Below are 137257 nucleotides of genomic sequence, written 5' to 3'. Positions count from 1 at the left end.
ACGCATTAATATACATGTATATAAAATTATTTTAATTGTGTATATATAATAATTGATGACTAAAAATAATATTTTGTATTATTAATTTCATATTTTTGTTTTGTTATCTCAATATAATTGGTAATAATAATAATCTTAACGATTTTATTTTCTAATTAATAAGGATAATTTTAAATTTTCATAATATATACGAGGATATATATGGAATTGTATTAAGTATAAAACTGGTTCTCAAAATTAGATTTTGAAAAGCTACTTCTTCATTACTTTTAAAAATTTATTATAGGATAGGATGATTTTGTTAAAAGTGATTTCTAAAAAGATTCACCAAATACCAAAATTAACTTTTAGCTTTTTAAAATTACTTTTAAACTTACCAAAAGCAATCATAAACGGGACTTAATTTTGCATCAGTAGCAATATAGCATGACACACATCCCACATGATAGATTTCTTAATTTGGAGAAGCAAAAACTTTAATATATTCACCCGATAAAATAATAATTTTCAATTTATTCTTAAAAATGTAAAATTCTTAATTTATCTTTACTTTTATTTAAAAAATAGGGTAAATAGAGGACACATTAAATAATATGTTTAACGGTAAATAAAAATAAATAAAAAATTATCATTCAAAATTAGGTAAATTTATCTTTATCTGAATTAAGAGATCCAGCATGGTCTAAAACTTTGCGTATGTGATAAGTTATTACAGCTGCAGGAGACATATAATAACACATCTTGCTTGCGCAAGCAATCTACGTAGGTTGTATTTATTGATGATGTCAATCGGTTTAAAGATTAATATCGAGGAGATTGAATCGAGTCGTATAATTAGGGCTCAGATGATAAGTAAATGCGCACGTGTGAAAGAGGTAAAATAAAAATAAGAGACATATTTCAGAAAACGCGATTATTTGATTCACAAGACAAGGCAAATTTATCCCGATCAATTCGTGCTCCACACGCGCCGTATTTGTCCGTGAAAGGAACGCTTGTTTCAAGGCCACTATCCCTTCACTTTCACGGTTTAGTATGCATTAGTTAATGAAGAGAAGTCAACTTAAGTTCAGTTGTGAAATAAATTAGACGTTGATATTGTTTCTAGGGATACCATCATCGTCCTTTTCAACGAGCCCCTAGGTTATGATTATCGTAACGTACATTTATATATAACAACAGTATTTATGATAGAACTCACAATTATTGCTGTATAGGCGTACGTACGTTACGTTAATTGTAACGCAGCACGGCTCCTTTTCAATAGATGTAGTGTGTTTTTTATTTATTAATAAATTAATTCAAGATAAAGATAGAGTTAGTTTCATTGAATGTATTGATTTTTATTCTTTTCTTTCACACTTAACCAATATTTTCATACTACATCCAATAATTTATAACAAAAATTTGTGTAACTAATTAACATAGCGTTTATATTATAACATAATTATTGATTAATTAGTTAAAATTTTTATTTAATAATTTAACTTTCACTTCTTTATCTTATATTCATAAAAAAAATAAACATAACTACATATGAAAACATATTTTTTTTGGGAGCAAAGACTATTTGAAAACATAAATTCGGTTATAAATTTGGCCCCTACGCATTCCTAACTAATTAAAAAGATAATTACAGTAGTTAACAAATCTACTTAATAAGATTTGTGGGAAAACAATTGATTCAATTATGATTAACATTTATGGTGCGTTTACTTCATGCGAATGGGAATGAGGTGGAATGGGAACGGGCTGGGAATGAGAATGAGCTGGAATGAGAATGAGAAATGGGCTGGAATGAGAATGAAGAATGTGAATGAGATTTCAATGTTTACTTGGCAAAAATAAATGGGAATGAGAATGTGCTGGAATGCCATTAATGTGTTTACTTGGCAAAATAAATGGAAATGAAGAATGAAAATGAGAATCAATTTACCAAAATACCTATATTATTAATAATTAATAAAAATAATTAATTTATCATTATTAACAATATTATCATTATTGTTGTTGTTATTATTATTAAAAATAATATTAACAATAATTAATAATAACTAAAATAATAAAGTTAATAAAATTTAATAATAATAATATTACTAAATTTATTATTTTAGTTATTATTAATTATTGTTATTAATATTATCATTATTAACATATATTATTATTAAATTTTATTAACTTTATTATTTTATTTATTATTAATTATTGTTATTATTGTTTTTATTAATATTATCATTATTAACATTTATTATTATTATTAGTATTATATTTTATTAACTTTATTATTTTAGTTATTATTAATTACTGTTAATATTATTTTTATTAATACTATCATTATTAACATTTATTATTATTATTAATAAATTTTATTAACTTTATTATTTTAGTTACTATTAATTATTGTTATTATTATTTTTATTAATATTATCATTATTAACATTTATTATTATTATTAGTATTATATTTTATTAACTTTATTATTTTAGTTATTATTAATTACTATTAATATTATTTTTATTAATATTATCATTATTAACATTTATTATTATTATTTTAATTAATATCATTTTTATAATAATATTTATACATGTATGTAGATAATGAAAATTACATTATTATTATTATTAAATTTTATTAACCTTTTTATTTTAGTTATTATTAATTATTGTTATTTTTATTTTTATTAATAATATAATAATAATAATAACAACAACAACAACAATAATAATAATGATAATATTATTAATAATGATAAATTAATTATTTTTATTAATTATTATTTTATCATTATTTTTATTGTTAATAATGATAATATTAATAAAAATAAAAATAAAAATAATTAATAATAACTAAATAATAAAGTTAATAAAATTTAATAATAATAATTATTATTAATGACATTTAAAATAATAAAATTATTTGTGATTTGAATAAGGGTAATTTAAGAAATATAAAAAAATTAGAAGGATATAAAAATAAATTTATATTTCATTCTCATTCCTATATTTTCATTCTCAACCCCTATGGGAATGAGATTCCCATTCTTTATTCTCAAATTATGTGGGATCCACATAATTTATTCACATTTCTAAATTTAATTTTATCAAGTAAATATAATTTTAATTCTCATTCTTTCATTTTCATTTCTTATTTTAAGAAGTAAACACACCATTAGTGTGATTAGTTAATAATGTAAGTCCTTTACATATAATAATACGTAATTTTTGTTACAACTTACAACCAAAAAGGAGGATGGCGGGTAAAAGAGCGCGACTAAAATATCGCGAGAAGTTAAAGAAGAAATGTTGAGACAAAAGTACCCCTCAGCATAAAAAGGACAATTCAACTGTAGAAGGAAACAGAGAGAGACAGAGGTTTTTGTCAGTGCAGAAAGGGGAGAAAGAAAGAAAGAAAAGAAAGAGAGAGAGAGAGAGAGAGAGAGAGAAACCAAAAACCAAAAAAAAAAAATGAAAAGAAAAAGAAAACTAGTGCATATCTCCACTGATTAAATCTCTCTCTCTCTCTCTCTTTTACACTCACCCACACGAGCGCTTTCACTTGGACACAAACAAAAACTCTCTCTCGATAAGAGAAAATAAAAAATTAAAAAGACGAAAACAAAACCAAACAGCTAATATTATTAGCTTCAGCTGCTGAGCTGGGGGGTTTGGTTGGTTCATTTCTTCTGAGTCAACTCGGCCGAGTTATGGGCTGTTGCGAATCAACCTTCTTAAAAGGACACCTCTCGGTTGATACCAAAAATCGCCACCACCACCAACAGAATCACCGCAATCATCCGACTCAGCCGTCTAATGGTACTGAGGGCTCAGGCGGACTCGCTGCCGGCTCAGATGGCGCGCCGGCTTTCGCCGAGTTCTCCTTAGCCGACCTCAGAGCCGCTACGAATAACTTCAGTTCTGATTTTATCGTATCCGAGAGCGGCGAAAAGGCTCCCAATGTCGTCTATAAAGGCCGCCTTCAAGACGGAAATGATAACCGCCGTTGGATCGCCGTTAAAAAATTCACCAAACATGCCTGGCCCGATCCCAAACAGTTTGCTGTATGCGTTTATCTTCATTTATTACGGTTTTTCTATTGAATTTATTTTATTTCTAGGGTTTCGGATTTTTGTTTTAATTTTTAATTTTTTAAATTTAGGATGAGGCTTGGGGTGTTGGGAAGCTGAGGCATAAGAGGCTGGCGAATTTGATTGGCTATTGTTGTGATGGTGATGAGAGATTGCTGGTGGCTGAGTACATGCCAAATGATACTCTTGCTAAACATTTATTTCACTGTACGGTGGTTTTTAATATTTGATTGGCCTCTTAATTTTAATGCAATTATTTTTTTATTTTTTTTTGGGGTAAGTTTTATCTGTTAATTGGAAGTTGCTTAAACAAATAAATTTTCATGTATAATTTAGATAATGTTTGGGATTGAGGTGCCGTGGATTTCTTCAGCTGCTGCAGTGGTTTTAAATACTTTTTTCTTTGGGGTCAAATGTTATTGGTTGATATTCTGAGTGGTTGGGAAACATTAGCTGTTGGGTGTTTGCCAAGCAGTAGCAAATTAAGTAGAAACATATCTAAGTTATTGCTTTGCAACTAGTCAACTTTTGCATTTAGGCAGAAGTTGCATCACTTGTGATACTGGATAATGCTGTCTTGACGTTTGTCAATTTTTTCGAGTTTGGCATTGGTTGTGAAGGCACTTCAACATTATCGAAAATTGGCATTAGCCTGTCTTGAAATGTTCCGCATAAAATACATTAACAAACTGGTGAATGTTTCTGCTTCTGATTGGCAGTAGCTTACTTGTTTTCTTTATTATTTTTCATATAGATATATCAGCTTTCCTTATTGTTATGATCACTGTGTGTTAGTAGTTTTCCGTTAAGTTTATTGTTCTTAAATTTGGAATAGCATTTCATAGCCATAACTATTGATTCATATCTCATTGTTTTCCTTGACAGGGGAGAATCAAACCATTGAGTGGGCTATGCGTCTAAGAGTTGCTCTGTATATTGCTGAAGCTTTAGATTATTGCAGTAGTGAAGGACGTCCATTATACCATGATTTGAATGCTTATAGGGTTCTCTTTGATGAGGTGACATAACAAATTTCTTTCTTGAGATGGGATATTTCTTCAGCTTGGGTTGCTAAATCGTTTTTATTGTGCTAACATTCTATTTTCTGTGGATATTGTGGATTTTGCATGAGCAAATTAGGTAATTTTGTGTATGGTTTTGGCAGAATGGTGATCCTCGGCTTTCATGTTTTGGCTTGATGAAAAATAGTAGGGATGGAAAAAGTTACAGCACAAATCTTGCCTATACTCCTCCAGAGTACCTAAGAAATGGTAACTACTTTCATTTACATACCCTATGGACGTGTTTGACTTTTCGATCTTCTATATAAGTTGAAGATTACTTTGTTTTATATCCAATTTATATGTATCTGTGATGTAGGAAGGGTCACTCCAGAAAGTGTTATTTTCAGCTTCGGGACTGTCCTTTTGGATCTTCTCAGTGGAAAGCATATTCCCCCTAGTCATGTAAGTACCTTATTTCACCTGTTTATTCCGTTTTTCCTTACTAAGCTTTGAAAAACAGAATCTGTCAATGGGTTTTAATGTCATTTTTTGTTGTACAATGTTCTTTTAATACTTATTTGATTTCTGACTAGTTAGCCAGCTGTATAGTTATTTTTCAAAATCCAAATGTCCTATGGCTGTTTGCTGGTTGTTGTATGGTTGATTTGGTGCTGCTGTCTCTTAAAGTACTTTTGACTTGTGGTTTTGTTTTTAGGTACATCCTCCATGAATATTACTACTTGGGTGCTTTTGGGTAATCTATTACCTTGAATTTCTGTTCATATGATGTAGGACATGGTGGTTTGGAATACTGTACCAATCAAATTTAACTTTGGGGTTGATCCCGTTGGACTTGGTCTTTGATGCTGTAGCAAGTGGTGCATTGAATAAATTGATTGTCTATCATAAGTATTTAGACAGAGATTGTGATGAGAAGTAATGGAGTTTAAGTTGATTTGCAGCATGTTTAACCTCTCATTCCTGACGTTATTACATTACTCCGTTGATTTCTTCATTACGAATGACCTCACATGCATAATTGCTGATGGTTTTGGTTAATGTGGGAAAGATGATTTCTGCAGATTTATGTAGCTGTTTTCCTTTTTATTTTTTTTAAAAAAAAATCTTTTTTATATGCAGGCACTTGATATGATTCGGGGAAAGAATATTCTTCATTTAATGGATTCACATTTGGAGGGAAACTTTTCATCTGAAGAGGCAACAGTTGTCTTTGATCTTGCTTCACGGTGTTTGCAATATGAGCCTAGGGAGCGGCCAAATACAAAAGATCTTGTTTCTACACTTGCTCCCCTACAAAATAGACCTGATGTAAGATGTCTGTCTGTCTTATTTATTTATTCTCGTCTAATATGTGGATCGATCATTTTCTTACCTTTCATTTGCAGCCTTCATCATCTTTGATTAAAATATTATAAAGTCGAATAGATATCCAATAGGGATCAGATACAGATACCATTTAATTATGAGTATTATTGATCCATTAAGTTATTTCTTGTCATAGTAGTCAACTGCTTGTTGTAATTGGTTGCCACATCTTTGATTTATCTTGCCTTGAGGGATGCAGTAATTTGTATACACAACTTTTTATATTCTGTAGACCTCTAGTTTTCTGCTGGAGTTCTTTCTACCAGTAGGACATTAAAAAGTTATCATGGCAAGTTTGTATTGGCTTCTTTCCAACTGTTTGCCCATAAAGCTGATGTTGGGTCTCCATCAGCTGGAGGGTATTCACATGAAAATCCTCCTTATTTTTGCCAGAAATTCACAAGTTTGTCATTCTCTCTTTATGGTTCTGGCTCTTCTGAGAAATTGGATGGAATGCTCTTTGCATTCACTTATAATTGGTTTTAGAGCATGCAGTTAAGTGGGTGTAAGTGGTATATTAATAGAAGACAGCTTTCTGCATTTCATCAGATTGTGATATTCACAAGTTTTTGCTTGCAGGTTCCTTCTTATGTGATGCTGGGAATTCCAAGGCATGAGGAAGCACCTCCTACTCCACAGCACCCTCTTTCTCCAATGGGTGATGCTTGTTCACGGATGGACCTCACAGCCATCCACCAGATCTTGGTGATGACACACTACAAAGATGATGAAGGAACCAATGAGGTAACTGAAATGTCCTAGTGCAGATGTGCATTTGTCTATTTAGAATAATGTGCTAAATTATAATATTATTATATGATTGGTATAGTTGTCTTTTCAAGAGTGGACCCAACAAATGAGAGATATGTTGGAGGCTAGAAAGCGTGGGGATGTGGCATTCCGAGAGAAAGAATTTAAAACTGCCGTAGATTGCTATTCTCAGGTATGTATTTGCTTCTTAGGGGATAAGAATTCTTATCCCCTTGAACTGGCATTCTTATTTGTTTCTTAGGGGATAAGGACTGGCATTCTTATTCGAAGTGCCAGACCAGGCTTTTAGCTGCTAATGCCTATGCTGACTTTTATGGTTTTATTATTAATTTTCTTCATACAAGTAACGGATTATACTCATGTTAAGTTCTTGGGAGTTGTGTTACACATATTTGTAAAGGTTTTGGGTGGGCATAGGCCTTAGATCTGATTCTTCGCCTAAAAAAATGAACATTGGAATGTTAATATGGTAGGCAGACTGGGTGTATTTTTGATTTCTGTGAAATTTTACCCTAGCATACCGGCTTACTCCCAGTGCAAAATCTAAAAAGATTGATCAAAGATTCTTTTTTGGAAAAAAGAAAAAATTCTAGAGAGACATGGTCGAAATAAACAACAGATGCTGTATCGATGTGTGCTGGTCATTGTTTAATTCTTACTCTTTGAATGTTGTCTGTGCAGTTTATAGACGTGGGAACCATGGTTTCACCAACTGTCTATGCACGGAGAAGTCTTTGTCATTTAATGTGTGACCAGCCAGATGCTGCACTTAGAGATGCAATGCAAGCACAATGTGTTTATCCCGACTGGTCCACAGCATTTTACATGCAGGCTGTTGCCCTTGCGAAGTTGGACATGCACAAGGATGCAGCTGATATGTTAAAGGAGGCTGCCTCATTAGAAGAAAAAAGGCAACGGAGTGGGAGAGGTTCTTGAGAAGCTGTAATATTCTTTTGTAGCCTGTGTTCAATCAATTGTTGTGGTGGTTGTAAGAAAGCATTTGGGCTTTATGTAATTTGAAATTAGGAATATGGTTTTCTTCCAAAATGTACCATAGAGGGAGGACAGACTTGTTCTGTACTTGTCTGTTGTGCTATTTTTTTCTTTTTAATAATTTCGTTCAAATGATTAATCAGTCAATATGTACACTGTCAGTTTGGAACGTAAAAGTTACACAGATTGATTACGTAGTGGAGAAATCTGGCTGCCTCAAGCTTTACCTTTCTCTAAACTCATGAAGCACGAAATAAATTGTCATATATATTTCTTGAGTGGGATGCTAATACTAGCAGGCCACGGTGATGAAATTAAGGAGTGTAGTGGTGCCTTTTATATTCGATGTTTAATCTTGGATACTAGTTCCTCTGTCGCTGGCTAAATAAGAGCCATGAGCTATGCATGCCATGGTCAAAATTTCGGCTATTCATCGTCTTTGCGACTCGAAACAAAAGCAACCAAACGGTTGCAACCTTGAAATAGTGGAAAGAAAATAAAAGGACTTGCACATTTGAAACGTCAAAATCAGAAAGAATGTGCTAGTAATCGATCTTCCTAACGTATGATCTAAAACAATCACGAGTGTGAGGAACTATTAAGTTTGAAGTTTCATTTACAGGAATGCAGATACAAATCTTGGTGGTTTTGATTAAAAAGGCTGATCTTGGCTTGGCTTGGCTTCCTCATTAGGCGTAGCCAAGTAGATAAAGCTGTAACACAAATCCTCCTAAAAACCTCCCCATATTTCTAAAATGATAATTTAATTACTTGATTTTACATGGGCATATACAACACGAATCTGAATTCTGATTCTTTCATGTACAATCAGGCAACAAATAGCTCAGCTTTTCCATCAATGAAAAGGCTCATAAATTCTTCTCCATCAACGGTTTCTTTCTCTATGAGGAGTTGAGCAAGCTTGTGAAGGATGTCAATGTGGGTTGTGATGATCTGCTTGGCCCTTGTATATGCTGTTTCAACCAATTCTCTGACCTCTGCATCCACCACATCGGCAGTTGCCATGGAGTAGTCTTTCTGAGAAGACATCTGCAATTGAAATATACAAATCCACAATCAAGACTATTTTTCTCATGCAGTGGAAATAAAAGTAGTGGATAGATCAAACAACAATTAGAATTCAATCATCAATCACTATCTTACTTGTTGACCCAAGAATGGATTTCCACCAGGTCCTCCAATGGCAACTTGTCCAATTTTCTTGCTAAACCCAAATCTTTCAACCATCTGCCGTGCTACCCGTGAAACTTGCATGAAGTCATTTGATGCTCCTGTTGTCACATTTTCCTCGCCAAAAATGACTTCTTCTGCAACCCTACGTAAGCAACAAGGAGTTTTTCAAATAAGAATAAGGTAAACAAGAGATGAACTAAACACTTGCTCTTTGAATCCATACATATCCTGAGCTCCATCAAAATCCAGCCAGTTTAATTAGTGCTGATTAGCCAGTTTAAAGCGCACATGCATAGTTTTTGAGAGCAACTTAAGGAACAGAAAAATTCTCACATGTCATCTTACAAGCTTTCCCAGGCATCAAGAAAAGATAAATTAACTAACCTTCCACCAAGTGCGACAGCCATCTGATTCTCCAGGTAGCTCCTGCTGTAAAGTCCAGACTCAAGCCTCTCTTCACTTGGAGCGAAAAAGGTAAGCCCACCAGCTTGGCCACGAGGAATGATGGAAATCTTGGCTACAGGATCATATTCAGGCATGAGAGCCCCAACTAAAGCATGGCCAGCCTCTGCAATTTAAAGCGTGCAAACATGTTAAACACTTGAAAGCAACTCACAAAAGCATTAGACAACCAAAATAATAATAATAATTATTATTATTATTATTACCGTGGTAGGCTACTAATTTCTTCTTCTCATCAGAGACAACTGCATTTTTCTTCTCTGGTCCAGCAATGATCCTCTCTAGAGCATCGGATATCTCATCTTTGCTTATCTCCTTGAGGTCACGCCTGGCTGCAAGAATGGCTGCTTCATTCATCAGGTTCTGCAGATCAGCTCCAGTAAAACCTGGTGTTCTTCTAGAAATTTTTTCAAAGTCCACATCCTTAGCAAGTGCCTTTCCTCTGGAGTGCACCTGTAATAAAGGATATTGTCATAACTTGAGAAATTTTATACATTGTTCAAAACTGGAATTAAACCAGCAAGCTATTTACAGCTATATGATCTGAATATAATCCCCACCAAAAGAATACATGCAGCAAGTAAGTTAATTGAATTAGAAGACCAAAGCATAATACCCAATAAAGCATAGTGTCACTACAAGGGCAAACTTTGTTTCAAAAATATTGAGTGAAAACAGAAAACCAATCTACAATAAATATGAATGCATATTGCATTTCAATCAGCACACCACAAACCTATCAAAACAGTGCAAGCAATCATATATATATGCAATGTAACAACATCCATCCCCTATCTGTAGTTTCTACTCTTTAATAGACCGAAGCATTATAAATTAATAGCTTACACAAGCAAATAAAAAAAAATAATGAAGTTACAACATGGAATCGAAGGCCAGCAAACTTTGTAGAGAACTAACCTGAAGAATTTTAACCCTACCAGCAACATCAGGCCTATCCACTGTAACCTGCCTGTCAAATCTCCCAGGCCTCAACAAAGCAGAATCAAGAACATCCGGCCTATTAGTAGCAGCCAATACAATAACACCAGAATTACCAGAAAAGCCATCCATTTCAGTCAAAAGCTGATTAATAGTCTGCTCTCTTTCATCGTTTCCTCCTCCAAGCCCTGCTCCTCTCTGTCTCCCCACAGCATCAATTTCATCAATAAACACAATACACGGTGCCTTCGATTTGGCCTTCTCAAACAAATCCCTCACTCTGGATGCGCCAACACCAACAAACAACTCAACAAACTCTGAGGCAGCACATGAGAAAAATGGCACGCCGGCTTCTCCAGCAACTGCCCTAGCCAATAAAGTTTTCCCAGTTCCTGGTGGCCCAACTAATAAACACCCTTTTGGAATCTTAGCGCCCAAAGCTGTGTACTTATCGGGGTTTTTTAGAAAATCAACTACCTCTTGTAATTCCAATTTTGCTTGATCAGCACCAGCCACATCAGCAAATGTGACTCCAGTTTCAGGAACTTCCTGAAACTTCGATTTAGATCGTCCAAAATCCATGGGCCCACCAAGGCCACCGGGTCCGCCGGGCCCACCTTGTGCCCGACGGAACAAGAAAAACAATCCGGCGAAAGCTAGAAACGGGAAAAGTAAATTCCCAACAAAGCTAAAAAGCCCGTTACCAGAATCGCCCTCGGAAACTGATATATCAACCCCGTTCATGGCCAAAATGTCGATAAGGTCCGGATCATTAGGGACAATAACAGTGGCGCGACGGCCGTCCACTGCCGTTAACTGAAGTGCAGAACCGTCTTTGCTGAACCTAACCCTTTCAACTTTGCCTTTTTTAACGGCGTTTAAGAACTCGCTGTAACGCCATTGGCTGCCCTCGGGAAGATCAGAGGATTGAGACTGTGGCTTAGGCGCCGTCAATAACAGATTTTGACCAAAAGGTGAAGAATTGGAAGGGTTTGGTTTGGAGGGCTGAGCTTGGACTAACGGCGGCGGCGGTGGCGGCGGCGTGTTGTCGACCGCTAAGGCTTGTGGGGCTATTGAAGACAAGAGCAAAGCAGCCATAGTGGCTTCAGTTGTAACTGTCCTTCTCTTTGAGGCGGCTTCTGAGGATGCATTGTTGGGTTCGAGTTCCTTCCTAAGAATTGCAGTGGCTTGTGTAGTTCTTTTGGTTCTTGAAGGAAATGGGAAGCTAACTGATAACCTTCTTGTTTTGGGAGTTGGAGGAGAGATAAGGATTTGGGAACCAAAGAAGTTTGAAGTGAGCAACGGGTTGCTAATTGAAGAAGCCATGGCTTTGGTTTCTAATTTCTCTGTCTTTTCTTCTGTCTCTCCCTCTCTTTGATCCTTTCTTTTTACTTCTTATCTGTTGCACTTGAATCCTCAAGAGTGTGGAGATGTGTTACAAAGTACTACAATGTGCCAGGAGGATCTGCAGGGGCTCTAACTTTGATTTTCAGAGCTAAGTTGTTGGTTAAACCCAAACCATATACGCAAGTGTCTCTTGGTTTGCGTCCACGCGTTCGATATAATATCCAGTCGCTTTGATATTTAATTTGTTTTTGCAAAACGACAGTGGACCATTGCTTTCACAAGCTTGAACAAGGTCCGGCCCCCGGCCCAAATGTCAATTTACCTCTAATGGGCTTTATATGAAATCAGACTGCTGAAGGACAACTTAGTACGTTTCCATATCTATATATAGATTAAAGTAGGTGTGCTGTATATGACTCTTTCAATTTATCTCATTACTTTTATTTTTTAATTAATATTAGTTATTTTAAAATTAACATTATTGTAAAGTAAAACATAAATATTTTTTGCTTTACTCCTCTCTCAAGCTCTTGCTCTCATTTTTTTCAAATTGATTCACAATTTGAAAAGAATATTAACTCTTCATCAAATCACAAATTGAAATTAAACGAAATTTTAGATGATCACACAAACTAAAACCAACATCATTAATAATAACAAGACCCGATACTTGTTTATAGAATTTTATAAAACCTTACTTTGAAACTCATTATGTATTGATGGAAGTGATGGATTTGTGAGGAAGAAAATAGTTGGTGGTAATAATGATGTATTTGTTATCGGTGAAAATAGGTGGTTAGGATGATGGTTATGTCCGGAGAGAAAATAAAATAAAAATAATTTTTTTAATTTTTAAAAAAGATCATTTAAAAAAATAATAAGATAAATTAAAATGTAAGAGTTGGAGAGTAAGAAATCATTACTCATAGTAGTTGGAGGCTTGGATTTTCAAAGGGGAACCGAAACTCCAGCCTTGAGCAAGTGCCTGAAGGCACATTCCAACTCCTCCTCAACTTCCCGAACGCGAAAAGTCTAATGCCTTACTTTAGTCCCTTGAATTTTTATTTTTATTTTTTGGTTTTGACCACGAGTTATCCTGAGGAGAGCCTCAACTGTGGGAGACACTTTTAAGTCCGTACCACAACCCATACTAGAAGTCCCTGCTCGAACCGAGAGGTACAAGTTCTCCCAACAAAGTCGACTTCCCTGCGACTCGAACGGAGGAGCAGACCCAGTCAAGATTACTTTAGTCCCTTGAATATTATTTGCCGAGTACTTGCTCAAGATTGACAGTACTGTTGCTTGATTTCCGGACAAGCAATTCTGCCTCAATATTGTCAACTTCATTGGCATCATCAATGCAACAATAGACTAGCCGGTGGATCTTCGTCTTCCCTTCGGCGGTTGAGAAATGAAGGAAAAGTGCGACTCGAACACTTACAGAATAATTAATTTCTTCAACTTGTCTTAACATCTTTGAGAGTCTCTGTCCAAGAGAGCTGAATCACAGCTCTTTTCCATTCGTTTAAGACATGTGAAACACTTGCCGATCATCATTACTTTATTCAATATTGTTTCTGGAGATCATACAATATGCCCCAACTTCATTTTCGAGGCTAGATTAATTATACTACATTTATTAATTTCTTCTTTTTCGGAGAACATCTTGTAGACATTCCTTCATCTGAGAGAAAACATATCTTGTGGTTCTACAAATGTCCAGCAGCCGATGGAAGAGATCCGTCAAATACATCATTTGCCAATTCGCTCATGGGATGAGGCAGTAGCTTCTGATATGATGATGCCTTGAGCTTGTTCAACTGCTCCTCAACACTTGCGGTTAGAAGATGAGTTCTGGAGGGCAAACTAATTAAACCAACATGGCTCTTAGCTTTATAATTAGCAGATACGATTTGAATTTTGAGGATGCCCATCTTTAGATATCTTTTTTTTTTGTATATCAAAATAAGAAAAAGCTTAATTATTACCAATACCAACGTGTGCATTTTGAGTTGATCTTAATTAATTTTGATTTGAAGAACTTGCTCAAGACAACCAATGTTGCACTTGTTGTATGTAGAAAGGTGAGAAAGGTAAGTAAAGAAATTAAGAAATGAATTCTTCCCAGCTTGCATTTGCTTGTTGAAGACAGCCAATGCAATTAACAAATTAAGAATTTGTTGCATTTATTAAGAAATTAATAAATAAACTAATTTTACTAAGAAGCTCAACAAATTAGCCTCACCAAGGAGCATAGAGGGTTTCAAAGTTATTGAAATCTATCATGTGAAATAAATGTTGAAGCCACCAAAGACCTATATAAGTCTTACACAAGTGCAAAAGGTATTGAAGGGATTAAAGCTAGGCTTTTGAGTTCAACATTCAAGAATTGCATTTAGTTAAAACCAGAGGTTCACTTCTCAGAATGTTTGATGCTTGTGGCACAAGCAAAGACATCTTGTCACAAGTCAAGCAATCTGTTCAAAATTTTGAATCATCTGTACGAAGAAAACGACGGGATGCTAGGATTGCCAATGCAACTAGACACTACATAAAGTCTAGGAAATTCATCAATAAGTTAACAAGGTTCTCAGGAATTTGGAGGAATAGAAAATAAAAACAGCTTGGGGCTTCTTGACAAAGCTAGCCATTTATTAGCTGTTGTTAGCATTCTAAGAAAAGTTGGAGATATTACACTCTCAAATTTTGAGTCCGTCTTGTTATCCATTTCTCAGCAAAGACTAAGACTGTTGAAGCTAAAAAAAAAAAATGAAGACTTTTTGGCCAAAGATTGGAATTTGTCAATAAATTGACAAACTTGACAAATTGGCCAAAGAAACACCTAACACCTTGACAAATTGCAAAGAAGTGCAATAGTGCCATTGATTTCCCTATAACTAGAGAGGCAATTCTTCATTTGATATTATCCCAAAATTTGAGAGAGAAACAATTCAATTGTAGAATTGTTAAGAGAGTGAGCAATTGGAGAGTGTGTAATTAAGAGGTTTTTCTTTTCAAGTGTGTGAGAGTATTGAGTGTATTTGAGTTATAAGAATTGAGATTTTTCTTTATTCAAATATTGTACTCTAATAATTGTTAGTAATACAATTATTTTCTCTTGCTCTCATGGACATAGGTAAAATTACCGAACCACGTAAAATTTTGTATCCTTTATTTTTTTGTAATTATTTGGTGCGTTTGATTCTGCATTCCGTGTTGAAGTAAAAAAAAATGAAGACTTTTTTGCCAAAGATTATAATTTGTCAATAAACTTGACATATTGGCCAAATAAACACCTAACATCTTGACAAATTGCAAAGGAGTATGAGCAATAGTGCTGGTGATTTCCCTATAAATGGAGGGGCAATTCTTCATTTGATATTATTCCAAAATTTGAGAGAGAAACAATTCAATTGTAGAATTGTTAAGAGAGTGAGCGATTGGAGAATGTATAATTGATAGATTTTTCCTTTTAAGTGTATGAGAGTACTGGGTGCATTTGAGAAAGAGAGTGAGCAATTGGAGAGTGTGTAATTAAGAGGTTTTTCTTTTCAAGTGTGTGAGAGTATTGAGTGTATTTGAGTTATAAGAATTGAGATTTTTCTTTATTCAAATATTGTACTCTAATAATTGTTAGTAATACAATTATTTTCTCTTGCTCTCATGGACATAGGTAAAATTACCGAACCACGTAAAATTTTGTATCCTTTATTTTTTTGTAATTATTTGGTGCGTTTGATTCTGCATTCCGTGTTGAAGTAAAAAAAAATGAAGACTTTTTTGCCAAAGATTATAATTTGTCAATAAACTTGACATATTGGCCAAATAAACACCTAACATCTTGACAAATTGCAAAGGAGTATGAGCAATAGTGCTGGTGATTTCCCTATAAATGGAGGGGCAATTCTTCATTTGATATTATTCCAAAATTTGAGAAAGAAACAATTCAATTGTAGAATTGTTAAGAGAGTGAGCGATTGGAGAATGTATAATTGATAGATTTTTCCTTTTAAGTGTATGAGAGTACTGGGTGCATTTGAGTTCTGAGAAGTGAGGTTTTTTCTTTACTCAAATATCAAATTCGTCTCTCCATTTATAGGGAAATTAATGGCACTATTGCACCTACTCCTTTGCAATTTGTCAAGATGTTAGGTTTTTCTTTGGTCAATTTGTGAAGTTTATGAACAAATTGTCCAATCTTTGCCAATTTGTCAAGTTTATTGACAAATTCCAATCTTTAGCAAAAAAATATTCATTTTTTTTAGAGAGAAACAATTCAATTGTAGAATTGTTAAGAGAGTGAATAATTAGAGAGTGTGTAATTAAGAGATTTTTCCTTTTAATTGTGTGAGAGTACTGAGTGTATTTGGATTTTGAGAAGTGATATTTTTCTTTTAAGAAAATGATAAATGAACAAATGCAAGACAAAAGGACGACTGGCTGTCGTTTCACACATTCATTTTTCCATTTTTTTTGCAGGGCCGACAACAAATAATAAAATAAGTTTAAAAAAGGGAAAAATGCTCAAATATCTTCTGATAAAGGAAACCTCATCCACTCATCCTCCAGTCATTCTCCACCCACATCGTTCCCGTCCGTTTCACAACTCCACTCGTCCTCGTCACCAACCAACGCTCTAAACACTTCGTCCCCTCTGTTTCCCATCCTCCACTCGTTCTCCACTCACATCGTCCCTCCGTTTCACAACTCCACTCGTTCTTGTCACCAACCAACGCTCTAAGCACTTCGTCCCCTACGTTTCCTTTCTCCACTTGTCCCCATCCATTACTTTCTATCAATTCAAAGTGAAAAAAAAAATCATAACAATTTAGATATATAAGACGCACACATCCAGGAATTTTTACAAATTTAATCCATCACTTTCTAACAATTTAAATTGAAAAAATTCTAACAATTTAAATTGAAAAAAATTCTAACAATTTAAATATATAGAACACAACCAAAAATTAATTTTATTTGAATGTAATGGGAAACTAAAAGTTACCAATTATCCTACTACAATTTCATCAACGTTGTTGGTGTGGTCTTTGGCACCAAATTCAAATCTCCGAATGTTGGTTCTATTTCATTTTTCTTCTGTTAATGCAAACACATATATGAGTTCGTCGGATTTGGCTTCATCCGATTAGGGGGATAATGGAGCTGATGGAACAGAAGTAGCTTTTTGTCATTACTTTCTTCTTCTAAAGTTTCATTTTCGTTACTTTTACGTTACTTTTTCATTATTTTAATATTTTATTTTAATTTTTTTAAACAAAAAGAGAAACAGAAGTGAGACCTATAAAAACGGCAGCGGGTACTACCATATTTGTCGGCCCTTTGTTCATATAGTATTGTTGTTTTCTTTACTCAAATATTGTACTTTAATAATTGTTAATAATACAATTATTTCTTTTGCTCCCGTGAACGTAAGTAAAATTACTAAATCACGTAAAATTTTATATTCTTTATTTTTATGTAATTATTTGGTGAACTTGATTTCGCATTCTGCGCACAACAAAGACTAGATTAAAGCAGGGCACAGCTGATTTTTTGTGTCAAAATCGATACGATCGAAAAGTGGAGCATGCGATTCAGAAAAGAAGACATGGAAATTTTAAACAGTCAGAAGCTGAGCAAGAGCACAAGTTATGAGCAATTGCAGAGTTTGCTGAAGCCCCTGGAGGCAGTAGAACTAAGCCTTCAGGATCTTGACAATGGGTTAGAGAGAGTGTATAGTCGACTTGTCAAAAGCAGAGTTTCCCTTCTGAATATGCTTTCATATTAGTCTACGCCCTTGTTAGAACTTGGATAATGTTGCTACATCTAGTCATTACTCCAATTGCATTCCAGTTGTTGAAAGGAACTGCTGTGGAATTCTCGTGTGAACTATTTGTAAGTGAATACGAAAATCATATTGTGTATAAAATGCAAATTGAAGTGAAAAGTTACAATATTCAAGCTACAATTTTCTGTACCCAATCGATTTTGATTCGAAAATTAAAAAGAAAGAAGAAAAACTTTGTGATGCAGCTCAAGCAATGGCATATAAATTAAATTTTCATGCCGCTAATAGGCTTGCACATGCTACTGGAAAGTGGAAACTACAGGGGAAATTTACGAAAATAACCATAAAATTTTTACTATTTTTCGAATTAACCCTCTCAACTTTTTTCTATCAACATTAGCCAAACACACGCTTTTCTCCCCAAATTACCCTTCTTTACAAACGAAAAGAAACTTGGTGCGACAGGCCCAAGTCTTGGTGCGACAGGCACCTGTCGCACTAAGCTTTGGTGCGACCGGCACCTGCCGCACCACACTTTGCTGCGACAGGCACCTGTCGCACCATGCCTTGGTGCGACAGGCACCTGTCGCACCAAACTTTGGTGCGACAGGCAACCTGTCGCACCATGCCTTGGTGCGACAGGTTGCCTTCTTCTACCTCAGTATTTGTTTGTTTTCGCCAGTCCTTTCGTCTTTGTTCGTCTCTTCTTATTCGTATGTAATATCTTCTTCTACCTCAGATCGAATCTCATCAGACAACCCAAACAACAAAACAAAATCAGCTTTTTAATTCTCTAAAATCCAATTTCGGAATTCAAATTCCCCGGGATTTTCCATCAAAAGCCACGTTGCGAAATGCTAGGCGGGCTGTACGGATACCTACCTCCACCCTCCGATGAGGACAAACCCACCAACACGACCACCACTGTCTGGTCAATTTTCGCGCCACCACAAACCATCCTCAAGCCCCAATCCAAACCCAAAACCACCCAAAATTCTCTCCCGACTAGACTCCATTCCTCACCTGCAATCGCACCTTCCCCCGACGACGTGGTAGCGATGCCGCAACCGGCATTGGTCGACGTGACTTCGACCGTAATCGAGGAGCACGACCCCGCTAGACCGAACGATTACGAGGATTATAGGAGAGAGAAGAAGAAGAAAGAGGTGGATGTTGAAATTAATAGAGAACTGGAGAGAAGAAGGCAAGAGGAAGAGGAAAGGGAGATGAGAGAGAAGGGTAATTTGGTCTCAACGGTTCTTTTATGGCTAATGTTGATAGAAATTTGTTTGAGGGGTTAAGATGAAAAAAACTAAAATTTTTATGGTTATTAGTGTAAATTTCCCAAACTACAGCCATGTGGCCTGTGGAGCAGATCCGCCCCTGCACACAAACATGATTTAAGAGAGATAAAATACACACACGTGACATGATTATACAGTGCGTATAATGAATGATGATGAGACAGATGAGTAAGCAAAGCTTGTTGTACCATGAACATTTTTGGGTGCATTTAGGCCCAAGCTTATAAGATTGAATGGGAATAGGCTCGATGAGTAGGCCATCTTCAATATTTGGACAAAAAAAACTATTATCTGATCGTTGCTCTATATGTTTGTTTTAAATTGAAATGATTACCATCACTATCACTGAGTCGTTTTCACGTAAACGTGGCACATTATCGATTGGGACCATTTGATCCAAAACTCAGCAGAGGATGAACCTCGAGGTGGATTGTGAATTCCAAACCATACAATACAAATAAAAAGATGGAATCACTGGGGTTTCAACTTTGAAGTTTTAGGCTTTCTGGCTGGGTCTCTGCATATCATGGACCAATTGTACACAATTTGAGGGCCATCACCATTCATGAGGGACCAGTACTGGAAGAACTTGTAGACTTGTAACATGGTGTCGGCATGATTAAATGGTCAAATTTCAAGAAAAATAGTTGCTTAAAATGACCCCCACAATCTCAAAGAAATAAAACGAAATGAAAACCTAACAAGTTACAGCTGCGTTCACATGCATGGGCGGCATGGCTACATATCTTGTCATAGGTTACTTACCTGTACATAAAAAAATATAACGTCATCATTAGAAGACCCAAAAAAAAAAAATTCACTACAAGATAATTTTCTTTTGGTCTTTTATGCTTTTTATACTAAAATTCGCACTATTTTAATATTTATAACATTATTCATTACATAGTGTGTCCTCTTTTAAAATTGAATTTGAAGTTACACTCATTGTAGTAATATAACGTACTTATTTTTATAAATATATATTTCTACTTGCTCCATAGTGCACGATGGGACACGTGTCACCATTTCAATGGCGAAGTTATGAGTCTCACAACATAATCCACTAATGAAAGATTGACACGTATGATCAAAATCCTATAACTTTAAACGTTATTTACGCTTACATCATGGCAAACGTACTCGATTGTGGGCACTGGAAGCCCAAATGGCAGCTTCAGAAGGGGCCCATCTGACAGAGGAGCAGGGACCATTGGCCCATGTTGCAGTGGCAAAAACTGTGGAGCCATATTCGTTAATTGGAAATGAAACAACTAATAGGGGAAAACGACTAATTTCTCCAATTGGCGATATATATATATATATATATATATATATAGTTAATTAATATTCTTTTTGTCTCAAAATTCCATATGTTTTTCTATTTGACAAGTGATTTTCCATCAGCATCAAGCTTGCTAAGCTTGCCCCCCTTTTTTTGGGATCCGATGTGTATCCTCTTTCCGCCCTTATTATCTCACATCACATGCTTCATGAATCATGAATGTTTTCTTTAATTTCAGCTAAAGAGAAGATTCATGATCTTTCGACATTACCTGTCGCTGGACTGCCCAAAAGTTTTGACACTTCCATTTTTGTTGTTCTGTCTCCGTGCTACTGCAAGTTGTGAACATGATGTCCCCCCCTAACAAGTCTCTGTTGTTCCACGTAATAAATCAACTACGATTTATTTATTAGGGGGATTGAGTGACAATTAATTATCTGTCAGATCATATCCTACTACGGGTCCGCCTACGTTACCACGGTGGTATGGTACCACAATTTTTATCGTCATCCAACGTAACCATTCGATTATTGTGAGATAAATCTAATTACAAAAATTAATTTTTAATATTTGAAGAAAAAACTGACAACCACTGGAGCCAGTCATACATTAATATCATATCATTTCAGTGACTGGAAAGTTTCTTAATCGTGGGAAATTCATAGTATGACAACGATTGATCTGATTTCATCTTAAATTCATCTATATACAGCAAATGATATTTACAGTCGTTGTCTTCCTCTTCTCCTCTTCGTCGATACTATTCACTTGCTGTTGTCACTCTTGCAATGTTTACAGGTTGGTAAGTACAATTACAAACCAACAAATTGCCATACTACAATTTTGCGTTAGATATAGTCATGCTTGATTTTTTGTAAGTTATATACCCGAAAAAAAAGTTGATCTGGGCCGCCACAAAGGAATGGTTGTGATATTTTGACGAAATGTCTGTTTTAGTGATTCATATAGGGTTTTAAATTACACTTGTACAGAGTCGGATCTGTTTGGATATTCATTTTGGCAGTGAAATCAGGTCCTTTGAAGCCGTGGTTGGGCCTAAAGTTTCAGCTTCGATCACTGTGTGCTGTAATTGCCAGGCACAAAATTGTTGCCTTCATTTTATCTGACGTCATTTCGAAGTACTTTAGCCGAATACCACTACGATTCCATCAGAAAAGATTAGGATTATCGAAATTTTTTCTATGGAAAAGATTTCAGCAATTCATCGGTTCTGTAAAACATTTGGTTGATGGCCATTCAAAGCAAATCAAATAAGAACCTGCACACAATATCTGGATCTTTATTAATTGATTAAAGTTTTCCACAATGACTTGGAGCAACCGGTTGCTCTAATTGTCCTTTGGCTCTTATCAACCGGTGGATGGACTCAACTTAAATCGAACAGTGGTTTTAAAAGAAGACAAAAATAGTGGTACCATACCACAGTGGTAACGTAGGCGAGTCCTCCTACTTGTATTAAATTTTAAAAAAATATTCACCGTCCACCTATTTTTTTCAACTTTTTTAAAAATACATAATTTCTTTTTTTTTTTTGTTGGAATCCACCTAAAGTTACATTTTGTTTTACTTTTTCATTTCCGTTTGGAATCCGTTAAGGAAACTATTGGAAACTAAAAAAATGACCATTTTACCCTCAAACGAAAATTACAATTTCACTCTAAAATATGCAAAAAATAATCAGATTTAATAATGAATATTATTATTAGTACATTAATGAAGTACAAAAAAATCTTAACTATTAGAGATTATGGACCCGTTTGGGGCAGCTGCGCTACCACCGCGCAACTGCTCCCCAAGCCAATTTGAGGAGAATATTCCCCTAGAATTGGCCTGGGGAGCAGCTGCCCCAAACAGGTCTTATAACTCAATGAATAATAAAACTCTACTTATCTTAAATTCAATTGATGGTTTGCGAGATTGAGCTATTTTTAATACTACTGCTATAATTTAGCATTCTAATTACATACATATTAAAAAAAAAACTATGCATTTGATGGTTGTGGAATTAATTTCTTTATTGACCGATGGGGAAAATAATTAGATTTAATCTGATTATTTTTTGTAATTTTTAGGGTGAAATTGAAAATTTTGTTTGGGGGGGCTAAAATGGTATTTTTTTAGGTTTCTGTTAGTTTTCTTATCGGATTCCAAATGGAAGTAGAAAAATGAAACAAAATGTAACTCCAATATTTAAGCAAGCCCCAAACATCTTCAACTTTCTTTCTTGTGTGGAACAAACGACGTATGAGACAACAATGATAAAATTATATTAAAGCAGTTGATTCTCAATTCAGTTCCCATTCATAAGGATCAAGCAAAGTTTTAATGGGCCCAACGCTTTTGAATGGCTACAGAAGCAAGCAAGTTTTGACTAAAATATGTACCAAGCAATAGCTCATGTTGCGTTGTCGCCATAAACTAGCGGGAGAGCCACAGTATAGTAGGAGCAGAAGCTGCAGCCTGCAGCAAGCATGGGAGGGAGAATAAAAGGCTGCTCTCTTTTGTTTTTTCATTCGTGTCTTTTCCCCTACGGTTTGAAGATATCAGAAAGAAAAATAGACATCAATGATTATCTTATTCGAAACGTTAATAAAAAGAGTTACATAATTACGAAAGATTATAAAAAAAAAGAAAAAAAGAAAAAAGAAAAACAGACGACGCTAGTTAAGATTCCTTCAAGAGATTACAATATTAGTTAATTACAAAGGACTAATTCTAAAGCTAACGAGCTATCTCTGTCTTCAAAGAAGTATTGAGCTCCACTTGTTCAGCTTCCCACTTAACCTTAGCAACAACTCCATCGTGCAAAGGCACGTACTCCTGATAAGGTAAAAAGGAGTCAAAAGAAAACAATTTATTTTCAAATTAAAAAGAGTAATGAATATAACTTTTAAAGATATTTAAAACGGAAGCAAATTCGAGAAACGAAAAGGAAACCCACTTCAAGTTTTTGCACAAGCTCTTTAGCATTTGGAGCAGAGACAAGTATGCTTCGTTGCGAGGGAGAAATAAAGCCATCATCTACGGCTTTGTCGATGAAGTTTAGAAGAGAGTTGTAGTATCCATCCACATTAATCAGACCCACCTGTTTGAAAACAACAACTTGTTTTGAAAAAAAAAATTCTATAATTTGATTGACGTAGCTAATTAATTAGACGTGAAGCTGATTTACAGGCTTGTCGTGGATTCCTAGCTGGGCCCATGTGATGACTTCAAGTAATTCTTCAAGGGTTCCATATCCACCTGGTTAATTAATATATTATTAAAAATAAAGAAAAAAGAAAAAAACACTCACATTCCCACACCCACACAAAACCTACAAAATTATTAATAAATAAATAATTATCACAAAATATGTAGTTATCTTAGAATTGGAGACCTGGTAAGGCAATAAAACAGTCAGAATTGCGGGCCATCTCGGCCTTCCTTTGATGCATGTCGGCTACTGGTTTGACTTCACCAACTGTTTCTCCCGTTATCTGCAACGTGCAATTTGCAAATGCAAAGCACTTACTATATGAAGTATTATATGTATCATAATCTACTGATATTATTACAATCAGAAATTTGTAAGACGCGTTTCGGTAATTCGATTTCGAGGGCTAGAGAGAGTGATTTATTTTGTATACCTCTTTGTTCATCAGAGTTTTGGGGATGATTCTGTGTAAAAAAAATATTAGACAAAATTTTTATGTATTATCAAAAAGGGTAGAAGCTACAATGAACGAGTGATTAAATTTTGAAGAGTTGAGAGCGTACGTACCCTAAAACATGACCACCACCACGATGAACAACGTGAGAAACTAAACCCATCAAGCCAACACTGCCTCCCCCGTAAACAAGATCCAATTTCTTAGAGACCTTCACAAACAAATTAAAAGAGGCTTAAAGCTTGATGAGTACATGTTCAAGCTACCAATTAAGGAAAATTAACGACTGAAAAAAATAAAATTGAACGACACCAGTTCTTGGCCGAGGTCAAGGGCAGCATCACGATAACAATTTCTCTTGCCAGTACTGCTCCCGCAAAAAACACATACCCTTTTGAATCTAGACATCGCCTTTGCTGCTGCTTTATTCTCCTCCATTGATTTCTCTCACTCACTTTTTTTCCGCACTTTTTGTTGTGTCCTTTTTTTTTTTGTTTTAAGATGTTTCAAAAAAGAGAAGCCACTACATAAAGGGAATATACAATGAAACTATATATAGGGGCAGGACTACTGAAACCCCAATCCAATGGGCCAATAGATGCTAACGATGATAATCTTGAGCATCCGTGGAATCCTGTTATCCCACGTAGACTTAAAACTCCGGAGTTTTTTTTTTGCTTTACATTAATTCACCGACAGCTTCTTCTACTTCTTACCGTATTGGCTTGTGTAATCTCTTGGTCATTATTCATCAGTTATCACATCCCCTAGTTTATTTCCACGCTGCACTATTTGCAAATATTATATAGTAAATAACTTAATACCCATGTAAATAAAATTTGAATCAATTATCTACAATATATAAGTCAAATTATTTTGGATCACTTTATTTTTTTCCCCCTTGTGTAGACGCCAAATAATATTTGACCTAGACGATCATTCTAAGAAGATATATCGATTATATTTTTTAGATAGTCTCTTTAGTCATTTGATATTTTGGTGTAATACTTTTAATCAATCCTTGATATTAGATAATTTTTTTTTAATTTCTATACAGGATCTATGAACTATACATTAATCAATATTGTAAATAAAAAAAATTAGCATTATTCAATCTTTATTCAAAATATGCTAATGGGTTCCCTAACTATAGGTTTGCATAGCTTTTCAGTTTCTTGTATCTTGCAAGCATGCATAACTGTTGTTTTTGAATTTGTTCTTCATTAGCTTGCACTTAGGGATTGTTGTTAAATGTCTGAAGTTTGAAATTTTATTATTTTTAAATTTTAAAAAAAATTATTTGTTTGTTTGTTTTTGTAACTTATATAGCCTAATTTTTAAATATTTACATTTGAATAGAAAAAGTAAGCATTTGTGACTTTTATCTAAATAAACAAAAAGGTTTGAATCAGAAGTAAATATTGTGTTTTAAAAATATCTCTACAAAATATATTTATTTCTTAAATTAAAAATCTAATCCTTTTTTTGTTTTGATTTATAAGGATATAAATGGTAAATAACTATGTTTAACATTTTTTATTTATAAAAACAAATAAGATGCCGCTTATATTCAGGTATTAATAAAAAAAAAGAAAAACAAACATATTATTTAAATGTTCATATTCAAATTCATTTCAAACTTGGAAAAAATTTAGACTCATTTAGATTTGAGATTAAAAAAAAAACTAAACAGTAGCTTAGCCTTCTCCATATGGAGAAGGGTTGTTATGTCTTCCTCTAATTAGGTGTACTTTTCTTTTTCTTTTATTAATAAAGTTTCCCTCGTTACTCTGAGGCTTCAAAAAAAAAAAAAAAATCCATCCTTCCTCTTTTCCCAATTAGTATACTGGTCAATGAGTTATATACACCCAAATTATTTTAGACCATTCTTTTTACTCCATAACAAATTTCATTGATAATCATTAGTTATAAATTTTTCAAAACGACCACTATTCATATGTCAAGAAAGAGTTTGAAATCACTGTTATAAACGTGACTAAGAGTTTCAGCTATTACACTTGAAATGGGGAAGTGTATTTGTATAGCTTTTGTATACATGTACATGCAATCATAGAAGTCCATTCGCATGCTGCTAGTGGAAACACAGTACAAGCAGACTAAAAGTTTCAGGCTTTCAGCTTTCACACTTGAAATGGGGAACTGTTCTGGTTCTATTACAAAGCTCTATCACTTGTTAACGTCTAAAAGAATTAGCGGGCACTAAAACTTTGCCAGTAATATTCACTAACACGTACATAAAGCCATCCTTCAAAATGGATAAGGATCCACTCTCTTTGTCTTTTTTGTTCTCTTTGCCTCTGATTGTTTATGAGTGGTTAAGTTTAAGTTCTGTATTTCGTTTTTTCATTATATTTACAATCAAGCCAATTTTTATCATTACATTATGAAGGCAAGGCAAAAAAAAAAGGAAGAAGAAGAAGAAGAAGATTCTAGTCCCTTCAAAATATGTAGTTAAAATTTGAACATCATATCTATTCATTAGCATTTTCAAGTTTTTTTCTGCTCAAAATATAGTCTAGGTCATGAAGCACACAATTATTAATATGGTCCGCACTGTAATAAGTTTTTAACACGCTTTTGTTGAGTGGATTCAATGGCCATTAATTATTTTTGTGCCGCAGCATAATAACATATAATAATGGGATTATCTTTTCTTTACCATAACCGCAAGTGATGCCTTGCGGTTGATACATGACGTACAGTACAAGGGACTTATTATATCAGGACTGTAACACTTAATTCCCGTATTATCTGGATAGGGTTTTGAGGAATTCAATAATATTAGGCAGAATAGTTATCATTCAGAATCTTTTCTTTTTAATGGTGAGTTGAAGAAATTAAAAAAAAAATGTGAAGACTTTTCCGTCTTAAATTACAAAATTAAAATATACTATATGACCTACCTTTATAATGACAGTTTAATTTTTAATTTATATATGCTTTCCAACGGTTTTGAACTCAAAGGTAGGCAACTTCGTTTGGACCCCATTTCAATTCTTTTCCAAGTTCAATGCCAGTTATAAAAAGATTATATTTTTCCACCTTAACCACTAACATATTCGATGAATGTTCCATGTTTGTACCCACCCTAAGTTGAATATATCAGTCAAAAAAAATAATAGAAACGATCAAAAAGTACAATATCTGATGCGACTTGAACTCTGTGAATTGTGATCATATTCTTTCTCTCATTTATTTATTTATTTTTCTTTTTGATCAATCAAGGGTGTCGAAGTGTTGCTATTCTATTGACTGATGGCAAGAAAAATGTCTTCGCACGTGGTCATCTAGTCACCATAATTCCTGTTAGCAATAGACTCCCTCGAAGTGGTTTTTACGTGCACAACTTTTCTGTGAAAATACTTTTGAGAAGAAAACGACCTTTTGTTAAGTCCATTTGATTTGCCAATTATACAATCAAATAATAGTGAATCAGAATTCTCGCCTACTTTTTCACCTGAATAAATACCAAAATATAATTATTAATTTTTTAAAAAATACTGATCGCATAACATAAATATTATTTATACACACAGAAAAGATTAGATAAATTAAGTTGAAGCGAGGATCTGACTCAATAATAGTAAGAGTTTTGATGGGTTTTTGGGATTCTAAACCCACTTTCTTCCTATTCATAGTCCACCTCATTCGACTACTAAACCAACACTGAGTTGCACAGCAACCAGATAATTACTTGGAGGAGAGCATGTCCTCATAATCAACTACAACGTGGCACAATGACAATGCAATCTTAATATGACTTTCACTCCATAATGACCACTGTTAATGTGCCCACAAGATAAGAGGTATTTTTGGAAAAGACACAACCAGAGCATATTCTCTATATTTCTTTTCACTTTAACAGTTGTTATTGTTGAAGCTATCGATCTCTCACTCACTCATCGGAGAATTTTTATCCATAACAACTCCGGCCGGCACTCCTCATTATTTTCTCTCTTGCAGATTTGTTTGTTTGAGCAGTCTCAAAAGCGTCTCAAAGACCGTCCGACCGCAAAACAAATATGAATGGTCTAAGTTTTTAGTATCTAACAGTTTATAGTTATGTAATTCATGTTAAATAAGGTTTACTTGCATTAATTTTCATATACAAATTAATAGTAGTAGTCTTCTTGTCTAATGAAATATAATAATTTCAACCTTAACGCAAGCCAACACGCATTTCTTTCATTAGTTTATTCCCTATTGGAGAAAAGGAACAGCCAGTGACTTTTTTTTTTTTTTTTTGGGTTGATATAACGATGGTTCATACGTGACATGTCATAGGCACATGGAGAATGAAGTAAGACGAAGTTGACTATTTTAGGCATAAGGTTGGCGTGATATGCGAGCCGATAATATTTATCCAAAAGAGTAAATTTTCTCCAATGCAGTGGACCTATTAGACTCTTAAAAGGGCCACGCAAGATAATATCAACTTCAATATCCGAAGTTGCTATTCCCTTTTCAAGGAAAAAAAGGCTAAAACATTCACACGATCACATCGATACTCAGTTCCCCACTTTCATGGGATTTAGAAAATTCAAGAGTAGAAAAAATGTGAAAAGGGCGCAATTATTGCCTAATTTATAGTAATCGGTTTATCATCATTTTGTTATGTTAAGTCGCGTGGCTGGGTAACAAACCCAGGGTTGTGTTTTAGCTAAGCATCCATTGGATTGATAGCTATATAATCCAAAGGCCGAAAAACAGGCACGTGTGAGCCTTTGTCAACCGATCAATCCTGTAAATTATAGGTGAAGACTATGGAAACAAACAAGAGATTATACATGTAGCAAGAAAGTAGTTAATGGCTGTAACAACATCGATTACAGGAGGAGCAACTTAACTGTTTGAAAAGCAATCCAGAAAATTTCTTCCAGGGTCCTATCCTCAATAAATTTTATTTAATAACGTTTCATAGGAACTCTTCCAAAAATGGTTGCTTCAGGGTAAGTGGGAGAGCATGTTTCAAAATCTCGGTTCCTAGTCCCTATTAAAACTCACCAGGTTAAGAGCTTGAGATTACTTTTGTCCTTCGTTAATAGTCAGACAGAAACAAAAAATTCTTCTCTAAACAACACAAAACTGCAACTTAATCATGTAACTGCATGAGAAAATTATGCAGTTTGAGTTCACAAACTCTCAACATAAAATCACTTGCAGTCGTCAGAAACCACAGCCCTAATCTTCCCATCAGCAAAAGCTAATCATCCTCACGGCCAGCAGTTTGCGCTCCACGCGATCCCCTCAAACTCTCCTCATACACGTCCAGCCCCCGCCCAGCCGAAAAGATTTCTCAATTCTCAAAATTGGTAAAGCTCTCGTATAATCCTATCTGAAACAATCATTGCACCATCCGTTTTTCCAACTAGAGCCGTGGATTACATTCCTTTGTATCTAACGGACGTTACACAAAAAACCGGCTACGTGTTAACCCGGGGATAACATAGCTGTCTCCCAGTTGCTTCAACCGTTTTGTCTCAACTACTACTAAAAGTAAGATCAAAAATCAGTTATAGAATAAGAATGAAATATATTTACTCTTTTGATTTTCCCATAATTAATTTTATGCACGAAAGCATACCCAAATCGTTCAACATCTTTTTATCTCAAAATAATTAATATGCAGAGGTAGAGCTAGAACCGAAAATCATGTTCTATTATTCTAAGGGGCCAAAAGTCATACGCGCAAATTTCAAGGGGTCAAAGTAAAAAAATTGTATATCTGGGGTAAGATATCAATTGTTAAACTTACAGGGACTAAATTATAAAATAAATATATTTTGTAAGTTAAAATTACAAATATGCCGCATTTATTATTATTTATTTTTTACCAAAATGTATTTTTTTGGGGAATAAACGGGGTATTATATTTTTAAGAAACTAATTACTAAATGAAATTAGATTAAGTATTAAGAGAACTAACTGATTTTTTTTTCTAAGATAATTACCTACGTTTGAAAGAAACCTATATAGAATATCCTTCCATGAAGATAGATTTCAACGACATTAGTATTCTATCAAAATTTAAGATCAAATCAAACTTAATTTTTTTATATCCAAATTTATTTTTGAGGTCATACTCAAGTAATGAACGATTTATGAAAATATGCTGAAATTAAATTGGAAAGAAACCAAGTGGCGCACAAAAGATCTGCATGTCACATAATTTCCTTGTTACCCATGTTGATGCCGAAATCTGCTCGTCCTTAGACCGACCAGATTCTTTCACCAACGTTTAAGTTATCAACTGCTGTACGAACCGCTAAGGCTGGAATCACCCTCCTTTCTCTCACTAGACATGCGTTCACCGAAAACGGATCAGAGACGCCGGTGGTTTTGCCGGCGTAAACCCTCCGATGCCTAAGTTAGCACAAGGTGTTTACGGGAAAACAATGTAATTTGGATTTAAGGTGTTTGTTAGAAATTTGTAAGGAAATGGCTTGGTTGCAATTTGGCAGCGTTTTCCCCCTTTTCAGTTTTTCTGTCCCCTTCTTCGTCGATTTCTTCTTCTTTTATAGCCGCTGTCCCCACGTTCCCGTTTGCCCTTCATCCCACCTTTTTTGGGCAGTGGCAGCCCCTCATGGGACTCTAACTGCTGCATCATGGGCAAACGTGAGATCTCGCATCTCCCGCAACGGTTCTGGAAAAGCGCAACTGCCGCGATTCTGTGAGATCGTGCTTCCGCTTTTTGGGGTACGGGTACCGGCTCGGTATATACCTCTGGTCCGTATTCGTCTCGGCTCGGCTCATGTTGCCCCTGCTCTGCTCGTACCGTTTGGCTGAGGTGATTCATGCCGGGGTGGAAATAGTAGCATGACTGACCTGGTGCTTTTATTTACTTAACAACCCATACAAACAATTCCTATTTGAGTAAGACTACTGACATCCCTCCAAAATCTTCTTAAAATTTGTTTTCTAATTATTGTCAAAAATATCTATTTTTGTAAATATAAGCTCTTTTCATTCATAAATCTTTTAATTTGCAGAAATTTTCTCACTCTTAATTTTTTTTTACAATCTTAATACTTTTATTATTCTCTCCAAAAATGTCTTTTTTGAAGTACAGTAAATTCATTGGTTCAACAAATTTGTTAAGTATCTGTTGTTTGTGAAATAGACCCAAACTGGGGAACTCTTGACACTCAACTCTCATTTCTATGGCAATATTCAAACTAGAGGATTAGGTCATATGATTATGTTGCTGACCGGTATAAAGTTGCTAAAATGCAGGCAATTGTTCTCTGATTGTTGCCTGACCGGTGTTGTTTGCCCTGGTCATTTTCTGACTTTGAATTATACCATCTTTCACATGGAAATGTGAAATCATACATCGATTGCTGAATGGCAATGTTTACTCAATCCAAACCTGGTCCCTTAAAGCATGGTTGCCTTCTTCCCAATTTTGTTGCTGAAAATCTTTAGTACCCCAGATTATCTCCCTTGGCTGTATTCGTTCTAGCTACATGGTAAGTAGCATAGGAAAACTCTGTATTATCCATATTTTCTAATTCGAAATTTCTTGTTCGTTTTCCGCCATTGTGTTCTCAATTGACAATCATTATTTCGTAAGGAAAAAGAGACATAACTGCAGCTGCCATCAAGTTCTCTTGTGAGAAACTTTTTTCAATGTTAGAAATTTACTTTATTTTATAATTATTCACTGTACAAAGTTTTTACCTGTAGACGGGCGGATCCAACTGTTAATTTTCCCTTTAATTATATCGATCGGCCAAGCCTCTTCTAAGAGAAATAAAGGAAAAAATATTGCTCGCAAACAGTTACAAGAATGAAGCCCCTAAATTGAATTAAAATTTTTTTAACCAAACATTATTTTTACTCAATAAGCGACTCGCTATTACAAATTTAGGGCTGCATTCATCTCTTAGAAAAAAATGACTGTGGAAACTATAAGTTGATTCTTTCGATAATACTTCATAATGTGGTTAACGAAATTTTAGCTGCTCATATCAGCTTGGGAAGAGGTGATCCACCCGCCATAAAGGACTTGCCAGCAGGTCCAGTGGGTCTCACGGTAAGGTCCTAATATTTTTTTATATATAATTTTAATTATTTAATTTGTGGTCCTCTGATGGAATCCATTGAACTGGCTAAATGGTAAGACTCGGATAATTTTCGGTTTTCTTCCCTGAGTTTTGGGGTCCTTCCACTTTGATAGATTGTACGAGTGTATCTCCACTTTACACCCCTACCGTTAGTATAACGTTTATTTGACTGTTAATTGACTGACTAAATGACTAAAACACCCTTGCATCAATAAAACTATTTTAATAACCAACTGGAGCCGAATTTCTTTTTTTTTTTTAAATCTCAAACTTATTAACTAAACTGAAAATATAGAGAGATTCAGAGATATAACAGCTTGTAAGTACATACCACAAAGTAAAAGTTTGTTCGAATGATAATGATCATAATCCAGATTACAGATGCAGTGAAATCATCAAATGAAAATAAGAACACAATACATAATTACACAAATATTAATCTTAATTAATTATTTAGATATACCACATCACACAGCTTCCTTATCTGCAGTCTTCTTGTATCTCATATTCTTAGGGCTCAGATCATCACCATGATCGTCAACATCACTGAATTCCTCATGGGAATTGCGAGAATCATGACGATTAGCAAAGAGGCTCCACACCAAATACATGGTAAACGGCAGTAAGCAAACTGCACCCAACGTCGACAGGCGAAGCGACGACGAAGCTAAAAATGACCTTGGTCCAGTCGTAGAGAGAGGAGAAGTCGTACTTGAAGTGCAAAACACGGCGTTTCGGCTCGTGGATGAGGGGCTGCTCCTAATCGTCGTAGATTGAAGGGAGAAGCGGTCTGCCGAGGAAGATTAGGAGACGGTGGAGGCTGAATTGGTCAATTTCGGTGAAGACTGACGAATCCCATGGGGCTTGAGGGTTTGATTTGCAGAGATGGAAGATAAGAGCACTGTTTTGGTTTCTGTGCAAAAAAGAAATGACAAGCATTGTTTAGGTTTTGGTGAAAAAAAAATGTATATTAATTAGCATGCTTTTGTTATTACCGAGTGTGCATTAGAGTGTTTCAAGACATTCCAGTTTTCAAGGTGCGAAAATTCAAACTCATTTTAATATTTAATTAATTTAACACGCAATTACGTATTTGACCTCACATACTAAACATATACTAAACTTTATACTAACGGCAGGGATATAAAGTAGAGATACACTCATACAATCTATCAAAGTCGAAGGACCTTAAACCTCAGGGGAGGAAACCGAAAATTACCCGGTAAGACTCTTGTTAAAGAGAGTCTTAGAAATCGATTTCTTCTTATTTACTACCATCCTTTTGCTCTGTAACAAAGCTGGATACACTCTCAATATTGTGAAATGACGTGTCTGTTCCACACAAGTTTCTCCTAATCGAAATAACTCAAATTAAAATTTAATTGTTTATTAAAAATTTAAATTTAAATTGAAAATTTTAAAAATTACAAAAAGAACTTAATCCCGTTCTGGGTAGGACGTCCCGGCTATTTTCGGAACAATCTTCCTTTGCCTGTTTTTAAACAATAAATACGAAAAAGATAATAAACACTCTTCACTTTAAAAAATAGAATAGACAGAGTTCTTATCTTATAAAAAAAAAAAATAGTCACGTGATTTTTTTATGAGACCCACATATCTCATCTCCCAATGTATTTAAAAGTAGATATATAAACATTTTTTTCTCTCTTTTTGGTATACCTAGAAAAAGAAAGAAAAAAAAAAGTATCTATGAAAACAAGGGCATTCACGTAATCATATGACCAATAAGTGTCGCTCGCTTGCACGCTCTCCTTTTCTTTCCAATAATAATTTAGAAAACTTAATTTATGTGGTGCACATTGACTCGCCACACTACTTACATCGATAACAAAGTCATTTTTCCCATGCCATGCATGTCAATTATTTTAAGATGATTCTGAAATTCATACCTGACAAAAAAAAAAAAAAAATCACCCAAGATTATATTATTTTAAATTTTTTAAGTTATATTTAATATAATTTACAGTTAAATAAATTTTATTATTCGAAGACCACGTTGTATATCGATTAATTTAATAAAATTAATATTTAACGCAATTGTATTCTTAAGATTCCAACCGAAGATTTTAATTAAAATAAAAAAATTTCATACCAAATGATTTACACACATTTCATTCTTTAAATTTTAATTTCCATAGTCCATTGTATTTGTCTTGGGTGGATTTATGTACTTAGTGCTGAAACAATTTTTTAATGGCAGGCTTTAGAATGGTTTACAACTGCTCGACCCCAAAAATTATTTCTTATATTCATCTTGGTCTTGGGTGGATTGATTACTGTGAAATAAATGAAGCTTTTTCTGTAAAAAAAAAAACCATGTTTCTACCTTGTGATTGCACTCAGAAGCGTCATCAAACATATTTTTGTTGTACACATACGTATCTACAGTGTTACATTTTTATGAATTATTTTGATTATGATTATAAGTACATAAGGGTTTATATAAAAAAATTTTGTCATCTAAATTTATGTAAAGGTTTTTTGTCATCTAAATATTTTTCCATGAATTTACTTACTCAGTTATTTATATTTTTTTGCATTTAATTTATTTAATTTTTTAATATAAAAATTTTATCAATTAATTTAATAATAATATATTAAATTTTTGTGTACATTATGTACTATACATAATAAATTTTTTAGTGAAAAATATTTATAAGTTGAATCAATTGCAAAATGAAATAGTTAATGAAAAAATTATTTAAATAAATATGCTATAAAAAATAAGCAGTAAATAAAAAATGATTTAAATAAAAATACTCTAAATAAATTATAAATAAGTCAACAAACCCATTTTTGTCATTGCACATTGAACATTACACTTCTGATTTTCACTTACCAAACATCCACAGTAGATTATTTAAAAAGTGATTGTCAGATAATCTTCGTTTGTCAAAACACCGTCCTAAAATAAGGTATTTAATAAACACTAATTGTTATAATTTAAAAATTATGTTGATATAATTTTTTATTTTTATGATAAAAAAATCATTATATTTTTAATAATTTTGATAAAAATTATTATTCTATTTTTATAAGATGCTGTAACTTTTAAAATATAATTGATGGAAAAAAATTATAATTATTAAACAAAAATTATGGGGATCGTTGGCAATTAGATATTATGATTGGATGCAAATATGTTATGATTAATTAGTCTAAATAAAAAGGATTATGATTAAAAAAAGTGCAGGTGCCTTTATAAGTGGCTTCGAGAAAGTGGCACGAAGTAAGAATGACAACATCATGTATTGCACGGTACACATGTAAAGTAGATTTTAAGACAGCAAATCTCACACGTGCGCAAACTCATTATGAAAACAGAAATATAAAAATAAAAATTTAACACACGTGCACTATATCTGACGGCTACGATTTTCTCATAAAACGTCTCCGACCATTGATCCAACGGCCATAATATATCAACACGATTTATGCACGGTTCTATTCATAAGAAATGAACACGAGTTATGCACGGTTCTATTTAGTATTTTTTGGTCAAAGTTAGGTCACTCCTACTGTATGTTTGATATAACTTATGGTATGAATATTTATTTATAAAATTTATCTAATAAAATACTCTTAATTTATTTTATAATTATTTCATTTTATATTAAAAAAAGTATGCACTAGAATAATTTTATAAAAAATTAAACAGCTCAAATATTTTATTAAAACTTTCCATTTTAAATTACACCAAACGCAGCCTTAGCTCAAATCAAAGTCCACGTTATACAAACGAAAACCTTTGATCAGGGAGACGAAACAGGAGAGGCGTTCGATCGGCTACGATGGCATCAAACACTAGAATCGATTCAAGAAGTGGATTCTGCAAATCAAATTCCATCTTCTACAGCAAACGCAAGCCAGTTTCACTCCCACCAAACGAGTCTCTAGACGTGACGACATTCATCTCCTCGCGGGCCCATCATGGCAGAACCGCCTTCATCGACGCGGCCACGGGCCGCCACCTCACCTTCTCCGAGCTCTGGCGAGCGGTTGATTCGGTCTCCACGTGCCTCTCCGATATGGGAATCAGAAAAGGTCATGTCATCCTCCTCCTTTCCCCTAATTCAATTTTCTTTCCAGTCGTCTGTCTCGCTGTCATGTCACTCGGTGCCATTATCACCACGACTAATCCTCTCAACACCAAACAAGAAATCGCCAAGCAAATCGCTGATTCGAAACCTGTCCTCGCCTTCACCATTAGCCAACTCGTCCCAAAACTCGCCGGTTCAACGCTTCCAATCGTACTCCTTGACGATGAGAAGACCACTTCAACTGAAGGCATCAAAACTGTAACTACTTTACCGCAGATGATGCGAAAGGAGCCAAGCGGGACCCTTGTTAGAGATCGAATCAACCAAGACGACGTCGCAACACTCCTCTACTCGTCTGGCACAACAGGCGCTAGTAAAGGTGTCGTATCGTCACACCGTAATCTGATAGCAATGGTGCAGACCGTTTTGGGGAGATTTAAGTTAGAGGACGGCGAGCAAACTTTCATCTGCACTGTTCCTATGTTTCACATCTACGGCTTAGCAGCGTTCGCCACGGGCCTCTTGGCATCAGGATCAACGATCGTGGTTCTCTCAAAATTCGACATGCACGAAATGTTATCATCGATTTCAAAATACCGGGCCACGTACTTGCCTCTGGTGCCGCCAATACTCGTGGCTTTGATTAGCGGCGCAGATCAGATACGGTCAAAGTACGATTTGAGTTCGCTGCAATCGGTTTTATCCGGTGGGGCCCCGCTGAGTAGGGAAGTGATAGAAGGATTCGTTCAGAAATATCCAAAGGTGAGGATTCTTCAGGGTTATGGTTTGACCGAGTCAACGGGCATTGGAGCGTCAACGGATTCGTTGGAGGAGAGTCGAAAGTATGGTACGGCGGGAATGCTGTCGCCGAGCATGGAGGCGAAGATTGTGGACCCAGACAGTGGCAAGGCGTTGTTGGTGAATCAGACGGGTGAGCTTTGGCTTAAGGGTCCATCCATCATGAAAGGTAGTGTGAGCTGGAATCCCATTTTTCAAAATGGCAAAATCACGTGATCCGCGTGATTTTGTTTTATTATTTATATTTCAAGTTTCAACTATTCACACGACACATAAGTTCGTATCTTGTAGGTGATATTCGTCTCTCTAAATTTGTGCTAGAATAATTTAATCATACATTACACTATCTTTGACCATAAAATAATGATAGTGCTGGTGCGTCTCGCTGTAAGACAAGCTCCATTATTTGAATTAACGATGTCGTGTATTAAAAATGAAAAAAAAAGAAGGAAAAATGAAGTAATAAACAATTAACGACGTTGCTGTCTTGTAGTTAAATGAGTAATCAAGAGTTCCCATTATTGGTCAAATGCTGTATTTGCAAGCTGAGTTTCGGCTTTTGCAATTGTGCAACTTCACAAGTGGATATTTTTGTCTTCTCCCTGGTCCAACTAGTGTAGCAAAAAAATAACCACTAAACAAAATAATCAAGGATTACTAATGCTAACCAATGAAGAGATTTCTACTATAAGTTGATTGAGGCATTGAGCTGCTTTCGTTTTGTTGGTTTTAAGAACTCAATGCACTACTCAATCCGTTTTGTTTATGATGGCTAATGCTAGGTGATTTGTATAATTGGACAAGTTATAGCAATTATACTGTTTTACTGTTATTGGATATATCGGATGTTTCATCCAAGAAGAGAAAAGATATTGTATTAACTTGTCAACGAATGCCTGCAGCTTTTGAACTAATTTGTGAAATGAACCTCTTTAATTGTAAATATCAGCCCCCAGGGGCTGACCCAATGGTTTTCAAGTTTTTTCTTTTTTTGTTGGGGGGGGGGGGGGGGGGGGGGGCACCGAAGCTCGAATTCCAGGAGAGGCCAAGGTTAAAAAAAATTATTTGGGCTTTGCCCACCCTTCCACCTTTTTTTAAAAAAAAAAAAATCAGCAAAATAGACTTCACATGTTTGAGTGGCTTGTGATTGTTGGACAAATTTCGTTTTATAAATACTTGCTTGGAATATTGTTGCAGGTTATTTCAGTAATCCAGAAGCTACAACATCAACTCTTGATTCTGAAGGATGGTTAAGAACTGGAGATCTCTGCTACATTGATGATGATGGCTTCATTTTTATTGTTGATCGATTAAAGGAGCTGATCAAGTACAAAGGTTATCAGGTGAATGAAACATTGTGTATTCAATTTTTTAACATAACCTTATTTGTCAATTTTTTTTTTTTTTAATTATGAGCTGCAAGTATGACACTGTGATGTTGATTTGCATGCAATGTAGCTAAGCATTTTGGTTCATGCTCTGAAAGAAAGAAGTATTAGCTTAATGCACATCCTCTCATAGTTTTGGATCTCAATGTGACAGGTCCCTCCAGCAGAACTAGAGGCTTTGCTACTAACTCATCCAAAAATTTCTGATGCTGCTGTCGTACCGTAAGTCTTTTTTCCTGTTCGTATATAGAGGGCATGGTAACTCACCTTTTTATAAAAATAAGCGCCTCTTTAATGATTTGTGTTACTGAAATGTTGGGGGGGGGGGGGGGGGGGGGGGGTGTGGGAAAAAAAAGTCTCTCCGGAAACTTACTCCTGCAAACAGATTTATGATCTTTTTTGTTAAAAGAAATAAAATAAAATGGAGATTTAGTTTGGTATATGGTTTCTCAGATTTCCTGACAAGGAGGCTGGGCAATATCCCATGGCATATGTGGTACGGGAAGCTGGAAGTCGATTATCAGAGAATGAAGTCATGGATTTTGTAGCAAGACAGGTGTGTTAGATCGTATTGGTCGGAAATATTTAAAGGCTTTTGAATTAGTTATGGAACAGTTAATTTAGCAGTTTTGTTTAAATTTTCAGGTTGCCCCATACAAGAGGGTTCGGAGAGTGGCATTTGTAGCTTCAATACCCAAGAATCCATCAGGCAAGATTCTCAGGAAGGATCTCATCAAGCTTGCGACATCCAAACTTTGAATGCCTGGGGCTTTTGCCCAAAGAGAGGGCCTCAAACAGAGAAGTAGTGGTTCTATTTCTCATTCAACATCTTGTTTATGCCTGTAGCAAAATTATGCTGTACTAAAATCCGTTATGCTGGTTTATATATATTTTGCCTTGTCACTGAAATTTAGATGTTTTGTTTTTCTTGTAATGATCTATATGAATAAACAGGGGCCACATTTGTGCATTTGTAGGAGGTATCATGTTTTAGACAATTTGGAACTCCGGCATGCTCGGGTTTGAGAATTGGAAATCTATATAATTGTGCTGACTGCTGACATGTTTTGAATTGCACTTTCAAACTATAAAATATGATAAGAAAGTTATCTAGATTAGAGGAATAAATGATTTCGTCATATTTGTAATTGCGCAAAAAATTATACATAAGCGCATCTAATTTCTGGTGGGGCTCGGCATCGGATTCATATAGATCCGATCCGATCCAGTTCGGATCAGATTTGAATATTGCCTGATATCGGATTGGATATAGTTTGTGCCATCTGATCCGATTTGTTTTGAATCGGATCGAATCCAGATTGATCCGAAAGAATCCGATTGAATTGAACTACTAACTTAAATGAAATCTGAAATATCATCCAAATCTGAATTCATTCGAATTGATCCAAACTTGAATTCATCTTAAATATCATCTAATTTTGAATTTGATGATATTTTTTTTCCTAATCCGAACAATCCAAAATCGAATTGGAATCATCAAAATTCAAAGTTGCCCAGTCCTTATTTACGGATCCTAAAACTCCTTGTAGCAAAAAATAGGAGAAAAAACAAATCCTGTACTAGTTGTGATGTTATGCACAAGCCTCGGTGAGACGCAGACTCATTATCCTTATGAAACTACATTTTGACGGTCACCTTGACTTTAGCATAAGAGAGAGGAAAGAAAGTAGACAATGAAGCTCCCTTGCAAGTAGTCACGGAGACTAGAGATTCCTCCACATCTACGGAAGGATTTTTGCTTAGCAAATAGATGATGTATTGGTCGATCCATAGACGTGGTTGAATTAACTTTCTCACTTCCTGAAATTATTCAAATCAATGATCAAAAAGTAAATAACTAGCTGAACAGAATAGCAACATTGCTGGAGAAGATCTTAGTTCTAATTTCTAAATCATGATTCGTGCAAGTGGGGTTCGAGACATACATGTGAGGTTAATTAAATAAAAATTTGCAACTTGCTTCTTACATGATGTGTTTTACGCTTATGTATAATTTGCTAGAGAAGTCTTCTTCTTCTTCGGTGGATCCTTTATGTACAACTTTACGCTATAGAGAAGTTATGCTTTTACAGTTTTACTTAATTCTTAAAGCACAACGGATGAAAACATAAAATATTTGGTGCATATATTTACTTAACAAATATTTTCTACTAATATATGTGGGCGGATTAATTTGAGTCCGAGCGAGATGATTTATACGTAAATTTATATAGTAGCCAATTTTAATGTGAAACTTTCACCTGGAGATCGACCTTCTCAGCTTTATTATTTCGTGTTATGGCTCCAAATACGGATTCCAATTTGTTCACGCTATTTATGAAAAACTCGCCCGTGTGTACATATTATATATACAATAGCTAGTGTTACAGGTAAGAGACTTTTTCCGACCTCCATCTGCCTATTTTTTTTCATGGGTGCCATGTCGTTTTGTTAAAGAGAAACATATATATATATATATATCGTAAAATGCTGATTAATTAGCTTCTTCTTGGATGTCTAATTCTTTATTCAGTGTGTGGATCACCAACCAACTCTAAAGGATTGCTTATTATTGTCTTAACCGAACATGCCCATTTCCGTAACCACGTAGTGAAGGTGGTGATCCACATGGCTTGTGTCCCATATTTTATACCCCGACAAAATTTCACTCGCTCGAGATTTTGCTTTCTATGTACAACCCTAAATTAATGTTGAGAGACAGAATCCAAATTAATCAGAATCCAAAGATATGGAGAACTTGAATATGTAGCTTGATACTTCTGCTTTTATCTTATTATTGCATGATAATGTCTTTATTACTTATTAGTAATATTAAATCTTAGGCAATGAGCAAGAAACTTAGCCATTGATCGCACAAACAATACTTAAAATTTGAAAGGCAAATAGTGTACTTCAACAAGTAGAAGTTGATATATATAATATAATATAATATAGTTCTTTTCCAAGTTGATATATATAATGTTATCATTAATAACATTATATTTATAAATTTGTGATAGAAAATTATACCTACATAATGTAACAAATGACGTGACATTATTTTATAATGTCATTGTGAAGTCTTATTTTTTCACATTCATTAGTGAACTTATATGTTAAGTTGGTGCTATATAAAGCACTACCCCATTGGCAAACAATGAGTTCAATTTTATCCCATGGATCTTGCGCAGTTGGTCTTTTCCCCTTCTGTATCTTTATGTACCAGATGATACCAAAAATGATATATATCCATAATTAGCTCTATATGGTCTGTCTTTCTGCATGCACATGTAAACCTCCCCGTTTCTTTTTTTCTTATCTCTCTCTTACGTACATGGTGTCTTCAGATCAGGATTCTCTCATAATCTGATCATGACCTAAGCAAATAACTCAATCACTGATTGGTTGTTAATAAATAAAAAAGTAAAAGAAGTTAAATTTTACCCTTACACTACCACTAAAAGACACATGGCAAAAGATCATTAAAAGCTTAGTAATGGTAAGATCAGGAGAGAATCATGTTCCGGTGTCTTCACCATTACAATGCATGGGAACTTGCTCATATTCAAACGAAAGTATATCGCATGAGACTTAATTAGCTAAATCTTTTGGTGCGTATGATCAAGTTTTACTTCTTTCTTTGTCTATTAGTTACCAATTATAGGAGTGTACGGACTATTAATTTACCAGATAAAAAGTTCATAACATCATCAGAAAAAATCTTGTATATGTATACAGTTTATTTGTTCTAGAAAGTATATAATTCACTCGTGCACTTATTCCGTTTTTCACAATTATGTGACAGGGGGCAACAAAATATTAAAACACTAGGTAGATGATAACTGCGCCAATCAGGAGTAGCTAGAGCCTAGAGTTAACAGTTTTCAACTTCTAACTGGAAATAGGAGTTGCAACTTGCAACTATCCATGCATGTGCAACCCAACTTTTTGTTGGTTTCTTTCTCACACGACTAACCAATATATCATTTTTATGCAAATCTGTCTGGACTCGCTGCGAATTCATCACCCACTGCGAAAAATCCGAAAAATTAATCGCTACTCACGAAGCCTGTTTTCGTTAGTGTGTGTTTAGATATATTTTCATTTCATTACTGGCGCAGCTCTGCCAAAAGCATGATCTTTTTGCGCATATATTATTTTAGAGGTATGTGCAGACATTCTCCTATTTTTAAAATGCTATGTAAAGAGAATGTTGAGAGAAATAATGAAGAAAATGATAGAGAGAGTGGGTGCGTAGAGAGAGAACTAATTTTTCTCAATTTTCTCTCTACTTAGTACCACTCATTTTTAAATATGATCTAAAATTAGTTATCTTTATTTAGTTTTAATATATATATAAATATTAAAATGATAATATTTTTTTAATTAGTTACAATCTACTCTACTACCACTAATATTTTGAGAAAAAATTTATCTTCACCCACATTGTTTGAATCCCAATGAAGATTCCAACTTGTGCCCAGCACGCACCCACCGTTGTGCCAAGTCATAGTGGCTCCATAATAACTATTTTTTTTTTTTTGAAAAATAATAATAACAACAATGTTGAAACGTAACAGTTTGAGCAAAATTCATAAAGATGAACGGTATTTCTAACGCTAACCCCAAGCCCTGGAAACATCAACAGAAAGTATTCACCCTAATGATTAAAAAAATAAAATATTTTTCGTTTATCGTCACAATTATTATTGTTAGAAGAGGCCGCATATCATTATCCTTGTGGCTTGTTATGTCCCACTAACGTTTTCGATCTTAGATCCTCAAAAAATTCCAAAACAAGCCCACATCTAAAACCATCTCCGCTGTCCAAGCAGCACATGGTTTCGGATGAAACTTGTGTCAACTCTTTTACTCGAACACATGTATAAATTTCCAAAGCCATCACAAGAGTCTTCAATGCTTCTATATTCTCTTTTAATTTGATTATTTTCATTACAAAACCTCCATGATTGGCTTGAAAAAACTCACTGTCATTGCTATGAAGTGGCGAAAAATGGCCGGCGTTGGTCGAAGATCGATTGCATTGCCCGGAATCAGCAATTGTAAGCAAGCTAACAAGGGCCATTTTGTTGTGTACTCAACCGATTTGAGACGCTTTGTGATTCCTCTGGCATATTTGCATACAAACATTTTCAGAGAATTATTTGAGATGTCTGAGGAAGAGTTTGGGTTACCCACTGATGGGCCAATAATTTTGCCATGCAACGCAGCGTTTTTGGAGTATGTGATCTATATTGTTCAGAATCCTGCGTCTAAAAATTTTCTCAAGGCATTGCTTGTATTTATGGTCTCTAGTAAATGCTCTGCTGCTGCTTCTTATCGGCTGATAAGTCCTTCCCCAATAACCATCCACAACTTCAGCTGATACTGTTCACTCTTCTATTTAAAACTGTTAATATATATATTTGTAATTTGATTCTTGTAATTTGATTCTTGTAACAAATAGCATTATTAGGGACATGATTGTGTTTCGCTTCGTGCTAGTATTTATTATGATTATTTCTTCTCGTTTATCACTATATATATAGAGTCATTTTTTTGCGAGAGTTAGAACTAGCAAAATTTGACACGACCCGATTACCCGACACAAATAAATGGGTATGAGTTGTTAAATTTTACACGATTATTAAATGGGTCAGATCCGGGTCGACACGATTTTTTTCTGTGTCGGGTTAGGGTTAAAATTCTTGACTTATTTACCCGATCAATGACCCGATTATATTTTATATTTTAAAATAATTTGCAGGTTCTTGTCGTTAAAACTCAAATATTAGAGATGATTTTCTCTTTTAATTTTATTCTTTGAAAGGATAAACATAAACACAATGTTTTATTTATAAAATTTTAAATACATTTAGAACTTCAATAGTGTAAGTGTGTAAAATATTAGTAGACATGTATATTTTATAATATTCATATACAATATTATTTACATATATATATAATTAAAACTTCAGTAGTGTAAATGTGTAATATTTTGTTAGATATGTATATTTTATAATATTGATATATTATGTATGTATGAATGTATATACGTATTTATGACAATGTGTAAATATTTGATGTAACTTTTGTTTAATATATAACTATTAAGCAGGTTATTAGGTAACCCAATTATTTTTCTGTGTCGGGTTTGTGTCACAATATTTTGACACGATTATTAAATGGGTTGGGTTTGGGTTAATCTAAATTTGACACGACACGACACGAACACGATCCGATAACTCGTTTTGCCAGCTCTAGTGAGAGTACTGTCATTTGGTTAAAATGAAGACGTCCACTAAAATACCAAAAAAGCACAGGTTTTAATACATTAAAAAATATATTTTTTACCTGTTAGTATATTGAAATCTGTTATTTTTATTTATTAGTGGTGTTTTTATTTTATTAAAATGAGAATTTTCTTATTATATATATATATATATATGAACATGGATAGCAAAGGTTAAATAAAAAAATTCTTAAAAACAACTTGGTCAAGTGTGCAACTAAGTTCTACTCCTTTAATGTTTTTTGTATGTCATTTTCTTCTTTGGGGTGGAATCATTTGGTTGTTGACGGTATGTTCCAAAACTTCATCTTTACCTATTCACGTTCTTTATTTTTGTCCAAATCTTCAATGTGATGATCCATTTCAGCTTCTGTAAATTTTGTGTCGATTTCATGATCAATTTTTGAGGTGTTAATTTTCAATTGCACTAAAACAAATCTAGATGTATTTCATGTCGGCCACCTGTTTGGCGAAATTCCTCATAGAAGAAATGATAAAACCAAAAAAAAAAAAAGCAATTTCATATGGAAAAGAGTTTTTAAAAAGAGGGATAATTCTAGCATTAAACAATGACAACAAAGAGCAATAGACAGAATATAAATTAATAACAAAATCTGAAAAAAATCAAACTGAATTTTGCTGCTGTTGAAATTTCTTCAATTGATGTGATGTTGGTGGAAGTAAACAGTGGCGGATCTAGAAGAATAATTTACCGGGGGCTAAATTAAATAATAGTAAAATATAAAAAATTAAAATTTTGAATATATAAAATATTTATTAATACATTTATAATTATTCTCTACGAAATTTCATATTTTAAAAATATTATGCAATAGACTTGTCATCAATATTATTAAATTTATTATTTCTTATATAAACAACCAAACTATCATTTATTTCATCCAATTCCAAAGATGATTATTAATGAGTTTCATTACTGAAAACGTTCTCTTTACTATTATTATAGAAAATGTAAGAATTAATTTTATTTTTGAGAATAGAAAATATTTTGGGTGGAGGGCTATCATTATTTTTAATTAAAATATAAGTTTTTATAATTCTTAAAAGTTAAAGTTTAAATTTTATGGGGTTTATAATTTATAGTGACTATTTTAATAAATTTAATGAGGGATAATTAGAAAATAAAAATATTTTTCTTTTTTATTTTTACAATTATTTTTTGGCAGCCCCCACTGGTCACATGCTAGATCCGCCCATGGAAGTAAGTGCCTAAGATGAAGGAGGAAGAGTCGAGGCGGAAAGCAAACACGCGGAGTCTTCGGAAAGCAAACGCAGGAGTTTTTGCCCTTTTGGAGCAAAAGATTTATTCCAAAACGATGTGTTATTGGTCAAGGTCAAAAAATTAAAAAAAAAGGAAACAAACAATAATTCTAATGTATCTTTGTGACAGATGGAAATATATTATTGAGTAAAATCTCAATTAAACACTGAATTTTAATTTATTTTATATTTTAATGTATTTGTGTGTGTGTTTTTTTTAAATTTATTTTCTATTTTATTAAAATAAGAAATCCCTTATTTCAAATTTTTTTATCAAAATAAAAATAATAAAAAATTCAATATTTTTGTTAATCTTAGGAATCGGCATATTAATTTCCTTTTTCAGCTTAATTTAATTTATACTAAGGTCATTTTTTTTAATATGTGTGTATTCTGGCCACTGCAAAAAATGAAAATGTTGTAGTTAGCTTACAAAACATATTGAAGCAAAAGATTCACATGGACTTGAATTTGTGCAAATGATTAAGCATGCCATTCACCTAATCAGTGACCATACGACATTTTTTATTTGCTACGTTAAATTATTTAATATGCAACCAACAAAATGTTGACTCTATTGGTAATGGAGTCTCCCTTAAGTGGCTTGACTGAGTTTGCTCCCCAATTCGAGTCGCAAGGAAGTCGTCTTTATTGGGAGAACATGTGCCTCCAGGTTCGAGCGGAGACTTCTAGTCTGGGTTGTGGTACGGGCTTAAAGGTGCCTCCCACAGTTGGATCCCTCCCCACGATACCTCGTGGTTAAGACAAAAAAAAAAAAAAAATTTAATATGCATTCATGTATATGGTATATGTATAGCACTAATTTTTTTGGGAAAAAAACAAAAAGAAGAAACGTTGGGTATTATTAATGTCACAGTGTTCTATTGAGTTGTAAAAGCTAATGAAGGAAATAATGGTTAATTTCACCAAAGAAGAAGTAAGTTTTGTTCATTTACCGTTTGAAAATAAAAATAATTTACATCATCTATCTGATTATAATTTTTCAGTCGACTTTCATCTTTAAAGTCTTTGCCATACTCTGAATGATTGATCCCAAACATATGAAAAACGGGTGCATGTCTTGACCAAAAGAAAAAGATAAAAAGAAGTCGTCTCTACCAAAAGTAGAAAAATTAAAAAAGAGAAAAATATCCAAAGCAACTTTCACATGCATATAAACAAATTAAAGTTGTGGTGATCTCAGAGCCACCACTGAAAGAGGTGAAAGAAAGCTTAATTTCATGGCAGGTTAAAGTATTGTTTTGCATGTGCAATAGCAAGCTACGACTGAAATGGCCACGTCCTTATCCATGAAGTGGTTTTGCTCCCCATGGCCATCAAGTTTCTTTTTCATATCCGTTGAATCATATATATATATATATATATATTATTGGAACTTCATGGGCATGGTGATAAATTAAATAAACATCATGATCCGCAGACAAATCACAGAGAAATTTTCAAACAAAAGCAATTTGGACAAGATTGAAATAAAGTTAGGAAATAAGTAACGAGGAAAGTTGACAAGGCGCCTTTTCCCACAGCGCACGAAGGGGTTTTATTAATGACTATCAATTTTTTTTTTTGCTGGCAGTATCGAAAGAGTATGTTTGTAGTTTTGAGCCCAACTAGACTGATCAAATTTTCTGATTTTTATAATTTTTTTCCTAAGTCCCGACTGATGATCTAACACTTAACTTCCAGTGAACTCTGGAGCCTGAACTTCAAGTTATGTATAATTCGAAGTATATAAACAATATAAAACACTCGCTCGTATTTTAATTTTAATTTAATCGTAAGAACTTATATCAGAGGAGAATCATTTTAGGTCCGTATATTCATAGCAAATATTTAACTTTAATATGTTTTCATTATGGAATCCCTTATATAAAGTAAAGAATAAGTTAAAAGATTCGGATGTAAGACTCTCCTTTCTTTTCTCAGAAATGAGGAAAGGTAGAATGGTAGCTACATCAGGCCTTCATGGCCTTGAGTATCACTCATAAGGAGTGTTTGGTGATTCTTTTGTCTTCCTCTTCCTTTGTCTTATTCCAAAGGGGTGGGTGAAGCTTTTAATTATTTTTTGCTTTTTGAAAATCCTCCTCGGAAGGTCAGGAGGGGTTGGTGAGGGTTTTTCAAAGCAAAATCCAAAATACTACAATAAATATCGTGGGCTAGTGGCTTGGAGATGGAAACGGAAGAGTTAATACGGAAGTGTCAAGCCATAACACTTGAAGGAGAGGAAACAGACAAATTTATTTTTGCGGGCCAGATGAAAGAAAAGGGTTCCAAAGTAGTTGCTGGTTGTCTTGTTGGAAAAATTCTTCTAGCGAGAGGGGTAAATCGTCAAGGACTCAAAACAGCTTTGGACCAAGCTTGGCGTACTGTTCATGATTTCAAGGTAGAAAGCTTAGGTAGCAACATATTCGTTTTTAAGTTTCTCTCAGAAGCTGATAAAAAGAGTCTTAAATGGAGGACCGTGGCACTTTGATAGAGCCTTGATGGTTCTCTAAGAACCAAAGGGTATTGGTAGTATCAAAAAATAATCTTTTTCTCATGTCTCTTTCTGGATTCAAATCCATAATGTGCCATTGATGTGCATGGATACTAGCATAATCCGAGAGCTGGGGTCGAGGGTTGGAAAGGTGGAGGATATAGGCATGGATGCATAGGGTGAATGCTTTGGGGAATTTGTACGTATCCGAGTTTCAGTGAATATTACAAAACCTTTGAAGAAACTTATAGTCCTAAAGCAAGAAGATGAAGAGGACATCCATTTGCTTGTGGTGTATGAATGATTACCTGACTTCTGCTTTTGTTGTGGATGCATTGGACACCAGTTCAGAGAATGTATGGAGTATAAAGGCCAGCAGAAAGAAAATTTACCGTTCAGACCATGGTTAAAAGCAGTATCATTAGCAGACAGAACCAAGCTAAACAAAGCAAGGGAGAAATGGAGTAGGAAGCACGAAAAATCTAGAGAAGAAGTTCCAGAATCGGATAGTGCAGAAATCCCAAACTCAGGTTCACCCAACTTAAACGTGGGTCATCAATTCGGATCCACATTGAATAAAGAAAGCATGGATATGGAAGGAGGGCTAATAAGGGAGGGACACATGGATAAGGGTGCTGTGACTGCTGACAATTTTGAAGGAAGCAAAAAAAAGCTGATGCAATCCAATGACAAAAAGCTGCACGGTGTAGCTAAAATTTCTGATGTAACAGGAATGCAGGACATACAAGAGAGATATTTGCTAGAAAAAGGAAAAATTGGAGGAAATGGAAAGGGGAATGAAATCTTGGCGGGCAAAGAAGAAAAACGAGCAAATGAAACGCACTCAACCCAAATGAGCTCAGAGGAAGAAGTTGTAGACGATGGGCTAAAGGCAAAAAAATCGAGGCCCAAATGGAAAAGATGGAAAAGTCAAGCCTGTGATACAAACAAAAAACCTAGTAAAGCTGGGACTTTGGTATCAAAACGATTATGCAGCGAGGTGATGTGGCCTAGTCCGAAAAAAAAAAGCCAAAACAGCAAGCCCTGTGAAAAAAGTCTTGGTTGTTAGCCCAACTAAGCCTCTCTCAAAAACTCTCAAACTCAGCTAGGAAGTAACAACTATGGAACTTATGGAGGTGCCTGAACCAATTATGGAGGAATTATTGGCGGAGGCTGGTTGTCAGCCCCGCCGAAAGCAATGAGTATCTTAAGTTGGAATGTTCGAGGTTTGGGGAATACCTGAACATTCCATGAATTAAAAGACATTCTCCAAAAACATCAGCCTCGAATTCTTTTTCTGTGTGAAACGAAATTGGAGTATGGCCACATGATGAATATGGGGAAGAGGCTGGGGTTAGATAATTGTTTTGCTGTAGGTAGAAGCGGCATGGGGGTGGTTTGGCAATGCTTTGGAATGAAGACTTGGACTTGGAGATTGCCTCCTATAGCAACCATCACATTGATGCTATTGTCAGAGGGGTAGATGGAAAACAATAGAGGTGCATGGGTATCTACGGGCATCCAGAGGCGGGGCAAAAAAGACATACGTGGACACTCCTTAAAAGGCTTGCAGGTCTATTCACTTACCCGTGGATTTGTTTTGGAGATTTTAATGAAATCTTAAACCCCAATGAAAAAATGGGTGGGAATGATAGAAACTTAAGTATGGTGGCTGAGTTTAGAGATGCAATGAGGGAGTGCAAGTTGGCTGACATTGAGTGTAGAGGGTACCTTTTTACGTGGTCAAATAGATGATTTGGTCCAAATTTTGTTAAAAAAAAATTAGATAGATTTTTTGGGTTGAAGGAGTGGGAAACTGGTTTGTCTGAACTGGTTGCTTATAACCTAGATACATGGTGCTCGGACCACACCCCAATTATGCTGAAAGTGCAAACCAGAATCAGGGGAGTGAATTTTCAGCGAAGAATGATATGTAGGCTGCATTATGAGGACATGTGGAGCCCTTATGAAGATTGTAAGCATATTGTTCAAGAAGAGTGGGAAACGAAGGCTTGTTGGGATAAAAATGATCTGGTTCAATGCTTTAACAAAGCAACAAAAGACTCAATGGCTCGGCTATTGTTATAGAATAGGCAACATTTTGGTGATAGAAAGAAAAAAGTGGAGCAGCTGAAGAAAAGGCTGGTGGAGATGAAGCTTAATCAAGTGCATTATGAAGAAGACAATGAGATAGTGAGTTTAGAGAAGCGAATTGAGAATTTGTGGATGGATGGGGAGATTTATTAGAGACAAAGGTCAAGAGTTGAATGGCTGAAGGAAGGAGATAGAAACACCAAATACTTTCATGCAAAAGCTTCGTCAAGGAAGTAAAAAAACAGAATTTGGGGAATTATGAACAAGCAGAACAGTTGGGTGGAAGATGAGGAAAAAGTGGACAAACAATTTTGTGATTATTTTGCCGAGCTATTCACCACATCCAATTTTAATTCTGACCACATCTTAGCTGCCCTTGGCGAGTTAGCCCCAACAATCACGGATGAAATGAATCAACAGTTGGACAGCTCATTCTCAGCAGAGGAAATTTACACAACCATATCTCAAATGAGTCCTACAAAGGCGCCGGGACCAGATGGGCTGCCTGCGGCTTTTTACCAGAAGCATTGGCATTTAGTCAGATATGGAGTTATAAATACATGTCTTCATATCCTAAACAATGGAGGTGACATTGCCCTTTTAAATCATACACATATTGCATTAATCCTTAAGGTGTCAAAACCTTCGAGAGTAACCGATTTCCGACCCATAAGCCTTTGCAATTTTATTTACCGAATAGTTGCCAAAACAATTGCAAATAGACTCAAACACATCCTTTACTACATCATAATTCCAACCCAAAGTGCATTCATCCCGAATAAATTAATCTTGGATAACACTATTATAGGCTATGAATGCTTGCATAAGATAAGACATAGTAAGGGGAAAAAACATGGGCTGGTGGCTCTTAAACTAGATGTCAGCAAAGCTTATGATAGAGTGAAATGACCTTTTCTGGAACAAATTATGCTGAGAATGAGGTTTTTGCGGAGATGGGTTGATCTAATCATGAATTGCATTACTATAGTTTCTTCTTCTGTTATTGTAAATGGGGTAGCAAAAGGATTATTTTATCCGCAAAGAGGCTTTAGACAAGGCTACCCATTGTCTCCATACCTGTTTATTATGTGTGCTGAAGCTTTTTCCAATCTGATTAGACAGACCGAGCATTAAAAGCTTATCTATGGGTTAAATTTCGGCAAAGACTTGTCTATTTCCCATCTCATGTTCGCAGATGACAGTCTAATGTTTGCTAGAGCAACGGCTGACGAATGTAGAAATCTAAAGAAGGTGTTTGAATGCTATGAGAGGGCTTCGGGTCAAATTTTTAACATGGAAAAATCATTAATGTTTTTCAGTAGCAACACAAAGCCGGAGCATGTAGCAGCAATAAAACATATTTTTCAGCTTAATGTCGTCTCTAAGCACGAAAAATATCTTGGACTTCCATCAATGATAGGGAAAATGACAAAGGGTTTCTTCAACGAGATAAAGCTCAGGGTGCTCAGCAAGATTTCGGACTGGCAGCAAAATTTTTTCTCATGTGGAGGTAAAGAGATCCTTATTAAAGTAGTGGCGCAAGCGGTTCCCACTTATGTTATGAGTGTTTTCAAGCTTCCTCAAGGATTGTGTCCCGATATGCAAAAGGAAATAGCCAAGTTCTGGTGGGGCTCATCGAAGGAGAAAAAAAAACATCCACTGGTTTAGGTGGGAGAATCTGTGCCAAGCAAAAATCAGAGGAGGTTTGGAGTTCAAAGATCTCTCATGTTTCAACCAGGCCCTCGTGGCCAAACAAGGCTAGAGGATCATCCAAAATCCAGGTTCTCTAGTGGCCAGACTCCTAAAGGCAAGATATTTTAAGTATTCATCTTTCATATAGGCAAATTTGGGTTCTAAACCATCTTACATTTGGAGAATCATTCTTTGGGGAAGAGAAGTGTTGAAGAATGGCTGCAGGTGGAGAGTCGGTAATGGGCAACAGATAAATATCCTTAATGGCAGCTGGATTCCTAGACCAACAACTTTCAAACCCATATCACCCCCAAATTTGCCAAAGGAAGCATCTGTGGCGGAGCTTATAGATGACAACAATTGCTGGAAGGAAGAGCTAATCTATCAACATTTTGGTAAAGATGATGCTGAAATAATTGTTCATATCCTCTCCCTAGACAGCAAAATAGAGATACTCTAATTTGACATTATGATAAGCGAGGGAACTATTTAGTTAGAAGTGGCTACCAGCTAGCTTTAAAGCAAAGGCACCAGGACATTCCCAGCTGCTCAAATCAAAACCCCAGTCAATGGAATATCATTTAGAAATTTATGGTCCCTGAAAAAGTAAAGATCTTCCTTTGGAGAGCGGCAAAGAATCTTCTTAGAAATTTATGGTCCCCGAAAAAGTAAAGATATTCCTTTGGAGAGCGGCAAAGAATCTTCTTCCCACAACAAAAAATTTAAGGAATAAAAGAGTGATGCAAGAGGCAACTTGTCCAATCTGCAATAATGAGATAGAGAGCACAACTCATGCCTTATTGTTCTGTAAATTTGCGAGGAAAGTGTGGAGATACTCCTCCCTGGGAATTGATTTGAAAGTTGAAAATTTCCCTGATGTTATTACTTTGCTTCACCACTCATACCAACATCATAGCAATCTAAATAGTGAGCTAGTTGCATCCTTTTTGTGGGTCATTTGGAATGCTCGGAACAACTGGCTGTTTAATGGGAAGTGTGAAGATCCATCACGACTGATAGCCAAAGCAATGTCTATAGCTGATTCTGTCAAACGAATAAAGCAACCAGAGCACAATTGCTCACTGGAATTGACAAGCATGCAGCAAAACCAATGGAGTCCTCCTAGTGAAGATTGGGTCAAAGTTAACGTGGATGCCGCAATAGATGAGCAAAATAATCTTGCTGGTTTGGGGGCTGTGATCAGGAATTACAGAGGCGAAGTGGTTGCGGCAGCAGTAAACACTGTCAAAAGCTTTGGAGATGTGGAGATGTATGAAGCAAAGGCTGCTCTGTGGGGAATTCAAGAAGCTATTAAGGCAGGGGCATCTTCAATCATTTTAGAATCTGACTCGAAGAGGGTGGTAGAGCTAATAAACAGCAAGCAAAGCACCTCAACAAAGCTTTTTTGGGTGATCTTTGACATTCTAGAAGCCAAGAAGAGTTTCCAGAATTTCAAAGCTTAGCATGTAGGGAGGACTTGTAATAATTTAGCTCATGACCTAGCTAAGTTAGCTCTTAGAAAGTCGGAATCTTGTATATGGCTGGATGAATTTCCAGTTGAAATCTTGTATTTGTTCTCTTCTTAAGGCAATGAAAGGAATACTTTCTTTTTAAAAAAAAAATTATTTTCATTATTAAAAAAAAAAGTGGTTTTAGCGCGATACAGCGTCTCCTGATTGTCCAGTCAAACAAACTACGTGCATGAAAACAGAGAAAATACAACATAAAATACAATATACATGCAAATTAAACAGTCCATAATTAAAGATAGGTAGCTAGAGAGAAAAGGAGATGCTGATGAAGGCAAGGTGACGTGTGTGGCGGCTGCGGCATGATGGAAAAGAGGCGAGCTTCAAAAAAGAGTCGGCCACTCATTCACTGGTGCCATTTCTCACGACGACAGCAGCCAAACGTGGGGTCGTCGAGTCAAAGTTTCCACTTAATTCAATAATTAATTTTTATTTAACCTACTGATCAGCGTCCACAGTTATTAAACAAATCGTATACTACTCCTTAAATCAAAAGTAAAAGTGGCTCCCCGAGTTATAGCAATATAGTCAAAGAATTAATATAGCTCCACTTACACACACACACACACACACATATATCAAAAGATAAGAGCGAGCTAGAATAAGTAATTTGTTAGAGATGGGTGAGATTTCGAGCCCAGCAAGTACAGCCATTTCAGCTCCTCCATCACCGTTGCCTGATTCAGCCCCTAGAACACCAAGAAGCCCGTTGGCTTCGCGTTTAATGACACCAATTGTCAGCCCTATGAAGAAGGCGATTACAAGTGTGCATGGTTACTTAGAAGAGGTTGGTCAATTCACCAAACTTGACCCTCAAGACGCTTGGCTTCCCATCACTGAATCCAGGAATGGCAATGCGTACTACTCAGCGTTTCACACTCTCAGTTCAGGAATCGGTGTTCAGGCCCTCGTTCTTCCTCTAGCCTTCACTACTCTCGGCTGGTAAATAATAAATTTGTCTGTGATCATGATCATAATCATAATTAGGTTTTTAGTTTTTCTTTTCGTTCTTTTTTTCATTTTTAATCTATTTTGTTGTAGAACTTGTAATGTAAAATGAACCTAATCATAATCATATTTTGCAGGACCTGGGGAATTATATGTCTCTTATTGGTTTTCATATGGCAGCTGTACACTTTATGGTTACTGATTCAGCTGCATGAATCGGAATCTGGGACACGCTACAGCAGATACCTCCGTCTTTCAATGGCAGCTTTTGGTAAGCAGCGTCCTATATGGTACAAGAAGTACATAACAGGCTTTAATTTGGTGTTGATCATGACTTACGTGCAATTCTTTTTTGTTTTTTAAAAAAAATACAAATTCTCATAAAAAAAAAAAATACAAATTTGGTAAACGACAGTCAAAGCTATATATATAGAGAGAGAGAGAGAGAGAGTAAGCCTCATAAGACGGTGTGTGATTCGTTGGAGAGCTGTAATAGTTAAATAGAAAAATTAAACCCAAAAAAAAAGACAAAATAATTAATTAATACTTTAACACCATTCCTTCAGGCTATATCATTTTTCTTTGTTGAAGACAGATGAATACGGCTTAGTCGTAACTTGAGACTGAAAAAAGCACATAAAGCTTAAAAGCAGTAACGCGAGTGAACCCTCATCATGATCAACCAAAACCGGCAAGATAGGATCACGGAAAATCTCTCCACCAGCTGAAAAGACCTGGATTACCTTTACAGTTACTCCATCAGTATTCACCTTAATTGATAATCAATTTCTTCGGATCCCGAAGAATAAGCCAAACCCAACTTCTTCATCATTTCCCTATCAACACCATAACAAACAAGGGAAGCTGCTTGCAAAGTACCTTATATATGTCCTAAATAATCAGCTTGAATACAATACTGGCTTACCTGCACTTCCGTTTAATGAAACACAAAAGGCCAATTAATAATTAACGCATGATTGCGAGATTTTTAGGTGAAAAACGAGGGAAGCTGCTTGCTCTTTTCCCAATCATGTATCTATCAGGTGGCACGTGTGTGATCTTGGTCATGATAGGAGGTGGCACGTTGAAGACATTTTTCGAAATCGTGTGTGGTGCTAGTGAGACATGCAACGTTACTCGTTTAACAACTGTAGAGTGGTACTTGGTGTTCATTTGCGCAGCAGTTGTTTTGGCTCAACTTCCCAACTTAAATTCAATCGCTGGGGTTTCCCTGATCGGAGCAATCACTGCCGTTAGCTACTGTACAATCATTTGGGTTGTGTCCGTCATTAAAGATAGGCCCGTGGGTGTCTCCTACGAGCCGGTGAAGGAGATATCAGACGTGGCTACCATTTTCAGTATTCTCAATTCACTTGGGATAATCGCCTTCGCTTTCAGAGGCCATAATCTTGTGCTCGAAGTACAAGTAAAGTTCAACCTTTTCATTCAAAGAAATGGCAATATATTCAATTAAAAATATATATTGAAACTGATGAATTTTGAAAAATTATAATTATGACGATATTGTTACAGGGGACCATGCCTTCTACTGCAAAGAAACCTTCGCGTATCCCGATGTGGAGAGGAGTGAAGTTCGCATATTTGATTATTGCGATGTGTTTGTTTCCTCTTGCAATAGGCGGCTATTCCGCATATGGAAATTTGGTGAGAGCAAAGCCAATACCGTCTCTGTTGTCTCTGTTTACTTTTCTTTTGTTTCTTTAAGGCTAATGATATATATGATGCTTACTGCCAGATGCCTGGAAATGAAGGGATGTTTGATGCCTTGCACAAATACCATAATCATGACACATCAAAAGTGCTTCTGGGATTGACAAGCTTATTTGTTGTGATTAGCAGTCTCAGCTCATTTCAGATTTTTGCTATGCCGGTGTTTGATAATTTGGAATTCAAATATACTAGCAAATATAACAAACCATGTCCATGGTGGCTCCGCTCGGGTATTAGAGTCTTCTTTGGAAGCGTCGAATTCTTTATATCAGCGGCACTTCCATTCTTGCGCAACTTGGCTGCGTTGATTGGAGGGATTGCATTACCCATAACCTTAGCGTATCCATGCTTCATGTGGATCCACATTAGAAAGCCCACCACATATAGTGCAATTTGGGGTCTCAATTGGGCATTAGGAATTTTAGGAATGGTTCTCAGCATTCTAGCGGTTATTGGAGCAACATGGAGTTTAGCTACCATGGGAATTGAATTTCACTTCTTCAAGGCTCAATAGTAGGGATGGCAATGGGGAGGGGAGGGGAGGGGACCAATCTCCCCGTATCCATTCCCGATATTTTGCGTATGTCCTCGTTCCCTCCCCATCCCCGTCAAAATTATTTAAGAGAATCATCATCACCTCCCCGAATAATAACAGGAGATCCCTGAATAACTAATACATTTTGTTTGTTTTCGATTTTAAGTTAATCATATTAAAATAAAAAATTCAAATAAAAATAAAGTTCAAAATATATCTTACATTAATATCCATTACAAAAGTCACATATATTAAATTAGTAAGTAACTCAGCATGTAAGGGATACAAACTATCATGAATAAATTAATAGCCTAATACAAAATTGTTACAAATAAAATCAAATTTATATTCAAAATTAACTTTTCAATGGTGGCATTGGCACTTTATAAATGTGGACTATTCATTTTATAGCACAATAGTTAAGTCGAAGCAAATCAAGAGCAAATATTATATTAGATTATATATTAAAATTGTGATTTGCTGTGAGCAATTATAACATCTAAAAATAAATAAAAATAGATTTAAGATAAATAAAAAATAAATTTAAGTTTAAAATATTTAATGAATATTAAAATTAAAACAAAAATTTTGGACTAATAGAATCTGTCCGGTCTTTTTAATGTCCTAAATAAAAATTTAGAACTTTAATTAGTTAATTAGGCCTAAAAGTTTAATAATATGAATATTTTGATATTTTTTATTTTTACCAATACTTATAATTTTAAAATTCAAATTTTATTATTTATTTACTAATAATTTAAAAAATAAAAATTAAATTAAAAATTAAAACGGAAAAATGGGTAGGAGATGGGGATTCCACCTCATCCCCGTCCCCTCCCCGAATAAGAAATTGGGTAAAAAAAATTTTCCATCCCTTCCCCGAATAAGAAATTGGGTATGAAATTATCCACATACCCTCCCCGAATGGGGAAAATCCCCGAAAATACCCGTGCCTGTGGGAATTTTTGCCATCCCTACTCAATAGAAGCAACAGCCAGAGGGAACATGCTTGCTCTGGGACTTTAGTTGATTACTAAAGTCCCCAGTGAAGTTCAGCCTACAGTTATGATCGAAGCAACAAATTAGCAAACGACCACTCCATTTCCTGACGTTATCTCCTAATATTTCCTTGCTTCAGAAACAAGAAATGTGACCAAAATATATCCAATTTTATTACTTATGGCAAAATGAACTCAAGACAATCCATTCAGCAACTCATAAATTATAAGATATCACAAAAAGGAAAATCATCTTTTGGCAATTTCATAAATAATCAAATTTTGACAGATTTCTCAAAGCCACTGTTTATATGGTAATGTACTAGTGAGAAAGACATCTTCTACAGACCGTCTTCATTTATGAGACATCCCAACTTTACATTTTGAGTGATAAATGCACATTACTTTGATAACCAACTGTTGAAGTGATCATGTCAGTCATTCTTCAATCAATGTGCTCTGGGTGCAACAACACAATCAAATAAACCAATGCAAGCTCAGACCAAATGCACGGACCAATAACTTTCATGATTTACAGAACAAAAGTTGGGTACTTGAAAAAACTTTTCAACTTGTATTGTTCTACATAGACAATGGAAGAAGCATCCTTCGTTTCTTCTTCCTAGCCAATCTCACTTGTTTTGTAACTTTCATGCATAAAAGCAGTAGCATTGTGATGCTTACTAAGATAATAGCGAGTCGCATATGCCTAAAGTATAATGAAACTGCTGAAAAGACCAGGAAAGCCAGAATGACGAGTTCCCATATTACGAATATCACAACGTCCACCCTGCATCCACAGCAAGCGGGGAAAAAGACACAACCACTATTATAAGCGTTCTTACCAAGAAACACCAAAGCGAAAACAATAAATGCAAAGTTTAAATTAGAGCTCCCTAAACAAAGCTGTAGATGAGATGAAAAAAATATATTTGAACAGAAATAAAATCGAGCATGCCCATATAGTTACCAACGTGATATAAAGCCAATGATTACTCACACCCCTTCACAATACAATTTCAATCCTCTGAAATAAAACAACATATCCTATTTTATGTGGCAGAAGCTTGACCTAACAAAAGCAAGAAATAAACACCTGATCCGTGCTAGTTCAACGGTTATCAGCAGTAAAATCATTTCGAACTAAAACAAAAGTTCAACCTCTTTATCCCACTGTCGCCTCCTCAAATCCCTAACCATTGACCAATCACCCACAGAGAATATTCTTAAATTTGCCTCATTTTCTAGATATATTCTTATCTTCTCTTTACCTCCACACATCCATACAATCATCATTTCCTCAGCCATAATTAAATGCCATTTTTGAGGCAGCAAGAAAAAATCAGGCAAAAACTATTTTCTTTCAAAATCTTATCACACAGCAAAGAATTCAAAAGTTATAGTTGGAAGTCACAAAAACTAAAGGGAATTTGAAAATATGAATACTTATTTTAAGTGGCACTGTGAAAAGGCATCTTAAGATTGCACAAATTAGAAAGCACGGAATTTATCTAATCGCATCACAAACACCACATCAAGTTTTGCACCAACAGATTTCTTGCACTTTCATATGTTAACCATAACCATTGCGTGGAATAAGCAATCCAATAATTTACCTTTTTTTTAGCATCAAAAAATTATTTATTACCAACTTTTTGGCTAACCTACATTTAAGGATTCGAATTAAAACTAATGAAAATTCTCTAAATCAATCAATCCAGCTAAATGCTAAATTTGTAACAAGTGTTTGAATTAAAACAACGATAATTTAATCGCACAATCAAACGACAAAGAAAATATCAAAGCAAATGTTCATAGCCGTAAAATTATAAAATAAATGCCAAATTAAGAGGAAAATTAAAATACCTAGAAGAAGAGATATTAGAAGTGGAAGAGAAGAAAGAGACAGAGGCCCATTCGTGCTTCGATCGATTTTGATATTCCCTCAATTGTTCTGCCAGATTTGATCGCGTTATCATCGCTGCCTTCACCTTTGTTTGTCAGTCAAGAATTTGCTTTACGAATCGTTTGCGAGTGGAGATTTCGCAGAGCCAAAAGACGAATTGAACGATGCACTGATACAAGGACAGAAGAGAGAGCATCACCGTTCAATTGGTTTAGGCACTGGCTTCATTTGCGTGCACCCTCTCCCACGATAATTTTGTCCTTTTTCTTTTAAGTTTGTTGAATCTCAAAATTTATAGCCTTTTTAAATTTTAAACCTTGTTTAATTAAGCTTGCTTTTTAAAACAGAGCCGGCAGCTTTGACGGGTTGAACTTGGCTCGTCAGAATTGGGCTACGTTTTAAGGCCCTAACCCAATCGTGACTCAAAAAAGCAAAAAACAGCAAACTCCCTTACAAAAATTAGCGCACTCTTTTACTTGGGGTTATAGTCTTTTCGGGCAATTTTTTAAGCCGAAGGACTTTATGATAAACCCAAAATGGAAACACCGCAAGAACCCTCCGATAACGCAAACGACGATGTCGTTTCCGACGAGTCTTCGCCGGAGACCGATGCAACGCTCTCTCCCAGTCAAATCGAAACCCAGGCGGAAACTGATGAGCTCCAGAACGCCACGGAAACAAATACTGCACTCGAGGCTCCCGTTTCGGACTCGCTAGACGACTCTTCTGATCCAATTCCAGAAGACCAACAGCCCCAAAACCCTAACCCTGCCGAGCCGGGCCCGCCCCCGAGGAAACGACGCCGTAGAAAGCGCTTCTTCACCGAAATCAACGGCAATCCATCCTTGGCGAGGAACCGACGCCCCAGATTCTCCTGCCTTGCTAAAGAAGTCGACACCGAAGCCCTAATTGCAATCTCAGTTGGTTTTCCAGTTGATTCACTTACTGAAGAAGAAATCGAAGCGAATGTAGTTTCCAAAATTGGAGGTACCGAGCAAGCTAATTACATTGTCGTGAGAAATCACATTCTATCACTCTGGAGATCGAATGTTTCTGTCTGGTTGACGCGTGAGCAGGCGCTCGAGTCAATTCGTTCCGAGCACAAAACCCTAGTTGACTCAGCGTATGATTTTTTACTAGAACATGGGTACATCAATTTCGGGCTAGCGCCGCCTATTAAAGAAGTGAAATTGGGGTCATTTGGTAGAGTGGAGAGGGGTAATGTGGTGATCGTAGGTGCTGGTCTTGCGGGGTTAGTTGCGGCGAGACAGTTGATTTCAATGGGGTTTAAAGTAGTCGTTTTGGAAGGCAGGGAACGTCCCGGTGGACGTGTCAAGACACGCAAGATGAAGTGTGATGGAGTGGTGGCTGCAGCTGATGTTGGTGGGAGCGTCCTCACTGGAATAAATGGGAACCCTCTTGGTGTTCTTGCTAGACAGTTAGAATTGCCACTTCATAAGGTGAGAGATATTTGTCCTTTGTATTTACCTAATGGTAAAGCAATTGATGCTGATATTGATTCTGGAGTAGAGGTATCGTTTAATAAATTGTTGGATAGAGTTTGCAAGCTTAGACATGATATGATTGAGGAATTTAAATCTGTAGATGTTCCATTAGGCGTTGCACTTGAAGCTTTTAGAAATGTTTATAAAGTTGCTGAGGATTTGCAAGAGAGAATGCTCTTGAATTGGCATTTAGCAAATTTGGAGTATGCAAATGCTTCCTTGATGTCTAATTTGTCAATGGCTTATTGGGATCAGGATGATCCATATGAGATGGGTGGTGATCATTGCTTTATTCCTGGAGGCAATGAACGGTTTGTTAGAGCACTTGCTGAGGATCTTCCAATATTTTATCAACGGACTGTGCAGAGTATTAGATACGGTGTTGATGGGGTTATGGTTTATGCTGGTGGGCAGGAGTTTCGCGGGGACATGGTTCTTTGTACAGTACCATTAGGTGTGCTTAAGAAGGGAACAATTGAGTTTGTACCTGAGCTTCCTCAGCGGAAGAAAGATGCAATTCAGAGATTAGGATATGGATTGCTTAATAAAGTTGCAATGTTGTTTCCACATAATTTTTGGGGTGGAGAGATTGATACATTTGGGCATTTGACAGAAGATTCAAGTATGAGAGGTGAGTTCTTTTTATTTTATAGCTATTCTTCTGTATCAGGAGGTCCACTTCTCGTGGCTCTTGTTGCTGGGGATGCTGCGATTAAGTTTGAGGAAATGTCACCGGTAGAGTCTGTGAATAAAGTATTAGAGATACTGAGAGGTATTTACCATCCAAAAGGAATTGTTGTTCCAGATCCAGTTCAGGCAATCTGTACTCGTTGGGGGAAGGATCGATTCTCATATGGGTCTTACTCTTATGTTGCCGTTGGTTCTTCGGGTGATGATTATGATATTCTTGCGGAGACTGTAGGGGATGGGAGAGTTTTCTTTGCAGGGGAAGCAACTAATAAACAATATCCGGCGACAATGCATGGAGCCTTTTTAAGTGGGATGAGAGAGGCTGCTAGCATACTTAGAGTGGCCAAAAGGAGGTCATTGGCTCTAACTAATAAAGCATATAATGAGAGTGAGGACAATGGTAATTTGGATAAGTTGTTTGAGACCCCTGACCTGACGTTTGGGAGCTTCTCTGCGTTGTTTGATCCAAAGTCTATTGATCTAGAATCTGATGCCTTGTTAAGGGTCAAATTCCAAGGTGAAAATTTTGATTCTGGTCATCTCTGTCTCTATGGTTTGGTAACAAGGAAGCAGGCCGTTCAGCTGCGTGAGTTAGATGGTGATGGTAACAGGATGAAAATGTTACATGATAACTTCAGGGTGAAGTTGGTTGCGAGGAGAGGTGTATGTAATGCTACGGAGTCTCTTATTACAAGAATTAAAGCAACTAGATTCAGCCTAAATGACGGGGTTTGAAAAGACTCTGGGCACGGAAAAGATAAGATTTTTCATTTGCTTTGAGAAATAGGTAGAAGTAGTTGACTCTCTAGCTTCCCACATTTTTTCCTCTCTTGATTCATTAAATTTAAGATGGAGAAAGCCAAAATTCAATTTTGTGGATACTTGCAGATTCACAGGACTAGAGATATTGGATTTGAATTTTGAACGTGATTTGATTTCATTGCAAGTATTTGTCTTTTTAATTAACTACATCATTGTTGTAACTGTAAGTCATGAAATGAAGCTGCTTTCAATTTGACCATCCTAATAATCTCCTCAAGTGAGGTTTCCACTTTCAAAATTCCTTTGTATCCTCTTAACTTTATTCGTTCAAAACCCCCCCTTGAATTGCATGCATAACAGAAACTCTTCTCCCCCCTAAAATGTCTCCGCCAACGCAAGTACAAACAGACTTGAAAACGAATGCAAACCCAACTCCGAAAACCATGATACTAAACTAGGCACAAAATGGGCTTTAGACATAACTAGTCTAACCCCAACTTCCCCATGTCTCAAGAGTAGTTCGTCAGAACTTGGGATGTGGGCGGTGTAATTCCGTGGCCCTCCTTCAGTGGGGGAGTAAGGGAAGTAGGGAACGACTCTTCAACAGTGTCAGAATACTTTTGTCGAATATGAATAAAGCTCCCTCTGGCTCTGACAGTTACCCCATACACTAAAGAAAAATAAATGAGAAACTCACACCCGCCTGCCTTTACGTAGCTCATTACGAATTGGCTACTAATGACATTCGCTATCTACTAGATGATTAAGTTTATTCCCCAATATAAAATGAATGATTTACCTAGTTTCACAGTAGCAGACAATTAGAACCAGTCACGTGCTAGCGTTCAAATACGGGCACAAAAGGCCACACAAAATGGTACTATTGTGAAAATAATTTTTTCTACTTTAGAAAGGAATTAGCGACATCTTAACCGGCCAAATGTCCGCAAGCAACCCCAAAGCAAACGCTCCTTGGTAAGGTGCAACGTTTGAAAGCATCAACTTAACTCAGCCCAGTTATAAAATGAATTTGCCCAGGAAAGTAGAACACCAACCAGTAAGCAGTCGCGCAAATCTCGAAACTCCTACACTTCTTCACATAGACGCAACTGCCACGTGGCCCCCACCTGAAAGTATTAGCTGGGCCTCCACACCGACCTTTCGCTAATTTATCCTCTCAAAGACCGACACTTTCGGGTCCCACCGAGGACAACCATTCACGTTCTTCTTACACGTGGCACCTCTTCTTTCGGTCGTATCCCAGCACCACCATTACGGTACAGCGTGTCTCCCTCTCCATTTTTCTACTTTCTTCTTTTGTCCGTTAAATCGCCGTTCTCCTCTTTTCAAGCCGCTCCACTCGCCTTAAGGATTCGACACGTTCAGCGATAGACAGCTGTCAATAAAACAAAGCGAGTAATGGTTTTTAAGTTATTCGAGAGAGTGGATTGTTTGTTTTCTGCTTTGTCTTAAGGTACACGTCGGTCACTGGAGCTAGTTGTGATTGGCTAATCCAAATGGGCTTTTATATTCTCTTAATCGCGTCAGATCCGCGTGGTGTGACACTATAAAAGCACACGTACTCTGTGTCTTAAGTAAGCAAAAATTCCTTAAAGAAGCTCGAAAACTTACTTTATTGCACATACCACATATCTCTGTGTTCTTGTCCGTTGATCTGTTGTTAAAAATTGTTGTTTGTGAGTGATAATTGACAAGTATGGCTGAAGAGATCAAGAAGCAGCAGAAGAGCCATGAGTACGAGCCGAGTGTTGGGACGGAAGGTGCAGTGGAGACCAAGGATCGCGGGATGCTTGATTTCTTGGGGAAGAAAGAAGAGGAGAAACCTCAACATCACGATCAGGGGGTGATCGCCACCGAGTTTGAGAAAGTTCATGTCTCTGAGCCTCAGCCAAAGGTAGAGGAACACAGGAAGGAGGAGAAAGAGGAAGAGAAGAAGCCCGGTTTCTTAGACAAACTTCACCGATCCACCAGCAGCTCTAGCTCTGTAAGTTTCTGTTTCTTCATTTGTTAATCATCTTAATTTATGATAAAAAAATAAAAACAATCTGAACGAATGATCCTAAGCATCGTATTTTAAATTGTTTTTTTGGTGTGTGTGTGTGTGTGCAGTCAAGCGATGAGGAGGAGGGCGATGATGAGGAAAAGAAGAAGAAGAAGAAGGAAAAGAAGGGACTGAAGGAGAAGCTCAAGGAGAAAATATCAGGTGAGAAAGAAGAGGACACGACAGTCCCTGTCGAGAAACTTGATGATGTCCATGCTCCCCACCACCAGGAAGAAGCCCATCCTGAAGAAAAGAAAGGATTTCTCAACAAGATCAAGGAGAAACTACCAGGACAGCAAAAGAAACCTGAAGATCATCAGGTCCCTTCTCCTCCTGCTGCTGAGCACCCCACATCAGTCGAGGCTCCTGAGGCAGAGGCCAAGGAGAAGAAGGGCATATTGGAGAAACTCAAGGAGAAGCTCCCTGGCTACCACCCAAAGTCTGAGGACGAAAAGGATAAGGACAAAGAAACTGCTGCCCATTAATTAAGAAGATTAAATTTGTAATGTGTTTGATACAATTACTGTTTTTGCCGGTCTCCTGTTTGTGTGGTTTGTTCAGTTCTTTCTCCTTTGTAATGCTTTTTTTTTTTTTTTAAATTTGCCTTTATTACCATTTGATTTTATGCTTAATTTATAAGTGCTGTTTATGTACTTGGATGAATAACGTGAAATAGTTTCATTGCTGTATGAGTTTTGGTAAACTTTGGTGTGAACGCTGGGTACCACCTGCGTGCTTGTAAATTGTAATGATGCTTTGATTGCTATAAAGCCCCCCCCCCGCCCGGTGCTTTCTTTTGTTAATGAATTATTAAAGTTATGAAAAACACTGATTGCGGATAAGTCGACATCATGCACGTAAATTGTGGACCTTTGTAGACGTGGACCCTGGGAAGAGCCCAGAATACTCATCAGTCTGACGTTGCAAAATCTGACACGATTCATAGATCTGAGTTTTGATGATTAAATTTATACAATTACTGGATAAGTTGGTTCATGTTAATCTTATTAATCACTGTACTAGAATTAAGTTTTGAATTTCAAATATGATTATTTATTTTTGACATAATTAATTATCTTATATTGTTTATATATCTTAATCAATAGATTTGTCTTATATTTTCTTATCTTAAATATCATTTATTTATATTTAAAAATAAAATTGATTAAAAAATTAAGCATGTAAAACTATTGATTTTGTAAAATTATGTTAAAAATTATAGAGAGAAAATATTAAATTTTATTAAATGAGTGACACAGTTATGAAGTGAAAATAAATAGACGGCCTTAAATTTTTGAGAATCTTAATTGAAAGGCCACTCGACTGATGAACGATGAATATGGCCAGGTGTAATAGCGGGTCCATGCAGACTCTGGACGTGTAACTCTTTAGATCTCTAGCGTCTTCGTTATAAGTGGAATAATTTGAATCAGGCTCCAATTTTGAAAAGACGATTCATCTATCATTTCATCTGCATATTTAAATGAGAAGAACAGAAGTTATAAGTCCAAATCGTGAGCTGTCCCCAAAAACTTCTTTCTTAAGTTTTGTGCGGACGATATATGATTTTTCTTTTTCTTTTTTGAGGTCTAATTCCTTGTCGTTTTGCTATTTCTGACATTAGGTAACAAATTATCGCCCAATCGGTTTTAAATTAAACCCATGTAATTGTCCATGACTAAATGATTAACGCGAGTTGGGTGGTTCTAAGTCATTGCGTTCAGAAAGTCTATAATTGTAGGAAGAAGGTGATACAATCAACGGGTAGATGATGACAATATTTATTCACTTAATATATATAGCAACCAGCTTTCTTTTTTTTTTTTTTAGAAGGAACCGGCTGTAATTATTTGGCAGATTTCAACCCAAATAAATACACGACAGAATTTATTAGTTTTTTGATGCATGCTGAGCAGAAGTAATAGTATGTTGGCACTAGATAACGAGACCCATTAAGGAGTACAAATTGGAATCTGGACTAGTCCCATGTCCATTAATTCGCTATTGAGATGATCCAATAGCATATTACTTAATTGCGAAACCCATCAATTTTGTACATTAGCAATAAAACATTGAATTGAATGTAAAGCACTATGATCATATTATATGATTCAGATAAAGCATGTAAACAGAATAATAAATACCCGATGATAGACAAGAACGGGCCTCGTCACTCTCCGCGTGCGGAGCAACCCAAGAAGAGATTCTTTGGTGCCAACTCAACCTCGGGACATCTTAGACAAAGTAAGCGAACAATCTATTTTTCAAGTTAGGCGTTGACAATAAGACGAAGAATCTAATCACGACATACTAAGAAACGTTTTGTGTCAACAAGTCCAAGAAATTCCATACTCCGTATCTTTATATACAACAACTTCATGACTACCGGATTTTACAATCCAGGTCCCACAAAGAAATTATGGGTAGCAAAATAAACCAACACTTGTATTTTCTGTCACTTATTATTGCTATCGTTTTTGGTTTTGCTCTAATAAGAAGTGCAGATGGTCAGTATTTGGTCGGAGTAGGGAGCTATGACATGACAGGTCCCGCTGCTGGAACAAACATGATGGGTTATGCCAATCTTTTCCAAAATACTGCAGGGATTCATTTCCGTCTTAGAGCTAGAACTTTCATTGTGGCCGAGAGTTCCAACGGAACAAGATTTGCTTTTGTGAATCTTGATGCCGGCATGGCTTCACAACTTGTTACTATTAAATTGCTAGAGAAACTTAAAACAAGGTACAGTAAATAAGCCAAGCGAAACTTAAAAAGCACCTTAAGATGTCAGAATTTGCTTAATTGGTGATCTCATATAATGCTACTCGTTTCGAAGGTTTGGAAATTTGTATACTGAAGAGAACATAGCAATCAGTGGAATCCATACTCATGCCGGACCTGGGGGTTACTTGCAGTACTTGATTTACTCTATCACGTCTCTAGGATTTGTCCAACAATCGTTTGATGCCATTGTTTCCGCAATTGTCCAGAGCATTGTTCAGGCTCACAACAATTTAAAGCCTGGTTCAATTTTCATTAGAAAAGGTCAGTGTTCAGTTTTGAAGGTGTTTGCGCATGCATTGAATCGATATCCTTAAGCAAATTAACAAAATGATTTCCATGTCATTTGTCTTGTTTATGCTTCAGGGGACGTAGAAAATGCTGGAATAAACAGGAGTCCAAGTGCATATCTGCTTAATCCAGCGGAGGAGAGGGCTCGATACCCAGAAAACGTTGACAAAGAAATGACCCTTCTGAAATTTGTTGATGCAGCAAGCGGGAAGAGCATAGGAGCCTTCAATTGGTATGCTACACACGGCACCTCTATGTCCAGAGACAATTTGCTCATCAGCGGAGACAACAAGGGCGCTGCTGCCAGGTTCTTTGAAGACTGGTTCAGTTCCAAAAACGAATCTTCCTCCATAACAACCAGTAAGTTTTCTACCTCATCGGGTAAGTTGTTTTAACACAGAAGAGCCGTTCGGGTCGGGATAGGGTGCTGTAACTTTTAACCCATTCGGTTATTGTTAACAATACATATCAAACACCTTGGGCATTCAAAATTTGTAGCTGAAACGGCAGCTTCCAACTAGATGAATAGATGTCCATGTTGCAAGAAAAATCTTGATTTCATTTTTGTTCAAATTAGGATTCCATGATCACTGCGAGATTTAACTCATGTGCAGTATTCATTTGAAATAGATATTGGCAAATTGATGGAGAAATCGAAAACAATCAAGGCCACTGGAGGACAGCAATGTGGAAAAACAACAAGCCAAGGATTCAAAGTGAGGAAGAACGATGGATCGCTATTTGTGGGAGCGTTTTGCCAATCAAATGTTGGAGATGTGACCCCAAATGTGCTAGGAGCATTTTGCATTGATAGTGGAAAGCCTTGTGACTTCAATCACTCATCATGTCATGGCGATGACCAGCTCTGCATAGGCCGTGGACCTGGGTACTAATATATCAATTCATTCAAAGAAACTAATGAATTTTTTGCTCAACATGTTAAACTAATCTGTAACTATTTTAACAGGTATCCAGACGAAATATTAAGCACAAAGATAATAGGAGAAAGGCAATTCCAAAAGGCTGTTGATTTATTCAATTCTGCAACCGATCAATTGAGCGGAAAGATTGATTATCGTCATGTCTACATAAACTTCACAAATATTGAGGTTGGATTGGATGGAACAGGAAACAACACAGTCAAGACTTGCCCTGCAGCCCTAGGCCCAGGGTTCGCCGCCGGAACTACAGATGGACCTGGTGTGTTTGGTTTTCAACAAGGTGATACAGAGGTCAGGGCTCACCGATTCAGGCATTTGATTGTCAATAGATCTTTTTCTTTTTGGTTAAATGAACAAGGTATTTAAACCCGTGATTTTTTTGTCTCGTTATTTAATGTTTTTAGATCAATAAGCTGTGGAAACAGTTGAGGGACGTATTGAAAAAGCCAAGCCAGTATCAGGAGGAATGTCAAAAGCCAAAGGCTGTTCTGCTATCCTCCGGCGAAATGTTTGAACCTTATGCATGGGCGGTAACGTGCTGAATTTTTCTTGTGCATGAATTTGCTAATCTTGGAAACTCCGAGCCAAAAGAAAATAAAGTTATTAGACAGCAATTTGGCAGCTTAAAAGAACATTTTCTGATAATCATATTTCTGATATCAATGCAGCCAGCGGTTCTCCCAATTCAAATTCTGAGGTTGGGAAAGCTTATCATACTTTCTGTACCGGGAGGTTAGCTCAGTTATACGCAAATTCCTTCTCTATTTATCAAAATGGTGTATGTATAGCTTTGCTTTTAGTAAATGGGTTAAACTTTTTCTTTTAATAACAAGTATAGTTTAGCTTCAAAGAAACTGTGATTAATATTCTGTTGTGGGGCAAGATTTAACTATTTGAAAGTGCAGAGTTTACAACAATGGCGGGTCGAAGATTACGGGAAGCAGTTAAGGACACTCTAATAAATAATGGAAATGGGGAATTTGATAATGACACCCACATCGTAATAGCAGGACTTACAAACGCTTATTCACAATACATTGCAACATTCGAAGAATACGCACATCAACGATATGAGGTACTTATTCCAAATTAAAATAAATTAAATAAGAAAAATCTTTTAGGATTTGACGGAAGAAATTCTATTCTAATCACATCGATCGATGCCAAAATGATATGTGCTGCAGGCTGCGTCAACGCTTTACGGACCCCACACATTGCCAGCATACATTCAAGAATTCAAAAAATTAGCACAAGCAATGGCAAAAGGAGAAAAAACCACGAAGGGTCCTTCGCCACCGGATCTTTCATCCGTGCAACTCAGCCTTTCACTAAACCCAACCGGAGACTCGCCTCCGGCAGGCAAAATGTTTGGTGACATAAAGGAAGATATCAATCAACCAAAAGACGGTTCATTTAACAAGGGCGATAGACCAAGTGCCACATTTTGGAGTGCCAACCCTAGGTATGATCTGTTAACAGAAGGAACATATGCTGTGGTTGAAATGCTTCAGGGGAAGCGATGGATTCCGGTTTATGACGATGACGATTTCTCCCTGTATTTCAAGTGGAGTTTGGAGAATACTAGTTTCCATGGCTTAGCAACCATTGAATGGGAAGTGCCGACGAAGGCTATCCCCGGAGTTTATCGGCTACGGCATTTTGGGTCATCTAAGAAAGCAGTTAATTCTACAAATCACTACTTCACGGGTGCATCTAGTGCGTTTACAGTCTCATAGGAGATTTTATATATACATACATGGGTGACTGACTGTTCTACTTTCTTGAATAAGAAAATTAAATAATATGAAGCTGCCGAACGCCAAACATCATTTGTATTTAATATTTTGGCAGCACTGGATGATTAATATAAATTGAGGACTGCGTAGAGTCACAATATAAAGCTAGCTACCATAATACATAGAACACGCATGGGCTTCCGCATGGGTGATTATTCTACTTTCTTGTACAAGAAAATTAAATAATATGAAGCTGCCCAACGGCAAACCTCACTTGTATTAAATTAGGCATCTTGTATGCTAATGCATGACTTAATACAATTACTAATGATTAGGCAGGCTGATAAATTTATTAATTTGTCCATCCATATTACTAACTATACACTAAATACGAGACAATACTAAATATTAGACTATCTCAATCTAGTCATATGCATAATGGCATTGGCATACCAAACCTAATAAAAATCTAAAACCTTAGTAGGAAAATGCCGCACGATTGAAAAAAAAATAATTAATCTTCATAAATCTAATCGATCCCACCATCATAATAAAAACATATTGGCCGATTAATATTTTTTTCACATTAAATTTTGGAAATATAAGAGACACATCATACGTACAATGAAGATGATATAACCAAAATATATAGAAATAATATGGTGATCAACAATAATAAGAAAATAACTTTTTATTGATGAAACTGGTGAGTGGCCCCCCAAACTTCTCTGGACATCAATCTGCGCAAGAGAATGGAATCGTAAAAGGGAAGCTGATGGCTGTTATTAAAATGGAGAAGGAGGAGCGAAATTCAAAAATTGAGAGGGGAGAGATAGTGTGGTCAAGAATAGTGTATCCTCAGCAATGGTGGCCGGGTGTTGTTATCAGGCAAGACTCTCTCGGCATCTTAGTCTCCTTCTCCTCGAACAACAACAACAATAATAATATTAATTCTCAAAACTGCCCTCACTGTCGATATTTCATCGAATCGGAAGTGGTTTCTTTCGAGCCCAATTTCAAATCCCTCGTCCGCAAGTGCACGAACGACGACTTGCTGAATCACGCCCTGAAGTTGTCCGGCAAAAATGTTTTGTCGAGCTTGGAAGAACGGCGTCGTTCCGATTTGTTTCGGCCTCGAGAGGTTTTGGGTTTTGCTCGCAGCGCGGCGGTTTCGGTTTGGATTGAAGCTGGCGATTATCTTGACGCTGCTAATGTCTTTGCTCAGTTTACTGCTTTTCGCCGTCATTTTTTCAGCTCACCTTCTGGTTTGCGAATTCTATTTTTTATTTTTATTTTTCTCACTAAAAATTATATATAAGAGACCGGCAATGGATTCAAATTCATTTGATAAATGAAACAACAAATGGGGCTCTTTGTAATTAATTGATTAATTATGTCAATTAGTTTGAAGCTTTACTTTCTACTAGCTTAATTTGATTTAGCATTCTACTAAGGATATTCTTGAAATTGCGCTACTGTAGAATGAAAGTGTACAATAGATTTTTCTGTTCATAAGTTCCTTTTGTGTGAATACCTATCTATTCATGTGTAGAAGCAGATTCAGCAGCTTTGGATGCTGGTGATGATTGTTGGGAATTCTCTGAGAAAGCAGAAGATAACACGCCAGCTTGGTCGACCGAGGGAAACAACATAAGCGATATTTCTCCAGAAGTGTCTTTACGCCGTTGGAGCAACGATCCACATATGCTTCTTGCATCAAGGATGCTAAACCAACGCATTCAGAGCAGCAATCAGCAACCCCATTACTCGTCTCCATGATTACCTGCTCAAATTGGTCATAAAGACACGACCGAGTAAATATTAAAGCTTAGTAGTTAGTCATAGGTACGTAGCGAGGAATTTAATTGATCTGGGGGCACACTAAAAATGTAGTATAATTTTGAAAATTATATTACAACATATAGAATCGCAATATAATATAAATTGATAATAAATTTTGAAAATTTAGATAACAGTAAATACAATCACAACTATAATATAAATTAATAATAAATTTACTTATTACAATTGTTCTAATCGATAATTCTTTGATGGGATTTCATGTGTTGAAAATGTTGTAAAATAGTTTCATTATCAATGCAATCAAATAAATCTTTTTCAATGTATACTGCCAGATTATCATTCATTCAACCATTTATCTTTCATTTAATTGCGTTGTCGATTCTTCACATAATTTATAGTTGAAAAAACTTTTTCAACAGTAGCGGTGGCAATTGGTAAAAGTAATGATAATGTGACTGATAAATTGACCAATGAAAACATCTTGTGCTTGTTAGTCTTAACTATTTTTTGTGGAAGATTGCTAATCCCATTTAATCCTGAAAACTCAACACTAGATTGCATATCCATTATGTAAACATCAAGTTGAATATCTAGTGCCATGAGATCAACTGGAGAAAAATCTCTTGGATAAAGTTGAGTAAGGCGCAATAACTTTTTTTTATTAAAAGCTGCAAATGAATCTTTTGGACATAAACAAGCTAAGCAACAAAGTAATTCAGTGTTTACCTTATTAAAATGAATGTTTAACTCTTGAAGTAAGAAGAAAAGTGAGAAGAAATCCACGCGCATGGTGATGACTGCTATGGAGTCCACCCACCACACTTTATTCCATGGAAGAGACGGAAAAAAAAGAGTAAAGTTTAGATTTCACTTATTTTAATTGATTTTTTAATGGATTTCATTTGATAAATGGTTCTCTTGTTTGTCTTTATTATTTTTTATGAAATTATAATAGCTAATCAAATTATTTAGAATTTGGCATTTAAGTTGGGGGCAACATAAAATTTTTTTAAAATTACATGTGGCATTTTCAAAGTTTCGCAATTCACCTGAGGTATTTTTATAAATAATAAATAAAATATAGATTTTTTTTTCAGAAAACCAATAAAAAAAAAAATTTTAAAAGCCAGGTGGGGCATGTGCCCCACCTGGTCCTATGCTGGCTACGCCCTTAGTCATTATAGAATTAAAATATTACAGCCAGAGAGTATGATAATCGATTGAGAGGGCAAGACGTCACCTACCGATTTATCCCCACTGTTTTTAGAATTTACAAACTCTGTTACTCCGAGCTTTTTTTTTTTCTTTTTTTTTTTTTTTTGAGGTGGATGAATATCAATCAGAATTCATGGTTTCCGGTGGCCTATAAAAATAGAACTGGTGCCCACACATCAAAAGCTTGGAATGGTTGATCTCACGATGTTGTGTCCATTATCCCCTGACAAACCAATGCCAAATACTGTATATCATTAGAATCTCACTCACCAATTTCAAATTTCTCTTGATTCACATCCACATCTGTAATCCTTGTGCCACCGCACAGTCTTGCAACCTTTGCAACCTCTATATTATAACAAAAATGTATTATCTATATCTATGACTATGAGCATATATATGTTAGCAATTATATCACATAACACTTACTCAACCAAACAAATTAATGTGTACCGTACAAGATAAGGCCAACTATAATAGCGGTTGATCCAGCCTCCACATATGCTGTTTTCCAAGCCTGTAAAAATCGAAATAGGAGTTGTTGGAATTGTCGAATTCAACCAAATTAAAAAGCAAGTGATACAGAACAAACTGAATGACTGCTTCTTGTTGACACATCAAAGCTTAGAAGGCGTGCCCTATTTGGAGGACAGTAGAATCAACTTTGAGTAGATGGGCAACGTCTACAGCAGGGTACCCTGGAAAAACTTCAAAGAGACAGAAAATGGTGTCCGGTCTCTCCACTTAGGTCTTTGAACCTGTTTGTCCTATCTCTCGGCATCCTCCAAGAAGAGATCTCGAAGGGGAATGATGAACATAGGTTGCTCTTCTTTGATCTACAGTCTACACGTTCGGTCGAATCTGCTACAAAGTGTGGGATGACAATATCTCCCTCTCCTATTTCGTCCTCATTCTCCCTAACACTCTTCACAATTCTGCATACGTACTATTATTGTTAATTATTCGTCCCCTGGCAAACTCTCTCGTTATCATGATTCTAGCAGCTAATATTAAATTTCTTGCGTTATTAGCACTGACAATAGATAGTGATAGTGATACTAATTCAATTTAATTTCTACTTAATTAATATGGATAGTTGCAATATCTTAAATAACGCGGTTCACTATGACCTTTATTTGTTGAGATTAGATAATTATAGGTTAAAAGATATAACATTAAAGTTATCGGTAAACATTAGCAGTTATAACCTGAAAGTTAAGTTGATTTGATCCACTATTTATATAATGAAAAACCTATGATATTTTTATTATTTTTATCAAAATTATTATTTAAGACTCATATTCAGTGTAAATTATAAACTTTTACTTGATAATTCTATTTTTTTCATAAAAATGGTAGGTTGAAAGGTAGAACACTCGACAATATATTATTTCTTACTTGATAGCCTTGTGACCATAGAATTTTTGGAAAAACAACCAAAATTCCATGAAGAAAGATAAAACCAATATACAGTATATATTAACAACAAAATAAAATAATATAAATAAAATGTGACATAATTATCTTGGATTTATTTATAACATATTGTGGACTAGTATAAATTATTCTAATTGTTTTTTATTCTATCAAATTAATATATGACTGATGTCAAATAATAAGGAGTAATTTTTATACACTCATTTATAAAGTGATTATATATTGTGTTTACAAGTCTAATTTTATTACATCCTTTATAATCGCATATTATAAATAAATATAACCTTTAATTATATTATTTTAGTTTGTAATGAGATGAACAATTTTGTATCATCACATGAACGCCCCCACAATATTTAAGGGAATTCACTGTTCAAGATTGATATTAAGGAAAAAGTACAGTGCATCTTTTCTCCTCTCTCTCCCACCGTGCGTGTATGTACAGTGAATGAGTAGCTTGATTTTGCAGCTGCGATTGAAGCCAAGGCTTGCTACAAATTAGAAGAACAGAAGGCTGAATTTACGGGCCATAAACAAGCTGAGCAGCGAGTCCATTTCATGGCCAACCAAGGTAAAATCCTGCCTTTCTCCCGTATGACGTGTTGAACGGATTTGTAAGATCATAGCATAAAGCTTAAATTTATTTCAGCAAATTGAAGATAATAGTTGTAAGATATATATTAGAGACCTTCATTTTCCAGAATGTGATGTCGCTCGTACAGGTGATCCGTAGTCGAACTTCGTGTGTTTTTGGAGCGTCCACAATAACCTCTTCTATACATCAAGAGGCTCTCCTGCCCCCTGCCGCTCTAGCAATTGCGGCCGCAGATTTTCAAGACCAGGACGAGAAATACGGATGACTTTTGAGAAAATGAAAATATTAATTATTATCTTTATATTTGTTTGCAATCACTGCCTCTGTAATCGAATTGGTTTCCCGGCGATTTTACTCGACGGTTTCTTCTCGATATCAATATCCATGCCACTGAACTGAACAATGATATTGAGAGCATTGCGAGAAAGTGATAGCGGGAATGGCTATCACTTGCAAGTTTCCATTTAAAGGTTTTATCCGTTACAAATTATTCATCAGATCTGGTGACGTGGTGGGTTTTTTTAGTTTCCATTTAAATCAGCATTCTGTATCATTCTAATGTCCACCTAACACAATCTTATAGTTTGCAAATTTCCATATAATGAATTATTTTGAACACATATTTATATTTCATGACGTGGTGCATTCATTCCATTTAAAACTTCCGGTTTTGAAATTTAAAATTTACCGTATGATATCAATAGATTATATGCTTATTTCTAATAAGGTAATGTTAAGAATTCTAACATTTGAGTGTTAACTTAAATTTCAATTAATGTAATATTTATTTATTAAATAATAAAATAAGATATTAAGTTATTTTATATTTATCATACGATAGATGAATGATACATAATATTATGATTCAAATTGAAACTCAAATATGTCACTCACCTATTTTTTTATTTTTGGGTCGGTGAATATTATGGCAATTATTACGATAATGAAAGAAAAAAGTTTTTCACGTAATAAATTCTACTTGATGTTCCCATTAACTATTTTCTATTTTTGGGTCGATCAATATTATCGCAATTATTATGATAATGAAAGAAAAAAGTTTTTCACGTAATAAATTCAATTTGATGTTCCCGTTAACGATACCTAGCCAAGTGCTCCCAAATAAATGTGCTAGAAGCAATTTGTCGTGTGACTTAAATCGTTCATTGCTACTTGTTAAATGGACTAACAGAAAAGCTCCCTAACAGGTATCCAGATGATATTAGTGCAGCCAGCGATTCTTCCAATTCAAATGCTGAGAGGTTGAGGATCGAGGAAACTGATCAATGATATACTTTCTGTAAGGTCAATAAAATAGCGCTGTTTTACCCAGAATACGAATCCATTATAAGAAAAGAGGCATATAATTCTGCTTGATACCAAACGCATTCTATCTCTAGATACAAAGCTGGTAAGCCCTAACATAATTAAATTGCTCTTGGTCATAAGGTAAAAAAGATTCTTCAAATTTAAAATTTTTCAGAAGTCACTTATTCAACCAACGAATCTTGTATCATATACACATGGTCCATCACAAATGGTTGGTCAATTTGCTTAGATATGAGAGGTAATTATTGGAGAAAGTACATACAAGAAAATAATGCAAGAAATCTTATTCGCCCATCCATATCACACAACGGAGACACTTTCCTTTTATAAGTAAATCAAACGCGCTATTGATTTCTTCAAACTTCATCTCATGAGTGACAAACTTATCCAGCTCTAGTTCCTGAAAAAGGAACATAAGACCACTACTAGTATTATCAAAGATGTGCTGGCAATAATATGTCACCATACGATTTAGTCTATAATCGTGAAGCCTAGAAGAGAGCATACAGAAGTCTAGAACCACATTATAAAACTACCATTATTAATTTATTGCCATAGAGTTAGAACTTAAGATTCTTTTGTGAGCTAGGCAAGGCAAGAATATGCAAAAGTAATGAGCATTATATAACCTACCATAACATAAGATCTTTGGGAAGCTAGGCTACGCAAAAGTGTGTGTGTGTGTGTGTGTGTGTGTGTGTAAATAAGCATTATATTAATGGTTAAATTACCTTATCCATGTAACGTTTCAAAAGAATAGGAATATCAGATTTAGCTTTGAGACCTCCAAACAATGATCCCATCAGAATTTTTCCACTGTGAAGGACCTCAAAAGAGCTCAGGCTCAACTGTGACCCCGGCTGGTCCACTCCCAACACAATTGTTTTCCCCCAACCCTAGTCACATTGAGCTTATGTTTAATCAAATTAATTCTGCTTGTACAACACTATGGGTGAGAGAGTGAGAGACTTAGAAGCAGACCTTTCGGCAACAAGCATATGCTTCTTGCACCAAGGATGCCAAACCAACACATTCAAAGCAGTAATCAGCACCCCCATCAGTCATGTCAATGATTATCTGCTCAAATTGATTAAAGAAAAAACTAAGTGAAATAGTAGTTAAAGATTAATCTATCAAATTAAAAAAAAAGAAGAGAGAGATTACTCTTCATAATGTGCTGCATATAGATTGTTTGCTTTAAACAGTTTCCATCTCCCATACCTAGAATATAATATTGAATAGTATTTATGGATTTATGATTATCCTTGCAACAATGCTTTGCAGAGAAGGTTAATACATTATCCTGTAACTGATTATCTTAAAAGGAGTGTAGGTTAATCCTTCTTAACACTGCAATGCAGTGTAGGTTAATTCATAGCATCTCATTGCAGAGGTATAAGATTTATCCCTCTACATTGCAGTGTAATAAGAATTAACAACTTAAACTGCAGTATCACAGGGAGAAGGCATAAAATCAAAAGGAAATATGAGATAGCAGTCACAGGCTATCTCATCAACTGAATCAATAAATAAAGAAGATTTCACAAAATGCACTATTTATGCTTCATTGTCATCCTATGTAGAGTTTATGGAGTCATAAGCTCTCAAAGGTTCAAAAGAGTGGTATCTTAGGTCCAAACTTGTTCAATTATATAGTAACTACTAACTACTCTGTGATGCTTAGGTTCAACACAAAAGATCCAAGTTTGTTGACACCCCAAAGATGCAAATGCTTGTTCTTTAAACGATAAAACAACCTAATGGAAAAACCACTTCAGACATAAGCTGAAATCACCAAAAGGATGTAAACTGCCATGACATGGCATCCTCTACCTCAAAATTAGAAACTAACAGAAATAGTAAGAAGAGGAAGATCATAGATTGAGAGCAAGACCTGGCTTACAGATTTATCCCCACAGTTTTTAGAATTCACAAACTCTGTAACTCCAAACCTTTTTCCTGTGTGGATAAACATCAATCAGAAATCACAGAAATCATAGTTTCAATTAGCCTATAAAACAGAATTGTTTAACTTAGTATCTATCAAATACTTCGAATAGTTGATTCATAATGATGTGTCCACACAAACAATTATTTATTTGTGATGACATGAGGAGATTATTCCCTGTCAAACCTAAGCCCGTACAACATATAAACTTCACTCACCAATTTCAAATTTTTCCGAGATCACATCCACGCCTATAATCCTTGTAGCACCACATAATCTCGCTCCCTCTGCAACCTGATACCAAAAGATATCTATGAACCTATTTCAGCAGTATACCATATACGAAAGTTCAAACAGGAAGTGTATAACACTCAACCGATTTTCTACAATATCATACCGCTAATCCAATTGAACCAAGCCCAAATATAACAACAGTTGATCCAACCTCTACATTTGCTGTTCTCCAAGCAGCTCCCACGCCTATAAAATCCAAATTCCAGTTGATCTGAGAGAACTGAAGCCAGTGGAAAACAGAGATCTTGTATTGCATATAATCAAGACAATTAATAGCCTCAAAATCAGTGGCTGGTACCTGTTGATACTCCACAGCTTAGAAGGCAAGCCCTATTTGGAGGGACTGTAGGATCAACTTTGACTACATGGGCAATATCTAGAACAGTATACTCAGAAAAACTTGAAACAGAGACAAAATGGTGTATAGTCTCTCCTCTGAGGTCTTTGAATCTGCTTGTCTGATCCCTTGGCATCCAAGGAGAGATCTTGAAAGGAAATGCTGAACATAGGTTGCCCTTCTTTGATCTACAACCTACACATTCTGTACAATCTGCCAGAAAGTGCGGGATGACAACGTCTCCTTCAACCACTCCATCTACATTCTCCCCAACACTCTCCACAACTCTGCAACACAATGTTAATTATTTAGACCATGTCAGCCAAGGGCCAAACACTCTCAATTCATCGTGAACAACCAAGTTGGCCCCATGGAAAACCCAGCGTCAACATTAGCACTAAAAATAGATTGGGATAGATTAAGCAAAACAATTAATGACTAGCTTAATGAAGCCACATTCACATGATCAGCCAAGATTGAGTTTTTCATCAGACATATCCGTCATGCAAGGAAAAAGAAAATTACAAAGGTATAAAAGATAGAATATAATTCTTACCCGATAGCCTCGTGACCGAGAATTCTTGGAAACACGGCTGGAAAATCCTTCAAGAAAAATAAAACAACGATAATAACAAGCAAATAAATTAAATAATTTTTTTAAAGAAAAAAATAAAACTAAAGATAATACAAAAGGGTTTGACTTTGATAAGAGACCTTCATTTTCCAGAAGGTGACGTCACTGTGACAGAGACTAGTACAGATTATCCGAACCCGAACTTCGTGGGAATTTGGAGGGTCGACGATAACCTCGTCTATAACCAGAGGCTCTCCTGGAGCTGTAGCGATTGCGGCTACAGATTTTTACGACGTGGACGCGAAAGTCAACGATTATAATTCATTTCATGCTCAAGGCGAATTATTGATGACTTTAATTTAATGATAATAGAAGATTTGTGCAGTATGATAAATAAATGCTACCCACCTCTGCATTGAATTGGTTTCCCGGCGGTTTTATTCGACGGTTTCTCAATGTCCATGCCGGAGAGAGTTTAAGAGTTGTTTTGGCTTTTTCCTGTAAGAAAAGTGAGTGAGTAGAGGGTGGCAGGTGCAGTAACTGAGACCAACTGACTCGGCATCATTGGTGAGTCCTTTAATATATTGTGAAGACTGAAGAGTCTTTTTAAAAAAAAAATTAAACATAAAAAAACACTCAAAGAAATTATCTTGCATGACATCTCATTCATCTCATTTATATCTAATTATTATAAGATTTTAACATATTTTCTGCAGTATTTTTATTTTCAAACTTATATCAATTAATCACTTTAATATTAATAAATTAATCACTTTAGGATGAACTTATGTTGCATTATTATTATTTTTTCTCATAATATTAAATTATTCTTAAATTTGATGAATTTAGCAAGAATAACTCATTTGTGGCTAAACTCTACTGACACAATGATAAGGCTATACGGATAAGGTGCTTTGATAGGGTTATTTGAAACCATTAATTTTCTTTTTATACACTCTTAAGGCTATATGGATAAGGTGTTTTGATAAGGTTATTTGAAACCGTTAATAATTTTTTGATGAAATTATCTAACTGACCACATTTTCTCTTTCTATACTATAACTAACTTTATTTTCTTTTTGTATAGTTCTTTACATTTCTCACCAATTTTTACGCTTTTTTTTAGTGATAGATTGCAGATGTTTTGAGAGATAAGACAAACTGGTCAAAATTCAAATAGATATTGTTATAATCTATCAAGAACAATAAGGAACAAAACTCAACATTTGCGAGCAATCTTCATATACCATAAAGAATAAATCATTTTTTTCATCTAAATTTTCATAAAGAAAAACTAACACCTCCTAATTTCTATCTCAAGAAATAATATAAATTAACAAATATCTCCATTTTAATTTCTATCTAAAGTTAAGAGAGTTTTATTTATATTTTATTTATAGACAACCGTGCTAGGAAAAATTTGGTTGCAATGAGATTGAAAAAGGACGAAATTAGTGGGGGGTTAACTTTGAAATTTCAAAATATTAAGATTTAATAACAAATATATATTTTTTAGATAAATTTATAGAAGAAATTAATAGGTTCAGATAGCCCCACCTAACTGTTGTTATACCAAATATTGTCTTTATCTTTGGAAAGCTAATCCAACACAAACTTATGCAAGACTAGGCCTATATGGCTATATGCAACCCTCCACATGCCTCGTAAAACTCCATTACCCCATTAGTTATTCTATAATTTTCACTTGGGTGATATTATTTGATCCATAGAAATTCTTGTTAGATCCATTTTTTAATAAAAAATTATATTCCAAAACATAGTCTAATGTAAAACTATTAAAAATGATAAATAAGTTAATTATCTAACGGTGTGTTTACTTCTTGGAATAAGGAATGAGAATAGAGGAATTGGAATCAAAGTTATGTTAACTTGACAAAATTGAATTTGGGAATGAGAATAAATTATGGGGATCCCACATAATTTAGAAATAAAGAATGAGAAACTCATTCTCATGGGGGGGTTGGGAATGAGAATGAAACATAAATTTATTTTTATATCTTTCTAATTTTTTCATATTTCGTAAATTACCTTTGTTCAAATTACAAATAATTTTATTATTTTAAATGTCATTAATAATAATAATAATAATTATTATTATTATCATTATTAAATTTTATTAACTTTATTATTTTAGTTATTATTAATTATTTTTATTTTTATTTTTATTAATATTATCATTATTAACAATAAAATAATGATAAAATAATAATTAATAAAAATAATTAATTTATCATTATTATTATTGTTGGTGTTATTATTATTATTATTAAAAAAATAAAAATAATTAATAATAACTAAAATAATAAAGTTAACAAAATTTAATAATAATAATAATAATAACAATGTAATTTTTATTATGTACATACATGTATAAATATTATTATAAAAATGATATTAATTAAAATAATAATAATAATAAATGTTAATAATGATAATATTAATAAAAATAATAATAACAATAATTAATAATAACTAAAATAATAAAGTTAATAAAACATAATAATAATAATAAATGTTAATAATGATAATATTAATAAAAATAATATTAACAGTAATTAATAATAACTAAAATAATAAAGTTAATAAAATTTAATAATAATAATAATAAATATTAATAATGATAATATTAATAAAAATAATAATAACAATAATTAATAATAACTAAAATAATAAAGTTAATAAAATTTAATAATGATAATAAATGTTAATAATGATAATATTAATAAAAATAGTAATAATATTTTATTATTAATAACAACAACAACAACAACAATAATGATAATATTTGTTAATAATGATAAATTAATTATTTTTATTAATTATTAATACTATGAGTATTTTGGTAATTTGATTCTCATTATCATTTTTCATCCTCATTTATTTTGTCAAGTAAACACATCAATGACATTCCAGCACATTTTCATTCTCATTTATTTTGTCAAGTAAATAATGAAATCTCATTTCTATTTCTCATTCCCAACACATTCTCATTCCAACACATTCCTATTCCCATGAAGTAAACACACCATAAATGATTGCACCCTCCATAAGCCGTAACCATCTCCTCAACTTTAAATAAAATATTTTTTTTATAATTTTTTTTTTTTTTCACCGTGATACATGAATGATTTTAGATTGCTGCAGTTGCAATAGCAATATTTTGTAAGAGTGAGTTCTGATAGCACACCTCCATAGAACAAGGATGCAAGATGCCCTATCTGATTGAGATTTTAGATGAATGATTATGTATTTGGGTCCTAATATTTGGGTCATAAAATTAAACAAATTTCAAAACAAAGAGATGGTTTTTCAATATACTAGATCTGCAACATAAAATCATAAATACAAAGAAATTGAGAAAATGACAACGAAGAGTAAGAGATAAACATGAAAGGGGCTCAGTGGACCTCAAGAGTAAAATAATATGCAGCAATAATATATAATTATTAGGACTATTTGTGTGATATTAAGAAGTTTATACGGTAAAAATTTAATTTTAAGATTTTAATAGTAGATTTATTAAGTAAATAAGTGTAAAGAAGAATTTAATGAATTCAAATAGCTCTTAGGAATGGCACTGGCAGAAATTCCTATGGAAATGGGGATCGTTGGAGATTTTTCCCATTTGGAGATCATATAAGAATAATTTTATATCTAATTTCTTATTAAGGAAAATGACTGGAGCCAGTTTTTACCCAACTTCTTATTAAGAGAAGGGACGGCGATGAAGTGAATCCCATCCCATCCATATTTTTTCTTTTTTCTTTTTAATTTTAGTTTTATTTTTTAAAATTATTAGTGAATAAATAATAAAATTTAAATTGTACAATATTAAATATTGGTTTAAAAAATAAATATCAAAATATTTATATTATTAAATTTTTAGACCTAATTGAATGGTTGTAGTTTAAATTTTTATTCAGAGCATTAAAAATACTAGACATGATCCTATTGGCCCAATTTTTTATTATAATATTTATTAAATATTTTAATTTTTTATTTAATAAAATAAAAATTAAAGTAAAATTGTACAACATAATTTCTGATTTTCGACAACAACCGTCTTATCTCAACTTTTATTTAAATTTTTTATTTTAATATAATTAAATTAAAATAAAAAATTAAAAACGTATTAATTATTTAAAAATCAGAAACCTCGTGAATATTATTTATGAAGGGGACAAAAACTCCTTCAAATAATTATGAACAAGGACGTATGTAAAATATCAAGAATGAGTATTGAGACACTCATCCTTGATAGCCACACTCTTTTAATTTTTATTAAAATTACTTATCGGATATAGTTACTAATATTTTTTAAAGGGGATATAATTACTAATTAAACCCTCACCGACAAGTAAAAAATTTTCTGTTTCGCGGCCAAACTGCACCAAACACCTTGATTGGCTTTTATGGCTTATTTGGCTGACGGTGGCGACGACCCACCGTTGCGGACACTCACTAAACAACAATGACGCCGTCTACTCCCATCCAAACCACCGCCACGTGCTTTAACCGGAAAACTATTCCACACTCTAACCCACCGCCACTATACAAAAACAACTACCATTCAACTGCCACACTACCGCCACACCAACAGCCCCTACAAAATCGAACCGCCACTCCTCCACATCAAGCCGATCTAACCAATCCCACCTTTGACGGGAGCCGCAAATCTTTCACGCCACCAGCCCCCACAAAACTGGCCTAATATGCACGTTCCCCATCAAGCCGACTAGGCGACTACACTCACGAGCCGACCACACCCAAGTCGAGCCACCATCATTGCTGCCTCGTCAAAAATCGATCCAATTGAAATAATCTACAAGCCCTGCACATGGTTGCCAGTACACTGAATTATGCCAATAATGCTTAAAACAAACAAAAAAAGAAAATTGGTTGAGGAATGTGAACAAGAGGATACTAAAGAATGGCGTTGATTTACACGAATAAGTTTCAATTGATTTTTTTTTTTTTTTTAACGTAACTAGTAAAAACACGTTGTATTATTTTTAAACGTTTTAATGAGATTAATAAAGAAAATGGATTTTAAGCGGCATTTAGAGGGGTGGCAATAATGTAAGTCCATCTAGGAATGGGCAGGTCTTATTGAATTGTCGAGGCCCATATTGAACTTTCTTGCATCCAACCTGAAAACCAAGACCACCAACAAAACGGCACCGTGGAATGAATTTCCCTTGCACAGCCTTACGCTCAGCTTCTTTTTTCTAGATTCTTCTTGCCAAACGTACCTCGTGGTATAATCGATTGCACAGTTCATTAAAGCAGCTAAAACCCGGTCAACTCGGGTCACGTACCGCGGCACCGCCCTATCACCCGTGTTCTCTGTCTACTATCTAGACCAAAGAAGACTTCTTTTCTTACTCCCAAAGGCATTCCGCATTCGTTAAGAGACCCGAGCCAAGCCTTTCTTCAAAAATAACCCCCCTTCCCCAACCAACGAAAAATAAATAAATAACACTCAAATCGGCGCCGCCGTATTTTTCCCGTCGTCTTTGCACTCTAATTTAATTTCAGATTTCTGCAACTAAAGGTTCCTCTCGTGTTTTCCATTTTTCCTGCTCTTATCGCTCTTGAATACTTTGTATCTGTTTTTTTTTTTTTGTTGGGGGGGGGGGGGGGGGGGGTATATATACGGATTAAACGTGTCACGATTTTATTCTTGCACGCCCTAAGCAGATAGCGGAACTCGTTCTGTTTAGCAATTTTAGTATCTAATTTTTGTTTTATCTTAGTGCTTTTGTATCGAAGGATTAACTTTTTATTTATTTAATATTTTTATTTCTCTTCGCCTTGATGTTATGATTGATTGCGATCTCCAGCATCTTTTTTATAATAAAAGCTGAGTAATGGTTGAAGAAGTGTTTTTTTTTTGTGGATTTTTATTGTATGCATTCAGGATTTGATCAGCATTAGGGTTTTATAAACTCACCATGCATAATTTCTTGCTTTGAAAACTATGTCATCTTCCTTCTTGCAATTTGATAGAATTGGGATCTTGTTTGCCTTTAGATGCGGCATTAGGTTAGATTTTGATAGGAAGGTATATTTCAGAGAGAGTGTATTATATTCATTATGATTTTATGGAGGTATAGGATGGCTCTTATTTTGTGTATTCTAGCGTTAAGTAAGTGCATTGGTTGCAATGTGTCTGTTTTGTAGTATCTCTTTCATGTTATTGCAACTTAAGACGAGAAAGAACATCCATATACATAAAAATGTATGATGCTGACATTTAAAACTTTTCAAAGTGCTGCATAGCATCTTTTCATTTTAAGCATTAAATGTCCTTTGTCGCATTCGTTATCTGAATAATTGCATGCCGGTGCATCAGCTACTAACGCCAGTGCAGATAGATAGATATTCTGTAAACTTCAGATTGCAACAAACTTAGAAAATGACAAGTACCATTTTGCATTTGTGATATGCGATTGCTTGTATGTCAGAGTTTGAATTTGTACAGTAACTGATTTTGCACTCAGGTTGCTGCTGCTTATCATGGCGGATCAATATCCCAATGAGAGTTCCAGCACAGGCAATGTTTCTGGCAAAAGTTCAGATGCAATTGTAGAGATCAATGTCAAGACTTTAGAATCCCAGGTTTATAGTTTCCAAGTTGACAAAAATGTGAGCAAAGTCTTGATCATGCTTCTTGTTTCAATTCACTGTAATCGTTATTCGGTTATTTTGGTTGGCATTTTCATTCTTATTGATGACCGAAATAACAGTTTTTGTTCATACAATTTGCATATCATGAATGGGACCTCCAAATTGTTGAAATTCACAAATTCATTGTGCTAATCGATTTCTTTTCTTTGGAAAATTTGAACTTCACTGGATTCATTTCCAAATAATGTCATTCTGATTCAGATCCCAGTTACATTATTCAAGGAGAAGATAGCCAATGATATTGGTGTCCCAGTTGGCCAGCAACGATTGATATTCAGGGGAAAGGTGTTAAAGGATGAACATCTCCTTTCTGAATACCGTATCTCCCCATTGATGCGATCTTTATTTTTGCGTTAAAGAGTTTCTGGGCTGCGATTTGTTTGCCATATATTCTTAGTTTCACTTGCTGTATTGATGTTTTATTACACCAGTATTTTATCACTATCTTATGGCTCATTTAGCCATCTAAGTGGATTTTTCTATCACTGCAATTCCGTGAATTCCTTGACTGTTTTTAGATGTTGAGAATGGGCATACACTGCATTTGGTAATTAGGCAGCCAGCTCAATCACAGCCTTCATCTGATGCGAGCTCTGGAGAGACAAATAGGAACAATGTTACTGGAGGTACTGATTCTCCAATTAGGATTCTCCGGCAGTTCGTAATTCCAAGCATTTTCTTACAGCAATGTTGATCATTTCTAAGTCGGTTAGTCATGGTTTCTGTCCTAATTTGGCAGGTAGCGAAGCCAATGCTAATGCCCCTCGTGGTCGTATGGGGCAAGTTTCTCACAGTGTACTTCTTGGGACCTTCAATGTTGGGGATCAAGGTGAAGGCATTGCTCCAGACCTCACTCGGGTGCGTCTGAAAATATTACTTTTTTCTTAACTTGGTGGGCTTTAATATATTTTTGTATCAGGTTTTTTAACTGCTGTTGCAGGAAGAGAAGGAAGGATGGAAGGATTTGTATTTTGTTGTTTCCACAAGTTGTTAACCCCTTATTGGTTGACTTGTAGGTTATTGGGGCACTTATCAATTCCCTTGGAATTGGTGGTCAGACCCCAGCTACTGGCAGTAATAGTGGCATACAGTTTTCAACTTTGGTAAGTTTGCATTTTTAATTTTTTTTATGTCTTTGTGCTAGCGTGATGGAGCATCTTTCAACCTTCCCTTCTAAATAATTTACTTTCTCGCTCATGGGATGGGTTTTCTTTTATTTTTTTAAATGGAAGTGGCAGCCGGAGACATTTTTCCTTAATTATGCTATTCTTTTATCCAATCAAATATTTTGAGCAATGCATTCGTTCGCATGAACATATTTTCACTGTTTACATACAAATTTGACTGTGTAGCTCCATTTGTGGTTGTCACATTCTTTTATCCAATCGAATGTTTTGAGCAATGCATTCATTCACATGAACATATTTTCACAGTTTTATAGACAAATTTGGCTGTGTAGCTCCATTTGTGGCTATCATGTTGAACCTATTCATTATGGTGTCTGTCATCCGTGTAAGTAGCCATTTAAATCATTTTCCTGATTTGTGTAGTTCTTTGCTGCAATCGGAAATACCTGTGTATGTGTTTAGTGTATTCAAATGATCGTGTTATTATTTGCAGTCAAATATTCATGCTCAGCCTCAACAAGGAAATGAGACAGCTGGCAGTGGTGGGCATGTTGGGAATCAAAGCCAAGTGGGAAATCAAGCACAGTCCGGACAGCCATATCCTGGTCAATTATCGTCACCTCCTGTTGTGCAAATTCCTCAGACAGCAGGAGCTGTGCCATTTCCTTCACTTAATGTGGTATGGAAATATCTATTTGTGCATGTTTACTTGTTATATGCCTTTATTATTTACTAATATCATTTCTTTATTGGTTTCAGCCAATTCCTGATTCTTTAAATACAATTTCAGAGTTTATGAACCACATGGAGCAGACACTGTCCCAAAATGGTGATTGTGCTAAAGCATTGTCTTGTGCTTCTGTGCTTGATATAACTTCCAACTAACTGTTTCTGTGATGTATAGGGTATCAGCCAAATACATCATCAACTAGTAATGAAGAAGTACCACGACCTGAATTACCATCCAACGAACGGGGTTTGCCAACTCCTGAAGCTTTGAACATTGTCCTGCAACGTGCACAAAGGCTTCTCAGTGGTCACACTGTGGCTGCACTCTCTGTAAATACTATTCTTGGAACACTTCTTTTCACTTTTTGTCTTTGCATTGGTGGATCCTTATCTTTGTTTGAAACTGAGATGTGTTTGTGCCTGGTTTCCATTAGCATATATTAGTGGATTATTTTCATTAAAATTTATCTTGGAACGGAAAGCATATATCTTTCTGTAAAGCTAGTCAGAGCTGAGTTTGCATTTTCAATCCCTTTGTTACATCTGTGTTTATAGAGTCTGTTTTCTATACTGTTGTATTGATCAGTTATTTCCTTAATGTTATTGGGTTTGACTTTTCTTTCTACTTTTGCTGGTTGATCAGATGAACTTATGAATCTTTTGCTGATTTTGTTCATTGTAATTGCACATTTTAAATTATAGAAAGTTATTTCGCTAATCACCACAATTTTTTTTTCTTTTTTCATTTTTTCTGAAATGCATCGCACATAGTTGTCAGTGCATATTTGTAGTATTTGGAATCAAGATTTAATCACTTATTGAAGCTAAAGCATGCACTTTACCAATATCAAAGCAATATTTTATAATCACTCATATCTTATGAAAGAAAAGTTTTTGAGATAAAGTTGCTGAAAATGGACCAACTTTGCTTCTTTCTTTAGTTATCATCATCATTATTATTATTATTTTCTTGGAGGGATAACTCTAGTAATCTGATTAAGTGTTATTTATAATGTAGCATATCGCAGGACGTTTGGAGCAAGAGGGTGCTTCTTCAGATCCTAATATCAGGGGTCAAATTCAGGCAGAATCTGTGCAAATAGGATTTGCAATGCAACACTTGGGTTCTCTTCTGTTAGAGCTTGGTCGTGTAATTTTGACACTCCGTATGGGGCAGTCTCCTGTATGTTCTAGTCTATCCTCTGCATATTGGCTCTTTTTGTGATTACATGTTCACATTTTTGAGTACATATTCACCTTTTTTTTTCCACTGCAACTTGCAGGTGGAATTTTCTGTCAATGCTGGGCCTGCTGTTTATATATCTCCATCAGGACCTAATCCAATAATGGTTCAGGTTAGTCAATAATTATGTATCATATGTTTTGGTATATATCACACATGTAGAATAAGATTTGAGGGTATAAGTGGGTCTTCCTGTGCCGTGGTGAATGGTTGGATAAACATGATGTTGGTGGTTTGTAACAGTAATGTGTTAAGTTAGCTGTTCCTAGGACAGTAAATATGTTGTACGTACTGGCAAAATCTGTTACCAGCTGACAGATTTTAATAATTATGCATTGTGGAGGAACAGTACATAATACGCTTACTGCAGTATAAAATTATACTCCTTTCATGTAGACAGGGAGGGGATACAGAGTGCTGTATTTGGCTGGAAAAAGGTAATGAAAACCTTTGCTAAAGAGTATAGAGCTTAAAGAGAGAAAATGAGAGTGTGAGTAGTAGTGAAATTTGCTGACTGCAGTGAATATGATGGTTTTGGAATTGCATAGGAGATAGTTTATTCCTTGGATTATGTTGCTTCAATTGTGTGTTTCTGTCACTGTATCTCTCTGACAATTTAAATGCTGAGCTCTTTTACGATTTACTAGCTACAATCTTAGGATTTGAAATGATTAAAAAAAGCTGGTTATAATGTACCTATTTATTCATGGCTTTCCTTTATTTACAGCCATTTCCTATCCAAACCAGCTCTTTGTTTGGCGGTTCAGTTCCTTCATCAAATCCCATGAATATTGGCCCAGTTGGTGTTGGACATGCCCCAAGGAACATAAATATTCATATACATGCTGGTAGGTAAATTTTATGCATAACGTGCTGCTTATACTTTTATGGATCTGATGGTGTACGTGTTATTAGGCACTGCACTGGCACCTGTTCTTTCAACAATTGGTACCAGGGCAAGTAATGGGGATGGAGTGCAGGGAGAACGCAGGAATGCTACTGGTTCTACAGAGTTGGCTGGTTCTGGTTCAGTGAGGGTCCTACCTGTGAGAAATATCATTGCAGCAGCTGTACCATCACGTCCTACTGCTGCTGCAATTTCCACTGTAGCCCAACCTGGTCCAGGCTTATCCGTACCTCAGCTATCTGCCAACTCAGGTTTGCTATCCTCTGTTGTTGATCAAGTGAATTCACAAATCAGGAACTTTGTTGGTAACATGCAAGGAGAAAACCAGGTTCCATCAGGTAGGTACCTTTGATACTAATTCATGTACTAATGACTGCACGGTTGACAAATACTGCTCTTTCTGTATGTAGCTGAAGTGATGTCAGCGGGGCAGAATTTATCTGATGGATCTATGGTAGGAAGTTATGCTGGCAATGAACAGCCCAGTAGCACACCAGTTAACAGAGTTGGTGAACTTAGGGTCTCTTTATCCGGGAACACACCGGAAAGTGAAAGTCAGAAGGTTTGCTTTGTATAAAAACCTTGGATGATGCAAATTGGAATAATTTTGTGATTTCCTTTGACCACTGCTGATAATGTAGCAGGCACTACCTGAAGGAGATCATGTAAGGACTAATGAAGGTATGGGGAGCGTCTTGAGTTCTAAAGATGCACCATCATCTTCTAGTGGAGGTGCTCAGAGTTCATCAAGTGGAGAGTCAGAAGACAATTCAGGAAATGCTCTTGGATCTATTGAGAAGCAAGATCTGCAGGAGGGTTCCAAAGCTGCTCCACTTGGATTGGGGCTGGGGGGTTTAGAACGGAAGGTATGATAATTTTGTTCGTTTTAAAAAATATTCGAAATATCCTTCATATTGTGGTACTTTGAAGTTGCTGTTAGATCCAAGTCTTCTGACAAGATCCTTAAAAAGAAAAAAAAAGAAGGGAAAAAAAAAGATTCCTACTCAAATATGTGCATGGAATTTTTCGCAGGCTAGATCTTCATGATTGTCAGATGGCTCTTTGTTTACTTACCCAAGTATTACATTGATACTGTTAAGCACTCCATTTTAGTAATTATTTTTTCTCCAAAGTCTTTCTCTATGGCACTTTGTGTGCTAACCCTTCTGTTTCAGTATATTAATCAATTTTCTCTGATGTGTTCTCCTTTGATGTCTTCTGCTATCTGATTGCTTGCAACTCCCTTGTTTTTTATGTGATCAGAGGCGGCCAAGGCAGCCAAAGACCCCGGTCAAGAGTAGTGATGGTGGAATGAGCAATGCTCCTCTTGATCAAAACTTGAACTCTACATCTGTTGGCCAGCATCTCTTGCAAACTCTTGCATCTTCCAGCTCCGTAAGGAATGGGATAGATGCAAATGAGCTATCCTTTGGTCAATTACCTGTAGTTGAGAGGGTCACAGAGAGTAAACAGTCAGGAGGGCAAGACATCGACAGCCAAGTTGACACTGCAAGTGCTATATCTGAAGTTCTACGTAGCACTGAGTTGAATGGTCTATTGTCAGGGTTTTCACAGCAAACTGGGATTGGTTCTCCGGATGTATTGAGAAATATGTTGCAGCAGCTCACTCAGAGCCCGCAAGTCTTGAATACTGTGAATCAAATTGCTCAGCAGATTGACACCCAGGATGTGGGAAACATGTTTTCAGGGTTAGGGGGTGGTTGGGCTGGTGGTATTGACTTGTCAAGAATGGTCCAACAGATGATGCCTGTTGTTTCTCAAGCTCTAGGTCGTGGATCTACGCCTCAACCCCTTTCTGGCACACCTCAGTGTAGTGAGAGGAGGTCAAGTGGGGTGGACAACCCTGATGATCCAATTCAGGTTTGTACACGTTCTGAAAAGACAAAATAGTAAAGAACCTGGGAAGTTAGTAAACTGAATTAAGTGTTAAAATCTCATGTTTTACAGGATGGTTTTGATTTTTGACTCTGCTAAAATCGATTCGGGCTACTAACTCAAAAGGCTGTTTCCTTTGTGTTTAACCGTTCTTGTGTTATTCAATTTGCGATACCCGGGTGTAGTTATACGAGTGTTGATGAAACTCTATTGTTTTATATCCTGTAACATACGAGAAATTTCTTGGGCATATGCATATAGATGCTGGAAGGAAACTGTATTACTGATTACTTTTATTGCCTTATTACCATATGTGTTGATAAGGACTTTGCTTTATCAATCAGTGTTAGTAACTATTTCCTGATTTATTTAATTGTCTTCCAGATAGGAATCCAACAAGTGGTTCAGAGGATTGAGCACTTGGATCCACCTGGAGAGGTCTTCCGAGCCGTTGTCCAAAATGCTGGCCAGCTTCATTGCAATGGAAGCGGCCGCGAAGATCTTGTAAGTGAGTTATGCAGTGATGAGGATCTTGCAGAGGTAAGTACCATGCCACTGTGGTTTGTGATGCTCCCTAACAGCAATTATGTTCTACTTTTGAAGCTTGATGATTATTATATTGTTCAGATCTTAAGATTTCTCTCTTTTTGGGGGGTTTAATATTGCAGGAATATGCGGAGATTTTACGGAGTGACATATACCAACGACTTAAGGGTGACTCAGGGCGTGACTGCTAACTTCTTACCTGCATGTAAGCAATAGTTTCAATGTGTCATAGACGGTGCTTCTGCCGGTTCACAGAAAGACCTTGTACAAGTTAGGTTTGGGCATGGTGAGTTAAAAGTTGATCTTAATGTTTCCAGTGCGAAGCTGCGTGTATGTATCCACACACATTTTCTGTTACATTTTGTATAAATTATCAATAGTTTCATACATTTCATAACTTTTAAAATATTTCAGTCGAATTTTTTTTTTTTGGTTGGGGGGTTACTGTTTCTCCTACTGTAGCATTATGATTTGATCAAAATTGGTTTTAGGGGGCATATTCCTTAGTTACACCACCTCCATTGGCCATAGCTAGAGCCTTGAAATCAGTGAACTTCGATCCCAATTTCAGGTAGACAGACAAATATTGCTTACAGCTCAAGCTCAACGGCCTCGATGGAATGGAACCCTTTATTAACCTTGGGTTTGTTTACAACCGTGATCGAGCTCGGAAGGGATCTCAAGGTTGGTCTTAAAAGATGACAATAACTATGTTATGAATGAGAACGATATGTTATTGTTCTCAAGAGAAATTGGAGCAAAAAAAATCTTCTATAGGAGTATAATACTATAATCGTTTGTCTTTTTCAGAAAGGTTTAATTTGCCTGCAGCTTTTAAGCATAAAAAAAATATTAATGATTTGATAAAAATAATAAAGAAATTATTGAATGTTTATAGTGCCAACTCAACTTTCAACCTGGAGTCGTATGTGTTTAGTGTTTACGCAATATTTTATTTAATGTTGTAGCATAAAATTTCTAACCACAATAACAAAAAGGCGGTAACAATATTGAATTCAGTCCATCATTATATTGGAACATATCGGTTTATGTAATACTAAAGAGTGTACTGAGGCTAATCTGTTTAATTGGAATTATTTTTTTTTCTTTTAGTGTAATTAATTAGCGGATAGATTTGTAAGTTAGAAAATGAAGTTGAGTGCGCTTATTTAAACTCATAAGATTACTCATTAAACCTATTTTTACTTTACAAACTCTCTATTAAATTACAAAATCGTATTTAACTGTATAAATCTTCAGAAATCTCAATAATATCCTTAATTAAAAAAAATCATTTGTCTTTTGCATATAACTCATTTCATAGCCATTACTAAACTTCTCTATTGAAGTCAATTAATCTCTCTTCAGAAAACAAATATTTTGCCTTTTTCGCTCTCTTCACGCATCTAATTGAATTAATGTGTTATTTTTATACTGTTACTAAAAAGCATTTAGATAGATCGTGAATTCGGGACCGCATGATACCCTATAAATAATTTAAAATTGTCTGTGAATAAGTTGACAAAATTCCGATGTTTTACAGTGAGAAACCCCAAGGGAATTACTCAGTGACGTAAGGGCAAGGAGGCATTTGCAGATCTTGAAAACTTCCCAATGCAATCTCTGTTTTCTTTTTGCGCCCCCCCGCGCCCCCCGCCCCCCCCAACTCTTAAGATTCTTGTCGCGGCTTTTATGTTTGAGAGTATCTTGTGAATTTATATTATTGGGCATGTAAAATACAAGAGTAATGATACAGCCACAAACTCTTGTATAAATTTATTTTGTACAAACTAACGTGGCATTAATTCATTGGTTGAATGAAAATATAAATTAATAAAAACAAATCATGTGGATCAAGTGATATTTAATTCAACCAATCTTATTATGCCACATCAATTTGTACAAAATAAATTTGTACAAGAGTTTGTGGTTGTATCATTACTCAAAATACAATTACTATGTATTGAGTTATCGACCGAAATATTGTGTAATTATTTGACAAAATCGCGATGTTCGAGTGAAACACGGTAGTTGAATAGAGAAAATAGGTTTCGTCTATTTGTCCAATTGATTGTCCTTAATTGTAATTTAGTTAAGGATATTATGGTAATAAAAGAAGTTTAGGGAATGAGAAGGTCTAGAGACTTTGGAGGGGTGAGGGTGCCGGTCGGACCGCTGCTTTCATAACAGTTCCATTCCGAGAAGCTGTTGCCGCACTGCAAAAGCAAACTCAAATCTTCAATTTTTCCCTCATAACCCAAACTTGATCTCTTGTAAGTCTGTTAGCTTGTCTCTTCATAGTTTACTTAGTGGGCCATTAACGGTCAATGGAGGTCGCCGAGTCGAAGTCCAAGAAGGCCGGTGGCCGCCTTTGTTCCACCTGTAACCAGAGAAAGGCTGCCCTCAAACGACCTAAAACCCTAGAACAGGTAACCCTTTTTTTTCCCCCTAAATTCTCTGTGCGTCAATTAATAACACCAGCTTTACTCGTGGCGTGTTTGCTATTATGTAAAATAGATATGTAGGGAGTGTTTCTATGAGGTATTTGAGGAGGAGATCCACCAAGTCATTGTGGGAAATCAGCTATTCAAGGCTGGTGAGCGTATTGCCATCGGCGCCTCTGGTGGAAAAGGTTATTGCTTTTTCATGCTGTTGTCATCTTACTTTCGTATGTTTTTTGCTATAGCTATTTTAATTTCGTTGGTGCTCGTACATGTTTTGTTTGTTGCAGATTCCACTGTCCTTGCTTTTGTGTTGTCAGAGCTGAACCGGCGTCACAACTATGGCCTTGATCTTTTCCTCCTATCAATTGATGAAGGCATTTCAGGATACAGGGATGATTCACTTCAAACTGTCAAAAGAAATGAAATTCAGGTATGCAATTTCCTCCCTCTCCCTGTCTCTCTCTTTTTAACTTAAATTTTCTTTTTTCTTTTAATTTGACTAAACTGATTTCTACTTGTTCTTATTGTTGTAAAATTCAATTTCTTACTTGTTAAAGAGTAAATTGTATATGGACGGAAATGCAAAATTTAACAGATTATTTTAGTCAACCGCTATTACATTTGTATTCGTTTTTTCATCCTTGTGTTTGTTTATTCCTACATTCTTTCCCCTCTGCAGTATGGTCTGCCACTGAAGATTGTTTCATACAAGGATTTATATGGATGGACAATGGATGAGATAGTGAAGGTGATCGGTTTAAAGAATAATTGCACCTTTTGTGGTGTTTTTCGTCGCCAGGTATAGGAGGGTATAGGAGGATTAATATTCCTTATAATCATGTAAATTAATGCTTATTCTTGTATCATCCGCAGATTCCTTTCTGTTTCCAACAAGTTTTTGGAGCTGAAAAATATGTAGTTACCTACATCTTCATTATTGCATATTGATTCTGAAGATTACATTTCGTTCTTTTTAAAAAGGAAATTATTATCATTCGATCTGTCGTCTTTCTAGAAATCTAGCATATGCCTGCTTTATACCCATTAATTTTGTTGCTAAAGCACTTTGGCTGATGAGACAATTGTAGAAAAAAGGTCCAACAGCAGCACTGCTCATATGAACTGTGGATTCTTGGGCAATCCAAATCCAGTCACTCAATGTAGTCAGTCTTTAGGTAAAAAATGCATAATTTTTTGTAGCAGAGCCTCAGAGGTTTTGTTGTGCATTCATATGTTTCCCTTTCTATGTGTGTATGAGAATTTTTCTTAGAAATATACTAAGGTGCGGCTGTTTTGCAACTTCTAAAGCCTTTCTGTAATCTATGGGATAAGATAGATTGAGCTGTTGAGTTTCTTTTAGGCCCTTGATCGAGGTGCTTCATTGTTGAAAGTAGACAAGATTGCAACGGGACATAATGCAGATGATATTGCAGAAACTGTTCTATTGAACATATTGCGAGGTGATATTGCTAGGTAATGAATTGTTGAGTAAGGTTTTTCTTTCAGTTTTATCTCACACTTTTTTCAGGAAGCTAAATTCATGCTGTACCGTGTAGATTGAGTAGATGTACATTGATAACAACTGGTGAAGATGGACCGATTCCAAGATGCAAACCTTTTAAGTACACTTATGAGAAGGAGATTGTAATATATCCTTGTAATTGTTAATGATTTGTTATCATGGAAGTATTAAATTGTCTATGTATTATTATTATTATTATTATTCATATTATTTAGTTGTGAGACCTTAATAGATGTTTACGTATGCATACTTCAAGAGGCTGGACTACTTCTCGACTGAATGTAAGTGTTCGTTTCTCATTCTCGTCCAATCCCTTTGTCAGTGATTTTCATTTGCTATAGGTTATCTTTTTTGCTCTTTGCTCCAGTTACATTTTTCTTCAAATGTTGGTGTCTGCTTGTTTCCTTGATATATTTTGGTGATGCTTAAAGCATCTATCATCACACTTACACGATAGATGGGCTTTTCTTTTCTAGGTAACTAATTTAGTTCTGGTGTCTGCAAATAAAATTCACAGTGCTGTTATTGCAATTGCAGGCATTTATTCTCCAAATGCTTATCGTGGTTTTGCTCGTGAGTTCATTAAAGATTTGGAGAGATTAAGGTGACTTCTTTGAGACAGAATGATGCTTTTTCTTTTCTCACTCATTTCCCTGCTGAACCGTCATGTACGATATGTAAAATTTCTCTACCACTTTATGGATTGTTAATGCAGACCTAGGGCCATACTTGATATCATCAAGTCAGGTGAGAACTTCAGAATTTCCACCTCAACAAAAATGCCAGAGCAGGGCACCTGTGAACGCTGTGGATACATTTCTAGCCAGGTGAGACTTGCTATACTCAATAGCAAACCGAAAGCACCCATTTCCAGCTTTGAAATTGTCATTGTAATAATGCGTATGTTCCTTACCTTCCTATTGATTCTTATTCCACAGAAATGGTGTAAAGCTTGTGTTTTGCTGGAAGGACTGAATCGAGGCTTACCTAAGATGGGAATTGTGCGGAGTCGAGGCCAGAACAATGAAAGGACAAAGGATATGAAACAAAATAAGGGAACGAAGAACATTGAGAGCAAACAATGTGGCACTCTGGATTTTTGATATGGAGAACGTGTGACGCATTGAAATTTTATGCGGTTGATTCATAGAATGCAGTGGTGTGGAGCAAACAAGCATTTTTTAGTTAGTTTGTAAACTCCCCTTTTTTTTTTTACCTGTTGCTATTTAGTTTGTAAATTTTGTATGCATGTAATGTAACAATTAATCATTTACACGTTGCTACTTCATTACTTTTAGGGCTCATTTGGTATACCGGATTGGATTGAATTGAATTAAATTAGATTGGATTGAATAATATTGAATTATATATAATATTATGTTGTGTTTGGTGCAATATTGAATTAGAGTATAAATAATCGTGTTTTATATTATAATATTATTATAAACTAAAATTTTGTATTATTAATTATACAAATCAACCTCAATGACAGTAATGAAATATAAATCATAATTTAAATAATTTTTATTTTGTTAAATATGTATATGATATTTATATTATTTTTATTCAATAATCTATTATTTTATAAAAATTTATCTTTTTGAATACTTGTTTAATAATTAATTTATAATGTAAATTTGGAATTATAAAAAATTTAATAATTAAATAAATTAAAATAGAATTTTAATTTAATGTGAAATTAATAATGATTTTTAGTATAATTTATTATTTAAATTAATATTTTTTATTATATTTATCACATATTACTATAATTTTAATATTTATAAATTATTATATTTAATTGAGTTATTAATATAATCCAATGCTAACTAATCCCATGACTCCTCTTGGGATAATTTTCTTTATAAAATTAAGATTAGTTTGTGGACTCAAGATAACTAAATCTCAATATCCTTAACAGAACTAAACATGCGATAAAGATGATTTTTTTTTAAAAAATCCAATTCCTACTTTTAATCCTCCGACCAAACACGCCAATTAGTCGCATAAGTTTTATGCGCTGGAATTGATGGAAAGTAATTACTTCTGACTTTTTTTTATGGACTGATCCTAACACGTGTACAAAATCTAAAAACGCGTCGCAAATGCACAAAGTGCCACGTCAAACCGGGTGCCAAAAGCACTTATCGCTTGAGTGGTGGCTCTCCCTCACTCACGATTCACAATTCGCAAATATGGCGTCATCATCAACACCGAGCTCAGCCGGCAGCACCGCCCAAAACCCGAAAAGGTCATTAGGGTTTATAGCAAATGCCAAGAAACACAAACACAGCTTCATTCAATTATTCGCTATGACCGGGATACTGTTGTTGAGCGTCAGATCATTGGGCCAAAAGTACCGCATCCACGACCTCCAAGAGGACACGTCAGCTCTTAAAGAAGAGCAAGAATCCTTAACTAATCGCATGAACAACATCAAGCATAGCCTCCTCCACGAAGCCTCTCTTGAACCCACTGGCCTTTTCGCTTCTCGTCTCCGCCATCTTTTTGGCGAGGAAAGTTGATTTCGAGCAGACCCAACATTTGGGTGAGTTTTTAGCTTTTTGTGTATTTGATATTTACGAGTTGTTATTTGTCTTTGGATTAATAATAGAAGAAATGAAGAATTTTTCTTTTTCCCTTTGATAATAAAAGCTTATTGACTTGGTTGATTCTGATATGGACTAAATTGATACAAAATTTGGCGCTTTGAGTATTTCGAGATTCTAGTTTCAATTAATCATTTCATCTTTAGAGTTTGGAATTTGTTTATGGTTTTATTATGCGTGTAATATACATGATTATCATGTCTGTTGTCTACTTTGGGGCTAGGACTTTTTTCAGAAAGGAAAGTGGCTGTGAATTGTTTGGTCGTGAGAGGTCAGATGGGTAGTTCGTTTGGTTACAGAGCTTTTTCACTTTTATGGAGTTCCATTTAAAAGAGATACAAGGAAAGCCATTATATATTAATTTGATCCTTTACCATAATGTAAGGCTAGAGTAAACATGTAAGTTGATTTTCTCAGCTCAATGGATTAACTCTTTACTCCTCTCTCTCACTTTAGCTCATATTTATGCAATGATTGGGTTTTCTGAGTTGGGAGTTATTTTGTACTTTTCCCCTATCATTTCTTTCCAACCAAACATGGAAAAAATTTGTCTGCAGTACTTTGCTTTTTCTTTCCCTCATAATAAGATTTTAGTTTGAGGCATTGGTACCTCTCCAAAACTTTGCTCCACCTTTATTTTAAATTTTTATTTATGGACAACAACCTGGGAACAGAAAATGGTTGAATTGGTTTGCTGAGTCGATCACTTCTTGCTATGGTCAATCTTGGATTTTAGTTTCTTATTGATTTTGTTTGTGATGTGGATTTCTGTTTCTTTTTTGCTTTATTTATTTAATAAATAATAATGGATGTTTGTCTTTATTATCCCAAACTCGTGGAACCATGTCTGCATTGCTTTGACACTAGACATATTACTGCAAAACACTTTGTTAGTTTATGAGTAGGGTGATCAAAGCCTGTAAATGGGAAATGTAAGTACGTTTTGATTTGGTCAAGTAAAACTTCCACATCGTATGTCTAGCCTAGATTCGTATTTCTGTGCTTCTTATTACCCAATGGCCAGACTATAATGAGATGAAAATCAATGCCTAATCAATACTTAGGGTGACATGGAAAATTGACTTTCTCAGCTGTTGGATTTGTCATTTGTGTCTTCATCTCCACCTTGTATTGTAGCCTTGAATAATCAAACCAAGTAACCAATCTAAATGGTGCATGGGAGTTGGAAATCAACCTCATGCACATCATTGACATAGGAATTACGGAAAAAGGATAAAGGATCGAAAGTAACTGCCCTCACAAAATAATTCACCTACTGACTTTTCTTGGTCATCTCATCCCCATTATATGACGTATGCAAGTTTTTGATCACTTTCATAATTGTATACTGTGTATAAGTTTAAAACACGAGTAGTTTAGGGTACTAAGCATGTGATGTATGTTCTTTAGTTGTCTGTAAGATAAAGATTTATGTGGTAAAAGCGTGTGAGCAGTCTTTGGGTTTCAGATCAACTTTTGGTGTCTGTATTTTGTTTATGCGTCGTTATCCTTAAGTCAACTGTTAGCCCCCAACATATTTTGTCTAATTGAATCTTGGTTATGGTTGATATGTGATTGTGGATGGAAGATGGGATAGAAATACTAGGGCTAAAGCTTTCATAGACTCGTGGCTACTCGGTGATCGCACTTTCATTGACTTACTAATTTCTGCAGGGTTGCTGCTCGTTGTAGACCGTGGGTATTATTATCATCATCATCATTATCATCCTTTGTAGCTATCTAAATTTGATTGTAAGATTATTTACTGGTCTTCTGCCCTGCTCGTACGGTTATCATCATCATCATTATCATCCTTTGTAGCTATCTAAATTTGATTGTAAGATTATTTACTGGTCTTCTGCCCTGCTCGTACGGTTTGAGCGCAGCATGCCTGGTGGCTATCAGCCTACCATATGATCATTCGGCTTGTTTAGTTTTTAGTTTTGCATTTGAAAAAACCCAATTTCTATTCGCTTAATTGAATCATTTGAATGGTGGGCCTGGTCTCTCATCGAAATGCTGCGTTGTAGATATTACAACGGTGGTTTTTGACACCTTAATATCTTTAAAATTTGGTAATATAGATGGCCCCAAATCTATTCTATATAACTGTGCAACTCTAGCACGTGCTTTATAGACTCATTGTCCAACGTCGGGACGCCTCTTGTGTCAGGCCACCGCCAAGTAGGGTTGGCAAAACTCGGGTCTGGTCCGGGTATTGCAATGCCCGGACCTGGCCCGGATGCAATTTTTAGATGTCCGGGTTGGGTTTTAATCTATGTACTGGATTTTTTTTTTTTAATATTATGTGTATTTTTTTAGTAGTTTTATAGATTTTAAATTTATTTCAATAAAATTTGACATGAAAATATAAACTTTAAGTGTTTAAAATTTTATATATGGGTAATAAATAAGTCAAATAAATATAAATATTTAAAATAATATATATTTTATAATATATTTTAATAAAATTCGGTTTCGGGCTGGATTTTAGATTTATCAAATATTGTCCAAGATCGGCCCGGCGACCGGAAGGGTATTTTTGCCGCTCCCACCGCCAAGTAACATTCATTCGTTTAATTAATTTGTTTAAATCGAAGCCTTGTGGAGCAGAATTGACGTCTCGTCTCTTCTCATCGTGTGTTGGCTGGATTGGCCCATAGGGAAATTTGTCTCGTGTGTACGATTTGATGTATTCATCAATGAGCGTTTGTGGTTGGTTCCAGGTCATCAAAGCTCTCAATAAGGATGTTAGCAATTGCCAAAACTAAAATGTGAGACATGCGATGATTAATGATTTAATGTGCTGCGGTTTTTTTCTTTTTTCTTTTTTTTTTTTTTGGGGGTGGGGGGCGCCTAATCTTCTTGCTCTAAAGGTGTAATTTTTCATTAGGTGAAAGTACGAGACCTGAGAAACATTGATTGGAAATTTGAACTCCTTAACCCAAGGTTTAGCGTTGATGATTCCACGCGACAGGAACATTGACTTAAGCCCACCAGATTGGCATAAGCCTGTGGTAAAGATAAAAAAAATTAAAAACAAAATCTTTTAGAAAAAGTTTTAAAAAAAAAGGTTTATTCGTTTTCTCTCTCCAGTGCGTGAGAGGCGGAATTTGGTGGGCCCCGCAGAGGGAAAAATAATAATAAAGGAAGTGAGAAACAGAGATTTGAAAATTCTTTACTAATTTCCATGCATGTTTAATATCATTTGGTGCTCGTTAAGTTAACAGTTTTTTTAACATTATAACATCTTCAAAATTATGATTTCTTCATCATAATTCTCATTGTTGGTCCTCAAAATTTTACTGATCTTATATTACTATGGTAACTCAAGTTTATAACTTTTGCACGATGAAGGGCTCTCACCAGCTGAAATCTCAATTCCACCACTTAGAGTGGAATAGTGGATCAGCTTAACAAATATGCCACTGTTGCGACACTTGGCCGAATGTTGTGACACTTTCACTGCCCAGTGAAAGTGCAGACTTTTACTGTGCATATTTTTGTCCATATAAACAAAAACTACCAAGTTCCTAAAAAAAAAAAATATGTTTACTGGAATGGGGAATATTGTGCACACATGTGGCCACCCTTTTGCGTTGTGGATCACAGCAAAAGTCACGAACCAATTCATGTGCTTTTTCAGTACATTGTAATGCGTGAGTATGGCTCTTCATCTACTCATTATTTATTTTAGGTTATTTATTTTTCCGTTCTTTTAAATTCCTAGTGTAGAGTAATGGCGTCAAAATAAGTCGGTCCGTCCTCCTAATCTGCAAGTGATCGTGACAAATCACTGCCAAAAATGACGAAGACACATCTGATTTCGTTACAACTTTTTTTATGCATTATATCTGGGTGTTGAAACCATAGATGAGAACGAGATAACCCTTTCTGAAATAAATGAGATTTACACTTTTACAGCGAAATAATATAAACCGGTGAGCGAACCTACTTCACTCAGGGACCATAAAGAAAATCTGAGAACAATCCGTTTTAATCCTACAGTTGATCTTGTGGGGCCACAAAGGTCACCGCAGATGAAATCGAATTAGACATACAAACCGATTGCAGCTGCATGTTAGCATATTCTGAACCTCGCATCGCAAAGCAGCTAAAAGAAATTTATCAAAACCTCCTTAAATAAACTTTGGTATTATCTATTCAGTACTATTAGAAGATATCTCGATTGCCGGATCGTGCGATAAATAACCTTAAGACTCCAGGTCTGATACTTCTAGAGTTTGAGTTTCGGGCACCTGTAAGTAATTCCTGAGGGGATCCACAACCGAAAAGTGCCCTAAAGGCTTAAGAACAAAGCACGAAAGCAATGATTTGGTTCCATATTCAAACAACTACGCTAACCTAATAAAAGTGCATTAAGAAATTTGATTTTTGAAACACTCCCGGTTAATTATTTGAATGGGACCTACGTGTTGTTTGTAAAACTCGTCACGTGCAATCTCTTTTCATTTTCTTCGTCCTTATTATTTGTTATGTTTAAAAAAAAAAAAAAAAAAAAAGCACAATGCACATACGCCACACAGTCGCAAGGTAGCAACAATAAACCCATGTGGGAGACAAGAACACTCATACACACAAAACAAACAGCCTAAACTAAACAGTAAGGGTTAAGCTCTTGTCGGGCCCGACCACCGACACTCAACCATTTTCTTTTCATTTTCCTTTTTATAATTCTTATCTCTCTCTCTCTCTCTCTCAAGTCTCTCTTTCCAATTTTCCCTCGCTTTTTTTTTTTCTCATTTGCTGAGTTGCCTCTACACTCACACATATCCTCTGCGCCGCACTTAAATACGTGCCATTCCTCATCATTCATCATTCACTACTCACCTCTTAACTTCTTTCTTTCCTCTTTTATTTTTCAATTTTTCTTTTGGAAAAAAAAAAAACTCTCTCTCCCTCTCTCTCTCTCTCTCTCTCCCCGCCCCATTCATCGCACTAATCTGAAAGGTCACAAAAGCAAACAAGACTTGACTTAGCCTTCTGCCTTCCCCCCAAAATGCCGCTAAACTTAGCTGTCGCTGCTTCAATTTGCTCCTTGTTTTGTTCCCTTTTTGCCATTGTCAGTGCTGAGGATCCTTACAGATTCTTCAACTGGAATGTCACTTACGGCGACATCTATCCGCTCGGCGTTCGCCAACGGGTTCGTCCCTGCATTTACATACATGCACGCATATGACTCATTTATATCGATTTCTTTAAAATGTCGATCTGGTTTGTGTTTGATATAATTAATGATTAATCAAAATGGTGTTTTGTTTTTCCTTTTTTTTTTTTTTTTAGGGCATTTTGATAAACTGGCAATTCCCAGGCCCCGATATTCACTCAGTTACAAATGACAATCTTATTATCAATGTGTTCAACAGCTTAGACGAGCCTTTTCTTCTTTCCTGGTAACATCTCTTAATTATTCTCTTTTTCTCTTTTTAAGTCTTAATTTCCTCCCGTGATCCTTCACTCTCCTTCCGCTGCATCACTGTACCTTTTAAAAATAAAATTTAAAAAAAAAATTCCACGCACAACGCCGCATTGTTTTGCGCGCCCTCCGTAAAACGATAAGTCCACCGTACTCATTCTCCATTCATTTCAACGCCATGTGGGTATATTTTAGTAATTTTCTCAGACAGCCCACAAGATCATGTGAACGTAGATCTGGCTAATTGGATCTGATTTATATCGTTGTCTTTTAGAATTGCACGTTCTTACAGTATCTTGCGGTAGAATTTCTTATTGATATTGTCATGTATTACCTACCTACTGTTACTAACCGCCCAACACTTTGAGATTTCGTTATCATTCATAACTAAATTGTTTCTATTGAATTTTTTTTTTTTTTTATAAAAAAAGGTTGGTTCTATTGAAAATAGAAAAACGACTTTCCCATTACAAAAGAGGAGCAATTAACGGGGTTAATTGATTGGAAACATTGAATTTGTGTTGTAAGCTTACCTAATTTAGACCCACTAGCCTTGTCCGCGTGTCCATTTTCGGTTAGCAGCTGTCTTCCACTCTACTAGTTTTATGAAGCAGCTAAGTAAAGCTGGAAACTCGACCTTTGAGTCATAAAATAATGTTATTCAAAATCCATATTCGATCGGTTTGGAATTATTTTGGAAGGTGCCAAAGAATTTTTAAAAATTAAAAATTAATTTTAATATTGAATAATTTTTTAAAATATTATTTTTGATAAAATTATTTCATCTTATATTAGTTTAACATTATTATTTATTAAATATATATAATTATTTTTTAAACTTACAGTATTTTAAAAATAAATTTTAATTCTTTTTACTAACATTACCAAATTGTCCTAAATTCTGGGTTGGTCATTGTCAGTGCATAAATTTAATTAACGAATGTCACGAACTCCATTTGTCCGTCTAGAGTACAAAATTTACATTTTCAGAAATTGTGAATTGGCGCATTGAGAGATTAAATTTGATTGCTTTTTCAAATGTAATAGAAATTATTGTAATTTGTTCATTTTTTTTTCTGCGGCGAGAATAGGAATGGAATTCAAAACAGGAGGAATTCATTTGAAGATGGTGTCTATGGAACGACTTGCCCTATTCCTCCTGGGAAGAACTTTACATACATTCTTCAAGTGAAGGATCAAATTGGTAGCTTTTACTATTTCCCTTCCCTTGCATTCCACAAAGCAGCCGGTGGGTTTGGAGGAATAAGGATCCTTAGCCGACCGCGCATTCCCGTTCCCTTCCCAGATCCTGCCGGCGATTACACTGTTCTTATCGGAGATTGGTACAAGTCCAATCACACGGTAATAATATACCATTCCCACATTTATACCAAAGATTAACATGTTACTTTTTTTTTTTTTAAATAACAACATGTTGATTTGTTCTAATGTTTTAGTTTTCTTGTATTAAAGGGTCTTTACTAATGTTAGAGCATGGTGTTTAAATTTTGCGGGGTTTAAAATATTTTAAGTTGGTCAATTTGGCAAGGGATTTTTTTTTTCCCGCTTTTTGGTTGTCGGTGACAAAGGTGAGCTTTTGACTATTTATGACATGCAACTTTTCTGCATTTGAGCTGGGTCTTTGACCCCTCTTTTTTGTCTGTTTGTGACTATTGAGATAGATGATAGGTTGAGAGACTCGAGTAAAAGAAGCCACATCCAAAATCAACAGTCTGTCCTTAGTAAAATTGTTTTCTCTAATCATGGAGCCAAGTGTAAGTTTTGGCAATGTGACTCCAGTGAACAGTTTAGATATTAAATCTTAAATTGAGTATTGTATAATGCTGCAGTCTGCAAGTATCAGGTTAAATTTTTGACTTTTGGGTACGAGCCAATTAGATCTACATTTATTAGATTGCTCAATTGGTATGGACGCTTATTGCTTAATGTATTACTGATTTGATTTAATGTCTGCACATGGGTTGATATGGCCATATTTATTGGCCCAAATGTGTATTATACTATTCGCCGAGGTGTCAGCCCATATTCCATCATCATCGAATCCCCTGAACCACATGCATCAGGAAAAAAAAAAAGAAAAAGTGGAATGGTCAACCTTGACCCATTTATCTGACTTGTTACTTGGGTCCACGAAGTGTTGTTTCATGAAAGTTCATAGAATGAGATGGTTGGAGTGAAAAATGCCAACTAGTTCAAAATTATTTAGTAATTGTTTTGCTGTTTGAATCGACTTTTTGTGATTGAAGGATGATGAATTGATGTATGTTTTCGCAGGACTTGAGGGCACATCTTGATAAGGGCAAGAAGCTACCTCTCCCCGATGGAATTCTTATCAATGGCCGGGGGAGCGGTGCTGCTTTTAATGTTGAACAAGGTTAGCTCTCAATCAATCTAAATCTAGTCTTTGCCGATTGTTATCATTTTTGTACACTCCTACCATCATTCATGCATTACGCCTACATTATCCATGTCCATTACAGGAAAAACTTACAGGCTCAGAATATCAAATGTTGGATTGCAAAACTCACTCAATTTCCGCATTCAAAACCATAAGATGAAGTTGGTAGAAGTTGAGGGAACACATACCCTCCAGACTACCTACTCATCACTTGATGTTCATGTCGGACAATCATACTCCGTTTTGGTTACTGCTGATCAACCTGCACGGGACTATTACATTGTTGTTTCCTCTCGCTTCACCTCCACTGTCCTCACCACCACCGGCATTCTTCATTACAGTAACTCTGCAGGTCCAGTTTCAGGCCCCATCCCAGGTGGACCAACTGTCCAAATTGACTGGTCACTAAACCAAGCACGCTCTATCAGGTATTTATTATTTCCTGTTATCAGTGATTCAAAATTGTGCCACTAAAATGTTTATGATGTGCACTAATTTAGTGATAATTATATATTTCAGGTCTAATCTCACAGCAAGTGGACCAAGGCCTAACCCACAGGGTTCATACCACTATGGTCTCATAAACACTACCAAAACTATCAGGCTTTCAAGTTCTGCTGGGCAAGTTAATGGCAAGCAGAGATATGCAATCAACAGCGTGTCCTTTATTCCAGCTGACACTCCCCTAAAGCTTGCTGACTACTTCAAGATTGGAGGAGTTTTCCGCATCGGAAGCATTTCTGATAATCCTACCGGTGGAGGGATTTACCAAGACACAGCAGTTATGGGGGCTGACTACAGAGCTTTTATTGAAATTGTGTTCCAAAATGATGAAGACATTATCCAGAGCTATCACCTTAATGGCTACCAATTTTGGGTTGTCGGGTAAGCACATTATAATCTTAGGGTTCCACATCCAAAATTGCATTTAGGAGTTAGGACCAACTCAGTCCTAGTTGTCTCTTAATCATAAAATCTTGAAATGCAGTATGGATGGAGGCCAATGGACATCTGCTAGTAGAAACCAGTACAATCTCCGCGATGCAGTTGCCCGTGTAACCGTTCAGGTTAACACTAATTTAGCTCAGAATGTGGATTGCAAAATCAAAATCATTAACCTAGTTAGAATCAAGAACGTAATTGATAACTTTTGTTTTATGATGAGTGCAGGTGTATCCCAAGTCATGGTCTGCGATTTATATAGCACTGGATAACGTAGGTATGTGGAACTTGAGGTCTGAGTCTTGGGCACGACAGTACCTTGGACAACAATTTTACTTGCGTGTTTACACAGCATCAACTTCACTCAGGGATGAATATCCCATCCCAAAGAATGCACGTCTTTGCGGCAAAGCAGCTGGCAGACACACGAGGCCCCTCTAAATTATTATTTAATAAAATGATCCACCGTTGGGTACGCAATTTGTGGATTCGAGTAGAATTTTGATTTCTAATCTTATATTCGATTAGTTTAATGTTGCTTTGCTTATTTATGCGAGGAGTGTGTACAAGTGGAACTTGAAATTGACCCCAGCTCGAGGTCTCATTCTTTTCTATTGAAGGTTGTATTTCCGTTGTTACAGCGGTAGCTGTTATAGCATTACTGTTAGTATTATTTAAAATTATGTTGATTCTCATTTATCAATTTGATAATTGGCTCAGCCTTTTAGTAATGGAATGTAAAGCAAATCAAACTACGAAGAATGTTGTGTTTATCAGGTTTTTTATTTTTTTTTTCGGTAGTGTTGGTGTAATATCTTCCCTTCGTTTGTGGTCAGCTGTTTTTTACTGTTCATCAAACTCACCTGTGAATCTCTTCATTAAGGCTGCGGGCCATCTCAAAGTAAATGTTTGGGCCTGGGTCAGAACCTCTAGTAGGCTTTGCAGCCTGTTTCTAATCAGGCATGCACTAGTAAATGATAGTTTTTTTTTTTTGTTTTTTTCCCTTCTTGAAAGGAGTGATACGAGGGTTTTTAATTGAACATTGAAAACTTCTTTTGAAAAAAATAAATAAATAAAATGAAAAGATTATGATTAATCAAAATAACTATGAAAAAACTTTCTTTCTGTCAGCATTAGTTTGGGCCACTTCATGAAAAGTACTCATCCAAAGAAAACGTATTACGCAGTATAATTTTAATAGAACCATCCCTCGAATTATCATATGACATGTTTTTAATTTTAATTTTAATTTTAATTTTAACTACTGCTATTTCTGATTATTTGAAAATAAATTTGTTTAGTCTAGTTTTTATTGAATGAACATATGTATGGCATAAGACAACGTTTTTTTTGGATAGATGTGTTTGCGGAAAAATAAATGACCAATATGCGGATGACACGTGTCAGTATAAGTAATGAACAGTTAAATATGAAGGGGAGCTGAGCCACCCCAAGGATGCTATAGACGAGTGAAAGGTATAATAAGGAATGCAATGAGGGTAATATTGTTTCGGTTATAAGCGCAAAGTGGCAGGAAAATTAATTTAGTCAGAATCACGTGAGAGGTTATTATCACCTAAAGAGAATGTTATTTATTTAGCTAAAAAGGAAAACTAATGAGTACGTGAACAACCAAAAGTAAGTAGTAAATATGTGCCATGTCCGCGTGTGAACAAATTACATGAATAACGAGCAAACTTATTCTCAAAGCAAGCTCCAAGGGTTCAAGTAGCTATATAGTATAAATGGGCTTAAGGGCGGATTTTAATGGAGACTAGAGTGGGTTATACTCAGTAAAAATTTTAATTTTTTTTTTAAATATATATGATATCTCCTAAATTATAATAAAAATTAAAAAAAAATCTCTGAACGATATATATATTATTCACTCATGCTCCTATAACCAAAGTTTTTAACTTTTGCCCTTAAATGGCCTATAATATCCCTACTTAAAGAGGAAAAAGTCTCAGTGAAGTAACGTCAACAAAGATGGTGACAATAATATTCTAGGCGCACTCCATATATAAAGTATAAACCCTTAGGTTTTCTCTCTCTAACTAAGTAACGCTTGCATGTAAAAAAGTTGCCAAGGCTTGTCTTCAACCTCGAGCGGACTTCATTGTTGAGGGTTGGCAAATTCTTAACATCCAAATGAACCAAAAACTAACATGAGCATTGCTGTATAATCGCCAGCCACCACAAGTTCTATTTCTAACCACTATTTCTCATTTTGTTGCAAGGTGGTCAAACTCCCAAACATTACCTCTCTACTCACCGTTGCTCCTCATTCCTCTAAGTTTCATCAAAGATCAACGCAAGCAGCACACCTCGACTATACTGGGCACCAAATCCCAAATTTATAAATTTATTGTATTTGACCAAATCTTATCAAAACGCAAAATCCAGTCAAAACAAGATGTACTATCCCATCTAAAAATAGTCTTTAAACTCTTTAATTTGTAATATATGATAAAAATGATGAGGAAAATGGAGATTTATATGCAGGTTGATAAAATAAGCTGTTTCTGTTGTGTAAATGAAATAAAATATTTATTAAAAAAGTAGTTTAGTGTTTCATAAATTGTGTTATTGCGGTTGACGGGGGTTTAAAAAAATAGTATATGTATTTAAATATTTTTATTATAAAAATATTATTTTATTATATAAGGATTAAAATAGACATAAGTTTAATTTTTTTTATATAGCAGGATTTATGAAAAAAAACATAATTATCTTTTATTAAAATGTTAAAGTTATAATATAAACTTTAAAAGTCATGGTGGTTAATCTAATAGACTGTTTATAAAAAATAATTTCTTAATTATTCTTAAAAATTAATTTATTAAAATAACTACTTTTAAAAAATTCATCGAAACAAGCCCTAATATTTGCTAAGTAGTGGTATGTAAGTAAATTCGCTTCAGAGCCTACATAAAATTTTTCAATAAATTCGGGAAACTTCGGCAAACAAATTAAAGGGAATTATAAAATAATCCACAAGATTCTATGCGCATTAGCCCATCCATTATTATTGCTCCCTTCTCCTTCCCGTGGCCACTTAATCCTACGACAGCTACTCCGGTCTTTTAGTTATTGACGTTTGACTGACAAAGTCAATCTTTTGCGCGTGTAACAGAGGTCGATTCTATGGATAAAAATACACACTGCCACACTGAATCAAAAAAAACTTGTAGAAAAGCGAAGCCTAAAACACAACACTCTTCAGTTTCGGCGGGATCCGAGTATCAAAACCTAGCAGGGTCGAACATCACCGGTTTAAGATCAGGCAGCTTACTTACTCTATCTTTAACTTTCTAGGGTTTTGTTTAAGTTAGGGTTTCAGTTTCATTTTTTTATTGCACGGTATCGGTACTTGTTGAACTCGTACTTCTGTTTGTCTCCCGGGAAAATGGGGAAATGCAAAAAACTGTTGAATAATGTTGTTATTTGTTAGCATTCTCTACCCATTTTGTAGTTGACTACAAGTAAATGTGAGCGAATATGTTTCAATAATTATTACGAAATATTAGGGTTTATTTATGGAGCATTTAAGATCCGATTACGTGTTTATTGGCAAATATATGTTAACTTCTCGATTGCCTTTTTCAGGGTTTCATTTTAGCATCCAGGTTTTAGTTGCCTTCATTTACATTTTCTTCGATGGGGGTATGTTTCACAGCATAGCAGTTTGTGATTGTTTTATGTTTACCTTTTTTTGCTTTTTGGCTCTCTTTCAAACGTGGCTGGTGATTGTTTTCTCAGGTAGAGAGAATTTTTAGAGATGAAGCTAACGAAGAGAAAGGAGAGCGTGCCAGAATGGTGAGTACTTGGCTACTGGGATATTGGATGATGTATATTTGTGTTTCTTAAGCATGACTGGAGGCGTACATACAATATTCATTTGATAACATATTCCTGGATAATATTGTCTAGAAAACAAATTTTTTTTTTCATTTAGAGGACATTGTGGGGATTCTTTTTTTCCTTTTTAATTTGTTGGAATGCGTTAACTCCTAAATTGTTTTTCCTTATGCTTTTGTGGAATAATCATGTTTGTTTATTTATTTATTTTTGTAGGCATCATTTGTTGGTGCAATGGCAATTGCTGACTTGGTTAAGACAACCTTAGGGCCAAAGGGAATGGTAAGGTCACTTGCTACCATGAATATTGCTCAAGATTAAAATACTTCAGTAGTAGCCTTTATCCTACCTTTCTATTAACTATCTGGTTGCTGTAAATCATCCATGTAGGATAAAATTCTACAGTCAACCGGCAGAGGACGTGAAGTCACTGTTACGAATGACGGGGCCACTATACTTAAGTCCCTACACATTGATAATCCAGCTGCTAAAGTCCTTGTTGGTATCCTTATTACTGTTGATTTGCTGCAATGGTGGGTTAATGTATTACTGTTGATTTGTTGTAATGGTGGGCTGATGTTTATTTTGTTTTCCTGGAAAAAAAGAAAAAGAAAAAACTGTGTAAGCATTTTTTCAGGAAAAACTCTTTAAGTGGTGCAATTAGCCACGCCAGTAGAATAGTTACACATAACCCATAGAAAAAAGATTATTCCTTCTTCCTTTGCTTTATGATCCTTAATCAAGGGTCAGACATCTCTAAGGTTCAGGATGATGAAGTTGGTGATGGGACAACTTCAGTTGTTGTTTTGGCTGGGGAGCTTCTGAGGGAGGCAGAGAAGCTGGTGGCTGCTAAGATTCACCCAATGACCATAATATCAGGTTTCCTCTAGGCTTCTGCTAGTGCATTGATACTTCTTCCTTTTTTTTTTAATTTTTTTGGTCTTGTAATAGAAGTTACTTATGAGAGCTTTTTTTATTTCATGTGGTATTGTGATCCAATATTTGAAATTATATTTCAAATATTTGCTTTTGTGGTTGTTTTACTGTATTGCAAGTCTCATCTTTATGGAAATATTATACCTTGTGCTACCATTCTAAGTTTGCTTATTGTGGTTTAACAGTGATATTTCTTGATCATTTCATGGAGCAGGCAATATTTTTAGTAGCAATTCTGTTTCTATGCATTGTTGTTTTGTATAATTTTAAGGACAGATGTGAATGGTAGTAGAAAATCTTGTCTAGCATCCCTTATAATATGGTAAACAAAAAGATATATATTTGTGTATGATCAATTTTCCTTTATGTTTTGTATATCAGAAATCTATCCCTCACAAAATTAGTAATGCAGTGTGCATGGGTATTGAAGATTTCTTTTTTTGTATTTTCCTTATAATTTTATTATTATGCCATCTGAAATGCAGATGATAATAGCATTTCTGCTGATGATTCTTTTGTTGTTTAGGTTTCCGGATGGCAGCTGAATGCGCTCGCGATGCTTTGTTGCAAAAGGTTGTGGATAACAAAGAGAATGCAGGTGATTGATTTGTTTACCCATGTGAAGCATTGTCTAAAGCTTTTTATTTGACATAATTCCTCTGTTTCCATTCTTCCCGACAACTTGTCAATACACATTTCTTTAGATGATAATTGGACATGAATGAGATTTTTTGGTTGTAATTTGTGGTCAAAATACTATGAATACCTCAAATTACCATGATGACCTTGAATTCTTTATTATTATCGTTATTAATTTTTTTGAACTACTATTTGTGATTAATTCATGACATTACTGAATAATGCAGAAACATTCAAGTCAGACTTGATGAAGATTGCGATGACTACTTTGAGTTCAAAAATTCTCTCACAGGATAAAGAACATTTTGGTCAACTGGCTGTGGATGCTGTTATGAGGCTTAAGGTAATACGTTTTATATATCAAGTAGTTTAAGAATCAATTGAAACACATGCTCATGTCTGACACACTTTTCATGATAAGCTACACTGAGAAACACTCAAACATATTAAACTATCACTTGGAGATACTTGATTCATGCAGATCAGTATTTAAAATGTTGTATTACATTCTCTGGACAGCCCCTTTACTATTCTACATTTTGGAGAATAGGAACACTGTCATATTTTTCAGATAGGATTTTAAAATGTTGTCTTACATTCTCTGGACAGCCCCTTTACTATTCTGCATGTTATGTTTGATTTTTATGTTTTCTTTCTGGATTTCTTCTGACCATGATCTTACGAATTGCAGGGCAGCACAAATTTAGAGTCCATCCAAATTATCAAGAAGCCTGGAGGATCACTGAAGGATTCCTTTCTAGATGAGGGGTGGGGCACAAAAACTATCTTGTTATAGTGTTATTGATTGTGCCGAATATCCAATTTGTTATATTAGGTTTGCACACCATGTAGAAATGTGCATAATTGTGCTTAAAAGTATCTGAGATATCAACTGAAGCAGAATCTGTTGGAAGGAATAGTTTAGATAACTTACACGATGTATATGCTTTTGTGTAATTTTGTTCATTGGATATATCTCTCTGTCTGACATCTGGTTGATTTTATGAATTTTACTTATGGAACTTTTTCAGATTCATTCTTGACAAGAAAATTGGCATTGGACAACCAAAACGTATAGAGAATGCAAAAATACTGGTGGCAAATACTGCAATGGATACAGATAAAGTGAAGATTTATGGGGCACGTGTTCGTGTTGATTCAATGTCAAAGGCCGCTGAGATAGAAGGTGCAGAGAAGCAAAAAATGAGAGAAAAGGTGCAAAAGATAATAGCTCATGGGATTAACTGCTTCGTTAATAGGCAGTTGATTTACAATTTTCCAGAGGAACTCTTTGCAGATGCGGGTATACTTGCAATTGAGCATGCTGATTTTGATGGTATAGAGCGTCTGGCTTTAGTAACTGGTGGTGAAATTGCATCAACCTTTGATAATCCAGAGTCAGTTAAGCTTGGGCACTGCAAGCTTATTGAGGAAATTATGATTGGCGAGGACAAGTTGATCCACTTTTCTGGTGTTGAAATGGGTCAGGCTTGTACCATAGTGTTGAGAGGTGCAAGGTACTTTATGTTACATTCTTTTTTATAGTGTTCGTTTGATCTAGCTTTTGGCATATATGCTTTTTTGGATATATCTAGGGCCTAATTGCTTGTGAGTATTATGTGCTGACTTTTTCTTTAATGTCTTATTTTATTATGTTCATTTTTTTTGGCAGCCATCATGTGCTTGACGAGGCTGAGCGGTCTCTGCATGATGCCTTGTGTGTGCTGTCTCAGACAGTCAATGACAGCAGGGTTTTGTTTGGAGGTGGATGGCCTGAGATGGTTATGGCCAAGGAAGTGGATGAGCTGGCACGTAAGACTCCTGGGAAAAAGTCCCATGCCATTGAGGCTTTCTCACGGGCACTTGTTGCCATTCCAACAACCATTGCTGACAATGCTGGTCTAGACAGTGCTGAGTTGATAGCTCAGCTCCGTGCAGAGCACCAGAAGGAAGGATGCCCTGCAGGCATTGACGTTATCTCTGGATCTGTAAGTTCTGAAATTGAGGAATTCGAATGTTGTTTGCTCTGGGTTTCGAGTGCTATTTCTGCCATAGTAATCTCATAGTACTCCCTTGGCGGAAATATAGACACTGCAATGTTTTTTTTTTCTTTTTTTAGTTTATCACCTCCCTGTAATTTTTCTAACAGAGGATGTGCATGAAAAACATTTCTAGTCTATAACCCTTACCGTGGTTGTTGCTGTTTTAAATAATGGCAGGTAGGAGATATGGCTGAGTTGGGGATTTCTGAATCATTCAAAGTTAAGCAGGCTGTACTGCTTTCAGCAACTGAGGCTGCCGAGATGATTCTCAGAGTTGATGAAATTATCACTTGTGCGCCAAGGAGAAGAGAAGATAGGATGTAAAGATATCATGTCAGATTGTTTGGTTGGTGGAAACATTTTTGGTAGTAACAAACTATTTGGGCATCTTCTTACAAACAAGTACTGTATTCTTAATGTTGGATTTCAATGTGTTTATTTTGCTAAACATTAAATTTTGTTGGTTTGCTTTTAGTTTTGTTTAAAAAGCAATGTAGGCGGCTGTGTTTGTGGCTGGTGAAAGTGTTTTAGCTGTCCGCAACTAATGTAATGGATCTGTAGTTTTGGTGTTGGCTCGGGAACTCTCGTCAGTGATCGATTGATGTTATCCCTAGTTCCCTACGTTACCATAAATTGCAGTGTCCCGGAACCACTGTATTATCTATTCCTTAAGTGGAACTTTTTGATGGGGAGCTTTGCTTCTTCCTCGTTTGCCATTTTCAAGATCTGGGTTACTGTCTTTAGGAAACCAACGGATAAAATGCAGATGGTAACTACAGAAAACGGATAAATGGTATTTAATTATTTATAGGACTTGAAAGGTTTTATGTAAAGTCGTGTTTGCATTTATTTAATTTAAAAAAAAAACAAACGACCTCTTACTATATTTTAAAATCATGTGGAATTCATCCTAGTGGATGAAGTGTAGCTGATGAATGAAACACAAAGATGACAACACGTCTGACGAAAATCGATGCAAATGACACGTCGTTTTTTTTATAAAAAGCCGTGATGAGTGGGAAATGGTGCGCACTGGCTCTGCGCTTACCATTTGTGCCTGTCATTTACATTAATAAAAGGGACGACACGTCGTCTTTCCCTATAATGACAGGAGGGCAGGTTGTTTGGATTTTCTCCTAAAGCCGACTTGTCATCTGTTGCCTGCTTGCAAATTAAAAATTTAAGATATTGGTGTGTTGTTGAAAAATAAACGACTTATTGTATCTAAACTAGATTTTACAACAATAATCTTTATAAGAAAGAAAAATAGAAAATTAAAGTTAATGGTAATTAGAGAGACCGTTTATAAAACTAAAATTAGAAAACTCAAAGGCTATTAGCTAATTCAAAATAAAATCAGAGGTAGTAAATTTACCTGGAAATGTTTCTTTTTTTTTTCCTTACAAAAATCTTGCACTTTACAAAAAAAAAATGAAAAAAAAATTACCATTAACTTTGGCAAAACAGGTCCCAGATGATATGTGGTTTGTCAATAAATTCCAAAACTAAATGTCATTTTTTTAGCATATTCAGAGACGACTTGACATCCACTTTATTTATATAAACGACAAGTGTAAATAGTATGCATCGGCGTATACTATTTACGACTCATAGTCTGGATTTTGATGCAAAATAACATGTTATTTTCTTTTCATATTATAGTAGACATCGACGTAAAATCTATGAAGATGAATTCTACACTATTTTAATGAAAGGTTTTATGTAAGTTGTCTTTGCATTTATTTGCTATTTTGCCATGTGACCTTTTAATTTATATTCACTACTTTGCAAGGTTTTAACGGATAAATGCGAACATTGAAGTATGTCCGCTCCGCTCAGTGTTAACCCAGGACAGGCCGTTGAGTATCTCTATCTTAACCAAGACATTTTATCGATATGTTAGCCTTCCAAATTCCAATACGCCTTTGTAAATACGAAGGTAGAATTTGCGGCTTGAAAGTTTGGGGTGTAGATTTAAGTCCGGGCTAATGCTAAGTTACATGCATGTAACTTACAACCCTCTCACATGAATAGTAGATAATGTGGGTCCACTCACTATTCATGTGAGAGGGTTGTAAGTTACATGCATGTAACTTAGAGAGATCCTTAAGTCCGGCTACCGACTTTTATTGTTATTAGAATCCCGTTACGACTATTATTGAAAAATTTTAATACGTGGATTATCCTTAACAAACCGTTTCAATCTCTCCCATTCTCACCGCACAAATGAAAAATCCTGAGAGGGATGACGTAATTTGCTACCTTCTATTTACTTTTATAATTTTACCATCTGCCTCTGCCTCTGCCTCTCTCGTGTTAATTCCATTCTAAATACAACGTGTACATGGTATGCACACGCAAGACTAGGCCGCTAACAGACGTGCCGTGCGTGAATGGGAAGTATGGCTAACGGACCCACTTCAGCAAGACTTTGTCATTTACAGTGATCCGTTGCGTCAGCGTCATCGCCATCGCATCCCTGCGAGAAAATTCAACTTTGTCAATATTTCCATTTCAATCTTATCCCGGCCAATATTTCTTTTAACTACTTATCGCAGTATCAAAATCCTTTAAATGCTATTTATTTCAGAATCAAAAGCACATAGTGAATTCACTTTTGAAAACGCTTTTGAGCAGAAATTGAAAAGCCACTTTCAATCTTAAGAGGGGCTTCCATGGCGAAAAGTTCAGGTATCAATCCAGAGCTCCTCCTCTCTCAAAAACTCCCCGAGGTATTTCTTCTTCCAATTTTTAATTCTTCTTCTTCTTCAACTTATAGCATTTTTCTTTTTTAACCAATCATTTTTTACACTTGCGTATTAATTTAGAACGTCTGTTTCTAACTAATTCTTTTTCCCCCTTTTTTCCTTATCCTTTGTTGCACAAATATATATACATCATTGGACGCAATGGATTGCACTAGCAGAAGACATTCACTTACACTGAAAGGTAAGAATTCCTCCACGGTTGACCTTTTCCTGTGGTCCATGGAATGTATTCACTGTTACTAACCATTCATTGGCTCTGGTGCCATATTATACTCATACGCATATGAGGGTAATGCATGATAGAAATAAGTTTGTTTTGCGAACAGAGATGCTGCGATCTATGCCTTGGGTGTTGGAGCGTGTGGACGGGATGCTGTGGATGCTGATGAGCTCAAATATGTGTATCATGAAAATGGGCAGCAGTTCATCCAGGTATTGAATTATCAAGCTTATGATTAATTTGGTCAGTTTTGTATTTAGAGGGTACTACTAGTTTAATAAAGTACTAAAGTTGCCTGTAGTCAAATAATGTATTGGATTACCGTCCCACTAACAGCAACCTTGGGAGGGATTTAGTTTTTGTTCAGGAGTTTGAGTAAAGGCTAAAGAAAATAAAGTAAAATGATGGATTTCCTATTGTTGACAACATTATATGCATGTATCATCTTGGTTTTGTTTTTTCTGGTCAGGCCAATGTGGGAGGAAAGCATCTTGATCTTGATCTTGATTACAGTAATAAACTAATTTTCTGAATATGAATGACTAAATAGCATTACGTTGTTGGAATGCTAGCTAATAGACATTACAGTTTATTGTGGGGATTTTGATCCATTGTCATGCTTTCCACTTTGTAGGTCTTGCCCACATTTTCTGCTTTGTTTTCATTTGAATTGGAGCCAAGTGGTGCCATAGATCTTCCAGGACTGCAGTAAGCTTACTTGATTTTTTGTTGCTATTTTAACTTATCCCATTTTCTGTATCATTTATAAGTTTTATCAAATACTTCAAAAGAAAGAAATCAAACTGTTTTCTTAATAAACTCATTGGTTTGTTATATTCATTTCATTCTTACATACTGAATGAAAAACTAATTGCATTTCTGGTTTATGTTGTTGCAACATAACAGACATGATCCACGACTTTTGCTGCATGGACAACAATACATGGAACTGTATAAGCCATTTCCTTCTAGCGCTTCTGTATGCCCTTTCATCAGGAGCACTTTTTAATTGTTTCCATTCTCATACTTCTCTGTTTTGTTGTGTTGAGGTACACTAAATGAACTAATTTATGATATTATTGATGCAGATACGAAATGAAGCATGTATTGCCGGATTGCATGATAAGGGTAAAACAACTTGTGTTAACAGAGTTTTTTACTTAAATAAAGGGAGCTTAAATTAGGGGTGCCCCAGTTACCGTGTGGTAAATGTTTTAGTGGTCTTTGAGTCCGTCTACATGTACAATCAGTACTGATGAGTTGGTTGTACTGCTCTTTTCTTTTGAAGAAAAATTCATTGCAACCCCAAAATCTCAAATCTTCTATATGGATTTGATCTGAAATGTTTTTTTATCTTCTTGTGAAATGTATGTATGCGTAAAGCTTAAAAATGACTGATTTTTTGGGGCTATCATCTTTTATCCTGCTGGGTGAGGGAGAATGGTTGTGATATATTTTGTGCAATTATTTTGATGTTTCTCTATTTCCTGTGTTGATTTATTTACAGGTAAAGCTGCTATCCTTGAGATTGAAACCAAAAGTTACAATGCAGAATCTGGTGAACTGTTATGCATGAATCGGTGAGTCCTTCCTGAAACATCCCATTCTAATGTTGTCATGTCATATGCTTTTTATTGAAAGAATGAAGAAAAAGGTCCTGCCATTCTATTGACTCGGGAAGGATAATATTCTGCAGGATGACTGCCTTTCTGCGGGGTGCTGGCGGCTTTTCAAATTCATCTCAACCATTTTCCTACTCAAAATATCAAACTATCCCTGTTTCAGTTGTGAAAATCCCTAAAAGTCAACCTTTTGCAGTATTTGAGGATTATACCCAACCATCTCAGGCATGTAGCATCAAATTTCATTATTGCTGGAATTCAAAGTTTTTTATATTTGAACTCTTGTGTTGAATTGATGAGAGTATGTATAATCTAATTCTTAATATTCATGTGTTATAAGAACTTTCTCTTGGGTGGTGCATGAGTAAACTAATGAACTTTCCATATGAGATTCTCTGGTTGAAGCTTTGCTATACCATCTGCAGGCATTGGTGTATAGGCTATCTGGTGATTATAATCCTCTTCATTCAGATCCTATGGTTGCAAAAGCTGCTGGGTCAGTACTCAATCATAATTACAAAACTGAATTAGTTAATTACTACTTTCACTATTAGACTTGGCATTTCTAATGGTGTTACATTCTGTGTTGAAGTTTCTCTCGGCCAATATTGCATGGGCTGTGTACAATGGGGTTTGCAGTTAGGGCAATCATCAAATTTATTTGTAGAGGGGATCCAAACATGGTCAAGAATATATTCAGCCGATTCCTTTTACATGTGTACCCTGGTGAAACTTTGGTCACGGAAATGTGGCTTCAAGGCTTGAGGTGTATTTTCGTTTCTCTTTGGATTAACAAGAGTAATAACTTTACATTTAACTTTTTATGTGTGTGCTGAGTACACTTCTGATTTTTTTTGTGTTTTAACCTGCAGGGTCATTTATCAGGTAAAGGTAAAAGAGCGAAATCGAAGTGTGCTCTCTGGCTTTGTAGATGTTCATCGTTTAGCTTCATCGCTGTAATTTCATTTGTTGTTGTATTACATGTTTTTACTCTCTCTTTTCATATGGTCTAAATAATTGATGCTAGTTATTGTTGGAAGAGAACAGTATATTGGTTAAGGCATTCAAAGCTGTCGCATTTTACATGAATAAATTAATGGAAATACCTTAATTTTTAGATATTACTAGTACACATGATTTTTCTTCTTTTTCCATTTAGCTCGATGCTAATCAATCAATCTCCTCCTTAGACGTGTGAGTGCGTTTCCAATTCCAAGCCAATTGTTTTCAAATTGAGATTTTATTGTCATGAAGAAAACTTAATTTAAAAAAAAAAAAATAGCGTGAACAATTCAACAAGATATTAATGTGTTAAAATTAAGTTAACTAAGACGGCTGTTATCTTAGTGTATTTCCAAAATTGTTTTAAGGAAAATTCATTTCCGAGATAATTATATTCAAATAAAAATTATTTTAAGGAAAAAGTATATATTCATTAAATTTCTTATCATTAGGCTTATGACATAAGCTTCGCAGCGAAGTTAAATTTCAAAAATATTTTTTATTTTAACGGAGAACTTAACAGATATTATCCGCAACTTACAGTTACTGGTCTAGGACAAATGAAACAAAATCGTGATAAATTTTTTAATTCTTTTAGTAAATTTTGAGAATTTTTTTATGAGAAAAATAAAATTATTTAAGTTAAATCTGTGATTTCTCTTAAAATAATCTTTTTTTTTTTTTTAAACCATGGTTTTGTCGTGATTGTATTCTTTAATTATTTCCTATTATTTGAGTTGGGTCCGGCTACGGTGGAAACTGCCTGTTACTGAAGGCTGCAACTCACTGAACTAAACTAAGGAGTTAACTGAGACTGCCGCCATTTTTAATCGACGAACAGTTTCAAATGGCGAACGAAACCGAAGACGCGCCCACTAACAGCGCCTCGGAGTCGCATGCTACCTCCGCCGACGTGGAGCGTAACCCTACCGACGAAGACAAAAACGAGAAGCTTCTGAACGACGCCGTTCAGTTCTTGCCTACTGACGCCGTAAAGGACTTATTGTCCAAAGAGGTTCGTGCTTATCTTCGTCTTTATCATCTTTCAATTGTTAAAGAATTTTTTTTATAAACCTGTCAAATTAGTTTTGTTAGTCAGTCATTTTACAGCACTATTAATAGTTTGATTACAAAATTGAAAATTAGTTGCTTAGGGTTTAGTTTCTTTATGATTAACCTAATTTTCTATATTGCAGGTGTGCCTGAGATGCATTTTTCGCCTATTTGGAATGCAAGTTCCTATTTGTTCCTCACTCTCGGTCAAATCACTATTATGTCATGTTCTAGGAGAACAAGCAGACTTACACCAAAATATTAGCAGTGTTGAGCCAAACATTTGCAGAAGTTGCTTGGGTATCTTACAATTTACTTACTGTGGTGATAAAGAGAGGGTGGTGGAAAATGAGAGTGCTTGTGATTTTGCGGTTGCAATTGCCGAACTAGTAAAGAAAGAAGGACATCAGATTGATAGCTTTTCTCTTGAAGTTTCTATGCCGCCAACAATCCTCGAGAATGAAAATAAGCTTAGTTTGTATGTGAAAAGAAAATATAGATCTGAAGCGTGGTTCAAAGATAGATCAATTTCTGAATGCAGTTCTACAAAGGATGCTTTAAAATTTGCTTTAACAAATCCTCTTGAGACATTGCTGGTAATTAAATATGTTTTCTTTCAATTGGTTCTGCATTAGGTAATGTCACCTGTGAAAATCCTTACATCTATTTACAATAAGTAATGAGTTCTTCCATGGTATTCCTAAGGAACAAGGAATTTCTTTTGCCATAGACTGGAATTTTCTGTTGTTTAGAACAGTGCAGACATTTAAAATACTTGTTTCCTGTTAATCCTTCATTGTATGAAAGTTTTGCAGGATGTTAAATGTGGTATAAGTACTTTCCACATTCGTTTGACATACAGTCGTGTTGAGGCGTCAATAAGAATCCAGAACTTTGTAGAGAAAATTGAGGGCTGCAAAAGAAGGAAAGTAGGCAAGTCATATTTATTTATGCAGAGACTAATGACATTGCTATTGGAAATAAACATTTTACATTTACATTTTATTAGAAAAAAATGAAATTTTATATGGCACTAAATTTGTAAATCTTCATTGATTGATACAGATGCTAAGAACTGCTTGGACACTGTCAAAGATAAGTCAGCTATTACAGGTGTTGAAAATTCTGTTGTTTCTACAACAGAAGTGATTCCAGTTGATGAAAAGTCCTCTAATGGTTTGCAAGATAATGAACCTTCTGAGACCCATGAATTCCCCTTAAAAAAGGTGGTTTTTACTTTGTTTCAACCAATAGTTTTCGCTTGGAAAATGTTTGGTCTGTTTGCTATGTTTTGAATCATTTTAGAATTTGCAGTTGTGAACTCATAATTAGTTCTACTGGATTAAAGAGAAAATTGGAAAATGTTGCTCTTTCCAGCTGACTTGGAAAGAAAGTTCGATTGACTTATGTGGCAGCAGCTACTTTGTAATTAATAGATAAATGACTTACATTTTCTAGGACTTTCTTTACAATTCGAAAAAATGGATTGGTTTTATGTTTTTGATTGATTATTGCTTTTGTTTGTTGTAACAGACATTTCGTTGTTCATTATCTTTGACGTGGTAGTGCATTTTATCTGGTTTGGATTTCTTCGTAGGTCAATGAACCTTGCCGCTTGGAGTGTCTTTGCTTCCGGACTCCTATCTACTTTGGTGGAAGATATCTGAAGGTATGTCAAGTTTGGAGGAACCAGATCTTCTCAAGTTTGGAGGGGCTTGTATGTAGTTCATGAATATGGGGATAAAGGATATTCTTCATGAAATTGCTTTGTTTACAACACTGAGAATAAGTTGAAGCTATATTAACCTGGCAAAGGAACTTTTCTAGATCAAGTTTAAATCAGAGAGGATTCTAACACGTAACTTTGCACTTTGCAATTTAACCTTTTCTTTTATCTTAATGTTTTTCTTTCTTTTTTCATGTATATTGCAGTACTCGAGAAATGTGAGTCAAACACGCTGGATTATTGATGAGGAAAGAATGGGAGAAGCATCTATTGAGGTATTTCCTCTGCTGATGGCGTTAACATCGCAAATGAGGTTCATGAACTAACTTTCATATGCTTACTCCTCAGGAGATTATAGGTGGTAACATTCTTCCTATGTGTCGGGGTGACAGTTACAAGTTTCATGCTGCTGGTAGAGAAGATATAGATGTAATGAAGATATGCTTTATGTTCAATATTTGTTTGAGATCAGCAAATAATTTCCTCATAAAAATTAATTTCTTTTTCCAGGTTCGGATGTTAGGCTCAGGTAGGCCTTTTCTGTTTGAGATACAAAATGCACGTGAAGTACCATCTGAGTTGCTTGTGAAAGAAATAGAATCTAAGATAAATAGCTTGGAAAATAAATTAGTAAGTCAGATGTAAAATTTAATGTGGTGTATTTTTCTCTCCTGATTTGTAGATGATTATGGTTAACTTCATTCAACACTGCAGGTTAGAGTAAAGAATCTTAAAATAGTAGGCAGTCAGGGTTGGACCTTGATGCGTGAAGGAGAAGCAGAGAAGCAGGTTACTTTTGCTAATTAATCGAACATAGTAGTTCATCCTGCTATTGTTGCTTGGGAGTGTGAATTTATTTGGAAGTGATGACCTGGATTAGGCCTATTGTTATGCAGAAGCAATATGCTGCATTAGTGTGGATCTCTCGCCCGCTTCAGGATGAAGACTTTCAGACCATATCTTCTCTCAAGGAAACAGTGAGATGTTATGCAAGTTTCATTTGTTACTTTCATTTGCTATCTAAACAGTGGGCAGGGAGTGCAACATGATATCTTCTAATCGTATGCTAATATATTCTACATTATGTCTTTTTGGCTATGCAATTCCTGTTCTCGTCTTGCTCTTCTTCTGCAATGAAGTAGAATCCAAGCTACACCAGTTTATCTAAGTGGTTGGTCCAGTTAGGTTCACACAGGTCGAAACTACAAAGTAGCGCCGATTGTCCATACTGTAAATTTGCTGATATTTCACATTCTAGTTGATGTACTGCTTGCTCTGATTTTGCTGAAAGTTAGCACAAAACATGTTTCTGTCCCTCATGTGTGCATTGTGTTAGGTTCCACACCAAGATTTTGGATGAACAAAAAAGAACATGATTACTGCCATGACCAGAGCCCAAAGAAGTTTGCAATTTATTGAAATACCCTTGAATTTCCCATTTTATTTTACTTTTCAAAGCGTAAATGAAATTGAACCAGTAGCATATCATTCCATTGATACAAAGTTCTCAATCATTTTCTTGTTCTCTGTCTCATGCAGCAAATTTTGCAGAAAACTCCAATCAGGGTGCTTCACCGTCGAAGTCCATTAGAACGTGAAAAGATTATAAATTGGTTTGAGTCTCTCCAATTACCTATTATGTAGCATAGTCTTTGTATAGTTCCGCAATCATTTAACATGTTTCATAGCCTATCTCTGCTTATTTCCAATTTCTTTCTTCTAACTTTAGGATGAAAATTGAAAAGATTGCTGGAAGCTCTCAGTATTTCCTTTTGCACATGTGTACCCAGGTAATATTTTCATCTCTGAACTGTTTATCACACATGAAATTGTTATTTGCAGTGCAATCCTATGGAGCTTGAGTAGAAGTGTAGACCAGAAAGCCTTTTGACTATATGCATTCTGCTGTATGGTTGGTGTGAGTAATGAGTAGCAGCTGAGCCACATTTGGCCTTTAGAATCTTATCAAAAGGAAATGAGGGTTTACACTCTTCAGATATTATTTTTACCAATTTGCTTGCCTCCCTAGCGCCCAGGGGGAAAAAGGGGAAAATAAAAGTTATTTTCTTGCTTTGATTACCTGAGTGAAATTTTCTACCTCTGAGCCCTTGGCCTACATTTTACCACGAAATAGTAATGATGGGATGGAAATTGCAGGCTGGAACATATATCAAGGAATTTGTTCATGGGGATCTTGGGCGCACCAATCCAAGGTACAAAACATGTTTAAATAGTGTTATGACAAAAATCCTTGTTCCGGTTCATTTTTGTTATCGTGCGCTGGCATTTTGTTTAGAGTACTGATATTTGGACACAATCAAGACCACCAAGATAGAAAATAGGATACTGTTCATGTTACAGCACCAGTACACAGAAACTTACGGCATTTTTCATACTACAGTGCCATCGTTTCTGTCATGGCCGAATATCATTTTTCTTTAATTTATTTTGAATTTTTTTTTCTGTTCTTCTGCAGCATTGGATCAATTCTAGGCTGCAGAGCAGAGATCCTGCAACTTGATGTTACAGATGTAAAAATGAACTGTTTCCTAACTGAATGAGGTTGTGTGCAGTTCTTCAGAATCAGTTTCAGATTGCCTTGGTATCTGAACTATGGTAATTTCTTATGTGTTTCACTTGAACAAGGCAATCTGAAACACGGTCATTTCTTATGTGTTAATTTGATCGTTTATTCTAACTGTCAAAGGGCAAATTTGGAAGATCATGCCCTAAATATTATTTGACAATGATAAATTAAATTTATTTGATAAGTTAATTGATGGTATTATTATTAATTACTTTTAATTAAGAATTTTTAATGTAAATATTAATTATTGGGTTAATATTTTATCTCATTTTATTCTTTTTTAATTCAAGATAAGGGGTATTTCAGATATTTCATTAACTTTTAAATAGCTCCGTTAAAATAACGGTCAAATTAACGGAATTGGGTGTGCGGTGGAAAACGTCGAAAAGTTTGGGTGCACCGTGGAAAATGTTGAAAGATTTGGGGGTTAGGTGGAAATAACCCTTTGTTTATTTGTATATTGAGTTGTAAATCATCTACTCGATCCAGGAAGCACCCAACATCTTTTGCCATGAGCAATAGCGATCAGCCCATTCATCTATCTGCAGTCGACGGTAAGGCATCTACTACAGTCGACACAAAAAACTGAGTGACGATAAAATTAAGCATTACTAGTTTCTTTGTTGAGCTTCCTGATCCATGAACAGACTTACAATCGATGCGACCAATTATTGTGTTGGTCTGGCTATTCTCCACGAAACATATTGCATAGTCTGAGAATAAATGGAACCCGCGAGCGATCGGCGGTCAATTTCACTGACATGCAACAAAAGTTAACAAAAATCACTGCAAAGGAATCAGAATAAATCGTGAAGAGCACAAAATAGTCATTCATTGATTCACAGTAAGCTAACCGCAACATAGGCATATGCTTTGCTCTGAAATTAATCAAAGAAAACAAGAAATGTCATTGAAACTATAATTCATATTAACGACTCGCCGACAATAACTTCAACAAGCACAAAGGCACACCTCGGTCATGTCGGATCAGCCGTTGACAGCGTGGTGGATGGTTGACGGCAAGGCTTATTAGGGTGCTGTTTCCGACTTTCACAATATGCAATGGTGAGTATCTAGGGAAATAAATGTGGTAAAATGAGCATAATAACCCAATACCAAATAATCATCAACTGTGAGGTACATGCATCTATGCTTAGAATATAATACCGATGGAGAAGCAGAACGTTTTCTGCTTGACAGTGTGAGAGGGAGAGTTGATGCTAAAGCGAGTAGGCCAATAACCCAGCTCCACCATACAAAATACTGAGCTTGGCTTCCTGTTTCACTTTTAGACATAGAACAAGGTTTACTTACTTGATTGGCCAATGGAAACTCTTCCTGCACCTCTGTCTTTTGCCACTGGGTCCGCAATTATCATGGACACCATCCCTTGTCCCCCTGCCGCACCGTCCTGGGTAAACATAACATAAGTTGAAGCTGGTATTCTTCCTCAATCTCAACTTCGTCGACCCTTGATGAAATCGAATAAAAGAGAAGAATCATTCCCGGTGAGAATGGAACAACAAAAATAAAAAACCCACGTATGAGTTATGACCTCCAAAGTAAATCTCACTAATAAATGCATAACTATATATAGTTATAATTCCAGATTTTTCAGTACAGGACCGGGGTAGGGCATTGGAAAAGTGCTCTTTCTAGGTATTGAAACTACGAAAATTTCCTAGCTGATTCTGAAAAGTTTCACCTTGCCCCATATCTAAAAGCCCATATCTTTAGAATTTAATTACTTATTTTAATTTTACAAAATGTATTACCCACCCTAATAAGTACTAATTCACAAAAAAAAAAAAAAATTAGAAATGACATTTTTCTTTTCAATTTTATTTTATTGATAGAGATTAAAATAAACAACTAACATAAACATACCCTAAACTTAGATATTATAATTTCATCATCACAGAAAAACCAACAAGTAACAAAAGCAAACTATAGATATGTCACCAAATCTCACCCATCCATGACTTTTGTTGCTATATTGCCAACACTAAGTGTATGCTATCTAAACCATCCATTGATGATAAAACTATCATGTATCATTTTAAAAACTTGAAAACTCGTTGAAGAATATAAATATCATCAATAAATATTATAGTTGGGATGCTATTTATTGTTATGTGAATGTTTAAAATTATAATATATTTTAAACGTGTAGTAACTGAACAAAATTCTTAATTATATCCTCCTGGACTAACCTGTGGTAAACTTTTCTCCTTAATCTTTGCACGTTACAGCACACTCAATTTATTGATCCTCTTGTGTCATCGATGGATTGTTGTATTTGTTAGATATATCACTACATGCAGTTGGTTCATTACCTGTGACGGTACATTGATTTTATCACTGGCCGCCTGGAGTGTCTTTTACCTTAGCTTGGTGGAATATCTGTTAATTTTTGTTAATCGATTTCATAAGAGTTTGTGCTAATGTTTCTGAGACATTTTGCCGAAATAAGCAAATGATTGGATAATATTGATACTACTCCTCTCTTTGCCACTCAAAAATTAGTTTATGTTTCGTGTTTTCATTTGGAAATCATTTGAGTTCACATTACCAATAATGTTATGCTTCTATGTTTTATTTGTTTTTTATTATACCCGTAGAGAAATCAGTAATTTTTTTTTAATTGGTTCAATCTTAATTCTTAAGTGTTGTCCTAAATATTGGATTTAGGACTTTTTATTTATAAGTAATGTTATATATCCCAAACTTTTGTCCTAAAAATCTATTTCAAATGATATGGCATTTGTTAATCGATTAGTAAGATAATACAATTAATTTATTTATTAACAACTTAATGGATGACAAACAAATTACATGCTACGTCATTCAAAATAAAATTTAAAACAAAATCAAATATGTCTACCATTACTCATTTTTAAAAAAAGTTCCATCATATTCGTTAACAAAAAAAAAAAAAAAAAAAAGAAAAGAAACGAGAGTAATAACTCTGGTTCCAAAACTTTTCCTACCACCAACATTTTCATTCTGTGAGATCTACGTCAGTTACTCAACCCAAGAAGCTCCTAACATTTTTGCCATGAAGCCATAGCGATCAGCAGCTTCATCAATCTGCAGTAATATATGGAAGGCCAAGGCAAAATAGTAAATAAGGAATCAATTACACAAAAACTGAGTAAAAAGAAGATTAAATTTACCATTTTCTGTGTTGGAAGTCCAACTCCATGTCCAGCCTTGCGCTCAATGCGACCAATTATTGGATTGGTCTGAGGGCTATTCTCCAAGCTCGTGCATAAAACATATTGCATAGTCTGAGAATAAATAGAACGCATGAAACATAAAATAGTCTCACATGATCATCACAAGCTAACCATGCGTAGGCATAGGCTTTGCAGAGGAAGAAATAAATGCAAAAAATATAAGACAACAAAACAATATGTAAGGACTCACCGCCAATAACTTCAACGAGTGCAAAGGCACAACACGATCATCATGATCGGCTGTCAACAGTAGGGTAGATGGGTACTGAAAAGGTTTGTCAGGGTTCTGTTCCCATGGTCTTCTCACATTATGTAGTGGGGAGTACCTACAGAAAATAAAATGAGCATATAAACTAATAGCTTACAAAAAAGGAGAAGCGGAAAGTAAGTCAGACACTAATCAGTTTTCAAGAAACAAGAGAGCACATTTTATGTTGACGTTGATAAGTGATCAAACGACATAAGGTGTTATGTAAGGCTGACAAAAATAATATTCTAAAATCAAAGCAGCAAAAGTTCTTGACCCCATAAGAGACGAAGAAGAGGAAATGGCTGAACATTCTGAGAAATTGACCAAAGTTAACCATTTCTACACAGTTTTAAGTTTTCCAAGGGAAAAAGGTTTTTCAATTGCTAGATCGTGTGTGTAAAATGTCTAATATGTCATAGATTTATAACTTTGGACTGAAGTACATAAAAGCCTATCACGAATACACAACATTTTTAGACAGAGAACAAGGTTTTACTCACTTGATTAGCCAATAGAACTCTTCCTCTTCCTCTGAACAACCAAAATCGGAAACCCATGCATGACCTACAAAGAAAAACCTTCATGAGTACATATGGTTAAAATAGTTAAACTTGTCTATTGCTAAGCTAAAAAGATTTAAACTAACCTATGGTAAACTTGTGGTACCGAAGCATGTCCATTACACCAACATGAGCCAGAGCACAACCAAAAAGATCAGGTCTCTGCAACAGAAGGGAAACAAAAATTACCAATGCTATTTTATGTAGGGGTGGGCATCAACCCGCACAACCCGTGAACCCGACCCAACTCGTGTGATTTTTTGCGGGTTGGGTTGGGTTAAAAATTTTTAACCCAACCCAACTTGTCAACATGTATATATATATATATAAATTATTATATGAATTTTGATATTTTATATAAAAATTAAAAAAAATATAAATATAAAAATTTTGAAATGTTGGATTTGTTTTAAGGATTTTAATATTTACATTTTTTTTGTTTATCTAATTTATTTATTTATTTTTGTTCATTATTTTAATTAGACTATAACAATAAATTTTGTCAAAAACTCAATCCAATCAACCTAATCCAACCGGTCAACCCGTATGTATATAAAAATTATTATATAAATTTTGATATTTCATATAAAAATTAAAAAATATAAATATAAAAACTTTGAAATGTTAGATTTGTTCTAAAGATTTTAATATTTGTATTTTTTAATTTTTTTAATTTATTTATTTATTTTTGTTCACTATTTAATTATACCATAAAAATAAATTTTTTTAAAAGTCTAACCCAATCAACCCAACCCGACCCAACCCGCAAAACTGCAGGTTAGGTCGGGTTGGGTTGAAAAATTTCAATCCGTTCTACATGTGGGTTGGGTCGGGTTGAGCAACCCGACCCGTGCCCACTCCTAATTTTATGAATTCAATACGATAATAATAAGAGAAAACTGAAAATTACAAAGCCACTTAAATAGTCCACCTGATTTATGCAAGCCCCAACAAGAAGCCCGCCATTGCTCCCCCCTTCAATACACAACTTTCTGGACTGGGTATAACCAGCAGATATTAGATACTCGGATGCAGAAATAAAGTCGTCAAAGCAATTCTGCTTTTTTGCAAGTGCACCTCCTTTATGCCACTCCTCTCCATACTCTCCACCACCTCGGATGTTGGCAATGCAGAAGACCGCACCAAGATGCCTCATGAGAATAGTACGACTGACACTGAATGAAGGTGTCACACTGATGTTAAATCCACCATATCCATACAATAAACATGGGTGCGATCCATCCAATTTAATATTCTTTTTGGATACAATGAACATTGGTATCTTAGTACTACCGTCCTTGCTAGGCACAAAAACCTAGAAATGAGAAACCCAAATCAAACACCGAACAAAATGCAGTTTGGCAAAAAAAAAGAATGAAGCCCACGAAAATAAAGCAAATAACAAGACAACTTGAGACAGATTGAACAATAAAATCAGAAAGCTAGCATCATCCAGTGTTAACAAACAAACGACAATCGCCTACCTGATGAACATGGAACTCGGAGCGATCAAATCCAGGTATAATAGTCTCCCGGAATATCTTCATTTCCGGAGTCTCAGTTTTTAAATTGCATTGATATACGATGCCAGGAATAAGGAAACTAGTAAAACTAATAAAAACCACACTGTCTTCACGACGTGCAGATATCGCATTAACTGAGCCGATCTCAATTGGTAATTGATGCAACAGGGAACCATTTTTCAAATCCCTTATCTGAAGAACATACTTCACGTCACTCAAGTAACTCACAATCATTTGATTAAGATTAACAGCAGTTGCTGACTCAAGCACATCTCTTTCAGCCTCTGGGATAACTTCAAACCAATCATTTGGCTCCTTGAGATCTACGCGGATTATTTTATACTTTGGGGCATCCTTATTGGTGAGGAAGGTAAATACGGTGTCGTCATTTGCAATGACTTCATATTGTGCATCGAATCCATCAATTAGCTTAACAAATGGGAGCAAGCCATCCCTTTTCTTAAAACCTTCCAAACCTTCTGGCAGTGCAGACAAGTCACAATAGTATACTTTATTGACTGGATCACAGTTCTCTTCTATACACATGACAAGATACTGCAGAACAGAATAAAATGTGAAGTTAAATTACAACAAGAGTTCCACAAAAATTTGTCATGCATTATAATAAATTCCCCATATAATTAACTTTAGTATTAGTTGCTTTTAGGAATGACAAAAATAACTGGCCTAAATTTTGGCTCAATTGACAACCTGAAATTTTTCGAGCTTTGACCCGACTTTAAAGGTTTTGGGTCGGGTTTATGTCTAAAAATTAAGGTCCAATTAAATTTGGATTAGGGTTTGGGCTCTACCTGACTTGACTTTACCTAATCGGAATTTTAAATTTAAAAAAAAATTATTTGTATAATTTTATAAAACATGATTTTAAATTATATGTATTTTATTATTTATATTAAATTTTAATATATATATATATATATATATATATATATATGGGAGGTTATGCTATTTTTTAAAATATTAAATTACTTAAATATAAAAAAAAAATTTAAAATTATGAAGTTCGGGCTTGGACAAAAGCCCAACTCGACCCTAACCCTAATTGGTCGGGCCTAATTCAAATGACCGGGGATTTTTAGAGTAAGATTTTTTATTTTTATGATCGGTCAAACCTGAATCTAACCCAACTAATTACCATCCCTAGTAAATAATTTATTTAACAGAATAACATGGGTATTTAAAATTTAAATTGCCACCAGACCTGTAGTAATTACAAATGAACCTCGTTTTAAAGAGTATTAACTTTTAAAAATGTTATAGAAGAGAGGTTATATTATTCTTCATTATATCCCATTTAGTGCCCTTTGATATCTAGTTTGCCAAAATTTGGGTATTTCATTGATGAAGCTTTGCGTTAACTATTTCAGGTGAACAGACAAGGGCACAATCATACCATGAAAACAAAAATGAAAAGAAAAAGAAATAAAGAACACGGGCACCACTCAAACACAACATTTTGATCCAAAATAGGCAAAGAGATTAAACCTATGAAGAGGTAATCACCTGCCCGTCTTCTGTAACATGGCCAGAAAAAATATACTTGGGATGTTCGGGGTCTTTCCAGCATAAAATATCTTCCGATTGTTTGGTGCCCAGAAAATGATAGTAAAATTCGTGATATAGGTTCGAGTCAGTCTCTGTTCCAGCATCCATATCTTTGCCCTCTCTAAAGAATAATACAAGAGAATAAAACAATTTTCATACTTAAGGATTAAAAAAAAAAAATTAATAAACGCATAAAACAAATACAATAACCCAGGCGAAGTATATTTTATCTATTTATTTAATTTCACAATCAAAAAAGTTTAAAATTCATAAATTATCCATAACGTTTGTTGAATTTACAGCTAAAATACAGATTCAAGAATTCAAATTCTACTGAGCCAACCCAAATGGTGAAGTTCACTTACTTGGGAGCTGGGTAACGGCTGTAGAAAAATCCTTTGCTATCATGGGTCCAAGCAATACTTGAAAATTTAAACTGTGATACAACACTCCAAAAGGAATAAATAGTTGATTTGACGAGTGAAAATAAATAAAAGAAAAAGAATATGCCGCGCAAATATAAGAAAAGCTTGTACGTAGGTACATTCAGCAATGATATTGTCAAATGAAAAAAATAACCAAAGGAATGGGAGAAACAGAAACAGACCCAAGACAAAGCATCAGCTTCAACAATTTGATCCTCAATGCGCATTAATTTGATAGTCGCCCAATCACTTCCACTGTAACTAAGTGCGTACGCCAAGTACTTAGCATCCTCACTGACCGAAACTTTAATTAACGCCGCCGTTCCATCGTCACTAAGGGTATTCGGATCCAGCAACACCTTCGCTTTTGCATCCAAGCTATCCTGCACATAAAGCACGCTTTGTGGTTGCAGCCCCGTATTATGAAAATAAAAATACTTATTCCCCCGCTTAAACGGCGCGTCGTATCGTGGACTATCAAACAGCTTTGTTATCTTCTCGCGAAGCTTGTCCCTCACGTCACAATTTTTCAGCACCGAATCTGTTAATTCCACTTGCTTTTGCACAAAATCTTTGACCTCTTCCGCATCTGGATCCTCAAGCCTGCCCCCAAAAACCAAAAAAAAAAGAAAAAAAGAAAAAAAATGAATTTCGGTCAAAAGTCAAAGCTGATTTTGAATAATATATTCATTTACCATCTATAAGGATCGACGATCTTAACGCCGTGATAATCATCAACAACGGACTCGTCTCTACGAGCGACCGGATATTGCAAGCTTTCGTCTATGCCAGAAAGTGAGGCCATGCTCGCAGAACTTTGAGAACGATAACTGCGAGAATGAATGAGGTTCAAACAAGTAACGCGTTTGCCTTTGCTTTGGCTTTCTTCGTTTGAGAGGCAAACCGAAAGGAGACTTTATTAACTGGCGTGTATTTGAGATGAGCGCATAAGGAAATTACCACAATAGGCGTGGGGGACAAAGACGACGTTCTCTCACTGTCAGTGTTGAGGTGTCCTCATTTTTTGTGGAAGAAATGTCGTCATTTTTAAGATATTGTTATTTTTGGACCCTCTTTTACGCTACGCCATTTACTGACTCTCTTCGTGTATTTGTCAGAGTGAACAAAGGTGAGGTTTCTAAATTTATGATAAAAGTATCAAAATCCCTTGTATTTTCTCGTCATATAAATTAAGCTGCTTGAAAAATGATCCACATTATGGCATAAAATGTTGTAATATATTTCTTAAACTAAGAAATCAATTTTTCTTTCGGCTATTAACACCATAAAATCCTCATTTTGATATTTTCAAATTTTGTCTTTAACTTAAATAATAAGTCAAAGGAGTTTCAAATTCTTTATATTTATTGCATAAATTAATAAATATATTAGTCAGCACAAATAATATAATAAAAAGTAAAATATTAATCCGGCTTAACAGATTCAAGAATTAATAGAAAAAAAAAAGTGTACTTCTCCTTGATTCTTCTTGTGGAGCTACTTTAGCTTTTCTCTAATTCCTTTTTTTTTCCCTCTCGACTTTCGCTCGTACCCTTTTTATAATGCTTTTTTAATTCCAAGCTCATAAGGAATTTGAATTACTTAATTAAGATTCTCTTCCAAAAGTTGTGCACATGCTCTCCATATTTACTTGTCAATTAATTCTCCAATTCTTTCCACGTGATTGCATGCATGATGATTAATTTAATTAAATCTTCTTTGATTTGTTTCCATTAAATTTCTTTATTTTTTTCCTTTTTATTCCTTCAAACAAATTTCTTTTTAAATGCTCTGATTTAATTCCTTTTTAATCTTAGATTATACCTAAAATAATAAAATATAAAATTAAGATAAATTAATATAATAAAATATAATTTAACATAAAATTAAATTAAGAAAATATATAAATTACTAGCACATCAATAATCACATGCATTAGATTCATAATTTTGATTGTCACACACTCTTCCAGTTACCAACTATTTATTAAAACAGGTGAGCTGCATGGCAGGAAGCTAGTTTGAATTAGGTGATTGAGTAGTAAAAGAAATAAACCCTTTGAAGTTTGGAAATATTTCAAAATCATAGGGGATATTTTCACCCTATTATTTTCTAAACCTACCTTAAATTTCAGAACATTATTATAGTAAGCCTACACTATTTAAAATATACAATCAATATGTTTTGTAATGGTATTTAATTATTGGCATGTCAAATCTAATGTATAGACATTCGCAACAGATATGTATATATATATATAGTTTTAAAAAACTAGTATACGTTTTTATGTAGTGTTTAAAATATGTAAATTTATCTTAAAAGACCCTAATCTTTTGCATTCTCTTTA

General features: G+C 35.2%; 22 protein-coding genes and 1 pseudogene across 35 annotated transcripts; 17 read left to right on the top strand and 6 right to left on the bottom strand.

The window, feature by feature from the left end:
* The first annotated feature begins 3359 nt into the window (after positions 1 to 3359).
* LOC102607716 (serine/threonine-protein kinase BSK1) lies at positions 3360 to 8447 on the top strand. Its single transcript, XM_006473696.4, has 9 exons — positions 3360 to 4060; positions 4159 to 4294; positions 4973 to 5106; positions 5253 to 5358; positions 5468 to 5553; positions 6232 to 6420; positions 7057 to 7221; positions 7307 to 7420; positions 7930 to 8447. The coding sequence occupies exons 1-9, from the start codon at positions 3707 to 3709 to the stop codon at positions 8182 to 8184; spliced, it is 1539 nt and encodes a 512-aa protein (XP_006473759.1). The 5' UTR covers positions 3360 to 3706; the 3' UTR covers positions 8185 to 8447.
* Positions 8448 to 8988: 541 nt separating this feature from the next.
* On the bottom strand, positions 8989 to 12382 carry LOC102607431 (ATP-dependent zinc metalloprotease FTSH 5, chloroplastic). Its single transcript, XM_006473695.4, has 5 exons — positions 10816 to 12382; positions 10104 to 10350; positions 9820 to 10003; positions 9406 to 9577; positions 8989 to 9291 (listed from the first exon to the last, which is right to left on the bottom strand). The coding sequence occupies exons 1-5, from the start codon at positions 12160 to 12162 to the stop codon at positions 9070 to 9072; spliced, it is 2172 nt and encodes a 723-aa protein (XP_006473758.2). The 5' UTR covers positions 12163 to 12382; the 3' UTR covers positions 8989 to 9069.
* A 10752-nt stretch (positions 12383 to 23134) lies between these two features.
* On the bottom strand, positions 23135 to 24764 carry LOC102606935 (cytokinin riboside 5'-monophosphate phosphoribohydrolase LOG5). 2 transcript variants are annotated; one of them, XM_006473694.4, is made up of 7 exons: positions 24619 to 24764; positions 24342 to 24439; positions 24208 to 24238; positions 23958 to 24057; positions 23751 to 23821; positions 23520 to 23663; positions 23135 to 23398 (listed from the first exon to the last, which is right to left on the bottom strand). In XM_006473694.4, exons 1-7 carry the CDS (start codon positions 24664 to 24666, stop codon positions 23300 to 23302), a joined length of 591 nt encoding a protein of 196 aa, XP_006473757.1. In that variant the 5' UTR covers positions 24667 to 24764; the 3' UTR covers positions 23135 to 23299. The 2 variants fall into 2 exon arrangements, with proteins under 2 accessions (XP_006473757.1, XP_006473756.1); XM_006473693.4 differs by having other exon boundaries at positions 24541 to 24755.
* Positions 24765 to 35997: 11233 nt separating this feature from the next.
* On the top strand, positions 35998 to 39617 carry LOC102606631 (probable CoA ligase CCL5). The gene is made up of 5 exons (XM_006473692.3): positions 35998 to 37343; positions 38372 to 38517; positions 38717 to 38784; positions 39016 to 39118; positions 39208 to 39617. The coding sequence occupies exons 1-5, from the start codon at positions 36128 to 36130 to the stop codon at positions 39319 to 39321; spliced, it is 1647 nt and encodes a 548-aa protein (XP_006473755.1). The 5' UTR covers positions 35998 to 36127; the 3' UTR covers positions 39322 to 39617.
* Positions 39618 to 43576: 3959 nt separating this feature from the next.
* LOC107176379 (auxin-responsive protein SAUR64-like) lies at positions 43577 to 43948 on the top strand. The gene has a single exon (XM_015528796.1). It carries the CDS (start codon positions 43577 to 43579, stop codon positions 43946 to 43948), a length of 372 nt encoding a protein of 123 aa, XP_015384282.1.
* A 9207-nt stretch (positions 43949 to 53155) lies between these two features.
* LOC107176378 (uncharacterized) lies at positions 53156 to 53878 on the top strand. The gene has a single exon (XM_015528795.2). The coding sequence runs from the start codon at positions 53156 to 53158 to the stop codon at positions 53876 to 53878; it is 723 nt and encodes a 240-aa protein (XP_015384281.2).
* Positions 53879 to 54563: 685 nt separating this feature from the next.
* Positions 54564 to 56617, top strand: LOC102629374 (lysine histidine transporter-like 8). Its single transcript, XM_006473849.3, has 4 exons — positions 54564 to 54886; positions 55030 to 55163; positions 55885 to 56318; positions 56426 to 56617. The coding sequence occupies exons 1-4, from the start codon at positions 54564 to 54566 to the stop codon at positions 56615 to 56617; spliced, it is 1083 nt and encodes a 360-aa protein (XP_006473912.2).
* LOC127902678 (lysine histidine transporter-like 8) lies at positions 56431 to 57932 on the top strand. Its single transcript, XM_052442421.1, has one exon. The coding sequence runs from the start codon at positions 56649 to 56651 to the stop codon at positions 57135 to 57137; it is 489 nt and encodes a 162-aa protein (XP_052298381.1). The 5' UTR covers positions 56431 to 56648; the 3' UTR covers positions 57138 to 57932.
* Positions 57933 to 58395: 463 nt separating this feature from the next.
* LOC102631227 (hypothetical protein) lies at positions 58396 to 60323 on the bottom strand. The gene is made up of 2 exons (XM_006473691.4): positions 60023 to 60323; positions 58396 to 58946 (listed from the first exon to the last, which is right to left on the bottom strand). The coding sequence occupies exons 1-2, from the start codon at positions 60133 to 60135 to the stop codon at positions 58739 to 58741; spliced, it is 321 nt and encodes a 106-aa protein (XP_006473754.1). The 5' UTR covers positions 60136 to 60323; the 3' UTR covers positions 58396 to 58738.
* Positions 60324 to 60428: 105 nt separating this feature from the next.
* Positions 60429 to 63278, top strand: LOC102630935 (lysine-specific histone demethylase 1 homolog 1). The gene has a single exon (XM_006473690.4). The coding sequence runs from the start codon at positions 60599 to 60601 to the stop codon at positions 62990 to 62992; it is 2394 nt and encodes a 797-aa protein (XP_006473753.2). The 5' UTR covers positions 60429 to 60598; the 3' UTR covers positions 62993 to 63278.
* Positions 63279 to 64534: 1256 nt separating this feature from the next.
* DHN (dehydrin) lies at positions 64535 to 65770 on the top strand. Of its 2 annotated transcripts, NM_001288877.1 has the most exon segments (3): positions 64730 to 65024; positions 65150 to 65452; positions 65454 to 65770. In NM_001288877.1, coding segments are annotated over 3 exon segments (708 nt in total). In that variant the 5' UTR covers positions 64730 to 64736; the 3' UTR covers positions 65571 to 65770.
* A 498-nt stretch (positions 65771 to 66268) lies between these two features.
* Positions 66269 to 71093, top strand: LOC102629087 (neutral ceramidase 2-like). Its single transcript, XM_025096919.2, has 9 exons — positions 66269 to 67823; positions 67918 to 68126; positions 68229 to 68513; positions 68784 to 69039; positions 69121 to 69385; positions 69499 to 69624; positions 69763 to 69826; positions 70000 to 70169; positions 70279 to 71093. The coding sequence occupies exons 1-9, from the start codon at positions 67501 to 67503 to the stop codon at positions 70828 to 70830; spliced, it is 2250 nt and encodes a 749-aa protein (XP_024952687.2). The 5' UTR covers positions 66269 to 67500; the 3' UTR covers positions 70831 to 71093.
* Positions 71094 to 71401: 308 nt separating this feature from the next.
* On the top strand, positions 71402 to 72881 carry LOC102628822 (uncharacterized). Of its 2 annotated transcripts, none has more exons than XM_052442152.1 (2): positions 71402 to 72095; positions 72389 to 72881. In XM_052442152.1, the coding sequence occupies exons 1-2, from the start codon at positions 71528 to 71530 to the stop codon at positions 72607 to 72609; spliced, it is 789 nt and encodes a 262-aa protein (XP_052298112.1). In that variant the 5' UTR covers positions 71402 to 71527; the 3' UTR covers positions 72610 to 72881. The 2 variants fall into 2 exon arrangements, with proteins under 2 accessions (XP_052298112.1, XP_006473910.2); XM_006473847.4 differs by having other exon boundaries at positions 72383 to 72881.
* Positions 72882 to 73752: 871 nt separating this feature from the next.
* On the bottom strand, positions 73753 to 75296 carry LOC112497676 (alcohol dehydrogenase-like 7; annotated as a pseudogene).
* Positions 75297 to 77322: 2026 nt separating this feature from the next.
* LOC102630329 (alcohol dehydrogenase-like 7) lies at positions 77323 to 80983 on the bottom strand. 2 transcript variants are annotated; one of them, XM_015528829.2, is made up of 10 exons: positions 80768 to 80983; positions 80500 to 80636; positions 80342 to 80388; positions 79747 to 80072; positions 79552 to 79634; positions 79373 to 79448; positions 79101 to 79165; positions 78188 to 78283; positions 77938 to 78102; positions 77323 to 77628 (listed from the first exon to the last, which is right to left on the bottom strand). In XM_015528829.2, the coding sequence occupies exons 1-10, from the start codon at positions 80820 to 80822 to the stop codon at positions 77590 to 77592; spliced, it is 1089 nt and encodes a 362-aa protein (XP_015384315.1). In that variant the 5' UTR covers positions 80823 to 80983; the 3' UTR covers positions 77323 to 77589. The 2 variants fall into 2 exon arrangements, with proteins under 2 accessions (XP_015384315.1, XP_006473751.1); XM_006473688.2 differs by having other exon boundaries at positions 77323 to 77606.
* Positions 80984 to 85586: 4603 nt separating this feature from the next.
* Positions 85587 to 95178, top strand: LOC102629838 (ubiquitin-like domain-containing protein CIP73). Of its 6 annotated transcripts, XR_008054614.1 has the most exons (20): positions 85588 to 85934; positions 86884 to 87028; positions 87272 to 87389; positions 87589 to 87696; positions 87810 to 87928; positions 88087 to 88173; positions 88691 to 88876; positions 88957 to 89026; positions 89102 to 89256; positions 89945 to 90109; positions 90210 to 90281; positions 90897 to 91017; positions 91085 to 91414; positions 91487 to 91638; positions 91718 to 91942; positions 92340 to 92957; positions 93357 to 93512; positions 93641 to 93804; positions 94090 to 94202; positions 95062 to 95178. XR_008054614.1 is itself a non-coding variant. In XM_015528826.3 (18 exons), exons 2-18 carry the CDS (start codon positions 86900 to 86902, stop codon positions 93707 to 93709), a joined length of 2793 nt encoding a protein of 930 aa, XP_015384312.2. In that variant the 5' UTR covers positions 85587 to 85934; positions 86884 to 86899; the 3' UTR covers positions 93710 to 93926. The 6 variants fall into 6 exon arrangements, 3 of the variants coding, with proteins under 3 accessions (XP_015384312.2, XP_015384311.2, XP_006473749.2); XR_001507749.3 differs by lacking the exon at positions 95062 to 95178 and having other exon boundaries at positions 94090 to 94413; XR_008054615.1 differs by lacking the exon at positions 95062 to 95178 and having other exon boundaries at positions 94010 to 94413.
* Positions 95179 to 95467: 289 nt separating this feature from the next.
* On the top strand, positions 95468 to 98857 carry LOC102629559 (cytoplasmic tRNA 2-thiolation protein 1). Its single transcript, XM_006473685.4, has 10 exons — positions 95468 to 95947; positions 96036 to 96150; positions 96250 to 96392; positions 96642 to 96761; positions 97323 to 97435; positions 97519 to 97611; positions 97725 to 97765; positions 98022 to 98088; positions 98200 to 98311; positions 98423 to 98857. The coding sequence occupies exons 1-10, from the start codon at positions 95846 to 95848 to the stop codon at positions 98585 to 98587; spliced, it is 1071 nt and encodes a 356-aa protein (XP_006473748.1). The 5' UTR covers positions 95468 to 95845; the 3' UTR covers positions 98588 to 98857.
* A 733-nt stretch (positions 98858 to 99590) lies between these two features.
* LOC102629275 (hypothetical protein) lies at positions 99591 to 102033 on the top strand. 4 transcript variants are annotated; one of them, XM_025097058.2, is made up of 2 exons: positions 99591 to 100032; positions 101682 to 102033. In XM_025097058.2, the coding sequence occupies exon 1, from the start codon at positions 99680 to 99682 to the stop codon at positions 100007 to 100009; it is 330 nt and encodes a 109-aa protein (XP_024952826.2). In that variant the 5' UTR covers positions 99591 to 99679; the 3' UTR covers positions 100010 to 100032; positions 101682 to 102033. The 4 variants fall into 4 exon arrangements, with proteins under 4 accessions (XP_024952826.2, XP_015384314.3, XP_015384313.3 ...); XM_015528828.3 differs by lacking the exon at positions 101682 to 102033 and adding an exon at positions 100329 to 100536; XM_015528827.3 differs by lacking the exon at positions 101682 to 102033 and adding an exon at positions 100317 to 100536.
* Positions 102034 to 104867: 2834 nt separating this feature from the next.
* Positions 104868 to 109622, top strand: LOC102628991 (L-ascorbate oxidase homolog). The gene is made up of 8 exons (XM_025097118.2): positions 104868 to 105257; positions 105398 to 105507; positions 106622 to 106892; positions 107826 to 107925; positions 108032 to 108377; positions 108469 to 108834; positions 108938 to 109016; positions 109120 to 109622. The coding sequence occupies exons 1-8, from the start codon at positions 105114 to 105116 to the stop codon at positions 109330 to 109332; spliced, it is 1629 nt and encodes a 542-aa protein (XP_024952886.1). The 5' UTR covers positions 104868 to 105113; the 3' UTR covers positions 109333 to 109622.
* A 2373-nt stretch (positions 109623 to 111995) lies between these two features.
* On the top strand, positions 111996 to 117092 carry LOC102628718 (T-complex protein 1 subunit beta). The gene is made up of 12 exons (XM_006473682.3): positions 111996 to 112177; positions 112501 to 112557; positions 112654 to 112710; positions 112969 to 113034; positions 113143 to 113254; positions 113503 to 113631; positions 114215 to 114286; positions 114555 to 114670; positions 115019 to 115095; positions 115359 to 115844; positions 116000 to 116315; positions 116547 to 117092. Exons 2-12 carry the CDS (start codon positions 112552 to 112554, stop codon positions 116691 to 116693), a joined length of 1584 nt encoding a protein of 527 aa, XP_006473745.2. The 5' UTR covers positions 111996 to 112177; positions 112501 to 112551; the 3' UTR covers positions 116694 to 117092.
* Positions 117093 to 118751: 1659 nt separating this feature from the next.
* LOC102628415 (enoyl-CoA hydratase 2, peroxisomal) lies at positions 118752 to 122098 on the top strand. The gene is made up of 11 exons (XM_006473681.4): positions 118752 to 119101; positions 119296 to 119318; positions 119464 to 119569; positions 119992 to 120065; positions 120264 to 120336; positions 120446 to 120485; positions 120865 to 120937; positions 121054 to 121204; positions 121405 to 121475; positions 121572 to 121745; positions 121852 to 122098. Exons 1-11 carry the CDS (start codon positions 119045 to 119047, stop codon positions 121937 to 121939), a joined length of 930 nt encoding a protein of 309 aa, XP_006473744.2. The 5' UTR covers positions 118752 to 119044; the 3' UTR covers positions 121940 to 122098.
* Positions 122099 to 122690: 592 nt separating this feature from the next.
* On the top strand, positions 122691 to 127555 carry LOC102627927 (uncharacterized). 2 transcript variants are annotated; one of them, XM_006473679.4, is made up of 14 exons: positions 122691 to 122996; positions 123178 to 123630; positions 123850 to 123967; positions 124100 to 124260; positions 124632 to 124703; positions 124967 to 125035; positions 125109 to 125189; positions 125271 to 125390; positions 125475 to 125549; positions 125657 to 125749; positions 126300 to 126373; positions 126490 to 126550; positions 126918 to 126973; positions 127237 to 127555. In XM_006473679.4, exons 1-14 carry the CDS (start codon positions 122829 to 122831, stop codon positions 127319 to 127321), a joined length of 1686 nt encoding a protein of 561 aa, XP_006473742.1. In that variant the 5' UTR covers positions 122691 to 122828; the 3' UTR covers positions 127322 to 127555. The 2 variants fall into 2 exon arrangements, with proteins under 2 accessions (XP_006473742.1, XP_006473743.1); XM_006473680.4 differs by having other exon boundaries at positions 122693 to 122996; positions 125657 to 125737.
* Positions 127556 to 130126: 2571 nt separating this feature from the next.
* LOC102627435 (uncharacterized) lies at positions 130127 to 136000 on the bottom strand. Its single transcript, XM_006473678.4, has 12 exons — positions 135996 to 136000; positions 135606 to 135824; positions 135093 to 135513; positions 134851 to 134921; positions 134444 to 134606; positions 132881 to 133474; positions 132328 to 132711; positions 131483 to 131558; positions 131337 to 131400; positions 130777 to 130912; positions 130524 to 130637; positions 130127 to 130437 (listed from the first exon to the last, which is right to left on the bottom strand). The coding sequence occupies exons 1-12, from the start codon at positions 135998 to 136000 to the stop codon at positions 130372 to 130374; spliced, it is 2313 nt and encodes a 770-aa protein (XP_006473741.2). The 3' UTR covers positions 130127 to 130371.
* Between the last annotated feature and the right edge of the window lie 1257 nt (positions 136001 to 137257).

The sequence above is a fragment of the Citrus sinensis genome, chromosome 5 (genome assembly GCF_022201045.2).
Source record: "Citrus sinensis cultivar Valencia sweet orange chromosome 5, DVS_A1.0, whole genome shotgun sequence".
Lineage (NCBI taxonomy): Eukaryota > Viridiplantae > Streptophyta > Magnoliopsida > Sapindales > Rutaceae > Citrus > Citrus sinensis.
This window is presented reverse-complemented; position numbering and strand designations above follow the sequence as displayed.

Excerpts from the sequence above, each read along its gene's own strand:
- LOC102607716 (XM_006473696.4), top strand. The coding sequence starts at position 3,707 with ATGGGCTGTTGCGAATCAACCTTCTTAAAAGGACACCTCTCGGTTGAT. Across the intron at positions 5,359-5,467 it reads TCCAGAGTACCTAAGAAATG|GAAGGGTCACTCCAGAAAGT; the intron begins GTAACTACTTTC and ends TCTGTGATGTAG. Across the intron at positions 7,222-7,306 it reads ATGATGAAGGAACCAATGAG|TTGTCTTTTCAAGAGTGGAC; the intron begins GTAACTGAAATG and ends TGATTGGTATAG.
- LOC102607431 (XM_006473695.4), bottom strand. The coding sequence starts at position 12,162 with ATGGCTTCTTCAATTAGCAACCCGTTGCTCACTTCAAACTTCTTTGGT. Across the intron at positions 10,351-10,815 it reads GTAGGGTTAAAATTCTTCAG|GTGCACTCCAGAGGAAAGGC; the intron begins GTTAGTTCTCTA and ends CCTTTATTACAG. Across the intron at positions 9,578-9,819 it reads GCTGTCGCACTTGGTGGAAG|GGTTGCAGAAGAAGTCATTT; the intron begins GTTAGTTAATTT and ends TTGCTTACGTAG.
- LOC102606935 (XM_006473693.4), bottom strand. The coding sequence starts at position 24,666 with ATGGAGGAGAATAAAGCAGCAGCAAAGGCGATGTCTAGATTCAAAAGG. Across the intron at positions 24,440-24,540 it reads TTGACCTCGGCCAAGAACTG|GTCTCTAAGAAATTGGATCT; the intron begins GTGTCGTTCAAT and ends TTGTTTGTGAAG. Across the intron at positions 23,822-23,957 it reads CTGTTTTATTGCCTTACCAG|GTGGATATGGAACCCTTGAA; the intron begins GTCTCCAATTCT and ends TTAATTAACCAG.
- LOC102606631 (XM_006473692.3), top strand. The coding sequence starts at position 36,128 with ATGGCATCAAACACTAGAATCGATTCAAGAAGTGGATTCTGCAAATCA. Across the intron at positions 38,518-38,716 it reads TCAAGTACAAAGGTTATCAG|GTCCCTCCAGCAGAACTAGA; the intron begins GTGAATGAAACA and ends TCAATGTGACAG. Across the intron at positions 39,119-39,207 it reads TGGATTTTGTAGCAAGACAG|GTTGCCCCATACAAGAGGGT; the intron begins GTGTGTTAGATC and ends TTAAATTTTCAG.
- LOC107176379 (XM_015528796.1), top strand. The coding sequence starts at position 43,577 with ATGGCCGGCGTTGGTCGAAGATCGATTGCATTGCCCGGAATCAGCAAT.
- LOC107176378 (XM_015528795.2), top strand. The coding sequence starts at position 53,156 with ATGCAAGAGGCAACTTGTCCAATCTGCAATAATGAGATAGAGAGCACA.
- LOC102629374 (XM_006473849.3), top strand. The coding sequence starts at position 54,564 with ATGGGTGAGATTTCGAGCCCAGCAAGTACAGCCATTTCAGCTCCTCCA. Across the intron at positions 54,887-55,029 it reads GCCTTCACTACTCTCGGCTG|GACCTGGGGAATTATATGTC; the intron begins GTAAATAATAAA and ends CATATTTTGCAG. Across the intron at positions 56,319-56,425 it reads ATCTTGTGCTCGAAGTACAA|GGGACCATGCCTTCTACTGC; the intron begins GTAAAGTTCAAC and ends ATATTGTTACAG.
- LOC127902678 (XM_052442421.1), top strand. The coding sequence starts at position 56,649 with ATGCCTGGAAATGAAGGGATGTTTGATGCCTTGCACAAATACCATAAT.
- LOC102631227 (XM_006473691.4), bottom strand. The coding sequence starts at position 60,135 with ATGATAACGCGATCAAATCTGGCAGAACAATTGAGGGAATATCAAAAT. Across the intron at positions 58,947-60,022 it reads TCTAATATCTCTTCTTCTAG|GGTGGACGTTGTGATATTCG; the intron begins GTATTTTAATTT and ends CTGTGGATGCAG.
- LOC102630935 (XM_006473690.4), top strand. The coding sequence starts at position 60,599 with ATGGAAACACCGCAAGAACCCTCCGATAACGCAAACGACGATGTCGTT.
- DHN (XM_052440354.1), top strand. The coding sequence starts at position 64,737 with ATGGCTGAAGAGATCAAGAAGCAGCAGAAGAGCCATGAGTACGAGCCG. Across the intron at positions 65,025-65,149 it reads CCACCAGCAGCTCTAGCTCT|TCAAGCGATGAGGAGGAGGG; the intron begins GTAAGTTTCTGT and ends GTGTGTGTGCAG.
- LOC102629087 (XM_025096919.2), top strand. The coding sequence starts at position 67,501 with ATGGGTAGCAAAATAAACCAACACTTGTATTTTCTGTCACTTATTATT. Across the intron at positions 69,040-69,120 it reads TGCATAGGCCGTGGACCTGG|GTATCCAGACGAAATATTAA; the intron begins GTACTAATATAT and ends CTATTTTAACAG. Across the intron at positions 69,625-69,762 it reads TTGAACCTTATGCATGGGCG|CCAGCGGTTCTCCCAATTCA; the intron begins GTAACGTGCTGA and ends ATATCAATGCAG.
- LOC102628822 (XM_006473847.4), top strand. The coding sequence starts at position 71,528 with ATGAAACTGGTGAGTGGCCCCCCAAACTTCTCTGGACATCAATCTGCG. Across the intron at positions 72,096-72,382 it reads TTTTTTCAGCTCACCTTCTG|AAGCAGATTCAGCAGCTTTG; the intron begins GTTTGCGAATTC and ends ATTCATGTGTAG.
- LOC102630329 (XM_006473688.2), bottom strand. The coding sequence starts at position 80,822 with ATGGACATTGAGAAACCGTCGAATAAAACCGCCGGGAAACCAATTCAA. Across the intron at positions 79,449-79,551 it reads TTGGTTCAATTGGATTAGCG|GTTGCAGAGGGAGCGAGATT; the intron begins GTATGATATTGT and ends TTTTGGTATCAG. Across the intron at positions 78,284-79,100 it reads GGGATAAATCTGTAAGCCAG|ATAATCATTGACATGACTGA; the intron begins GTCTTGCTCTCA and ends CAATTTGAGCAG.
- LOC102629838 (XM_015528825.3), top strand. The coding sequence starts at position 86,900 with ATGGCGGATCAATATCCCAATGAGAGTTCCAGCACAGGCAATGTTTCT. Across the intron at positions 88,174-88,690 it reads GCATACAGTTTTCAACTTTG|TCAAATATTCATGCTCAGCC; the intron begins GTAAGTTTGCAT and ends TATTATTTGCAG. Across the intron at positions 92,958-93,356 it reads ACCCTGATGATCCAATTCAG|ATAGGAATCCAACAAGTGGT; the intron begins GTTTGTACACGT and ends ATTGTCTTCCAG.
- LOC102629559 (XM_006473685.4), top strand. The coding sequence starts at position 95,846 with ATGGAGGTCGCCGAGTCGAAGTCCAAGAAGGCCGGTGGCCGCCTTTGT. Across the intron at positions 96,151-96,249 it reads CGGCGCCTCTGGTGGAAAAG|ATTCCACTGTCCTTGCTTTT; the intron begins GTTATTGCTTTT and ends TGTTTGTTGCAG. Across the intron at positions 97,436-97,518 it reads TTGCGAGGTGATATTGCTAG|ATTGAGTAGATGTACATTGA; the intron begins GTAATGAATTGT and ends TGTACCGTGTAG.
- LOC102629275 (XM_025097058.2), top strand. The coding sequence starts at position 99,680 with ATGGCGTCATCATCAACACCGAGCTCAGCCGGCAGCACCGCCCAAAAC.
- LOC102628991 (XM_025097118.2), top strand. The coding sequence starts at position 105,114 with ATGCCGCTAAACTTAGCTGTCGCTGCTTCAATTTGCTCCTTGTTTTGT. Across the intron at positions 105,258-105,397 it reads CGCTCGGCGTTCGCCAACGG|GGCATTTTGATAAACTGGCA; the intron begins GTTCGTCCCTGC and ends TTTTTTTTTTAG. Across the intron at positions 108,378-108,468 it reads AACCAAGCACGCTCTATCAG|GTCTAATCTCACAGCAAGTG; the intron begins GTATTTATTATT and ends TATATATTTCAG.
- LOC102628718 (XM_006473682.3), top strand. Across the intron at positions 113,632-114,214 it reads CCCAATGACCATAATATCAG|GTTTCCGGATGGCAGCTGAA; the intron begins GTTTCCTCTAGG and ends TTTGTTGTTTAG. Across the intron at positions 114,671-115,018 it reads ATGCTGTTATGAGGCTTAAG|GGCAGCACAAATTTAGAGTC; the intron begins GTAATACGTTTT and ends TACGAATTGCAG.
- LOC102628415 (XM_006473681.4), top strand. The coding sequence starts at position 119,045 with ATGGCGAAAAGTTCAGGTATCAATCCAGAGCTCCTCCTCTCTCAAAAA. Across the intron at positions 120,337-120,445 it reads CATTTCCTTCTAGCGCTTCT|ATACGAAATGAAGCATGTAT; the intron begins GTATGCCCTTTC and ends TTATTGATGCAG. Across the intron at positions 120,938-121,053 it reads GAACTGTTATGCATGAATCG|GATGACTGCCTTTCTGCGGG; the intron begins GTGAGTCCTTCC and ends AATATTCTGCAG.
- LOC102627927 (XM_006473679.4), top strand. The coding sequence starts at position 122,829 with ATGGCGAACGAAACCGAAGACGCGCCCACTAACAGCGCCTCGGAGTCG. Across the intron at positions 125,036-125,108 it reads TGGGAGAAGCATCTATTGAG|GAGATTATAGGTGGTAACAT; the intron begins GTATTTCCTCTG and ends CTTACTCCTCAG. Across the intron at positions 126,974-127,236 it reads CTTGGGCGCACCAATCCAAG|CATTGGATCAATTCTAGGCT; the intron begins GTACAAAACATG and ends GTTCTTCTGCAG.
- LOC102627435 (XM_006473678.4), bottom strand. Across the intron at positions 135,514-135,605 it reads ATCGTCGATCCTTATAGATG|GCTTGAGGATCCAGATGCGG; the intron begins GTAAATGAATAT and ends TTTTGGGGGCAG. Across the intron at positions 132,712-132,880 it reads CCGAGTTCCATGTTCATCAG|GTTTTTGTGCCTAGCAAGGA; the intron begins GTAGGCGATTGT and ends TCTCATTTCTAG.